At 49.9% G+C, this 121,896-nt stretch overlaps 1 pseudogene; it reads right to left on the bottom strand.

The window, feature by feature from the left end:
* Nucleotides 1–427: 427 nt before the first annotated feature.
* Nucleotides 428–65,136, bottom strand: LOC134433402 (thrombopoietin receptor-like; annotated as a pseudogene).
* Between the last annotated feature and the right edge of the window lie 56,760 nt (nucleotides 65,137–121,896).

Genomic DNA, 121,896 nt, shown 5'->3' with positions numbered 1-121,896 from the left:
ACAAGATATGATCACCACACCAGCTGATCCAATGCTGATGTGGGCACAGATTACAGGCCCAAATAGACCCATTCTAAAGTGTGCTTTGTCATGTAAAGGGAGAAAGAGATGTATTTCAGGACTATTAGATACAGGAGCTGACATCGCCATAATTTCCTGCTCTGATTGGCTAAATCAATGGCCCCTGGTTCCAGCTGCTGGGGTAATTATTAGCTAGCAGGGGAGCCACTACCAGCTTCTGGAGTCAAGGTACCATCTGCTTGGAAGGTCCTGAGGGCACAGTTGCTACAGTAAGATCATTTGTCACCCGGGCAACAATAACACTTAGGGGAAGAGACCTCTTGTCCCAAAGGGGGAGATGGCTAGAGATCCTATCAACACCTAAGGATTTCTAGACAGGGCAACCGAGCAGCGCGCCACACTTCAGTCAACCTGGAAGACCAACGACCACATATCGGTGGATCAGTGGCCCCTACCAGGCAGAAAGTTAAAGGCCCTGCTGTCCCTCGTGTAGGAGCAGTTGTCTGTGGGCCACATTGTACCATCTACTAGCCTCTACAATGTGCCTGTCATTATCATATGAAAGCCGGGCAAGGACAAGAGGCGGCTCCTGCAGGACCTCAGGAAAATCAACGAGGTCATCCAGGACATGGGTGCCCTCCTGCCCAGCCTGCCCTCAGCCTCCATCATATCCTGAGACTAGCAGATGCTTGTGATACATCTAAATGACTGCTTTTTTGACTTCTCCTTGCAACCCAATGAAAGCCCCTTGTTTGCCTTTTCCGTCCCCAAACTGACAAGCACTTTTACAGAGGTACAAGTGGACCGTATTGCCTCAAGGGAATGATGAAGAACCCAACTACTTGTCAATGCCTTGCAGCGCAAATTCTCTCGCCCAGCCGGAAAAGATATCCTAATGCTATCCTTTTTAAATACATAGACCATATATTAGTTTTTGCAGAACCTCAGATCATTTTGGACTTTGCAGTACAGGATGCCATCACTGCAGTACAGAGGAAAGGTTTTGAGATAGCAACAGATAAAGTCCAAAAGACAGCCCCCTTGATGTAGCTCGGCCTAAAAAGCACAGAGAGAACCATCACACCCCAAGCACTTTGTCAAAGTGGTCGCAAGGGTTGTTGGGTGAAGAGAAAGTCGAGAATGTTGAATCCATGTTCAGAAGGCTTGATTTTTTATTTTAGTATATGCATACCACATTATTATTATACTAAAAAGAATAGAAGGAAAAGTTCTCAGAAGGCTAGCTAAGCTAGGAATAGAAAAAGAATCAATAACAAAGGAGCTCTCCCCGACTCTGTCCCAGAGAGAGCTCGGTCCTTGATTGGCCATTTATTGTACACATCCAACATGGGCCAATCACAGATGCATCTGTTGCATTTCACAGCAGCAGATAACCATTGTTTACATCCTTTCTCTGGGGCCTCAGCTTCCCAGAAGGGAAAAACCTAAAGAATGGATTTTCATGAAAAGATGTCGGTGACAGCACTGCACATCAAGGACAACCCAAAGACTCTGCGGAGACTCCACCAACTCTGTGGAAGCATCAGTTGGGTACGTTCACTGCTGGGAATCACCACAGAAGATCTTGCCCCAGTGTTCCCGCTCCTTAAAGGCAGAGAAGGACTCGACTGTGACCACTGACACCGGAGGCAGAAGCAGCTGTACAAAAGGTCTCCTGGGTGATTCAAACTAAACAGGCACACAGATACCACCCTAATTTTCCTTCCTCCCTGGCAATCCTTGGTGTAAGTCCAAAATTCCATGCATTATTGTTTCAGGGGGACTCAACTATCTCAGATGCCCTCATAGAAATTGAATGCGTTTTCAGAGCACACCAACCTACTAAAATGATAACAACCCAACAGAAAGTTATTGCAGAATTAATCAGGAAAGCTACAGAACATCTGTGCTCCCTTGCAGGAACAGACCTTCTGAATATATAATTAGTTCTCACTCCAGAGCACCTCAATTGCCTACTTCAAACATCTGAAACACTGCAATACTCCTCAAATCAAATTTACACAGACTAGGATCACCCACCAATTCTACCATCAAAACATTCCTGTGCTGCTCAGGATGTTCAAAATTACCTGAGACCTGGCAAGATCCATTCCTGCCCAAATTGTCAGGAACACGGCCTTGCTTCTGTCAGAGCTGCAGTCAATCCAAGAGCACTAGAGAGTCTCCACATCTGGCAATCAGACATCACACACTAGGCCCCCTTTCGGCAGACTAAAATACATACACGTCTCAATCGACAGCTTTTCCAGTGCGGTTTTCGCCACTGCGCATGCTTGTGAAAAATCAGAAGATGCTGTAAAACATTACCTTTTTGTTTTTTCCACCTTAGCAATTCCACAGGAAATTAAAACTGATAATGCTCTTGCTTATACCTTGCACTGATTCCAACAAGTTTCTGACCACTGGGGTATAAAACATGTCACGGGCATACCACACTCCGTCACAGCAAAGTCCATAGCTGAGAGGGCCCACTGAGCCATCAAAAGGATCCTTGATCAACTGAGAGGGGTAATCCAGATATTATCTTCCATTGACAGCCTGGCCAAGGCCTTTTGCGTATTCAACTTTTTGAACAACTCATTTATGGAGCCAACTCCCCCCATCATCAGGCATTTTACTAATTCAGCTGCAGCCCAATTAAAAGATCAGCCCCTGTGTTGCTCAAAGAACCTGAATCTAAACAAATTTACAGGCACCTAGCCATTAATTACGTGGGGAAGAGAAGATGCCCTTGTCTCTAGAGCAACACTCCTAAGATCGATCCCAGCAAAATACATAAAAACTCTTTCTGGGAACGGCGAGGCAAACACCAGAGCTACCATCAGAAGAACAGAATGGAAGCCTAAGGAGACAGCAGAAGCCTGGAAAAGAAGAAGGAGAAGGACAGAAGAAGATTTCCTAAGCAGCATTGACCAAACACACCAAGACCAAGATAGCTCAGACACCACTAACCAAGATATATGTCTTAACATTTGTAAAATCTATATTTTAGCATTGATATATGATTCTTCTAATAAGCTGTGTTCACATCCTTGGCTTAAAGAAGAGGAAGTTTAGTGGGAACACAACTTAAGTTTCATCTTCTAATCTCTTCATCTGTTTGCTTTTAGGACATCCAAGCCTCAAGATAATAAATCAGCTAAAGGCAGAGGATGCTGCCATTGGTTGCTGCTGCAGCAGGAATCTGAATGCTCCTCACTGAGCCACATGCCTTCAGCTGGGTGCTTCCACACACAAGCCACAATTTCTTGTCCATGGCCATGCCTGTCAGGCACTTGAAGGCATGCATTTTTCTACCTGTTGTCACATAGGGAGTCAGTATACTAGGGCATCCAGCTGCTAAAAATCAAGGAAACAAGATCCTGATGGAAAGCAACAACTACTGGTTCACTGGAATTTTCACACACGGGGGTATGAAAAACTGGTTTTCATCTTTAGTTAAGACTGTTGTGTGGGCTTTGTTTCTTGTATTCATTGTTTTGGTTATTTTATCCTTTTTTGCTAAATGCCTGCAAAACTCGATAGCAGAAGCATTGTTCATACACAACAAAAAGGGAGGAGTTGTTTGGGCTGAGGGGCCTACCATTGGAACTGTAATATCTCAGGGCAAAGTGACCAAGGTAAAAGAGAGACACCGCTCTGAATGCACAGGTCTCGCCCATGGGCATTTTCAGGCACCTGGTGATGCAGCACATTTTGCTGGCATCACCCAGTTCAACTGCTGTATTTTCCTTATATGTACAACCCCTAGAATGTCCTCGCCTCTTCTTTACCGTTTTGGTCCTGGCTTACTGCATTGCCCCACTGCTTTTCCCCCCAAATTTCCCTCTATGTGCCCAGCCCCAATTTGTCTCCCTTCCTGAACCCTCTTCAATACAATCCACAGTGCTGGAGTTCCACACAAAGATCCCTCATTCACCTCGTTCACCAGCAGTTTAAGCAAGTGTGTTCCCAGCTCTGGGAGTCCAGGTCGCTCACAGAGGCTGGCTGTGGGCAGGCTGAAACACACAAACTGAGTGCAACAGAGAACCTGGCCTCTAATAAAAGGCATGAATCCCACAGCCCACGCAAACCCAAAGCCTTGCATGTCTATACATTTTCCTGCTTCTCTAAGTCATCATTCCACTTTCGACATTTTCTTTACCTGAGTACTTGGCTCTCTCTCTCCTGTCTGCAGGTTCATCCACACATGTAAACCTGCAGGAACAGCCGGACCCAAAGGGAAGTGGGAGAGGACTATTGGTCAGGAACTGTAGTGACAGGACACAGGAGAATGGGATCAAACTGCAAGAGGTGGAAGAGATTTGATGATGGGAAGAAGTTCTATACTCTCAGGGTGCTTGTCCCCGACACAAGGACCAGGGCAGAGAGGCTGTGGATGCCCCATCCCCAGCAACATCCAAGGCCAGGTGGGACAGGGGCTGCAGAAACCTGCTGTGCTGGGAGCTTGCTCAGCTTGGAACCAGATCATCTTGAGGGTCCCTTGCAAGCCAAACCATTCAAGGATTTGATCATTCTGCCATCCCTATCTCCCACGGTGGAGTGTCCCGGAAACTTCAGTGACATCACAGCTCCCAGAGGGTTCCAGGTGGAACGTCCAGGACCTGGAAATGAGCACAGCAGACACTTCACTGGCTGCCAAGGGTCAGTTACCTTTTGCTCTGCGCTCTGACCCTCAGTGCTGAGGTGCTGCTACTGCCTGGGCTTTTTCTACCGCATGCTCTGGAGCACCAATCGCATCACAATGTGCTCTGCTGTGCCAATGGAGGTACAGTGCCATGCCAGGCAGGGGGCACCCGGCTTGGGCAGGCTGCAGCCATGTGGGAATAGATGGTGGGGGACACGAAGCCCACTGGGAGATTGTGCTTCCCCTTGCAGACTGACACAGACATTGTGGAGGAGATGGATGTGGACCAGCGGGTGGAGGAGGAAGAGATGATGGAGGTGGACTCCTCCTCTACTTCCATGTCCTCCCCTGTTGAGAACATGGAAGTAGAGGTGGAAGACAACACTGAAGAGATGGAAGTGGATGAGGAGGATGACACCGAAGAGATGGAAGTCGATGAGGAGGATGAGGAGGAGCCCATGGTCCTTGGATGATGATGGAGCCCAAAGGTAAGACAGGCAGATGCTTCCCACGCCCTGCCCACACACACACTGGGTCCCCTGATGCCAGGCTGGGGCTGGGCTGGATGGCCCCGCTCAGGGACACGGTGCCCGCAGGGGGCCTGGATTGGTCTGCCACAAGCACCAGCCCCGGCCTGCCCTGCGCTTGCCTGGGGCCACGCCAGCCCTGCCAGCCCCGGCCCAGCCCCTGGGGCCCAGCTCCCAGCCCTGCTGGGCCCAGTTCAGGCGGCTGAGTCCAGCTCTGCTGCTTCCTTTCTTCCAGGACTCATGCATATCATGGCACAGATGCCACGCTGTTGTAAATACGCTTGAAAGTTTTCAAGTTTCCTGTAAATAGGTTCACTACAAGATAAGTTTCCTGTAAATACGTTTTGAAGATTGTTAGCCCATCAGATCCCATGTCCATATGTTCTGTACATTACTGTTGATGTTGTTATAACGATTGTTATAATGACACATATTCTCTAAATCATAGGTTTGCCGATCTTCGGCAAATAAGTCCTGTTTCTTTTTAAAACCTGAATTCTCTTGGCCATTCCTTTGGGCAAAGACTGCCTTTGCACACTTGTGGGTTCCACTTGTTCCACGTTCCTGGGGCTGGAGGTCCCTGGGGGTGCTGGCACAGCCACCCCAGGGCTGGGGGTCCCTGTGCACAGGGGCTCCCACTGACACCACTCCTGGCACCGGGCACTGCTGCTCTTCCTGGCCTGGGGCACAGCGCTGTCCCCAAGAGCTCAGCTCTCACCAGCTCTCACACAGGGGGCTCTCACAGCACTGGCTCCTGCAGCCATGCCACCAAAGCAGCCAGCAAACCTTCAGCCACCCTTCCTGCTGCAGCCACAGGCACTCCTGGGCCCAGAGACGCCAGCAGGCCACAGCCATGCAAAATCCACCTGCACGCTCTCAAGGTCACCACAGCCTTGGCAACTGGGCCACCTGCATCTTGGCTGCTGCAGGGGCTGATCTTTAAGCCCTGGTGCCTCCAAAGGCCCTGGGCTCTGCTTCCCAGCCTGCTCTGCACTGCCCTGAGCCCGCCTTGTTCAAGAGACAAAAGCCAAGCCAGGGCATCCTCACCCTGCCCACATTCCTGCTGCTCCCAGCAGCCACTGGCCCCTGGGCCCCACTCAGATGACAACTGCAGGGACAGGGCAGGCTGTGCTGCGCAGGGGGCACGGGGCTTTGGGCCCTGGGGCTGCTGCTGCTGCTGCTGCTGCCTGGGGCCATGGGCCCAACAGGGCCCCGAGCTCAGCCCCTGCCCGGCCAACTGCCCCCAAAGCCCCACACTCCCCGAGCATCCCCATCACAGCTGCCAGGGGGAAATACCACGTCTTTCAGGAAAGAAATTCCCCATGGTGACTAAACCAAGGGGTCCAAGGGGAAAGTCAGCACCAGCTGATGTTTACAGCACCTTGACAAAGGTGGCTGCAGGGCAGGTGAGATCTCCAGTGCCTCTGGCAGTGCCTGCTCTGCACGTGTGCCTGTGGGGCTGCTCCTAGTAGGACACAGCACGAACTCAGGCCAGCCCTCAGCCCCTCACAGCTGATCCCAAGGAGCAGGCTCACAAAGCATTTCCAGACCACTTCCTCTAGATATTTCAAAAGACTGAATGTAATTTAAAGAAGCCACCTTGCACATTTAGTTTTGGTGTCGTGGCATGAGAAGCCATGACGGTGCCTCTCAATGTGCACTCAGGGCACTTTCACTGCCATCCCAAAGGGAACACAAAGGACAGGCCTCTGTTTTCAGCACTGCTGAGCTCCTCACTAGCAATGATATCTGTTGTATTCACATTGCTGTACAATTATATTTCCTGAGTCCCATACCTTCTCTCGATGGTCTTCTCACGGCAGATCTTCACAGCAGTGGTGTTGTTGCTTCTCGGTCAGGGCTCCTCTCCCAGGCTCTCCCTGACCACCCCGCCCCCTTTTATCTCAGCTACCTCCATGGGCTACAGCTGCTGCCCAATCAAGGACATCACAGCTGCAGCCCATTTACAATAACCAGAATCAGGGCAGGGTCACTAATACAATAGAGAGATCTTTAACTGCCATGCATATATTTACAATACATAAGTTAACTCAGGCCCCCACATTTCCCCCTTTACTTTTACCAATTTTACAATTACCATAGACATTTTTGTCCCAGCTCTCAGGCTGCCACAGCTCGCAGCTGTCTAGTCCCAGCTCTCAGGCTGCCACAGCTCATACATAGAATATATACATATCCTCCTTTTTTTTCTTTTTTCTTTTTTTCTCTTTTTTTCTTTTTTCTCTTTTACTTCTAGCAACCCTACAACTACAATACACATATCTGTCCCAACTCTCAGGCTGCCATACACATATCTGTCCCAGCTCTCAGGCTGCCACAGCTCGCAGCTGTCTTTACTTCTATAGTCCCAGCTCTCAGGCTGCCACAGCTCGCAGCTGTCTTTACTTCTATAGTCCCAGCTCTCAGGCTGCCACAGCTCGCAGCTGTCCTTACTTCTATAGTCCCAGCTCTCAGGCTGCCACAGCTCGCAGCTGTCTTTACTTCTATAGTCCCAGCTCTCAGGCTGCCACAGCTCGCAGCTGTCTTTACTTCTATAGTCCCAGCTCTCAGGCTGCCACAGCTCGCAGCTGTCCTTACTTCTATAGTCCCAGCTCTCAGGCTGCCACAGCTCGCAGCTGTCCTTACTTCTATAGTCCCAGCTCTCAGGCTGCCACAGCTCGCAGCTGTCCTTACTTCTATAGTCCCAGCTCTCAGGCTGCCACAGCTCGCAGCTGTCCGGGGGATTCCATACCTTCTTTCCTTGGCTGCGTGTTCGAATCACGTCGGGGTCACCAGATGTTGTATTCATATTGTTGCATAATTATATTTCTTGAGTCTCATAGCTTCTTGATGATTTTCTCATGGTAGATCTTCACAGCAGTGGTGTTGTTGCTTCTCGGTCAGGGCTCCTCTCCCAGGCTCTCCCTGACCACCCCGCCCCCTTTTATCTCAGCTACCTCCATGGGCTACAGCTGCTGCCCAATCAAGGACATCACAGCTGCAGCCCATTTACAATAACCAGAATCAGAGCAGGGTCACTAATACAATAGAGAGATCTTTAACTGCCATACATATATTTACAATACATAAGTTAACTCAGGCCCCCACAGATATCTCAGGAGGATGCAGGGTTTTGCAGACCCAGGGGCCTATTACTGGAACTATAATACCTCGCAACGAAAATGACAAATTAAAGTGTGGCAGCCCTCTAAATGCAATGTTTTTTCAGTTTTATGAGGGCTTGCTGAATGCAGCGCCGGCACCCAGCAGCAGCATGAGGGATGAGGGCTGGCTTAGCTGGTGAAGCCCAGGGGATATTTTGAAACCTCTGCATCCAGAGCCACCAGAGCAATGAATGGGGAGACAGCTGCCTGCAGTGCAGGATCCTTGGGTGATATTTTAGCCCTGTGGGTGGGCCACCCTTTAAATCAGAGGCAGCTCTGGGTAACAAATTATCCAAAATTGAGAGGGACATATATGTTCCAGTTAGGGAGGTTCTCCTTTCATGGGGGAAGACTTGCATTTAGGGAAGCTGGAAGTCATATGTTCATTGGCTTTTAAAGGAGTTCCCAGATATTTCTGTTGATTCAATTCGTCATGTAGCATTTTGGGACTCAGTTCAGGAAAGACTCTTTCTTTTGAAAACTCAGGGAGGGATAAGAGTCGCAAAATTTTACCTAATTTTTCACATGATTTATACAGTTTTCTCAAGGGTTCAATGTTCTAATATTCAAATCATTTTTTGAGTTCTGCCCCTGGCATTCCTGAACCCACTGATACCAAGATTAGGGTGAGACAGGAACTGCTGTAAAGCACAGACAAGCCACCTGCTGTCTGACATCTTCCCTCCTCCTCCACCCCCTGCCCAGGTCACACAGGCCTGGATTCCACCCTAACCCATTCTCCAGTACCTCTCCTCACTGGAGCCCCCTCAGATAGCTCACAAAATGGAGTACCTCCTCTGGAGGGGGTCGTCAATGTCAAACTCCCTCCCACCCACAGCTCTCTCATTGGATCTTCCCCGTGTTGGGTCCTACTCCTGCATCAGGAACCACCTCTGCATTGGGATCCAGCGTTTCCTTGCCTACTCCCACTGCCCTACCCCCTCCAACTCAGCCCCTTGCGGATCCCACACTGTCAGAGCCGGAAGTGTGAGGGGCGGTAACCAGAAGGCCGCCATCTTGGCTACCAAAGGCCCACAACACTGGGCCTGGCCAGGCACCCAAGGCCCCGCTCCTCTGCCAGAGACCAAGTTCCCTCTTCTGGAGAGGAGAGGGAAGGTTCATCCCACCTTGAGGATGAGCCTGAGGATTCTTGGCAGAGGATGGAGAAGCTGGCGGCAGAAGAGGGGGACTGGGAATTGGTAGCTAAAATACAAGCAGCACCGGTGCAGTAGCAGAGTGGGGCCAACCCCGGATGGGAAGCTGTCACACACAGCTTCACATCACAAGGGAGATGAAAGATCTTTGTAAAGCAGCGAGAGACCATGGGAGGGGGTCACCGTATTTTAATAATTTGTTAAATGCCACCTTCACTGCACATGTTATGGTGCCTCACGATCTGCGCCATTTTATGCACATCCTACTTTCTCCCACTGACATTATTCTGTGGGAAGGAATAGGGAAAAAACTAGTACAACATCAATAAAAGGCTATGCAAGAGAAGACAGGTGGGCACACCTAACACTAGTTCATCTATCCAGTGAGGAAGATTTTACTAAACCTCATACAATAGACCTTCCCAGAGCTCTGTTAGAAGAGATAAAAGTGCTGCAAACACAGCTCTCATGCAGACACCCAATGGAGAAACACCTACTCTAGATTTCACAGACATTCTCCAGGGAACTGGGGAATCCTTTCTAAAATTTATTGACCACCTTACACAAGCAATAGAGAAGCAAGGTGAACATCCAAAAGCCAGGAAGGTACTCATTACTAAACTTACTCAAACAAATGCTAACAAAAACCTGAAAAGAAATTTTACCTTCTCTACCACTCAACCCAAAGCCTACCATTGCACAAATGGTCGAGGCATGCACACTTAGGGCATCCTTACACTGTGATGGCAGCCTAGCTATGGCTACCAGTCGGTGTAGCAGAGGTGCTAGTAGCCTCCCAAGTTATTCCCTGACATACACATGAAAAAGGACCTGGCTTTAAGTGTAGGGAGATGGGGCATTTTCAACAGAATTTTAAAAATATAGGCTATTACCAGGGACCTTCTAGGTGTCACAGCCACTCTCCTCACTGCGCCCTCATCCACACACCTGCAAAACCGGTGGCCTGCGGGAAACCCCACACAGACACTGAAAGGCCCTGCGTGATGACATCAAATGTGAGGCTGTTCTGCCCTACTCTACCCAATATCATGGAGAACCAGCACAGCAACCTTCTCAGATCCAGCGGGACAGCTTGATCACTGCGGAAAACTCGACAGAAGACAGCTCTGCCCTGGAACCTAAAGGCAGCTAGTAAGCGCCTTTTCATTTCCAATCCACGATATTTATGTTCACCATATTCCAACAGGCAAATACAGGCCAGAAGAATGGCCCAGAGGCATTTTGATTTTAACCAACACCAGGGAAGGGATGGAGACACTCACTCTACTACCTGAGGTACTCGCCTTGATGTCTTTGCAGGAGATAAGTGTCCAGGCTCTATGCTTATTCCGTTTTCATTGCAAAAGGAACAGTTATAGGCAGAGCCTACCTCCTACAAGATATGATCATTACACCAGCTAATCCAATGGTGATGTGGGCACAGACAACAGGCAGAAACAATCCCATTCTAAAGTGTGCTTTGTCATGTAAAGGGAGAAAGAGATGTATTTCAGGACTATTAGATACAAGAGCTGATGCCACCATGATTTCCTGCTCTGATTGGCTAAATCAATGGCCCCTGGTTCCAGCTGCTGGGGTAATTATTAGCTAGCAGGGGAGCCACTACCAGCTTCTGGAGTCACAGTAACATCTGCATGGAAGGTCCTGAGGGCACAGTTGCTACAGTAAGATCATTCATCGCCTGGGCACCAATAACAATTTGAGGAAAAGACCACTTGAGGAAAAGACCCCCCAAAGGGGGACAAGGCTAGAGATCCTATCAACACCTCAGGATTTCTAGATGGGGCCACAGAGCTGTGCGCCACACTTCAGTCAACCTGGAAGACCAACGACCACATATCGGTGGATCAGTGGCCCCTACCAGGCAGAAAGTTAAAGGCCCTGCAGTCCCTTGTGCAGGAGCAGCTGTCTGTGGGCCACATTGTACCATCTACTAGCCTCTGCAATGTGCCTGTAATTATCATATGAAAGCCGGGCAAGGACAAGAGGCGGCTCCTGCAGGACCTCAGGAAAATCAACGAGGTCATCCAGGACATGGGTGCCCTCCTGCCCAGCCTGCCCTCAGCCTCCATGGTACCTTGAGATTGCCAATGGTGCGCCATGCTGTAGTTGTGGGTACCATCTTTTGGAGTCCTATTTTTCAGATATCTTGTTCAACATTTAGGCTGTGATTGATGGAGCCTGAGCATAGAAAGAGCATTGCTTTGAAGATTGTGTGGCTTGTGATGTGAAGGAAGGCTGGTTCAGGGACGTTTAGTCCAATTGTAATTTTATTGCACAGTTATTGGCAGAGGGTTGTTATAGATCTAAATGACTACTTTTTTGACACCCCTATGCATCCAAATGAGACACCCCTGGTTTGCCTTTTCCGTCCCTAAACCAACAAACACCTTTACAGAGGTACCAGTGGACTGCATTGCCTCAAAGAGAGAAGAGTAGCTCAACTATTTGTCAATGGCTTTGAGCCCAAAATCTCTCACCCAGACAGAAAAGACATCCTAATGCTATCATTTTTCATTACATGGACAATACAGTCATTTGTGCAGAAGGTCAAATAATTTTGAAAGTTGCAGTACAAGATGTCATCACTGTGGTACAGCAGAAAGGATTTGAGATTGCAGCAGATAAAGTTCAAAAGACAGCCGCTTGGAAGTACCTCGGGCTAAAGAGCACAGAGAGAACCATCACACCCCAAACACTGCACATCAAGGACAACCCAAAGACTCTGCCAGAACCCCAAATGCTCTGTGGAAGCATCAGTTGGGTACATTCACTGCTGGGAATCACCACAGAAGATCTCATGCCACTGTTCCTGTTCCTTAAAGGCAGAGAAGGACTCGATTCCCGTGATCACTGACACCAGGGGCCAAAGGAACTGTACAAAAGGTCTCCTGGGTGATTCTAACTAAACAGGCACACAGATACCACCCTAATTTTCCTTTCTCCCTGGCATCGCTTGGTGTAAGTCCAATATTCCATACATTATTTTTTCGGGGGCACTCAACTATCTCAGATCTACTCATAGAAATTGAATGCGTTTTCAGAGCACAACAACCTAATAATACGATAACAACCCAACAGAAAGTTATTGCAGATTTAATCAGGAAAGCTACAGAACATCTGTGCACCCTTGCAGGAACAGACCTTCTGAATATATAATTAGTTCTCACTCCAGAGCACCTCAATTGCCTACTTCAAACATCTGAAACACTGCAATACTCCTCAAATCAAATTTACACAGACTAGGATCACCCACCAATTCTACCATCAAAACATTCCTGTGCTGCTCAGGATGTTCAAAATTACCTGAGACCTGGCAAGATCCATTGTAGCCACCTGCCCAAATTGTCAGGAACACGGCCTTGCTTCTGTCAGAGCTGCAGTCAATCCAAGAGCACTAGAGATTCTCCACATCTGGCAATCAGACATCACACACTAAGCTCCTTTGGACAGACTAAAATACATACATATCTCAATCGACACCTTTACCAGTGTGTTTTTTGGCTCTGTCCATGCTGGAGAAAAATCAGAAGATGCTGTAAAACATTACTTTTTAGTTTTTTCCACCTTAGCAATTCCACAGGAAATTAAAACTGATAATACTCTTGCTTATACCTTGCACTGATTCCAACAAGTTTCTGACCACTGGGGTATAAAATATGTCACAGGCATGCCACACTCTGCCACAGGACAGTCCATTGCCAAAAGGGCCCACTGAGCCATCAAAAGGATCCTTGATCAACTAAGCTGGGGAGTACAGATATTATCTTCCATTGAGAGACTGGCCAAGGCCTTTTATGTATTCAACTTTTTGACCAACTCATTTATGGAGCCAACTCCCCCAGTCATCAGGCAGTTTACTAATTCAGCTGCAGCCCAATTAAAAGAACAGCCACCTGTGTTGATCAAAGACCCTGAATCTAAACAAATTTATGGGCCTTTTCCCATTAAATACTTGGGGAAGAGAAGATGCCCTTGTCTTTACAGCAACACTCCTAGGATCGATCCCAGCAAAATACATAAAAATTCTTTCTGGGAACGGCGAGGCAAACACCAGAGCCACCACCAGAAGAACAGAATGGAAGCCTAAGAGGGACAGCAGCAGCCTGGAAAAGAAGAAGGAGAAGGACAGAAGATCTCCTAAGCAGTGCTGACCACACACACCAAGACCAAGATAGCTCAGACACCACTAACCAGGATCTATGTCTTAACATTTGTAAAAATTATATTTTAGCATTGATACATGATTCTTCTAATAAGCTGTCTTCCCACCTTTGGCTTACAGAAGAGAAAGTTTAGTGGGACCACAACTTAAATTTCCTCTTCTACTCACTTTATCTGTTTACTTTTAGGACACCAACGCCTCCAGATACTAAATTACCAAAGTCAGAGGATGCTGCCGTTGGTTGCTGCTGCAGCAGGAATCTGGATGCTCCTCACTGAGCTGCATGCCTTCAGCTGGGTGCTTCCACAGACAAGCCACAACTTCTTGTCCGTGGCCATGCCTGTCAGGCATTTGAAGGCATGTGTTTTTTCTACCTGTTGTCACATAGGGAGTCAGTATACCAGGGCATCCAGCTCCTAAAAGATCAAGGAAACAAGATCCAGATGGAAGGCAACTATGACTGGTTCACTAGACTTTCCAAACAAAGGGGGGATGAAAGGCTGGCTTTCATCTTTACTTAAGACTCTTGTGTGGACTTTGTTTATTGTATTCATTGTGTTGGTTATTTTATCCTTTTTTGCTAAATGCCTACATAACTCTAGGGCAGAAACCTTCTTTATAGACAACAAAAAGGGGGGAGTTGTGAGGGCCCAGGGGCCTACCACTGGAACTGTAATACCTCAGGGCAAAGTGACCAAGGTAAAAGAGAGACACCGCTCTGAATGCAATGGTGCCGCCCATGGGCATTTGCAGGCTCCGGATGATACAGCTCGTTTGTTTCGTATTACCGAGTTAAACTGCTGTGTTTTCCTTATACGTACACCCCCTGGAAGGTTCTCCCCTCTCTTCTACAGTTTTGGTCTTGGCTCACTGCAATGCTACCCTGATTTTTCTCCCATTTTCCATCTGTGTGCCCAGCCCCAATTTGTCACCTTCCTAGACCCTCTTCAGGGCAATCCACAGTGTTTGCAGTTCCACACAAAGATCCCTCACTCGCCTTGTTCACCAGCAGTTTAAGCAAGTGTGCTCCCAGCTCTGGGAGTGCAGGTCCCTCACAGAGGCTGGGTGTGGGCAGGCGGGAACACAGAAACTGAGTGCACGAGGGAACGTGGCCTCTAATACAAGACATGAATCCCGTTGCCCACCCCAACCAATGCCTTGCGTTTTTCTACATTTTCTGTCTTCTCTCATCACACGTGTCATTTTCCCCATTTTCTCTTACTGGGAACTTGGCTTCCCTGTCCTGTCTGCAGGTCCAGCCACAAGTGTGACCCTGCAGGAACAGCCTGACCCAGGGAATTAGGAGAGGACTCTTGGTCAGGAACTGTAGCGACAGGACAAGGGGGAATGGGATCAAACTGCAAGAGGTAGAGGAGATTTGATGACGGGAAGAAGTTCTTTACTCTCAGGGTGCTTGTCCCTGACACAGGGACCAGTGCAGAGAGGCTGTGGATGCCCCATCCTCAGCAACATCAAAGGCCAGGTGGGACAGGGGCTGCAGCAACCTGCTGTGCTGGGAGCTTGCTCAGCTTGGAACCACATCATCTTGAGGGTCCCTTCCAAGCCAAACCATTCAAGGATTTGATGATTCTGCCATCCCCATCTCCCACTGCGCAGCGCCCCTGAAACTTCAGTGACATCACAGCTCCCAAAGGGTTCTAGGTGGAAGGTCCAGGACCCAGAAACGAGCACAGCAGACACTTCACCAGCTGCCAAGGGTCACTTGCCACTTGCTCTGCGCTCTGACCCTCAGCGCTGAGGTGCTGCTGCTGCCTGGGCTTTCCCTGCCACCGGCTCTGGAGCGCCGATCCCAGCAAGATGTGCTCTGCTGTGCCAATGGAGGTACAGTGCCATGCCAGGCAGGGGGCACCCGGCTTGGGCAGGCTGCAGCCATGTGGCAATAGATGGTGTGGGATAGGAAGCCCACTGGGAGATTGTGCTGCCCCTTGCAGATTGATAGAGACACTGTGGAGGAGATGGAAGTGGACCTGGGCCTGGCTGAGGATGAGATGATGGAGGTGGACTCCTCCTCTACTTCCATGTCCTCCACTGTGGAGGACATGGAAGTAGAAGTGGAAGACAACACCGAAGAGATGGAGGTGGATGCAGAGGATGACACCGAAGAGATGGAAGTCGATGAGAACGAGGAGGAGCCCATGGTCCTTGGATGAAGATGGAGCCCCACAGGTAAGACAGGCAGATGCTTCCCACGCGCTGCCCGCACACACACTGGGTCCCCTGACGCCAGGCTGGGGCTGGGCTGGATGGCCCCGCTCAGGGACACGGTGCCCGCAGGGGGCCTGGATTGTGCTGCCACAAGCACCAGCCCCGGCCTGCCCTGCCCTTGCCAGGGGCCACGCCAGCCCTGCCAGCCCTGGCCCAGCCCCTGGGGCCCAGTGGCCAGCCCTGCTGGGCCCAGTGCAAGTGGCTGAGTCCAGCTCTGCTGCTTCCTTTCTTCCAGGGCTCATGCTGAAGATGGCACAGATCCGATAACTTTGTAAATACGTTTGAAAGTTTAGAAGTTCCTGTCAATATGTTGACCACGTTAGAAGATTTCTGTAAATACGTTTTGAAGATTGTTAGCCCATCGGATCCCATGTAAATATGTTCTGTACATTGTTGTTGTTGTTGTTATAACAATTGTTATAATGACACATGTACTGAAAATCCTGGATTTGCCGATCTTCGGCAAATAAACACCGTTTCTTTTTCAAACCTGACTTCTCTTGGCCATTCCTTTGGGCACGGACAGCCTTTGCACACTTGTGGGTTCCACTTATTCCACCTTCCCAGGGATGGAGGTCCCTGCAGGTGCTGGCACGGCCACCCCGGGGCTGGGGGTCCCTGTGCACAGGGGCTCCCACTGACACCACTCCTGCCACTGGGCACTGCTGCTCTTCCTGGCCTGGGGCACAGCGCTGTCCCCAAGAGCTCAGCTCTCACCAGCTCTCACACAGGGGGCTCTCACACCCCGCGGGATGACACCAAACGCGAGGCCATTCCGCCCCACTCTCCCCAACATCGTGGAGAACCAGCACAGCGACCTTCTCAGATCCAGCAGGACAGCTCAATCACTGCAGAATGCTCGACAAAAGACAGCTCTGCCCTGGAACCCAAAGGAAGCTGGTAAGAGCCTTTTCAATGTCAATCCACGATATTTATGTTCACCATATTCCAAAAGGCAAATACGGGCCTGAAGTATGGCCCAGAGACATTTTGATTTTAACCAACACCAGGGAAGGGATGGAGACATTAACTATACTACCTAAGGTACTCACCTTGACGTCTTTGCAGGAGATAACTGTCCAGCCTCTAGGCTTATACTGTCCACTTTTCATTGCAAAAGGAACAGTTATAGCCAGAGCCTACCTCCTACTGGACATGATCACCACACCATCTCATCCAATGGTGGTTTGGGCACAGACAACAGGCAGAAACAGTCCCATTCTAAAGTGTGCTTGGTCATTTAAAGCGAGAAAGAGATGTCTTTTATGACTTATTAGATACAGGAGCTGACATCACAATAACTTCCTGCTCTGATTGGCTAAAAGAATGGCCCCTGGTTCCAGCTGCTGGGGTAATTTTACCCATCGGGAGAGCCACTACCAGCTTCTGGGGTCAAGGTACCATCTGCATGGAAGATCCTGAGGGCACAGTTGCTACAGTAAGATCATTCATCACCCAGGCACCAATAACAATTTGAGAAGAAGACCTCTTGTCCCAATGGGGAACAGGGCTAGAGATCCTATCAATACCTCAGCATTTCTAGATGGGGCCACTGAGTAGTCTGCCACCCTTCAGTCAACCTGGAAGACCAACAACCCCATATGGTTGGATCAGTGGCCCCTCCCAGGCAGAAAGTTAAAGGCCCTGAAGTCCCACGTGCAGGAGCAGCTGTCTATGGGCCACATTGTACCATCTACTAGCCCCAGCAATGCCCCTGTCCTTACCATATGAAAGCCTGGCAAAGACAAGAGGCGGCTGCTGCAGGACCTCAGGAAAATCAACGAGGACATTGAGGACATGGGTGCCCTCCAGTCCAGCCTGCCCTCAGCCTCCATGATTCCCCGAGACTGGTAGATACGTGTCATACTTCTAAATGACTGCTTTTTTGACTTCTCCTTGCACCCCAATGAAAGCCCCTTGTTTGCTTTTTCCGTCCCCAAATCGACAAGCACCTTAACAGAGGTACCAGTGGACTCTATTGCCTCAAGGGAATGAAGAAGAACCCAACTACTTGTCAATGCCTTGCAGCCCAACTTCTTTCGCAAAGCCGGAAAAGATGTCCTAATGCTATCATTTTTCATTACATGGAGCATATATTAGTTTGTGCAGAAGCTGTGATCATTTTGGACTTTGCAGTACAGGTTGTCATCACTGCGGTACAGCAGAAAGGTTTTGAGATTGCAACAGATAAAGTCCAAAAGACAGCCCCCTGGAAGTATCTCGGCCAAAAAAGCACAGAGAGAACCATCACAGGCTAAACACTGCACATGAAGGACAACCCAAAGACTCTGCATGAATTCCACCAGCTCTGTGGAAGCATCAGTTGGGTATGCTCACTGCTGAGAATCACCCCAAAAGATCTCGTGCCACTGTTCCTGCTGCTCCTTAAAGGCAGTGAAGGACTCGATTCCCGTGATCACTGACACTGGAGGCAAAAGCAGCTGTACAAAAGTATCCTGGGTGATTCAAACTAAACAGGCACACAGATACCACACTACATTTCCTCTCTCCCTGGCAATCCTTGGTGTGAGTCCAAAATTCCATTCAGTATTGTTTCAGGGGCACTCAACTATCTCAGATCCCCAAATACAAATTGAATGTGTCTTCCGAGCACACCAACCTACTAAAATGATAACAATACAACAGAAAGGTATTACACAATTATTCAGGAAAGCTAGAAAACATCAGTGCTCCCTTGCAGGAAGAGACCTTGTGAATATATACTTAGTTCTCACTCCAGAGCACCTCAATTGCCTACTTCAAACATCTGAACCACTGCAATACGCCTTAGACAGTCTTTAAACGGGCAAAGATCAGCCACTAATTCTACCATCAAACCATTTCTGTGCTGCACAGGATGTTCAAAATTACCTGAGACCCGGCAAGATCCATTGTAGCCACCGGCCCAAATTGTCAGGAACATGCCCTTGCTTCTGTCAGAGCTGCAGTCAATCCAAGAGCACTAGAGATTCTCCACATCTGGCAATCAGACATCACACACTAAGCCCCTTTCGGCAGACTAAAATACATCCACGTCTCAATTGACACCTTTTCCACTGGGATTTTTGCCTCTGCCCACGCTGGTGAAAGATCAGAAGATGCTATAAAATATTACTTTTTAGTTTTTTCCACCTTAGCAGTTCCACAGGAAATTAAAACTGATAGTGCTCCTGCATATACCTCACACTGATTCCAACAAGTTTCTGACCACTGGGGTATAAAATATGTCACAGGCATGCCACACTCTGCCACAGGACAGTCCATTGCCAAAAGGGCCCACTGAGCCATCAAAAGGATCCTTGATCAACTAAGCTGGGGAGTACAGATATTATCTTCCATTGAGAGACTGGCCAAGGCCTTTTATGTATTCAACTTTTTGACCAACTCATTTATGGAGCCAACTCCCCCAGTCATCAGGCAGTTTACTAATTCAGCTGCAGCCCAATTAAAAGAACAGCCACCTGTGTTGATCAAAGACCCTGAATCTAAACAAATTTATGGGCCTTTTCCCATTAAATACTTGGGGAAGAGAAGATGCCCTTGTCTTTACAGCAACACTCCTAGGATCGATCCCAGCAAAATACATAAAAATTCTTTCTGGGAACGGTGAGGCAAACACCAGAGCCACCACCAGAAGAACAGAATGGAAGCCTAAGAGGGACAGCAGCAGCCTGGAAAAGAAGAAGGAGAAGGACAGAAGAAGATCTCCTAAGCAGTGCTGACCACACACACCAAGACCAAGATAGCTCAGACACCACTAACCAGGATCTATGTCTTAACATTTGTAAAAATTATATTTTAGCATTGATACATGATTCTTCTAATAAGCTATGTTCACACCTTTGGCTTACAGAAGAGAAAGTTTAGTGGGACCCCAACTTAAATTTCCTCTTCTACTCACTTTATCTGTTTACTTTTAGGACATCCAAGCCTCCAGATACTAAATAAGCTAAAGTCAGAGGATGCTGCCGTTGGTTGCTGCTGCAGCAGGAATCTGGATGCTCCTCACTGAGCTGCATGCCTTCAGCTGGGCGCTTCCACAGACAAGCCACAATTTCTTGTCCATGGCCATGTCAGGCATTTGAAGGCATGTGCTTTTTCTACCTGTTGTCACATAGGGAGTCAGTATACCAGGGCATCCAGCTCCTAAAAGATCAAGGAAACAAGATCCAGATAGAAGGCAACAATGACTGGTTCACTAGACTTTCCAAACACAGGGGTTTCAAGGCTGGCTTTCCTCTTTAGTTCAGACTGTTGTGTGGGCTTTGTTTTTTGTATTCATCGTGTTGGTTATATTATCCTTTTTTGCTAAATGCCTGCAAAACTCGATAGCAGAAGCCTTTTTTATATATAACAAAGAGGGGGGGATGTGAGGCCCAGGGGCCTACCATTGGAACTGTAATACCTCAGGGCAAAGTGACCAAAGTAAAAAAGAGACACCGCTCTGAACGCAATGGTGTCACCCATGGGCATTTGCAGGCTCATGTTGATGCAGCACGTTTTTCCGTATCACCCAGTTCAACTGCTGCATATTCCTTATATGTAGTCCCTTGGAATATTCCAACTCTCTTGTATCCATTTGGTCCTGGCTTACTGTAATGATCCTGCACTGTTCACCCCCATATTGTGTGCGCAGCCCCATTTTGGTCTCCCTCCCTGGACCCTCTTAATGGCAATCCACAGTGGTTAGAGTTCCACAAAAAATCCCACACTCACCTCGTTAACAAGCAGTTTAAGCAAGCGTGCTCCCAGCTCTGTTACTGCAGGTCCCTCACACAGGCTGGCTGTGGACAGGCTGCAGCACAAGAACTGAGTGCACGAGGGAACGTGGCCTCTAATGAAAGGCATGAGTCCCACAGCCCACGCAACCCAAACCAATGCTTGCATGTCTCTACTTTTTCTGTCTTCGCTCAGTTCTCAAGCCACTTTCCCCATTTTCTCTGACTGGGGACATGGCTTCTCTCTCTCATGTCTGCAAGTTAAGCTACATGCATAACCCCGCAGGAACAGCCTGACCCACAGGGAAGTGGCAGAGGACCCTTTGTCAGGATATGCAGTGAGAGGACACGGAGGAATGGGATCAAACTGAAGGAAGTGGATCAGATTTGATGATGAGAAGAAATTCTTTACTCTCAGGGTGCTTGTCCCTGACACAGGGACCAGTGCAGAGAGGCTGTGGATGCCCCATCCGCAGCAACGTCCAAGGCCAGGTGGGACAGGGGCCACAGCAACCTGAGACATTGCTCATCTTGGAACCAGATCATCTTTAGTGTCCCTTCCAAGCCAAATCATTCAGAGATTTGGTCATTCTGCCATCCCCATCTCCCACTGCACAGCGCTCATGAAACTTCAGTGACATCACAGCTCACAGAGGGTTCCAGGTGGAACGTCCAGGACCCAGAAACGAGCACAGCAGACACTTCACCGGCTGCCAAGGGTCAGTTGCCACTCACTCTGTGCTCTGACCCTCAGCAGAGAGCTGCTTCTGCTGCCTGGGCTTTCCCTGACGCCGGCTCTGGAGTGCCAATCCCAGTACAATGTGCTCTGCTGTGCCAATGGAGGTACAGTGCCATGCCAGGCAGGGGGCACCCGGCTTGGGCAGGCTGCAGCCATGTGGCAATGGATGGTGGGGGACAGGAAGCCCACTGGGAGATTGTGCTGCCCCTTGCAGATTGACAGAGACACTGTGGAGGCTATGGATGTGGACCAGGGGCTGGATGATGAAGAAATGATGGAGGTGGACTCCTCCTCTACTTCCATGTCCTCCAATGTTGAGGACATGGAAGTAGATGAGGAGGAGACCACCGAGCAGATGGACGTAGATGAGGAGGATAACACCGAGGACATGGAAGTTGATGAGGAGAATGAGGAGGAGCCCATGGTCCTTGGATGAAGATGGAGCCCCACAGGTAAGACAGGCAGATGCTTCCCACGCCCTGCCCGCACACACACTGGGTCCCCTGACGCGAGGCTGGGGCTGGGCTGGATGGCCCCGCTCAGGGACACGGTGCCCGCAGGGGGCCTGGATTGGTCTGCCACAAGCACCAGCCCCGGCCAGCCCTGCCCTTGCCAGGGGCCACGCCAGCCCTGCCAGCCCCAGCCCAGCCCCTGGGGCCCAGCTCCCAGCCCTGCTGGGCCCAGTGCTGCTAGCTGAGTCCAGCTCTGCTGCTTCCTTTCTTCCAGGACTGATACACATGATGGCACAGATGCCACGCGTTTGTAAATACGTTTGCAAGTTTTGAAGATTTCTGTAAATATGTTTTCTACGTTGCAAGTTTTCTGTAAATATGTTTTGAAGATTGTTAGCCACTCGGATCTCATGTAAATATGTTCTCTACATTGTTGTTGTTACAGTTATAACGATTGTCATAGCAAAAAATGTTCTGTAAATCCTAGATTTGCTGATTTTCGGCACATAAATCCCGTTTCTTTTTCAAACCTGACTTCTCTTGGCCATTCCTTTGGGCACGGGCAGCCTTTGCACACTTGTGGGTTCCACTTGTTCCACCTTCCCAGGGATGGAGGTCCCTGCAGGTGCTGGCACGGCCACCCCAGGGCTGGGGGTCCCTGTGCACAGGGGCTCCCACTGACACCACTCCTGGCCCTGGGCACTGCTGCTCTTCCTGGCCTGGGGCACAGCGCTGTCCCCAAGAGCTCAGCTGTCACCAGCTCTCACACAGGGGGCTCTCACAGCACTGGCCCCTGCAGCCATGCCATCAAAGCAGCCAGCAAACCTTCAGCCACCCTTCCTGCTGCATCCACAGGGACTCCTGGGCCCAGAGTCGGCAGCAGGCCACAGCCATGCAAAATCCACCTGCACGCTCTGAAGGCCCCCCTCTGCCTTGGCAACTGGGCCACCTGCATCTGGGCTGCTGCAGGGGCTGATCTTTAAGGCTCGCAGCCTCCAAAGGCTCCCGCCTCTGCTTCCCAGCCTGCTCTGCACTGCCCTGAGCCCGCCTTGTTCAAGAGACAAAAGCCAAGCCAGGGCATCCTCGCCATGCCCGCATTCCTGCTGCTGGCAGCGGTCACTGGCCCCTGGGCCCCACTCGGGTGACAGCTGCCGGGACAGGCCTCTGCTTTCAGCACAACTGAGCTCCTCACCCAGCAATGAAGTCTCAGGAAGTAGTAGTTTTATGGAGGTCCAGGGGCCTACCACTGGAACCGCAATACCTAAGTGCAAAGATAATGAATTAAAGTGAGACACTCCTCTAAATGCAATGATCTTGCCCAAAGGCTTTTGTAGGCCTTTGGGGATTCAACAGGGTTTCTTGGTATCATGAACTTCTTTTTTTCCTTATATGTACTACCCCAAGATGTTCTCACCTGTCTTTTCCCCTGTTGGTCCTGGTTTGCTGCATATAAGACCCTTTTATCCCCCATATAAACCCTGTGTTCCTAGCGCCATTTTGTCACTGTGGACTGAGAAACTCCTGTATTGACTAAAAATATAACTTCTTCGCTCTGAGGACCTACTTTTAGTTTTATTATCAAGGCTTCTTCTGATTGTATTTCGGTCCTCTTCATTAAACAAAAAACTCTTGCCCTCTCTGATTCTCCTGAGAAGTTTTCTCATCTTGCTGTTTCTTTCTGCAATTTTTTTGCAGGTGCCCCTTTTTATGACAATAAAAACAGGTAGGTCCCGCATCCTTTCAAGTAGGACAAGAATTTTTTAAGTGTCTTTTCTTGTGGCAGGAAAAATGCACAGGTCTTGTGTTCCTAAAATTAGATCCTGACATCCGCTGTTTGTTTTTCCCTGCAGATTTTTCTGTATTCAAAGCTGCCTGCATTTCTTGAACTGCTGCAACCAAAATTCTGGCATCTGTTTTCTGCTTTTTCTCATTTCTCTTTACAAATGCCCTTTGTGCATCTCTCAGTAATACTTGAAGTCCCCTGTCCCGCCAGTCTTCTAATTTTTCCAGCTTTTTCCTGATGTCACTGCAAAATCTGGTCACAAACTGGATTATTAACAGAACCTGCTCTACTGCAGTATCAGTATCTATACCTGAATAGAATTGCAAGTCTCTTTTTAATCTTTTTAACCATTCTGCTGGCGACTCATATTTTTTCTGATGCTCACTCAAAGCTTTGCCTATATTATGTCCTTTAGGCACTGCCCTCTGAATTCCTTGATTTTCTTCCCTTCGGGATTCTCATTCATCCCAAAACCGTATTATCATCCCCAGTGGTCTGTCCTGAGGAATGCTCCCCCCTCTGAGAACCCCCCTCACGGTTCTCAGATCTCTCAAACCTCTGCGAATTTTCCTACAATCCGCAGCCCCTGGGTCAAGGAACTTACTCTTTCCCTGATCCATTTCTGGCAGCAGCAAACTAAGAAATCCCCGGTACCAGGAGAGCCTTAGTTTCCCACACTCAGCTTGTGTCTCAACTTCCTCACTTACTACTCTGTCACACTGCCTTTTCAATCTACCTGTTCCACTCCTATCTCTCCCTCTGCAATCTACTTGTTCCACTCCTATCTCTCCCTCTTTCTCAATCTATTAGCCCCGTCCTCTCACCATCTAATCACATACTAAATTGCCTGCTACCAACCCCTCCAAGGAAATTGAACCTATTCATTCACTCTCTTTCTCAGTCTCCCTACTGAGTCAATCCCTCCTGCTCAAGGACCCTCCCACAGGTGCCTGGACCAGGGATCCCCTCCTTCCCCCTGGGTCAAACCCTCCCAGGGTCCCCACTCGTTCACTTTTCACTTCCCTCCTTTCCCGGCCAGCGTCCTCTCGGAGGGCACGAAAACGCAGTACTGGGAGGTCCCGCTCACTTCGGGGGTCTGGCACTGCCCTGCCCCCGTCTCAGACACTCCACACACACTCACACATGCATACAGCCGCCCCCCCGACCCAAAACCTCGTGATACTCACATTCTCCTTTTCTCACGAGGGTCTTCGTGCACAAAGCAGTTTTCTATGGATAGTCTCTCTCCTATAAGTCGGCACTCTGATGGGAGCCTCTCTTGCGTGCTCTTAAAAACTAATTTGCTTATGCGTTATTGTAATAAAACCTCTCTTTTCCCAAGGGAGAGTGGTCTAGCCTTGGGACCACTTAAAATTCTGGTGGGGAGCTCCTTCCCAGGAACTATCCACCTCCCCGGAGTTGACAGAGTCATGGATGTCGGCACCAAAATTGTTATGTTTGCCCAATTATCATAAAAAACCCAAACAATATTAAAATTAGTAACAATTTTAATTGAATAGATAAAAAAAAAATATAAAATTGGATACAATATAATTTTATTAAAATAAGGGATAATTTGGTTCCAATAATAGTGCATAAGCAAAAGATAACCACAGGGTACAGAGGGCAGGGTTCTGGGACCCTTGCAACATCACATACAAGCTTGCTAAGTGAAAATCACCCCTTATATGCCATGTGTCAATACCATCTCCTCCCATTTTAGGTTCGTCATATCTCTATCTCCGCCTTCATTACCACCTTTACCACACATGTGCCACCACTCAGTTTGGTGGTCACACGAGTCTTTGGGGGTCGTCACTGATGAAGGCTCTGTAGTCTTCTTCTGTGTCCTTTTATTCATGTTTGGGTTACACACGCGCACCAAGCCAGTACAATGTAAGCCAAGACTAACGTATCACTGCATTGTGGAGAGTATTATTAATAATTGGTTAGCTGAGAAAGGCCATACTGACATAATGCCGCTGGTTAAGCTGAAGGAGAAAAGTCAGCAGTCAGCAAGCTGAAAGGAAAAGTCAGCAGTGATCTTGCTGCAACATGAGGATAGGGAGTAGAGATTAGTCCTGAATATATCCTAAGAATATGTAGAAAGTATCAAAAGTAGAACCATAGGAATGTAGAAGTAGGCGTAGGTGCTGATATGTAAGCTGACCAATCCTGAGCTCAACTTTTGCAATATGTATGAAGCTCATTATTAACTGTATTTAACCCGCCGTACTGATCAATAAAATTGAGCCTGTGATGATCAAATTGATGTCCTGGTTCCCTTCCGTCGACAAATGGTGGAGAATGCGGGCATAACTGAATCTCTGCCCTTTTTCTCGGATTAAAAGAAAAAGGGATTAGGCCACGGTCGAGGAAGTTGGGTTTGGGTCCCTGCAGCCGGGACGGTGCCGGAATTTGAAGCACCCTTGATGGTCACAACTGTGACTCAAGCCAATACGTGTCGCAGGAGCCTGGAGAGCTGCAACAGCGAGCGCTGATTAATAGGTATGGATAGGCAAGCGGCATATGATTTATTTACCGCCTATTTAGAGCGGCCTGGGATAAAAGGGATAGATTTAAAAAAGGAGTTACCAGGGTTATTAGCTTATGGCCATGCTAAGGGTATCTTTTCTAATCCTCATACAGTTCATGAGCTAGCAGAGTGGAAGAAGTTTGGGGAAATATTGTGGGATACAGTACTAGACGATGATAAGTCAGCAAAGAAATTCGGGAAGTTATGGTGGGTGGTGTATAACACGTTACTTCAGCAGGTCTCTGAGAGAAAGGCAGCAGAAAGGGCAACAGAAGCTCGTAAGAGGAATATAGGGTATGGTCGTGAAGATGATCCCCTGGCACCTTCTGTAACTAAGGTACTTATGCCTAAGAGTCCCCAGCAAAGTGCTGTGGAGGATTTCCCTATAGGCGCAGTGGAACCGTCTGCACCTTCCTGTCAGAGGGGGAGGGCGAGTCGGATGGTGGGGGTAAGAGCAAACCAGCTTTGCCTCCACCACCAGCTTCAGGCGGGTCGGATGGTGGGGGTGGGAGCAAGCCAGCTTCGCCTCCGCCGCCAGCCTTGCCTCCGCCGCTACCCCTCAGTGAGCCGGCTCCAGTTACAGCTTCAGCGGGGGGGTCGCTTCCCCCGCATGAGCTGGCTCCAGCGGGGGGGTTACTTCCCCCGCGTGAGCTGGCTCCGCTTGAGTTGGCTCCGGTTTCACTGTCAGCTCCAGTGGGGGGGCAGCTTCCCCTGCTTCCCCCGCGCGAAAACTCGGTGTCTGCACCGAAGCGCCAGCAGCATAGCACCCTTAAAGAGCCAGATCCCATCCCAGGGGCGCACCGTGATCCATGGGGGGAGATGGCTAAACAGAGGAGGGAAGCTTGGGCTGCTTTGGCGAAAGAAGTAATGCAAATGGGGGATGGTGAAGCGGTGGAAATAGCTTCTAGTCTTGCATGTCCGGTTACATACACACCACAGTATGATGCACAGGGGAACCTTACGCATAATATAGCAGAATATACTCCCTTAGATTGGAAGCTGTTAACTCAGCTACGCTCTACGGTTAGTCAGTTTGGAGTAAAAAGTGAACCTGTTAGGCAAATGTTAGATTATCTTTTTAATACTCAGGTTTTATGTCCTAATGATTTAAGAGGAATAGTTCAGTTGATATTTACTCAGCATCAGCAGTTATTGTTTAATGCACATGACCCATTACATGGAGTAATAGTAGAGGAGCTGATGGGCTTAGGGGCATTTTTACGTACAGAGGCACAGATGATGTCGGGAGCAGATAAACTTAGAGAGTCTATGTGGTTAATGAGTGCTGCAATAGATATGGTTAAAGAGCCAGGAGGGTTACCGGCTTATATGGGTATTAAGTAAGGAAGAGAAGAATCATTTGGAAATTTTATCGATAGAACAGCTACTGCTATAGATCGGGCTGGTGTTGCAGGGCGCTATTGAAGCAAGTGTGCCTTGCAAAATAGCAATCCAGCAACCCAGAGAGTGTTAGCTACTTTAGGGGCAAATTAGACTATTGAGGAAGAATTAGAGCGAATGGCATTAATGCCAACAGCTTCACAGGCATTTATAGCAGAAGCCTTAGAGGAATTAGGATTAGGATTACAAAAACAAGCAGAGTCTACTCAAAATCAGGTGTTAGCTGCTCTTGCTCCTCTCCGAAGTGGCTCACTGGCATTCACGCAAGGAGTTTCGAGACCATTCATCAAGTGTTACCGATGCGGCAATGAGGGACAGACACAAGTTACTGCCGTGACATCGGAGACACCAGCTGCTGCCGTGACATCGCTGCTACCTCCTGTCTGCAACCTGCAACAACAAGGAGCCTCGGTTTAGACTTATCAGCAGCAGTAGACATCACGCTAATGACGAACCGGCCTGAGAGGATACCCACTGGAGTAAAGGGTCCTCTTATATTAAATGGACAAACATGTGGAGCATTATTGCTGGGACGTTCCTCTATAACTATGTTGGGATTATTTGTTTTGCCTGGTGTTATCGATGCGAACTTTACAGGGGAAATACAAATTATGGTTTACACCCTTTATCCTCCGATTAAAATTACAAAAGGACAACACATTGCACAATTGGTACCACTGTCACAAATGACATCAGGAATACAATCATTTACTGGGCAAGCACGGGATGAAAAAGGTTTTGGCTCTACTGGTGTTACACTTTTAACTGTGGATTTACAAAATAGACCAAAACAAAAGGTTGAAATTACCTATGGGCATCAAAGCATAACCCTTTATGGATTGTTGGATACAGGAGCAGATACTAGCATCATTTCTCCAGAAGCATGGCCACAACATTGGCCTCTATTTCCTTCATCAAACATGCTCACAGGAGTGGGAGGATTTACATTGGCAAGCAGGTCGCCGTCTTTGTCTGTGTGCATTGAGAATCAACAAATATCTGCTGTGTTTTCTATTGTTCAACTGCCTCCTACAGTTTCCTGCTTAATTGGAAGGGACATTTTAACACAATTGGGAGTGGTGTTAATTAATCAGCACCCTTTGGGGTAATTGCCATTGCTTGGACTTTCCCCATTCCACTCACCTGGAAAACGGATACACCGGTGATGGTTAAGCAATGGCCATTTAAAGGGGAGAGTCTTATGCATGCCCATGAATTGGTACAGGAACAATATACAAAAGGGCACCTACAACTGTCCACAAGCCCTTGGAATACACCTATTTTTGTAATCAAAAAGAAATCAGGGAAATATCGTTTGATACATGATTTGAGGGCTGTAAATGACCAAATGGAACCAATGGGGGCCTTACAGCCTGGTCTTCCAAATCCAGCTATGATTCCAGAACACTGGCCACTTTTAATTATTGACCTAAAGGATTGTTTTTTCACTATTGGCCTGCATCCTGATGACATGAAGAGATTTGCTTTTACTTTACCAGCAATAAATCGTGGAGAACCAGATAAAAGATTTGAATGGACATCTCTTCCGCAGGGCATGCGCAACTCCCCCACCTTATGTCAGCTTTATGTTGATGCAGCATTACAGCCACTACGTCGTAAATGGCCAGCAACTATAATATATCATTACATGGACGATATTGTTTGCACAGCAATAGCCATCCTCCTCTTTACAGATTAACACCATTAAAAATACACTTGCTGCATATTCACTTGTTATTGCTACAGAGAAAATTCAGACTACAAAGCCCTGGAAATATTTGGGATGGACTCTGACGGATCAAATAGTGATACCACAAAAATTGGAATTACAATTGGACATTAAAACTCTACATGATGCACAGAACTTGCTGGGAGACTTACAGTGGCTGAAGCCTATTGTGGGAATACCAAATCACTTATTAGAAGCCCTACGGCCTTTGTTAAAAGGCGTGGACCCTACTACTCCTGTACACCTGACAAAGGAGCATCGTCTTGCCTTGCAGCAAATTAGTAACTGTGTACAGCAAGGGTATGTGTTTCGTCGACAACTCGACCACCCCATTGACCTTACTATTTGGAATAGCCCTTGCCACTGGCTTGGTGCTCTCTCTCAGTTGCAAAAGAAAATGGGGGAGATACGGGTTTTGGAATGGTTATCACCACCACTACAGCATAAGAAAACAATATCTTCAAAAATTGAACAATTGGCTGCATTAATCAAAAAGGGGCGTCTCAGAATTCTTGAAGTGGATGGTAGAGAACCTGCTACTATTAGATTGCCTATGGAAAAAGAAACCTTGGACTGGTACTTGATAAATTCAAAGAATTTACAAGAAGCATTATTGATGTCACCTGCTAAAGTAGAGACTAGTAAATTAGTGACTAGAGTTTTGCAATGGATGACAGAATGGAACTGGATCACTCGACCTTTGAGAGAAGAAAACCCCATAGAAGGAGCTATTACAGTTTTTACAGATGCAGGAAAGAAATCAAGGCGTGCTGCTGTTACCTGGCAAGAAAAAGGACAATGGAAGCATCAACTCCTCACAGCAGACCCTGCAGATAGCTTACAAACTTTGGAATTGTTAGCAGTAATATGGGCGGTGTCCAACTTACAGGAGCCTTTAAATGTGGTCACAGACTCTATGTATGTTGCAGAAGTAGTCAAACGAATAGAGGAAGCAGCAATTAAGGAAGTGAATAATAAACGATTGTATGAGTTACTGATACAGTTAAGGAAAGCTTTACGGGAAAGAGCAAACGGTACCCTTAAGCAGTATATTGAAAAACATCAAGATTTGACAGATCCACAAGCATGTTTGGCTAAGGTTTTGTATGTGAATAATCATTTATGCATTTTTGGGGAAGATGATACCCCTCCTGCAATGAAACATCATCCGAGGTCAGGTCAGGAAAATACTAAGGAAACAGAGGTCTGGGTTAGGTATAAGAACCCAAGTACAGGATTATGGGAAAAACCTGCAAAAGTATTATATTGGGGTCGGGGGTATCTTTGTGTTTCCTCACCTACAGGGCCTTTGTGGGTGCCTGCTAAGTGGACTAAACCTGTTTTTGATGCAGCCTCTGGTGGATCGCCTTACGGAGGAGGACAAGGAGCGACTGGGGAAGAAACTGCTTCTAGTCCTACAACCACTACTGTTACAATTGAAGGGGTACTCGAAAGCGGTGGACAGAGCACTGACACGTCACTATCGGATGGCCCAGGAGTTGATTGGTTTTATTGACTCATTATCAACTTTTCGCTTAACAAATCTAGCGAAACTACGTTGCCTTGACTGTCACAATCCACATTGTGCTGCCTGGATAGCTCTACGTTGTGGGAGTTGTGAAAGAACTTTTTGGATAGAACAATCATTATTATGGGATTTGTGGTGTCATACTTGTGAACACGAGCATACATGGGGAAAAAGTTGGCAAGATGAATTATGGAGACAAACACGGCAAAACGCATATATAGCTTTAAATCTTTATGAGTCTCCTGAACAGAAAGTTCTTGCTTATTATCGATGGGAAATACAATGTATTGTAAATAGAATTAAGGTTCAAAGTAAATCACGTATAGTTTCTATAAGGTGTAGGAAATTAGTGCCTTTAACACAGCATTCAGTTGTAGGACCCTTCCAAGGGGATCCTAATAGAGCATTAGATTGCTGCATTGATAAGTTGCAAAAATTAAGTTTGAAAGTGGCAGGACCAGTGAAATTAGGAGCAGCAAGATTGAAGACAGATAAGAAAAAGAAGGCAAAAAAGGGAACGGTCTCATTTGAATAGGGGTATCAGTGATTGCTAATTAATTTTCTATGATTAGAACACTTTTACAGCTGTGGGACCCTCAGGAGGATATAGTTGTTGAGGAGGATAACGAACAAGAACTACGATTACGAAATAAGATACGCCTTGTGTTAAAGAAAGACCTTGAGCTGTTAGCCTCATATAGTAAAAAAGCTGAAGAGGCTTTGCGATCACCACCATTGAATTGGTTGCTTTGGACTGAAGAACCAGAATTTTATACTGGTCCTTACTTACATTTGCTTCCTTGTTATGTTTGCAAAAAGGATAAAGATAAATGCTATGCATGGGTAGCTTTGCATTGTGCAGATTGTAATCAGGTTTATTGGTATTCACAGAGGTCAGTAGATTATTTATGGTGTGCCCCTTGTTCTGGAAGGTGGATTCGAAATTATTTCTGGGTTAGAGCTCTTGAACAAAGTACTGGCCTGCTGGGACGGACAGGATTACAGCTTTTTGAGAGTGCAGAACAAGTGGTTATAGCATATCTTAGGTGGAAGTTGCAGGAAAACCTTAGAATATTTGAAATTACTAAAGCCTCACGCATCATAGCAGCTCGCTGTAAAGCTGATTTGCCTTCAAACTTACCTCATGCTATACCTGTGAGCAAAGATGCTGATTTAGAATTAGATCAGTATATTCAAAAATTGACTCAGCCTTACAATAGACAATCTAGCAAACCAGGGAAAAGACAGCAAAGAAAGGAAAAACAACGCAAGCAGAAGGAAGAAAAGGAGAAGCAAAGCAAGCAGAAAGAAAAATGACGTTTGTTTTTGTTATACTGCTCAATGCTGTAGCAAGTGAAGCAGTAGGAGTAACACACTTTAGTCAACCACGGGAAAATTTATGAGTAACACTTGCTAATCAAACTAACCAATCATCACTTAGTCTTGGAGGAGTCACTAATCCATTTCGAACATGCCTGGTGGGACTTCCGGTGTGGTCTCCTGGAGAATTTTGCAGTTTGATAAACAATCAAACCTTATGTATGTCCAACACGTCAAACATCACATTACCAGTACAAAAAGGGTATACTGCAGGTCAGAGTGATGGCTATCGTCAATGCTTACTAATCCAATCACTTAACACCTCTTTGCATTCTCCTCCTGAAGAATTGGATCTTTTTGGAAGTACAAATGCCAGCATATCTAACACTACAGCTGGCGCATGGTTTAGCTTCAAACTTTCGGGTGCTCAGAATTTAAATCAACCTAAAGAAACATGGGCCACCCTAGATTCATCCCTGAATGTGAGTGAATTCTCTCCACAGCATTACAGTCAATGTAACGGCACAAATATCACAGCACCAATGAAACTACCCACAGGAATATTTTTGATTTGTGGAGACAGGGCATGGAATGGTATACCAGCTAAACCACAGGGTGGACCCTGTTTTTTGGGAAAATTGTCACTGTTTCATCCTAATATGTCCTTGCTAATGCAGCTGAGTCAAAATTCAAACAGGAGAAAACGTAGCATACATGACTTAGACTGCAGCAAGATAGGAGATCCACGGTTTTGGGGCACATTCAAACAGGTGGTGGTTTCAACTATCTTATCAGGAGGATCTGCCAATAAAGCCATGAATTTAGCAAAACAATTAGGATGCTGGGCAAGGGATGAGCTGAACAAGACATCACAAATTCTAGACATGGTAACTGCAGATGTGCAAAGTGTTAACCATGCTGTTTTGCAGAATAGAGCTGCTGTAGATTTTTTGCTCTTAGCACAAGGGCATGGATGTGAAGAGTTTGAGGGAATGTGTTGCATGAATCTGTCTGATCATTCGGTGTCCATTCACACTAAGATAAAAGAATTACAACAGGGACTTCACAAACTTAAGGAAGAAGACGGTTTAGGAATTGACGAATGGCTAAAAGGCTTAGGACTTGGACCGTGGCTGAGGAACCTTGTGATCTATGCTATAGGACTGCTGGGTGTAATTTTACTGGTTTTGCTTATTTTGCCTTGTATCTTCAACTGTATCCAAAACATGGTCAGCCATACAATAGCAAAAACATGGCAAACTAATCTCCTTGCACAAGAAGAAAACGGGGGAAATGTGGAGAGTATTATTAATAATTGGTTAGCTGAGAAAGGCCATACTGACATAATGCCGCTGGTTAAGCTGAAGGAGAAAAGTCAGCAGTCAGCAAGCTGAAAGGAAAAGTCAGCAGTGACCTTGCTGCAACATGAGGATAGGGAGTAGAGATTAGTCCTGAATATATCCTAAGAATATGTAGAAAGTATCAAAAGTAGAACCACAGGAATGTAGAAGTAGGCGTAGGTGCTGATATGTAAGCTGACCAATCCTGAGCTCAACTTTTGCAATATGTATGAAGCTCATTATTAACTGTATTTAACCCGCCGTACTGATCAATAAAATTGAGCCTGTGATGATCTAATTGATGTCCTGGTTCCCTTCCGTCGACACTGCATCTACATATCAAGGCAATAAATCCCTTATAAGTAGCATTTTCTGGGACCCAACCAGGTTTTTGCTCATTTTTAGCAACTTTATCTTCAGCTTCTTTCCTGTGGTCCTTGACAACATCTGCTGGGAAGGAGGGGGGGGGGGCTGGGGTGGAGCCCCTCCTCTCCCTCTCTTCTTTGGCATTACAACTTCTAACTATTTTATTATTCTCAAATATCAATTACTGTATCAATATTGATTGCTGTTTCAATTTTTATCAGCACGAATCATACCTATTTATCATATATGTAAATTGCAGTTTAATGAACTTTACTTGAATTCAGTTTTGACTTCTGAAGAATTAAAAATCCGAATGACAATGACACAGCCTCACCTTCCCTTAGTGATATGTGAAAGGCCAGAACAAGAAGAGGGAATCTGGTGCCTGCTGAAATCAACATGTACTGAGAAATTATTGTTATTATTGAAAGAACAGTTTAAATTACAGGAGGGTCTCTTGCTTTGGTGAGCCCTCATCCCTCTGTGATACCCCTCACCTCAATGTAAACTTCAGGTGGTTTGGGGTTTCCTTTTTCTTTCTCCAAAACACGAAGAGATCAAAATTCTTGGTAAAAACAGGACTTCTACTTTCAGTCAAAGCTAAAGAGAAGCTCTGCAGGGCTTCTTCCTAGATACGGATAAAATACCCTGGTGATCTTATCACACCCTGTTCTCAAACTTTTGGGACCAGCTTCTACCCTGGAACACCATGACTTCCTTGTAATCTGAAAGAGGGAACAAATCAAACCTCATGAGCTGGTCCTACCTTTAAAACCAGTGTTCCTCCCACCAGAAACTGCTTTTCCTGTTGTGATAGATGAGTCATGTGATGATTGACTCTCACAATTAATAGAAAAATATCATATATATAGGTTAAGAAAAGTTTTATAGATTTATAGTTATGCTGCACTCCATCCCGTGGTTATCAAGGGACAGCTGGGAGGGGTGGCTTGTCACTATGACTCCCAGATGTCCCCAAGGGGTTGGGACATCTGGGAGGGCTGGCTTGTAGCTATGGCCACACTTGACCCCCAATCAGGATTTGAGGAAGAGATCTCCACCACTGGACAGCAAAGAGGGGGTTGATGGACAAAACTTTGGGAGGGGTTAAAGGGTTAAACAGGGAAAGTCTCCAGTGTGAGGGGGCTGAGCACATGGCAAGGAAAATCTTTTGCTCCTGCTGCTGTAACTTTTTTTCTTTATTCAGTCTTCTGTTGTATTTTTGATGAGGTTTAATAAACCTTCCTAAACTATGAAGAGTAGCTATATCTCACACTGTGGTCTGCAACCCTCACTCTTTATTACAATAAAATGCCTCTTTTTATTAGGTTTAAATCAGTTCCATATGAGCTTTTATGAGTTTTTATGCCTTTTTATCTATATATGTTTAATACCACTTTCTGCTTATTGCAACATTCCAGGAATCGCTTTTGACTCTTCTCTCCATATTCCTGCAGAAGGTCAGGTCACTGTGGATTTTACACCAATAAAAATCCAGGTTGTTCAGATCCTAGGTGTGATGGGCAGGCACAATTTCCCTGCTGACATAGGGACTGAAGACAAACCCCTCTGTTGTCACTGAAAACAAAACAAAGGAGGAAGTTTCTGCCCATTGGAAAGTCCCCGTTTGCCCTGAAGGACTCTGCCTCTTCTTTCTCAGCAGCAGCTCAGCAGCCGGACGCCAAGGACAAGAGAGGGAGGGGTGGTTGATTTGTGTGACAATTTAACAGCCCTTGCAAACAAGAGCTGAGTCTGTCAGTAACATCTCTGCAGAGGCAAGTCCTTGCTGAGGATGCAGAGCTGAGTCACTTGTGTTCAGTTTGCATCGAGTTAGTGGCACGGTGGGTTTTCATGCTGCAGGTGTGGCCCCAGTGACAGCAGCCTGTTCATCCTTCAGGGGGTTTGCACCCACAGGGACAGTGCTGCTCCTGCCAGCACACCACAGCTTGTCCTCATGCCAAAAAGTCCGGGCAGAACTTCTTAAAGGAACATTTTCCTTTTGCTCTCAAACCAAAGATTTAGATGCAATGGTATAATAGAAACGAATCTTTTCCCCTGTTGTGTGTTGGGACAGGAGGAAAATCCTATCACATCCAGATAGCAAAGCACTGATTTCACGTCTGCTCTGGAAATGACTTGCAGGAGCAAGTAAATAAAATTCTCTGCTAGAACAGTGAAGTCCTGCCACTCTAAATCAGTGTGGTGCCTGAAGGGTTTTGTAGCAGGGTTGCACCTAAGTTGATGCTCAAGAAGTTTATAAGGTCCAACACAGACGTAAGGTTTGCACAGCAGGGTTTAGGCTAACAGCTAAGGGAGCATAAATTAAATGGTCTTTCCAACCCAGAAGGCTGATGAGAATTGTTGGTATTTGTGCTCTCCTTCCTTGTTTAAAGGATAGCAACATATTTGATGAGATTTTGGTATTGCAGCTAAAAGTCATGGCCAGATTAAGTCACCAAAGTGGTTGTTGTGCATTTCTAATTGTGGAGGTCAATATCAATGTAGCTGCTTCTGGTAATACAAAAAGCTCTTTCAAGACACTTCTTAAGAGAAATGTCCTTTTCCTTTTCACTCTTAACTGCAAAGCACCTCCAGGATGAACAGCAAACAGGTTATCTAAATTGTCCTTTCACAATAACAGAAAACTTCCCCTTTAATCAGCCTGAATTGCACAATTCTCATCTGTATGAAGGAATTTCATTTAATCTCTGCTGTAAAGAAGCAACAGGGTTGATAAAGGGAAGACCCAAATTAACAAGAGTGGTATTTGTTAACGCTGCCATTACTCATCACACACTTTAAACAAACCACACCACCCAGCCCAAAGCTAATATGGCTCTGTGTTAAACATTTCTGAGGGATTACACATCCTTGTGTGAAGATGGAATTAGGATTTAAAGCCAGTATTTCTGCATATACAAGCATTGTGCAAGAACATTGCATCTTCAAAATGGAAACCAAATATCACCTGTACAGGGTAAATGCTGCAATAACTTGAATACACTTCTTCCATCAGGTTCACAGGCAGCTTAACCAATTCTGTGCTTGCAGATAATCTGTTCTGGCATCTTTTGGGGCCCTGAACCAGGAAAGTCACACTGAAATACTTTGGGACCATGAAAATTTCTTCATATCCAAACCAGTCTCCAGGTGACACAAGTGACTGCAGCAACCCCCAATAATGCAGTGGAGGCCAGGTTTGCTGTGTTCTCTTTGTCATTGTGGGTTTGTAATTCAGACTCACATAAAGGCTTGAGTTGGAAGGGGCCTTAAAGACCCTCTAGATCCAACCCCCTGCCATGGGCAGGGACACCTTCCACTAGACCAGGTGGCTCAGAGCCCCTGCGAGGTTTGGCAAATACCCAAAACACCTTTTCCTCTGTTTTGCAAGGTCAGATTTCCATGTTCACTTTCACAGATGGCTCCAGTCTCACACAGAACATTGCTGATTGGTCACTCTTATCTCCACAGCCCAGCAGAGATCCTGTTTTGGATGGCTCTCACTGCTCCCAAGGCCCCAGGGATCAGCCACTGCCTCTTCTCGTTCTGCTTTCCCTTCCAGGATCAGAGATTTCCTGCTGCTTCCTCCACGTCTGAGACAACTGGAGGAGATGAGGGGCTGAGAATGTGGCTTCTGACAGAGAGTTGATAACGCTCAGCTGAATATTTTATTCTCCTGCCACTAAGCTGTCAGGCTGCTGCTGAAATTCCTCCTGCTTGGAAAGGGCTGGTGTGAGCAGCAGGAATTGTTGCTGGCTGGAATTTTCCAAGAGCTGGACAAAAGATGCATTTTGTGGAAGGCCACCAGCTGCCCTTGGTCAGCAGCACAAGGTGTGAGGTCCCCTTTGAAGGCCATCCCTGCTCAAGGACAGCCTGGCCTTCTCCAGTGCCCAGAGCACCTTCCAGGCTTTCAGGCTGGCCTCGTCCCTCACCCTGGAGAAGCAGGTTGCTGTTGGAACTCTCATATCCACAGTTTCTGGCTGGATTGCCGTGTCTTACCACAGACCGCCCTGGAGACACCAGTACAGACTCCATCTGCAATAAAAGGGGACTTTGTTCCAGCTTTTCCCTTGGACCAGCGTGCAGCAAGCCCACCTGGGCCTCATTCAGGTCTGTGTGGGCTGGTAGTCAGCTTCTGCTGGGAATTTAAAGCTTTTGCCCTACTTTCCACAGCAAATAGTGGAGCGAACCCAGCTGCACCACCCCCCGAATTTCACTCTAAAAACCACAATTTTTATTTTCCTCTATTCAATCCTTGAAGAAAACAAACTTTTCTTGTGTGAGCTGGAGGCACAGTGTCCTCCAAGATCATTCTTGAATAGGACAATATTGCAGGGGAAGACTGGCAAACCCAGAGTTTACTGGTGCTTAGGAAGCTTTGCTAAACCTTCCCACATGCGGTGCTCTTGCACCCTCCTGAGCTCCTGGAGCCCTCACTCAGCTCAGGCACAGTTTGGACAGAAGGGGATGGTTCTGTCTGTCACACGTGGAGACAGGAGGAGGGAAGACTTTGCAAACACTGCCTCGAGGGCAGGGCCGTTTTCACTGATGATGCCAAGGTAGTACATCATCTTTGATTAAATGTGAGGTACTGAAGGGCAAAAATTCTTAGTGATGAGGAGAGAGTGTCTCCACTCACACAGCAAGGTAAGTGAAGGAGAAAGAGCAGTCTGTATTTTATGGGAGGTGTTCAGTTTTTCACAAAACCTTTTCGCAGAAGACGTGCCTAGGCAGGGGTGATTCAGAGCATTTTATCAGCCTCACAGAGCATCCCCACATCTGCTTTGCCACATTTTCTCTCTTTTTTTCATTGTGAATGATTTCTCCTGCCAGGATTGCTCCTGCTTGGAGTTCTACTCTCAGTGGAGCCCCGGAGTTTTCTCAGCTGCCTCTGCAGCGAGTTCTGAGCCAACGCGGGGCTCTGCTGCCAGCCCAAATCTGCGCTTCCCCTGCCCAGCCTGAGTGCAGGTGGGGCATGTGCTGGGCATGGCTGGAGATTTGCATGGCCAAAATCCTCCAGCATTTACACCTGCTCATGGCTTTGGGTAGCACAAATGTCAGAACACCCATCACAGCTAACAAATGGCATTTCTTGCAGATTGCTACAGCCACGCTGCTGATCCACAAATACACGAGAATCAATTTCAGTTGAAAAATGTCATTTATTACAAAGTGCTACACCCACACTGACAATACAGAACTATACTATACAAATCTCAATTTAGGTTAAAAACTGGAATTTATTCGATTATTACAACCTGTGTATGTAATAATATACAAATACCAACCTCAGTTAATTTCTTGTCAACCTCTACAAAAACTCACTATACACAAAGATCAATTAGGCGTTTAACAACCTAATTTATTACATATTACTACAAGGATTAATCCCATCTAGGAACACAAAAATACATCCATAGATATGAAAATAGAATTACATACATAAACAGATAAATATACCTATACAAATAGACTTATATACCTATACAAATACCAATATTCCTATTTTAAAAGCCATATAACAAAAATCATATCAAAGGAGATACCTACACCACTGTACCCATAAGAAATAGATATTAACACAGATATAACAATATCCATGTATACAGAGATAAACTGATACACATATATGTAATTTCAAACATATATGTATATATACAAATAGAATGCATTCATAACAAAATAAATATACATAAATACAAGAATATACACATGGAAATAAATCCATATAAATAGCAACCCACATACAGAAATACAGATGTAATAATCCCTGTCTATGTTCAAGTCCATGTATCTGTAAAGAACACTAAAAGCAGAGGGATCCCAGCTGCCCCATCTTCAAAGCCTCTCGCTCGGTCTCCCCCTCCCGTGCAGAGCAGCTCTCCTGGACAGGGACAGGGACAGCAGATGGGACATCTGGGAAGCAAAGGGAACACTGAGTGAGTATGGGGACGTTTCACTTGGCAGCAGCTGCACTTCCATTAGGGAAGAGGAAATGTCAGAGCCTCCCCAGGGGGTCAGAAGGAGAAAGCAGCCGGGCGGGCCGGGCTGTGGTGAGCGCAGCCGCGGCGGGACTGTCCTGCAGCCCGGCAGAGCCGGCACAGCTCCCGGGCCCTGCGGCACAGCTGCCTTGCCCAAGGACAGCCCCTGTGCCAGCCGGGGCAGCTGCGCTGAGCAGCCCCAGCACGGGCAGGGCCCGCTCCTGCCCCGCCGGGCAGTGCCCACGGCCACAGCCCACGGCAGCCTCAGCCCCACCTGCCTCCCCGGGCCTGTGGCCTCAGCCGGGCTCTCTCCAGGCTGGCAGCAGCAGGGCCCCGTTCACTTCTCTCGCTGCTGGCCTTCAGCTCCTCCCTGCTGGCTCTTGTCAGTCTCCGGCTGTCCTCAAGGTCTTCATGGCAGCTGTGGCAAAAGTGGAGGCTCTGGAATTGCTTCCAAGGCCTGGCAGAGCTGCAGTCCCGGAGCCCTCTGTGCTCCCTGCTGGCCCCCTCCATCCCCTCATCCCCGCCATGCTCTCGGTGAAGCCCCAGCCCCCTTCAGTTTCTTCAGCCCCTCACATTCCTCTCACCCCCCTCAGTCCCTTCTGAGCCATCCCGTCCCCTGAGACCCACCACCCTGCCAGCCTGTGCCACTTCCCTGTCACCTCAGTGCCACCAAGGCCCTCGGCTGCCCCACAGCCCTCAGCCCCAGCAGCAGCTCAGGGTCACTGTCCCTTCAGCGCCACAGCCCCCTCAGTCCCCTCAGTCTCACCGTCCTTCAGCAGCTCCTCAGGGACAGTGCCTGGGGCCAGCGGCAGCTCCCACCGCTCCAGGGACAGCCGGGGCTGGAAGTGCTGCTCCGCCCGGCCCGGCCGCCAGCTCGGACCCAGCACAGGGACAGGGGACACAGGGGGCACCGGGGGAAAAGCAAGAGGTGAAAAATGCAGCTGAGGGGGGAAAGAGCTACAAATGCAGCCTAGGCCTACACAAACACCAATCCTTCCATCTGTCTCTCCATCTAAACATTCTTCTTACTATATAACTATACACATTCATAAATGTAACTTCATATATATATATAAATATTTTACTCTACACATAGAAAAATCTAACTCTGAAAATCTACAAATGTAAATATATTATAAAATATAATTATATCATATCTATACCTATATACATATCCAAATTTAACTACACAGATCTATCAATAAATGTCTATATAAATAGAACACTATCATCTATAAATGGAACTATAACCACTAATAAATAACCATAGAAATCTATAAACATATCTACAAGCAGAGGAGTTCTACCTGCCTGATGGTCACAGGCTCTCCTCTGTCTCTTCCTGCCATGCAGGGCAGCCCTCCTGGAGATGTTGGTCAGATGGCATCTGGGAAGCAAAGGGAACGCTCAGTCAATATTGGCCCTTGTGCACCTTTCCTTTGAGCAGCAATTGTCCTTCTACCAGGGGCTGTCAAAGATGGCCTGAAAGGCAGACGCTCACTTGGCACTTTGAAGCAATCTGCCCTTAAAAGAACAGGGACCATTCCAAGGGTTCAAAAGTGTGCTTCAAAACATTGAAGTATCTCAATGAAGTCTCAGCCCCTGCAGTGCAAAGGGCACCCAGGAGAGCTGGAAACACAGACAGTCTCAGCTGCCACAAGAAAGCCCAGCCTTGTTCTTTCTCTGAGCTGACAGAGAGACCTCAGTCCTCACTGAAATGGCTGAAGCTGAAGGTGCTGGGAGCTGAGTCCTGAACCAGCTCCATTACCTGCCATCTACAAACTGCCCTCTGCAGTGAGCAGCAGCTGCTCCAACTCGACCATCAGCTCTGGCAGCAAGGGCTGGGAGGGACAGAGCTCCCTACAAGGCCTGCAGGCTGCACCAGCTGGGCTTAGGAATGGATCCAAAGTGCTCCTTCTCACCTCTTAGGCCTCCCTAATCAGGGGTCATTCAAGCTTTTCCTTCTCATACTGGAGTTACAGTGATTTTTCAATTGGCTGGCCTCTGATGTTGTGCTCCTTGTTTTTCTTGTGGGCCAGGACCAATACCAGCAGACTGGTACTACATTTAGTCAGTGATTTGGACTTCTACCCTGACTTTTTGCTCTTTTTTTTTCCCCTGTTCCTTCAAGAGTCGCTCAGCCTGGCCTCCCCTGGCACCCTGCAGTAAATTTATCCACCAACTTCAGCACAAAATTGGGACACACGGCTTGGTGACACAACTTGCACAAGGTCAGGTTTATTCCCTGCTCTCTGCCCCAGCAGAGGACTCCGTGTCAGAGCCTCTGGAGAAGCGTGGAGGGCAGGGCTCAGGGAGGTTGTGCCAGCGCAGGATTTGAACTCAAGGCACCAGGAAGCACCAACCCTGCTCAGAGCAGCCATCTCACAGCTCTCTAAACCAGTGTGGGCTCTGTCCTTACCAGGCTCCTCGGGCTCCTGGGAACTGTTCCTGCAGCTCTCGGTGCCAGATGAAGCTTCCTCTGCTGCAGCTCTGTTCACACGCTCCCCTCCTGAAGAATCAGGGGCAACACCAACATTGCCCTGAGCAGAAAAACAGAAAGAAAGGAACCCAAAGATCACTCACTATTTTGCTGGAATCATATCAGGGATACAATAAGTGTCCTTCTCCACTCCTAAAGGACATGGAGCACAGAGGAGGGAACACTGCCCACATGACAAGCCTTTTAAACTCAGGATTCAGGGGGCCAAGGTGATGCCTGGAGGACACACATGGGGAAGTAGTAGAAGGCTCCAGGAAGCAGCAGCTGCAGCCAGCCCTTACTTTGCCTTGGCCTTCCCACCCAAAAGAGGCACAGCCCACATCTACTGCAGCTGCAACAGAGGCACCTCTGGCATGCCCCTCCCTGCACGGGACATTTGGCCTTCAGTTCCACTTCTCCAAACACTCTTCTCCTCTTTCCCAGCAAGTAAAACCTCTTCTTCATTTCTTTTTCATCCCCTCTTTTAGAAATCCAAGAAGAATTCAATACCAAGAATAATTCAATAGCTAAATAATAATGAAGTAATTTCAATTAAAGAAGCCTTTGCTTCTCAACCGTGTAACAACATTCAAAAGCTCTCAGTCCAGCCCTTTTATCCCAATCCAATGGAATTACCTGCACAGAGGGAGATCTTTCAGACAGGGACCTCCTGATCTCCCGAATCATTTTCTCTACGGCAAGGCCTAGATCTGCTGGTGGCCATTCCTCCTCCCCAGGTGCGTTCTGTGCTGAGCTGGAGGCCATCCATGCTGCACAGGCTGCACTGCCGGGTGGAGTGCTGGGCCCTGAAGTGCCCGGGGTGGCTGCAAGAATCCAAACACATTGGTCAGGCTCCACAACGTGGCTGTGGGACACAGAGCTCTAGTGCTGCTGTGGATCAAACATCACGGGAAGCACACAGCAAAACCAGGCAGAGAATCTTTTGGCCTCCTAGGTGCCCCTTCCTAGTAGGCTTGACAACTTCTGGCCGAGAATGGCAGAGCCTTGTGGCAAAATAATTCAAACGGTCACTTTTCAAGACCTTTTGGAAAAACAAGGTTATAACTCTTTTCTTACCTCTTGCGTCATAGGCTGGGAGCTGCTGCTCCCTGTGGAGCTGCTGGAAGCTGCAGGGCTGGATGGCGAGCACCTCCCGCTCGGCCGGAGGCAGCTGCTCCCCGTAGAGCTCCTGCGAGCGGCTGCGGGGCCCCTCCCGCCCGAGCGGCAGCGGCCGCTCCCCGTGGAGCCCGAGCAAGTGGCAGGGCGGGATGCCGAGCACCGCCCGCTCGGCGGGCGGCGGCCGCTCCTCGTAGAGCTCCTGGAAGCGGCTCGGCCCCTCCCGCCGGGCCGGCAGCGGCCGCTCCCTGTGCAGCAGGTGGAAGCTGCAGGGCGGGCGCCGGGCGAGCAGCGGCCGCTCCCCGGGGTGCTGCTGGAGGCGGCCGGGCCGGGGGCTGCGCAGCTCCCGCCCGTCCGGCAGCGCCCGCTCCCTGTGCAGCAGGAGGAAGCCGCTGGGCGGGCGCCCGGCCGGCAGCGGCGGCCGCTCCCTGGGCAGCGGCGTGAAGCGACCGCGCCCGTGCTGCCCGTCCGGCAGCGGCCGCGCTCCGGGGAGCTGCTGGGAGCCGCGGGGCGGCTGCCTGCGGCCATCCCGGCCCGCCGCCGGCCGCTGCCTGTTGGCTGCGCTCCGGCGCTTGATGCGGAGCAGGAGGTCGGGGCGGTCGCGGCGAAAGCAGGGGTTGCTGTAGTGGAGCCAGGCCCCGGCATCGCCTGGCGCAGCCGAGCCGACCCAGCCCGGCACCTTGTGGAAGCCGTAGCGGTAGAGCTGCCGCACGAAGCTGCGGAACTGTGTGGCCCTGAAGGTGAGCGGCACCGGGGCCGGCCCATGGCCACGGCCCCTGTGGGCGCGGCCCGAGCTGAGCAGCTCTCGCTCCAAGAGGGAGCGGTCGATGAGCAGCCCCTGGGCGCGGCTGTCCCAGCGCACGGAGCGGACGCGGGGGCTGTTCACCAGGCGCCAGAGCTTGGCGGGGAAGGTGCGGGCGCTGAGCCCGGCGGGCAGCGGCAGCTCCGCCATGGCATCGATCGCCGACTGTGGCCACAACGCCCGCAGCGCAACGGCCGCGGCTGCGCCGGCGGCGCGCGGCCTGAGGGGAGCACTGCGCTCGGGCCCGCGGGGCCGCGCGCGGCAGAGCCGGGGCTGCGGGCACAGCGCGGGCCGGGCAGCTCCGGGGCTGGCCGGGCTCGGCTCGGCTCGGCTCAGCTCGGCTCGGCTCGGCTCGGCTCTGCACGGCACGGCACGGCACGGCACAGCAGGTTATCCCCACTCTGCATCCCGTGCCTGGGTCACCATCGGTGACAGAGAGGAAGGACATTGCTCTGTTTTGGCTGGGAAAAGGATGAAAAGGGGTGATTAGAAAACATTCATTTGGTCTCCTTTTCCACAGACTAGCTGGTTTTATTTCACTATGTCTGCCTGTCTTTGGCAGAGTTGGCACATTTCTCGTGATTCGGAGTCAGCTACAGCAGCAGGAATGGGAAGCAATTTTGTTAGCATTGATATCAAAGCCAAAGTGCTGCCCCATGGATGAATGTTGCTTTCTTCAAGGGATTTTTGGCCTAGAGCTGTAGCAAACTCACACTGGTGTCTTCCCAAGCAGCGTTGCCTTTGTATTTCCATAGGAATCACCTCTTCCTTTTTTTCCCCCCATTTGGGGAGAGCTCCAATGCAAATGCCTCCTGCAGCCAACACTTGTCACTGTAGACTGACAAAGGAGATCTGGCAGTGGGGAGAGACTCCCTAGAGCTGCTGTGGAGAGCTGAAGGAGGAAGCTTTGTCCCTTAGTCTTGAAGTCTTGTTGGGGAGCTGCTCGTGCTCTGGGGGACGGACACCAGTGGTGTTTATCCAAGCCTTGCAAGTTCATTCCTGTAAAGAAAGAAAGTATACGGACGCCAGATGGAGAAACAAGGTGTATGGGAGAGAGACGGGGAAAAGGAGAGGGGTTATAGAGAAAGGAGCCCTCCGCAGGCAGAGATCAATCTTCATGGAGGTAATGATCGATGCTCAGTTTATTGCAAATCTCAGGGTACATTTATATGCAATGCAGGGTTCAGCAACGGGAGAATACTTATAAGTGGTTACAAAGTGTTACGTGTAGGACAAAGAGCTAACATATCTTTGGTCAGGTACACAGATTGGCAAAAGTGTCAGCAGAACATTCTGCCCCATATCTTCTCTTCACATCCCTAGAACATCTTGCTTCACATCTCTTTTCCTGGGGTACATCTTGGCAAACTTCTTTATATTGTTTGCCCAAGGGCAGCATGCTTCTGGTCTAAGGCAACCTATGCAGGGTTGTGCATCTTGCTTCTATCCAGTGTCTGCTCAAAATGCTCTCTACCTTCCTGAGCTTCCTGACACACCACAGAGACTTTGGGGTTGGTGTATTGGCAAACAAATTTCAGTCTGGGAACTTTTTGAAGTTCCCAGTTCTTTTTATTTTTTTTTCTTTTCTTCCAGAAATACTGTCATAATCTAATGCTTCCAGAGAATCTTTTCCTACTTTTTGGGAAATTCCTTTTGCTGTCCTCCCAGACCAGGCCAATTCCCAGGGCTCCTTCCCAAAGTGAGGTACAGCCCATGGCCTCCACTCTCCAGCTGGAACAGAAGGAAGCACAGAGTTTGCTGTTGTGGGAGAGGAGCTTCTCTTTCCTGCCTGCTTTCCCTTTGGGACAGGTTGGTGTGTGCTCATTTGATAAAGGCAGGTTTAAACTCTGAAGCAGCTGTGTTTCAAACTGCTCCCTTCTCCAGCTCTTCTGTGGGTATCCTTGGACAAAAGGCCTCTTGGTGGGAGCTCTCTGTGGCAGGTTAAGGAAGGAGGTTGATACTTCAGGGTTGTGAATGCTGAAAGCAGCTGGTTTCTGGAGGTGTCCAGGACTGGGAGTGGCTCCTTTTCTCACCTGCCTGCAGAAAAGGAAGTAGCAAATTGGGAATTTCATTTGTGGAGACAGCCGCCAGGGGTGTTTGCCAAGAGATGGGCTGGCAGAGAGGCAGGTCTCATGCTAAACTGGCTGTGTGTTTGTTTTGATGGTGGGGAGGGTCAGAGATGCAGACACAGACACCAGCTGAAGGAATAATGTGATTTCCTGTAATGCAGAAGTGCAAAAAAGAGTCAGGAAAGGATAAGCTAAGCAATGCACCTCAGCATTATTACAATAGGGTCCTTCTGGTGATTCAGGAAGATCCATCACCAGGTACCCCAATGGTTTCCCCTTCATCCAGAGCTGCACATCAGCTGGGGGAAGCTGTCCCAGCCCAGCCCTGCAGAGCCACGGCCGGGAACCGGGAAATCCTGCGGTGCCTCCACCTTTGGCGGCCACGAGGCTCCCGAGTGCGCTGTGAGAGTAGCCCGGCTCTGACAGTGCTGGGCGAGCAATGTGCCAGAGCTTCTGCTGGGGCACAGCTGGTGTCATTCTCCTCTTGCTTTTCTCCCCGAGCCTGCGCAGGGCTCAAGGAGGAACCAAGGCCAGGTGTGGCCTTGTCCATTTTCCTCCTGCAGAAAGGTGGAGACGTGTTTCACCAGTGAATGGATGCAACAATCCTTTTGATAATAACACTTGTTCAAGGAGCAGGTACATAGAACATTGGGTTGGGAAAGTCACCTAGAGGGCAGCTTTGGCTCAGGTCTTGTTGTTGAGGCTTCAGTCAGGGTCTGTGGTTCAGGCCTTAGCCCTTCAGTATTTTGTGGTGCAAATCACACCTGTGCAGAGCTGGAAACAAACAAGTCTGTCCTTAGCACATTTGAGACAGGGAACAGGATTAGCCCTGCAAGGCCAGGCTGGGTCCAGGAGCAGAAGGCCAGCACCCTGCTTTGCCCCCAGGCAGCCCTGCAGAGCAAGCAGCCCCTCCTGCGCAGGGGCTGAGGTGCCCGAAGCTGCCTCCCCGCTGTGCAGCTCTGCAGAGCCCGCGGGGTGCAGGGTCCTGGGCAGCCAGGGCAGCCCGGCTGCCTTGGGGCACAAGGAGTGGCCCAGAGAGAAGCTGCTGCCCTTTGCTTTGGAACTGTTCCTCAGGGTTTTGTCATTAATCCACAGTGTCTGATGTGTTTTCCTTTCCTCTCCCAAGTTTAACACAGCTTTTTGAGAAAACTGACTGATGTAGCTGCTGGTGGTGGTGGTGCTTTTGTCTGCAGGTGAGGGCAGGTGATTTGGACCAAGGACGGAGTCCATTGGTAACACCCCAGCTTTGCCAAGTCAAGAAAACCATTCACAATTGGGCTACCAGTGCTGAGCAGTTTTCGTAGGTTTTGGAAAGCTACCACCTTAAGAAACCCAACAGATTTTCCTCCAGGAGGACACCAGCAGTAGCATGATGCCAATGTTTTCCACCCCTTTTCTGTGTCTTTTAAGAGTTCCACAGTGCCCAGCAGGAATGAAATGACCTGTGATAATATGATTTGACAGCTCTCTGTTGTTTGTTGCCACATGAGTGTTCATGACAAGCTGGACACACCACTCGTAGCTCTGTCGAGTTAAATTGATCCCAATTGTGTGCAAACAGCAGCCCCGAGATGCTGAGAAGAGCAGGCACAGTGGGTGGGTATTACAGCGACCTGTGTGGGTTGCTGCTGGTGATAGAGAGACGGTGAATCTTGTTTCTTGATCAGAAGGCTTGATTTATTAAGATATGATATATAATACATTATGACTATACTAAATAGAATATAGAGAGAGGTTTGCAGAGCTGCTAGCTAAGCTAAGAATAGATAGAAAGAATCCCAAACAAAGTTGTGTCCAGGGACTCAGTCCCCTGGCTTGCACTGGTGATTGGCCCTTAATTATAAACATAGAAAATGAACCAATCAAGGTGCATCCCATTGCATTCCACAGCAGCTGATAACAATTGTTTACCTTCCCTTCTGAGGCCTCTGCCTTCCAGAAGACACAGAAATCTGAAAGAAAGGATTTCTGTGGAAAAATGTCTGCGACCGGTGGGTGTGCATGCACACACCCAGGGGCTGACTGCTGTGTGGGCAGATGGCTTTGCACTGTTTTAAAACTACACTCTCCCAAGCTGAAAGACTATTTCAAATATATATCTTAAATGAAAATATATATCAAAAAATAAAATAGTCCAAAAATACATGTGCATTAAATTTCATGCATATTATATATTATATATTTTGATTAATATAATAATAACATAATATAATGTAATGTAATATAATATAATATATACATGAGATCATTATTGAAGCCATTGCTTGTGGGGAATATTAGATGTTCTCTTAGTGTTTGTACATTTTAGTTTCTGCTACTGCTGATCCTAGCAGCAACTCCCTGTCAGTTCTTCCAGGTCACTTCACACAAAGGGATTCCATCATTTCAGTGCCTGTGAGAGCTTGGCACTGAAATGCCAAGTTGATTCCCAGCTCTCCAGCCTCCTTCTGGATTTTGGGGCATCTCAGCACTTGGGTCCATGGCCCTTCCTTCATCCCCAGCCTGCAGCAGTCACAGTCGCTGCTGCCTCCCCCTTGCTGCAGCTCATTTGCCAAAGTGCTGCCAAAGGCAGCAGAGCTGGCTCAGGATCCCTGCTGGCTTCTGGTCTCTGGGATGAGCTTCAGGGGGACACTTGGAGCACTTTCCTAAAGAGCTGCCCGTGGGATGAGGGATTTGTCCTCCCTGGGTGGCTCCTGCTTGGATTCTGTGCTCATGGAGCCCCGGAGTTTTCTCAGCAGCCTCTGCAGCGAGTTCTGAGCCAACGTGGGGCTCTGCTGCCAGCCCAAATCTGCGCTTCCCCTGCCCAGCCTGAGTGCAGGTGGGGCATGTGCTGGGCATGGCCGGAGATTTGCATGGCCAAAATCCTCCAGCATTTACATCTGCCCATGGCTTTGGGTAGCACAAATCTACACTTACTTCACTTGAAACACTGCATTTATTGCAGATAGTTACACCCGCACTACTAATGTACAAATACACAAACATTAACTTATGTTTAAAAATGAAATTTATTTTAAATTGCAACACCTGTGCTACCAATATAGAAACACAGAAATATCAATTTATGATTAAAATCTAATTTATTCTGAGAATTCTGCTATGTAAATATATACAAATATCAACTTCAGTGAAAAAAAAATTACTTTATTGCAACCCTCTGCAACAACTCCCTGTACACAAATATTGAAGTTACTGAATTGAAGTTTAACAATTAAATTTATTACATATTACTACAACCATACAGCCCATATACAAATACAGAAACATCAATATCCCTCTCTAAAGAATCTCAGATCCAGAATTAAATAAATAGAATTTTAGAACTATACAACTCCATACATAATAAATAGAAGTAAATACATATATAGACATAACAATATAGAGATGTAAACATGCATTACATATTTCATGACATATAACATGACAATATAACACAAATATAACAAACCTGTCTATAAATACACAAATATCAATGGACCAAAAAAAAATCCATACAACCCCAGCAATAGAAATGCACAGCTACAGAACTGTACAAGTATGTAAACAGATGAATATACACGCATCAATATAACAATATACACATACATAATATATATATATATACATAACATATATATATATACATATATATAATATAGATACATATATACATAATATATATACATAATATATATATACATAATATATATACATAATATATATATACACACATATATATATGTATATATATACATAATATATGTATTATGTATATATAACAATATACATAATATCCCTATACAAATATCAGTCAGTGTATGTAAATATCCCTATACTTGTAACTATCCAAATCCAACTACACATCCATAAACAGCGCTAGATCAGGAGGGATTGCAGCCGCCGATGTTCCCAGGCTCTCGCTCGGTCTCCTCCTCCCGTGCAGAGCAGCTCTCCTGGGCAGGGACAGCAGATGGGACATCTGGCAAGCACAGGGAACACTGAGTGAGTGTGGGGACGTTTCCCTTGGCAGCAGCTGTGCTTCCATCAGGGAAGAGGAAATGTCAGAGCCTCCCCAGGAGGGTCAGAAGGAAAAGCAGCCGAGCGGGCCAGGCTGTGGGGAGCTGTTCACTTCTTTCTGGAATCCCAGTTGCTCTGAGGGAACTCCCTCATGTCAGGTTATTGAACCACCTCTGCACTTATCAAGACTGTGGCCCCCAAATCAATCAGCATTTATGTCTCCAGCTGCTTGCACCAATGACAGGGAATGTCCTCTAACAGTGCTGGGGCACAAAGTTACCTTGCACAGGTCATCTGACAGGGCCTTGCTCTTTCTGTGCTTCCTGTGTTTCTCCTTCCCTTCCACTTGGAATTTTTACAGCATTTCTTTTTCTTTCCCCTTGATCAGTGCTAAAATGGGTGTTTCTCTTCCAAGTTTCAGTTTGTTCAGTGATTCTGTCAAGCCTTTTCTTAGAAGCTTTTATCAGGGAATTGAGTGTTAATTTCAGCAATTTTGTTGATTTTCTGTGAGATTTATGCAAGTGTTCTGTTCATGGGGCACCATTTAGGAAGGTGCAAAAGAGAAAAAGGATGCTCTGTATGTCAGTTCACTAGTGGAATATTCATGGATAGAGAGAGTGATTAGCTGAATTTTACATCTACTCCTAACCTGAAAGTGCAACAGGTAATTTGGGGAGAAATTTAAGCCCGATTTCTGCTTCTACCAGCCTTTATTCAAATGTAAAGTAAATAGAGCAGGGTGAAAATGTCAGTGTTCAGTTCCTGAAGTGCCTTATTAAGGTGTTCTTAAAGTAAGGGAGATAAAATCTGGGTGGGCATTCCTAATTTCCAGACACTCATTGTCAATTTCACTGACTCTGAAAACAGCAGAGATGTGCACATCATACCTGATCAATCCATTTGGGGATGTTTTAGGTTCAGATTCTCTGAGGCTTTAGATTTTTAGGTCTCTAGACAATGCTTCCAGGAATCTAAACAGCTTTCAGAAATTAAACTTTTCTCCTTTTTTCCTCAGTCTTTGCACTCATGTTCACCAGAGACCTTCAGTAAATGGATTCCACTCTAATCCATCTCCAAGCTGAATCTCCCAGCTGTGTTCACACTGGTGGTTTGTGTGTCTCTTCTGCACAGTGCAATTTTAAAATCTTCGTTCCTTATTATCTCTACCCTTCCTTTTCTGTTTTAGCTTGCAAATGCATGCAAATGTATCAGAAATGATACACCTAATTTCTGACGCATCCGTTCCTGTCTAGCAATTTCATTTTATCCTGTTCTGATGTCATGCTAGCCTTATATGTTTTATTCTAAGTGGACTCCTGTTTTCTTGCATGTGGAAGTTTTACAATGCAATGCTCTCATTCACCTGCTTTCATGAAACCCTTCATTAACATTAGCACAAGTAGCTGTGTGATTCCCTTCTGCTTTGTAGAAGATTTGGGAAACTCAAGTCCTGCTCAGCTACAGAAAAACATAAATGGTGCTTGGTCATTCCTTTAAGAGCTTAAGCTAATGGTAAACAACCGCAGCTTATTCATTTCACAGAAATTGGGAGAAAAGACATTGCAAATATTGAGGAATGTATGCAATAATGATGGGCATCCCTCAGTTATCCAGACAGACTGATGTCACTGGCAAAATTCCCTCTTTTCCAAAGGTTTTCATTTGCTTTGGCTGTGCTTTGTATGGCTGCAGGTCACATTTCCCTTGGTTTAAGAAAGTATCTTGGCAGTTACTCTTTGTGATATATCTTGCTAATTCTACACTTGGAGGAATTACTCAGTTCTGCAGTCCTTATTACACACCCTGTTCTAAAAGACTTTTATGCTATTTTCCCTCTCTCTGTGTTTTCACACTTGTTCAACAAGGTTTTATTTCTAAGAATATTAATCACAATATCCCAAAGGATTCAAAAATGCTTAGGTATTTTTCCCTAAGTATTTACTAAAGAAAAATAATAATTAAAAAAAACCTGTATGCATGCTGGATGTAAAATACAAACAGAAATAAACTTGAGAGTTCTCCCAAAAACCTTAAGTAAAAACCCCATGTATTCTATAAAACCCAGAGTATTCATTTACAGCATACAAAAATGGGCATGTTCTAGAAGGGAAAATTTGTGCAACAGTTCTGCACAGAATTCTATGCTTTCAGGCTTTTTGCCCTTCAGGGGCAGTGCCATTCTCTGAACTGTAATGCTCTGAGCATGTTCTGCTCACCATGGCAGCTTTCTGCTCTCCCCTGGTACAGATCATCCTCCCAGCAAAGGGGGAGTGCAGCCACCACAACTCGCAGCACCTTCCCACACAGCAAGAACCTGAAGGAGAGAGATGGCTTTCACCAGCTGCTGCGGGTTCTAATAGTGCCACCTCTCAGCTGCTGAAAGCCTGAATTTCTGTGTTGCAGTGTGTTAGTTTATTGAGTCAAATGTTCTGTTATGTAGCGGTATGTTCAAGTGTTCCCCAAGTTATTACAGTTAGTCTCTTCCCTGTGTTATGCTCTCCTACCCCAGTGTCCCTCAAGGAATCCCCTCCCTCCTCACCAGATTTTTCCCTGTCTATCAAGAAAACCCGGCCCCTTTGCCCCATCCCTCAGCCCAAACCCTACCCTTTGTTCCAGAAAGTTCCCTGTCCCTCACTCTAAGATCCAATCCCTCTCCCAACGCTCTCTCCTCCCCTTGTTCTGATTTGTTGTAGCCCTCAAAACCACAGCCCAAGAGTCACTTATTGGTTACTATATGGTGTCCACCCCCTGTTTTGAAAGATTTTAAAAACCCATGCACATGGGTGATGGGGCTTCTTTGAACATCTGTTCCCATTGGGCGTTCTCACCTGTGAAACTTCCCCCTGCCTCTCCTGATGAATTTGCTGCACTTTACAGCGCAGAAGAGCCTCCTCTGCTTCCTTCACTCGGTCCTCCAGGGGTTTCTACTGCTCGGCATTTGGCCTAGAGGTTCTGGCTCAGGCAAAACCCTAACCTAGCCAGTTCCCCACTCTTGCCATTGTCCCTGGAGCATCACAGAGCTAGCCAGGGCTGCGGAGGGCAGTGACAGTGACCCATGCCCTGGCATGTCACAGCCCCCAGAGCCACACCTGCCAGGCCACAAGCCCCAGCCCTGGTCCCCAGTGCGGCCTCAGGGGCTCCTGGGCATCCTCACCCTGAGTGCAAAGGCAGCCTCAGGAGCCCCCCAGGGCGCTCTGGATCCAGGCTGCAGACACCCTAAAGCCAGCACTGAAAGGGACATGGATGGGGGCTGCAGCTGGATCTTCCAGTGCTCACCACTCCTGACTACTCTGTAACTGAACCTAAACCTCATTGGCAGCACCTTGAGCACATTTACCCTGCTCGCCCCTCCTGGAACGTGGTGTTCCCACATCATACAGCAGCCCTTTGCAGGGAGTGACCAGCTCCCACCCTGGCATTACTTTCTCTTTGCCAGCAATGAACTTAAAGGATATACTCCTGAGAAACCTAGCACTACATTTGCTTCTCAGGAGCTCTTTCACAAAAAACTCCACTAATCCCTAGTTTTTGCTCAGAGAAGGAGGTCCTGACAAAGCCTAAGGCACAGACAGGGCTCTGGCATAGGAATTCCTGAGCCGCAGGATTCCACCCTTGTTCCTAGGCTGCTTTGCTGGTATTTTAGAGTCAGTTCTGGACAGGGGCTGCTGCTGACAGGGTAGGAAAATTTGGAGAAGAAAAGGTGCAGGAGACAACCAAAAACAAACAAGGGGGAAAACACTTAGAAATACAGAGCACAAGAGAAGTCCTTGGAGATGGTTCAATAGAAAATGCCAGCAGCAGTGAGCAGAGCCCGAGGTTGCTCACTGTCACCCCAGGGGCTCCTCAGTCCCCGGCTGGTTTGTGTCTGATGCAGCCCTGCCTGGAAAGGGCTCCAGGCTCTGGTGTTCCCAGCTTGCTCCAGGCTACATTCTTAGCAGCACTGAAAGAAGAAGTGAAACAAAGAGCCATTTTCTGTCCTGCCTGCAAACTCTTCTCCTTCGGTGCCGTTGCCAGAAATCGTCCCTCTGTCAGCTTGGCACTGTGCCTGCTGCATCCTCGTCCCTGTCCCTTGCATCAGCTCCTGCACATCATCAGCACTCGCTGCCCCACATCATGAACAGAGAGAGCTGTGTCAGAAGAGCAAGGAGTACATTTTCTTGTTTGTGAGATACAAAACTGTGTTGTTTTGCGGAGAAAAGAAGAAACCTCACAACTTTATAAAAGTTGTAAAGCCCGGTATGTTTATTTACGACGCGCGTCGGACGCAAGTCCCCCAACAAGGCATGGGTACCTCTGAAGACCTCGGGTCTTCTTTTATCCCCCTTCCAAATGCATATGCATACAGTTTCACAATAAGTTCATACATATTCATTCTGCGTGACATTTAGCACCAGTTCTTCTTTATCAAAGGAATTTCTAAGTCGGGGCAAATGGACCTTGTGGTCTTTTCTGTTTTTCTTTCTCTGTCTCCTTGCTGTCTCGGCATGCGAGTTTTTCCTTCAGCTTTGGCCTCACAGACTTTTCACCTCTCTTAGACACTTCACCTAATTCAGAATGGATCTTTACTCTATCTCAGTGTTTTGTGTCAGGTACAAACAGGTGACGTGTGTATTTGTGAATGCAAAACGTGTGGACCCCGACAATGGGAGAGCTGTGAATTCTAATAATAACTGAGGAGAATAAAGCATGGAAAAAGGCCTTTGAACCTAATTTTGTTTGCAATTAACCCTAGTTGATTTAGGAGTATTGGAAACAAGGTGTTAAAGATGTTGCATTTTGCTTGCATTTAATCCATAAGGAGCTCTGCAATAATAACCTTTTGAAGTATAATTTTAGAATATTACTTGTGTCCTTGAAACTGTAGCTTTGGAATATATATAAAGGAAATATTGTTATCTCACACCTTATTGAAGCAGAGAAAAACAGCTTGAGAAAGGAAGACGAACATCACCTCAAGGGTTTATGGTTTTGAGCAAAGGGAAGCTGGATATCACTGTTATGAGATTTAGAGTCTCTGCAATTAAAAGGTGGACCCACATCTGTGGAGCTGGACCCTTCCAGATGGGAGTCGTCTTTCTTCTTTCGGAAACTGGACCGTCACCATCTGGGGATACTCCTTTGAGATACATCCTGAGAAATTAAAATCACAATAGTGTATAGAATTGTGGTGTAATAATTTGGAATAAGAATTGCTGATGAGTAAAAGATTGGAAATAGAAACTGCTGAAAAAAACTGATGGTACTCCTATAAATACCTGTAACCCTCAATTATCAGTGTGCAGTTGGAGGGAAAACTTCCCCCACTGTACCCAGCCCTGTATTGCTCATATTTACCATATTAAATAATAAATTGATTGCTGCTTGAATATTGGCCTAGTCAAGCTTCTTATTCATAACACTGTTAGCTGTGCTCTTCTATGGGCTGGCCATGGCACTTGATAATTAATATGCTGTCATGCTGTGAACTGAATTCACACCTTACAGGGCTGTGTTTACTGGGCCTGCTGGATCCGTGCCCTCCTCCTTCCTCTGCTCCTCCTCGCTCCAGGACTGTGAGAGACCAGCACGGGGTCAAAGACCCTGCAGTATCATTACCCTCTGGTAATGCTCAGAGGTCCTCTAAGGGCTATGTAGTGCACAGCATCTGGGTGTGGGGCATGTGCTAAGGCGAAAGAAAGAGTCTGTGAGAAAGCTGAGCTTCTCTTACATGGGACTGAAAAAATGACAGGAATGTTTTGGCATATAAAGCTTTCCTTCCAGGCCAGGGACCAGGGAAGGCCTAATCAGCTGTGGCCCTACAGGGCAAGTCTGTGCTAACTGCCAGCACCAAGTGCAGGGCTGTGGGGCAGGGCTCCTACAACAACAGCGCAGCTCTGTGGAAGAGCCCAGCCTTGCATCTGGGTTCCTGCCTGCTTCCCCTTTAGAGACAGCTGTGGCCCGAGGATTTGTGTCTGAGGGAGAGCTCCATCCTTGGACCTCCTGATCTTTCCCAAGTGGCCAAATGGGGATGCACCAGCAGCACTGCTGGGAAGGTGCTGGCTCAGTGGCTGTTTTTTGAGACTGTGCCCCCCATATCAGCTTTATGTGTGTTTGGGGGGGTGCTCTGGTGGGTGTGGTTACACACTCACTGGCCTTGGCAGAGCACAAGTCGGAACCTTTGAAGGTTCCAGCTGCTGTAAGGCTCAGGAGGCAGAGCTGGTGCTAGGCACAGTGTGGTACTGTGCTGAGGGAAATGTGAAAACAGTTAATAATCCACCCTCAGCTAATCACTGAGGGCTGATGGGAGGCACAGGCTTGGTGGAGCTGCTTTGTACAGGCCAAGGTGCTTATCAGCTGTGCAGTGTCCCCAGCAGCCCCTGGCAATGCTGGTGCAGCTGAAGGACAGGCTTGATGGGTCTGGTGCAGCCCCACAGCCTCAGACACTGCAGCTCCACCGTGCAAAGCAGCATGGCTGAGCTGGTTGTTGGTCAGGTAAGGGCTCAAATATATTTCCTGCAACTTGCTCCAGCACAGTTCAGCCTGGAAAAAAGGCATTTTTCCAAGTGTAGGGGATTCAAACTCCAATAAATGTCAGCTGAGCCCTGGTGCTTGCTCCCGTGCATGAAGCCCAAGTGAGGCACCAGGGCCTCCTGTCAGCAGGAGGGGAAGGGAGATCAGAGTTGTTGGAAGAATACATGACTGAAGGCTGAGCACAGGGTTGGTGGTGCTTTGCATGGCTCTCGCATGACATCCAGGCTGGCTGTGGCAGTGTAAGCCAACCTTTTGTTTTGCATCAGGCTTTATGCCAGAGCCAGCCCCTTTCCAGCCTTTGGGGTGATTACAGCTGTTGCTCTATATTTCTCTCCCTCCTTTTTTTTCCAAAAGCTATTCTACTCCAGCACCATAGGCAGGCAGTGGTGGCTGCCTGTAGCTAACAAGACAAACTGAGATCTGCCTGCAGAGCCATAGGAAGGTGTCCCTGGGCTTGTGAGACAGGCCAGGACAACACAAACTGAGGCCACAGCCATGCTGTGCTTTCAGTTGAGCCTGTGGTGGAGCTGCTGTGCTTGTAGTCAGCATCTAGACAGGGCAGGTGACATATCTATCTTAGCTGGGACAGAAACAGAAGTACAGCCCTTGCACAGCATCCTTCTGCTAGGCTGTGCTAAGCTCAGGGGCCTGTAAACTGGCCCTTAAGACCTAGGTCTCCACTCCTTGCCCAGATCTTCAGCCTCAGGGAGAAAGACTTGGGTTTAGGAGCCATGGCTTTTTCTTCCATCAGACTCCATTAAGAAAAAGTCAAGTTCAGCAGTTCATTAACATTTAAAATACTGCACCGTGTGTAAACCAAATATCCCCCTCCCCACAACAATCCCGTGCTCTCAGTGGACGCTCTGGTGAAGAATACTGCTTTTGGCACTGTTTGCCTTCTCCTTCTTCTTTATGGGATCCATCTCAAAACTGCGGCAGATCTGCAGTGTTTCATCAGCAGCTGCTGAGGCCACTGCTGTACCATCAGGGCTCATGGTCAGGTTCAAGATTCTATCAGTATGACCTGAGGAGGGGAAGGAATGTGCAATCAGGGTTGAGCTGATCAGCACATGCACATTTACTCCTGTATGTTCCCATGAGCCCTGCCAGCTTGCATAGCTGTCTCCCCAGTGGCTGTGGCAGCATGATTTCAGACCCCAAGCACACACTTGGATCAATGGTATCTCTTCCACAGCCCCGTGGGCATGCCTTACTCCTAGCAGCATGGCCCTGGATACTGTCCTGTATCAGTGATGCTGCAGGCTCAAACCAAGGAGTGCAGCTGTCTTCAACCTCTGACAGCCCCCCACCCAGGCCCTGTCCACCTACCTTGCAGCTCTGCAACCTTGTTCATTCTTGGATACTTCCATATAACCAGCTGATTCTGTGCAAAGCCATGGGCTGAAATGAGCTCCTTGTAGTTTGTTGACCATAGGACAGAAGAGACCTGCAAAGAGGCAGTGACACAGGTGAGACAAGGTGCATGTGCTGATGCTCACCACTCGGAGGTGAGCATGGTCCCCCTCCTTCCCTGTGCCTCTGGGCCTGAGGAGCCAGCAGCTCTGTGTAGGTGTGCTGCCAGAAGGTGTTTGTCTCCAAGCTGATGTTCAGCTCTCACATGGGAACGGGTATCAACAGCACTGAGGCAGGCGCCAGAACACACGTTCCAGATGCAGATATGTCTGTCTCTAGTGCCACCTCCAGTGGCTAGAACATTCATCTGCCATGGGCACCACGCCACAGCCTGAGAGAGGAGAGTTCATTTTAAAACATACAAGAGACAACCTGCACCCAGCCAGTGCTGCATACCTGCCTTGCACACACATATCCGCCCGTGGAAGCTCTGTGCTCACCTTGACAGCACCCTGGTGCTGAGTGAAGGTCTGCACAGGAGCAAAATCTCCATCCCCACATTGTGTGCATGGCCAGACATTTACAAGACTGTCATTGCCTCCACTGGCCAGGTAGCGGCCATCCAGAGACCATTTGAGTCCGCACACCTCGTGTGTGTGGCCAGCAAGGGCGGCCACGTGATGCTCAGCCACTCGGACATCGTGGTGATGGATGTGCCCAGTCCGTGCACCACTGCAGAGAGAAGAGAAGGCTTGCAGGGTCAAGCTGCACATTTTCACCCAAATCCATTTTTGTTGTTGCAAGACTGCTATAGCTGCCACTGGGTTTCAACCAGTGTTACCAGCAACACAGGTCTGTTGATGTGAGTGAAACACCCACACAAGCTCTTTACAACTTCAGCACAAATTGCAATACAGGAAAGAGGACTTCTCCTCACAGCCCCAACAGATAAGGCTGAGTAAGAATCCCAAGCCAGGACAAACTTCTCTCTGCCATCCGTAACCCATGCCAAACATAGATTGATGGATAGGAGTTTGCAACAACTGGAAACTGCCCTTGACCCACTGCTTTACCTGGAGAGGATGCAGCTGTTCCAGCTGAGGGTTCCCACACAGGCACAATGGCTGGTCATGGTTTGGAGATGTTTCTGCTGCTCAACGTCCCATAGCTGGAGAGGCAAAGCAAAAAGTTCTTCAGCAGAAACCCAAGCCTGTTTCTATGCCCTAGGAACCTCACTGCACAGGCTCTGGCATTCAGCTTTCTCAGTAAGGGAACAGAGAAAGTGTGTATCTCATGACTATAGCACAGAAGGTAACGCTACTTATCAGAAAACCCCCAAACCAAACCCTGCCTTGCACACTGGGCAGTTCCACCCCACACCAGGGAAGACAAGTCAGGTGCATGGCATCCTTCCTCTGCCAGGCAAGGTTTTGTCCCCAGTTCTGTCAATCCCTAGAAAACACCTCTAGTTTACTCCTGCATTCACCTGAACCTCAGCACTACTTGTGCCAACAGCAAGGTAGTCTCCATCTTTAATCCATGACACAGAGGAAATATAAACATCTGGATGCTCCATCTGCAGCAGGGGGATAATCTCCCTAGTAGTGTGATTCCACAGATAAACAGTGTCATCCAGAACCACTGCCAGGAAGTTCTGGGAGCTTCAGTCTATGAGATTCAGATCTACACTTTGAAAGAGCAATGCAGGTCACACCATGCTTGGCTAGAGAGCCCTGCCCTTCACCCGTGCTGATGCAGCAGGTGCGGGTGCACATGTGCGCACACACACGTACAGGTGAGGGGCAGCCTTCTGAGTGTCACTATGCCCAGCTGCTGGGGCCAGGTACCCTGCTCCAAGGCACCTACACAGTGCCCTAGACCACTTTCCCTGTAAGGCCACACAGGGACACTCCAGAAGTGGTCTGTGCTAGCCTGGGTACACAAAATAATACAGATAGCCCAGTTACACTGTCCTAGGAACAGCAATCCAGTGCAAAATGTTCTGGATGCCCAGCACTCAGCCCTGTAGCCTACTTACAGTAGTCGTTGAACGTCTCTGGTGCATCCAAGACCCGTTCTGGCTTTGAGGGAATATTTCTGCTATTCTTCCTGCTGAATCCAGGTGCCATTTTCTGACTGTAGAGCACTTTCAGGTTATTCTGATAGCCTGTGTGCAGGGGAACAGGTTAGTTAACCTGAGTTAGTTTCCTTCCAGCTGAGTGCTGCTCACCCACCTAGGAATCCCTTGGAGTGAAAATGAAGTCCTAAGAGAAACACTCACAAGCCTGCAGTGCACTAAAACCACTGGCAGTATGAACTGCTGAACAGGGGTGAGCTACAATTTCGTCATTCATGGAAACAAATTTAACAAACACTTGGGTTTTTGAATCCCATTATATTTAGTTGCAGTTTAAGCTAGAAAATGCACAGCAGAGGGTTTGATGCTCTTACAAACTTCATGAAGGTTTGGAACCTGCAGTATAGGTGAAATGTCACCGACATCTTTTCATAAAAATCCTTTCTTTAGGATTTTTCTCCCTTCTGAGAAGCTGTGGCCTCAGCAACAAAATGTAAACAAATGGTTATCTGCTGCTGTGGAATGCAACAGGTGGATGCGTGATTGGTCTCGGGTGAATGTTTGGGTTTACTGACCACTCACAGCAGAGCTGGGTCTCACCCTCTGCTGAGACACAGCCCTTTGTTTATTCATTCTTCTTCTATTCTTAGCTTAGCTAGCTTCTGAGAACTTTCCTTCTATTTCTTTTAGCATAGTAATAATGTAATATATAGCATAAAATAATAAATCCAGCCTTCTGAACATGAGGTCAAGATTCTCGTCTCTCTCTCCACCCTGAAGACCCTTGCAAGCCCTGTAACAGGTGACCAACTGGCAGTCATAGCACCTCTCCTAAATAAATTCACTGTAACTGTTATGCCCTCCCTCGACCTCAGGAACCGTACGAAATGAGACTCCAGCCTGTACAGCTCTCAGAAACCAGTTGATTTCTCCTGTGACCACACACAGAGCCTCTGTGTGGCTGTTCCCCTGACCTGATCTCTGCTGCTGATTCAGCTCACACAGACTCTGTATCACACCTTCTGGAGCATTCTGTGGTTTTCCACTAAGGTGGAGGATCTTTGCCTCTTCTACATCAAAACCATTCAGATTCACTGCCCAGGCTTTCTGTTGCTCCTGCAGAGACAAATCACCCTCAGTGCAATGCATTTAAAGCAATTCCCACACTGCAATTTAAACAGACACCTAAGTCCCCTTCTCTTAGAATCTGAAGATGTTTGACTGTGCTGCAAGGGTCAGTCACACAGAGGCATGTCAAAGCAGTTTTTCCTCAGACTTTCATACATTGTCCTGCTGACATTTTTACACAATGGCAAATTCAGTGTCATTGCCAGTGGGAAAAGCCACAGCCACAAAGCGACCAAATGCTTCATAAACAGATTTCAGAACACAGTGTAAAACATTCCAGAAGTGTTCCCTGTGGAGACATTGTCCTAGAACAGCTACCACCAGCAGTTTCACTTTGCATAGGCTTACAGCTTTGTGTTTTTGTTGCCTGCTACATTTTAAAGCCTCATTAGTCAAAAGCTAAATTTTGCTACCAGAAGCAGCATGGGCTTAGAGTGCATGGCAGTCTCTACAGCTTCAGTCTCATCCTAGGCTCCTGAAGCCCAGAGCTGCAAGTAGTGATGGCTGGGACTCATCAGTCCAGCGTGCCAACTTGATAGAACCTATAGTTTACTGCTCTGTAAAGGGGCAGGAAGGAGTAGCGGTTGTTGAAGTAATTGTAACTTAGCAACATGCTCACCCTTCTTGGTAGGGGAATCCTCAGCAGGGTCATTCTCTTTGGTTAGGAGGAAATTTGCCATCTCCATCTGCATAGTGTTGCGGTTGGGAATGTAGCGATCCCCCCCAGCCTTTGTGGGGGTGCTTTGAATTTTGGATCCAGATTTACCTGTATTCACATATGAAAATATTGTCTTACAGCTATTATACAGCCTGTATTAGAGCTTTCACGGGAGCAAACCCAACACTCATCCACATCACACCCACCAGACAAGTAGGACTCTGAGGTCTCATGCCACCCAGTCACAACTAACTTATATTTTCCTCCCTGCCACCAAGTTGGTTAGGGACTGTGTGCACTTGGGTCTAGTGCAACAATTCCAGAGTCCAGAGATAAGGGGAAGATACAAAAATGCTCACAGGATGTAAAACTGTCAGCTGACAGTCCTGCCCACACTCATCCTAGCATACAGCTGTGCCAGCAAGGCTCAGCTGGGCGAACAGCAGCTTGCCAGCCCCAGTGCTCAGAGCTCTGCCCCTCATGCTGGCAAGGAGGTGGGTGGCTGTCAGGAGCACAGCCCACCTCCTCCTGCCTGAGCAGCAGCCGGTAGGGCAGCGTGGCAGGGAGCCCAGAGCCCCATGGCTACAGATGTGCAGCCTGGGCAAGGCTCCCAGCCACTCATGAGCAGGCAGGACTGGTTGGCCATGTCGGTGCTGGACAGGCGGCCCCCAGCATGCTCTGGCGGCGGGCCCGCCTCACGCCGCAGGCCGGGAAGCACCTCCAGCAGGCAGGGCAGGACGGCCTCCTGCGGCTGCTTGTCGAAGGCGCTGACCTGGGGGGACACGGAGTGGACGGGGTAGGGGCTGCCCTTTCAGCTGCCCCCGGGAACAGCTGAGCCGCCCTGCCCACCCACTCACCTGGCCGTGCTTGCTGCTTTCCTGGAGGAAGCTGCCCAGAGCATGGTGCAGGTCAGGAACGGGCGGCCAGAGTTTATGCTTCACGTTGCTGGGTACGGAGGAAGGGGCATCGAATTTACCCTCAGACTTGAGGTGCCCTAATGCCCCGTGCAAGGTGCCCAGGCTTGGTGCTGGACCCCCCCGCCTGCCCCCCGGCACTGCCCTTACCTGTAGAGGGAGGGGAAGGTGCAGCACAGCCCCAGGAGCGCTGCTGAGAAGAGCAACGGCACCACCGTAACACTGGGGATGAGCCAGCCTGCATCGGAGGAGGAATGCCGGAACTGTAGCCTTTCCCAGAGCCAGCATCTCTGAGCCCCTCGCAGGCCCCTGCCCCGTGCCCCCCTCCCCATTTCCAGCACTGTCCGCCTCTTGCCGTCAGCCGTGTGGCTCCTGCGGCCGCAGCCTCCAGCCCTGCCCCTTACCCGCATCGGCCACGGCATCAACCACAACGGGTTTGGGCCGGGCGCTCCAGCTGCCCCGGTACCACGGCCCGCTGGGCTGGGCCCGCACCTGCGCGGGGTAGCGGGAGTCTGGCCGCAGCTCCAGGACCTCTTTCCTCCCTGCTCGCGGAACCTGCAGGACCTGCGGGGCAGAGCCGAGCTGGAGGCATGGCTGCTGTGGGCTGGCACCAAGGGGCGGGTCCCGCTTGGCCCAACCCCGCGCCTGCCGTGTGTCAGCAGCGGAGGGGGGGCAGCGCTGCTCGGGGTTTCCTGGGCAGGCCTTGCCTTCCAGTCATGGCTGTTCTCCATGGCATAGTGTGTTGCCTTCTGGATCAAGGCAGGCAACCTGGTTCTGAGGAACAGCTCGACGGCCCACTCTCCAGGGCCGTTTGGGCCAATGACATACGCAGACACCAATGTGGTGGATGGTCAAAAGGCGTTTATTACTTCTTCTCATGGGGTCTTATAGTCTAAGGGGTCTCTACGTCAAAAAGGGGTTTGTCCTTCTTATCTATGGTTAGTAGGGAATGGAAAAGTACTGGGTAAGGAGTGGAAAGTTGCTGACTTTACTGTTAGTGGGGCCACATTCCTATGCTAGTTTCTTATCTATGAGTAACAGAGGGTCTTATCTACGGGAAACAGAGGGTCCTGGCTTTCCGTAACATCGCGACAACTTCCGCAGCGCCTCTTCCCTAACTACCACAATAGCGGACCTGGTAGTCCAGCTGCTCTGCAGGCAGCTCCAGGGGTGGCAGCCACTGCAGGCTCAGCCGGCCCTGCGACACTGTTGCCTGCACAAGCTGTGGGGCATCTGTGAGCAGTGCTGGTGTTGGGGATAGGCATTTGTCGCTCCTGTGAAACAGGACATGGGACACTGTGTCCCCTGTGAGCCAGGCAGGGGCTGTGGTGGCACTGGGACTCACCAGCCTGGTGCAGCCAAAAGGGCTCCTTAAAGTAGCTGAGTGTGGGCAGCATGTGGGTCCTGGTGACATTCACCAGGACAGAGATGGCACTGCCAGCCTTGGGCTGGAAAGTGCAGGCATAGGTGCCCTGTGCCCCCCAGCTCACCTCCTCGCGCTGTTGCCATGCATCTTCCCTGTGAGAGGAGTGGGGAGTCAGTCAGTCTCACCAAAGCATACCCACAGCCAGCATTCCTCCTGCTCTTCCCCAGGAAAGCTACTGCTGCTTGTAGTTGGAGGTGCAATGTGGTGAGGGGGTATGAGATCGGTGGTGGAAGGGCAGGACAGAGCAGGGCATGGGCAAGGGGCCCAGTGTGGGATATTGGGACACAGCAGGACCAGTGGTCCCTGGGATGTGCCTGCATGGGTGCCACCTGCCTGCCATGCCCCTTACCTTGTGCCAGCCCCGCTCGGAGGTGGCCGGTAGAAGAGGTGGTAGGAGCTGTGGGGCTCTGCGGGGTCGCAGCTCCACTCGCAGCGCACGTGCCGCAGGTAAGGGGTTCTGCAGCACAGCCCGATGTCTCCTGGGCAGGGAGAGCTAGGACAGGGAGGGGGCTGCTTCCCCTTGGCCCCCCAGAACTTGGGACTCACACCTTGCTACAACAGGACCCCCACCCCTGCAGCCCCAGGCGTGGGTGCCTCCCTGCTGTTGCTGCCAGCACCCTGCAGAGGGGATGGCTGCTCACCGGAGGAGTGGGGGGTCTCTGCAGCCAGAGCCTGTGCCCAGGGCCCCCAGACGCCATCCATGGAGGTACTGTCAGGCTTGCTGCGCACCTGGATGTGGTGCCTCACCCCTGGCTCCAGGCCCCGGAGCACCACCCAAGTGTTGGCCTGGACCAGCCTCTGCAGGAGAGGGGCCAAACTGAGGAGCAACTGGAGACTCCAATCGCCCCTGCCCATCCCTGACACCTCTATGTACCTGTCCCAGTGCTGCTCATTTCAGAGGGTGCTGCCTTGGTGGAGAGAAAAATCAATCTTCTGCCTTTCAGGGAGCTGAAGGAGAAGGGACTCTTCACCATCCAACACCTGGCTGGGTCCCATTCAGAGGTCCTGCTTTGCAGACTTGGTGAGGTTAGCTTGGCAGTTGCCAGTGAGGTGAGAACATTGTTCTGAATTGTCCCCCATACTTCATGCACGGTGTGTAGGGTAGGTATGTGCTTGTTCATCTCCATGTGTGCTCAGGGTCTGCCTTCATTTCTGGTTTCAGACCTGAGATTTCCAATGTCTCAGCTGTCTGTAGGATCTATGGGTACATGCAGCTGTATTTACTGGCAGGTCGGGTATCTGAAAATCATCTTTGAGTGTGGAGCCTTTATAATGCAATGTGCAAATGCAGAAACTGAGACACTAATGATGTTATTTTCCAGTCCCAGTCTCTGCCCAAGCTGTAATTCAACACTGCAAATTATTCTGTAGGCCTGAGCCTGTGTTTTCTGTTTCCTGGCTGAGTGCTTCAGCTGCTGGTGTTGCTTTTTTGAACAGGAGCACCTGACTCTTTTATCTTTATCACTTGTGCCTTTATGATTTGAAAGCATTCTTTGCTTTAATTTTCTAGTCAAATAGCCTAAAATCAAAGCTGTGGGCATTTTAGAAGGGTTAAGTAGAACACTTAATGAAATTTTTATTTTAGGCCTGCAGTAAGCAGGTCTGAAGCCAGAAATTGGTGCCAGAGTAAGTGCCTTTCTATGCTTGTACTCTCCTGCTCTTCCTGTACTTGTATGTTCCTCTGGACACAGTGGGATGTGTTGTCATTTCCTGGGACTTCTGTTGAAGGCAAGTGGTTTTCTTTTCAAGGTGATTCTTATGTTTCCCCTCATGGCTTCCTCAGGTGACCAACCTCCGTTCCAAGGTGTCCTGCTCTGCCATTGTCATTCTGGGAGAGCTCTCTGTGACCTTGAAGGACACAGACTCTGAGGTGGATGAGGTTGCTCGGGTCCTTCTCCAGATGGTGTCCAGCTCCCCAGAATTTGTTCAGAAAGCAGCCAGTAAGAGCCTGGGGATCATGGTGGAGAATGTGACTCCTGCACAAGCAATGACTGCTCTCATGGACATGGGAGTCAAGGAGGTTCTTCTTCTTTTAGTGATGTTCTTCACCATCGTGTGTGTGGGAGGGAGAAGGGGTGAGACAGAGAATGGGAATGGTGGGAGGGAAGGGTCCTGTATCCTGCATCTTCTGTGGACTCAGTGACTTGATTCTCTGACCAACCTCACTTCTGTCCTCTCGTCACCTATTTCTGCCCTCCTGCACCCTATTAGTTCTCAGAATCACAGAACTGTAGAATATGGGGAGTTGGAAGGGGCCCATCAGGACCATGGAGTCCAGCTCCTGGCCTTGCCCAGAACAGCCCAAGGGTCACACCAAGTGCCTGAGATTGTTGTCCAAATGCTCCTTCAGCCCTGTCACGCTTGGTGCTGTGACCACTGCCCTGGGGAGCCTGTTCCAGTGCCCAGCCACCCTCTGGGTGAAAAACCCTTTTTCCTGATACCCAAACTAAAGCTCCTCTGACTCAGCTTCCTGCTGCTTCCTGCAGTTCTCCCAGTCTGTCAGATTTTCCTAGATGTGGTGACTGATGGGGAAGGGAAAGTGCTTGCAAAGGCCAAGGATAGAGCCTTGTGCTTTTGTGGGCAGAGGGACAATTGCAATTGCAGCTGTGAGCAGTGTTTGGTATTTCACAGTGCTAACCACAGAGGCCCTGGGAAAATCACATCTCCTCATGATGCCACTAACTTGGGAAATGAGGAGGGTCCTTGCTGGGGCGTGGAGCACATGGGGGACAATCTGCTGGGTGTGGCACAGCCTGCACAGCAGGTGCAGCTCCTGCCAAAGGAGTCTTGTATGACTGTCCTGGCCTTAGAGCTCTACTTTCTATGCAAACTGATGTTTCATGTTAGCCTTGAGAAGATGAATCACTTTACAGGCACCTCCACAGGCTGACAGCCATGGGACAGTTGAAGCAAATGCTGCCTTAAATGTTGGTTGCTGGGCTTGATAGTTCCCAAGAGACACTCTCTAGAACAGGACAGCCTGGCTAAACTGCCTGCCACCCTTTCCTCAGCTTTGCAATAGGGTAAAACATTCAGATGGATCCATTGCCAAGCCCCACAGAAGAAACAGGCGGCATTACTGGATATTCTGCAACTTCACAGCCCACCACGTGTTTTCCCTGCATTTGTTGTTTTCCAAAGGTCTGCAGATTTGGGGATAAATGGGTGGAAAGGGCCTCAGTCCTGCTGTAGCTCTGTGTACTGGGTGCCCTCTGATGGGTCAGCATCAATTGTCCTTAATTTCTAAATTATTCATATGTCATCTATTTCTTTAATCTTTCTCCGAGTAAATACTGTGAAAGAAATTGAGTATCAGACAGTGCAGGGAGACTGAATTCCTCCCTCTCCCATGCAGGCAGGCCTAGTGTGCAATGCTACCTTTGTGTTTAGCTGAGGACAGAGCCTTGTGCAGGTGTCTGAAGGTGCAGGGAGAGCCCAGGCTCCTTCCCCCAGCAAGGGCAGGGAGCGGCTCTGGCCAAGGCCGGCGCTGCCGCTGCTCCTTGTCCCTGTGCCCAGGGTTTGCTCTCTCCTCCCCAGCAGCCGCCCCGCCCCGGTGCGCGAGTGTGCGGCCCAACTCCTCCTGTCCCTGGTGGAGAGAATTGGAGTCACCCAGCTCGCAGGCACCCCCAGGGCTGAGGGGCTGCCACACGTGGCAGGGAAGCCTGCTCAGGACTGTCACAAGGACACAAGTAATGATCTTCATTTCAACTCCCAAAACAGGAAAACCGTTTTGTGTCTGGCTGTAAAGGTGAAACCATACAAGAGTGGAAACCAAAGGGAATATGAAGTTACCTCACGGTGTGAATAAGGGTCATAGAATCACGGAATATGCTGAGTGTAGACTTTTTTAGATGGGTGTTTTGATGAGGAATCTCAGTCTGGAAGCAAGATGCCATTCCACAAAGATGCAGTTCTCATCCGTGTGGTTTGGCCTGGCGGAATCATGGTTTCCTTACCCTCAAACAGTACCAAGTTTGAGTAGTAAGTAGCAAAGCAATTCCTGAACAACTTCAGTCAACAGGTGTCTCAATGTGTACTTTTTGTCTTGATATTCCTGTCCTTCATGTAGTTTGCTTGGTGGACAGCATGTTTGGTTTATTTCCCCCTGTGCTGCAATCAGCATTTAAGACAGGAGTTGCTCCTTGCTGTCTCTTCATGGCAGTTGCAGAGCTGCTTGTACCTGTTCTCCTCTGATAGCAGAGGGGATTTATTTAGCTCTGTCCTGCTCAGCAGTGGCAGGAAAGTGACCACATGCCTCAGTAGCACAGCTGGCATCTTCCTGTGCTCATGGAAGAGACAGGTTGATCAGGAGAATTGTTCCCAGTGGGGTTGTGAAGCTGTGCATCTGGTCTCTAGGGAAGCAAATGAAATGTGAGTGTAGTTCTGAGATGTCTGGCTTTTGTTTTTATCTCTGTTACTGATTTTCTGAATCCTTCAAATATGGCCCTGTTCATCTGTTCAGATGCATCTGAGCTACTTTTCTGGATTGTCATGCCTGGTTGCAGAGACACTTCTCCAGAGTGATGAGTTTCCTTATTCTAAGACACACACATCCCATATGAGGAGGCATTTAAACTTGGCAGTAATGTCTCTCTTTCTCCACAAAGCAATGTGACCTGTGTGCCCTGACAGCCATCTGAAGATAGATCAGATGCATCTCATCCTTGGTTTTCCTGAGTGAGCAGTGGTGAGACTGTCACTGGCAGATTGTCTCCTGTGATGATTGTCATGAGGTCCATGTTGTTCTTCAGAGCCTCATGACTTTCCAGCTTGAAATGACATAATTAGGAAAGCTGCTCAAGATGTTTTGCTCACATTTAAGTGAAGATATTGTCTGTGGCTGCAGCTCTCTCCACAGAGAGCAGTAGGCACAACTTTGCCAGGCATTGTCCTGGGGAAGGCTGTGAGAAGATCAGAGAAAAGAATGAGAAACAATTCTTATCTTCACTTGCTGCACCTGTTATTGTGAACACATGGAATGTGTTATGGAGATTTGTTTACCAAAGGGTGATTTCTTAATTGGCCACTGGTGATGGTGTTTTGGATTCAGTTGACCAATCTGGTCTGTCTGTATCAGACTGTCTGTAAGGGCGATGAGTTTCAGTATAGTATAGTATAGTATAGTATAGTATAGTATAGTATAGTATAGTATAGTATAGTATAGTATAGTATAGTATAATAGAGTGATTGATCAGCCTTTTGGAATCATGGAGTCAATGCTAATTATTTCCACCATGGGGATGCCATGCTACGATAATTATCACCACCAGGTCCTCATTTGGTTTTATTTTCCAGGGTGAAATCTCCCTCTGATGGACACCTCCTGCACTGTGCACAAGCCCAGGTCACGTCACCTCCAGCTGTGGAAGAAACGGAGCTGCTCCAGAAGCTTTACCATCTCCTGGAAGCCAGGGGGTTTCAGACAAGGATGGAAAGAGTGGAACTCCTCCAAGACGTGTGCAAAACCAGCCCCCAGCTCATCTCCACTAACATTGCCCAAGTATGTAGGGTATCTTCACTGCTCCTTTCCTTTAGCTCCTTTCCTAAGCCTGTAGCAGCAAAGTTAATTCAGTGTGTCTTGGTACTCTATCCTGGCTGTTTGTGACACACTGGTCCTTCTTACCCAGACAAATGTAATTCAGGTCCAGGCTTCAGGACAAGTTATTTCAGTCCAGCTGTATTTGTCTGGCAGGTGCCTATTGATGCTGTTCATCAGATGATGTCAGAATTTTCTGCTGGTGTAACTGCTGCCCTCTCCTACTCCCAGCTGGGCGAAGTGAAGGGAATCCAGCCCCTGAAAACATGGCAATTGTTCTCTAGACCAAAAATGGGTTTGCATAGGGAAGAGAAGTATCAGACTGGGATGGTTTAGACTGCATTGATTTTTTTAAAGATTACTTCTATATACTCCATCTTGTCTTACACAGGCACAGCTCTGGCTACTCATTTCCACCCTTGTTCCTATTCCTCTTGGCAAAGACAGTGCTCACGCTTCTTGGTGGATCTTTTTTTCTCTTTGGAAAAGGAGGAAAACAGCTAAGGACCCATCTCTGCCTTCTCCTCCCAGTCGCTGCTTTTTCCATTTTTCCAGGGAAAGGTGCCTGATAATGAGGCTGTCAAGGGACTGAACTTGCTCTAATGAGAGCTGTACAGCACATTACCTTTCAGAAGTCTACCTCTTACTTAGAGAAATGGTCTGGATCCTGGAAGAGTTGATCAGAGCTCTGCACTTCTCCAGACACTGGCCCTGAGATAAACAAAAGAAAACTTAGATCTCCTCCAGCCATGGCAAAATCATAATTGCCCTCAGTACTTGAGGCAACTGTATAGAAAACCAGGCATTGTAAACATCTGCTTCCATTCAAAGCAAAGGTACTCTTTAGCATTAATAAATGGAATTGATTTAATGATTTATAGATGGAGAGAAATACCATAGGAACTATTCTGTCCCCAGCCAAACCTCCTAAAACAGAAGAAAATCTTTCAACCAGCATGAGGTTGTGCCAACATTCCAGTGAGTGGCCCACAGAAAAACAGTGACATTGTGCAAGCGAGTGCTGACCTGACAGAAAGGATCACTTTCATCTGTGACATTGCTGACTGCTACAGCCACTCTTCAAACAAGGACATTTGAATCCAGCTTTCACGTTGCTTGTTCTCTTCACAGATTTTTGATTATTTTGTCCTGAGAATATCTGACAGCCACAAGGAAGTGAAGCAGAGGGTGCTGGACGTGCTGGCTGAAATCACAGGAGCCCTGAAAGATGCCTTGAACCCGGTGATCATTGGTTTGGTGGAAGGAATAACAAAGAACCTGAACTCAAAGGATCCCAGGGTTCATGGGGCAGCTGTGAAAGCACTGGGAGAATCCATTGCTCATTTGGGTAAGGCTGAGCCCTGGCAGGGACTCTCCTCAGCTTCGTCTCTGTCTCTCCTGCACAAGAGAGCGCTGAGTGCCTTGACAGCTGCTCTTGTCTGTGGAACACTGCAGCTGACACCCACCAGAGGCTGTGCAGGTGCAGTCCTTATGCACCATCCCCAACAGGCTGGAATGGGATCAGCATTTCCCAGCAGTCCCAGGAGCCCTTGGCTCTGTGCTGCTTGTCTGAAGAGCAAGTCCCGGGCTACAGCTCTGCTACAGTTCAGAGGCAAAGGGGGTTTGGAGTTTGCTTGGGCCCCGTCTGACTTCCCAAATGAACAGCTTTGCTGTTGGCATGAAGGGACACTCACCCATCAGAGCTTCTGCAGGGCAGCTACCTGCAAGGCTCCACATGAGAGGCATTAGCTGCCTATTTTCCACTTTTCTTCTTTGTCTTCTATATTCAAAGGGGAAATTGTAATTCACCAAAGTCCATTTCTTTAAATCAAACAGGTATAAACCCAGCTGTCAATGATGCCTTGTTCCACATGTGCTTTTGCATGGGGCAAAATGGCCACAGCAATTAACTACATAGGCAAGGGCTGCTCTAAATTCCTTTGCCACACACATTTATGTCAGCTCTGAGAATGCTGCACTGGGGAAATATGCCTGAAAAAAGGAGTGTTGAAGAGGCAGGTCTTCATGAGGAGTTCCCACTTTCTCCTCCCCAGCTGCTCTGTGATCTCAGGAACTGCCTGACTCAGTGCCTTTCTGTGTCCCGAGTATGGGGCTCTTCCTTTGTGCTCTGGGATGCAAAACCTTTCCACTGCTTCCATGTGACTGAACTCTTGAGGTCCCTGATGTGAAATGTTTTAACACAGCTCCTGATACAGCAGACAAGTTTGGATTTGCAAATGTGAAAGGAGAGCTTTTCTTTTGGAATTTAAAACCCTGCCAAGTAGGCTGGAGGCAAAGAAGAAAAGGATTAAAAAATTCACAGAAATGTACTTTATTTTATAAAATTGTGTTGGCCCTGCCCTTTCCCTTCCCACTGTCCTTTCTACTATGACCTGAGCAAAATGAGCAGAAACATGTGTTTCCCTTGTAGATAAAGTGTCCCTGCTGAAAGAGTTCAGCTACCAATGGAATCACCTGAGTGGCCAAGCCCTGCTGGATGTCACCGAGCGTATCACAGGTTTGGCCTCCCCTTCTGAGCCCAGAGCTCTTCCCAGGGAGCATTTACAGGGAATGCCTGTGAGCAGACAGCAGAGCAGCTCCTCCAAACCAGGAGGTGCTGAGCGTGTCCCTGCTGTCCCATAGCCAAGGCAGGTGGGTTTGGCAGGTTTTCCCTGGCTGCTGCAGAGCTGGGCAGCACCTGAGATGGGGGCAGCACTCGGCCTGGGGCTGAGCTCTCACTGGGGCATCTCAGAACCACCTCCAGCAAAGGGAGGGCTAAAAATGCCCCAGCTGGCTCCTCTCTGGGGAGCTCAGGGACATCTGTGATCTTTGAGGGGAAATGGTGGCAAATGCTGTTTCAGGGCATCAGTTTGTTTTGTCCTCACAGAATTCTTGTTTTTCTCTTGGAAAGTTTTGAGGCTGAACCGTGCAGAGCCTGGGGGTCACAGCTAAGGCCAGAACTCAACAGAGGTACCAGAGGCACGGGTTTAGTGCAAGGCAGCCTCTGGGGCACAGGGACAGAAGCAGAGTGCTGAGGCTCCCTGCCTGTGCTGTCAGAGGGGCCTTGGACCGAGCCTTTCAGGGGGTGCAAACAGTGTCTGCCTGTGTCAGCGCTGCCCAAAATGCTACAAATGCAGCTGATAATTGATTCCTCAGAGGAGCTTGCTGTGTCAGCAATAGCCAAGGAATGGAAAAAGGATAATCTCAATATATAGCAGAGAAGATTATAGATAGCCTTGCTTCAACTGGGGCTAAATCCACTGCTAATTATGGCAACATCTTGAAATGCAAGGTTTAATACACTTTGTGTCTTCATTAGGAATCTCAAAAGGGCATGTTCAGTGATTGGGAATGTCAAAGGCCCTTTAAAGAGCATTTGAATAAAGTAGATCTCCAGCAACAGCGAATTTAGTTTAGCTGTTCTTTGAAAAAGAGGTCATCTTTTTCAAAAAAACGATTTAACCATAAATTTGGAGTACTTTAGAAAGAGCAGATGCTCTCTCTGCGATTTAGAGGCGCTTCTCCTGTTCAGTAGTCACCGATGTCTTTAATTGCATTTAAACTCAAATGAATTCCCATTTTAAAATTGGTACCATAACCCTTTCCTGCTTAGCAGAATTGGTTTTGGGTACTTGCAGGAGCTCTTTCATTGTTGCTGACTGCTGGTGGAATAACAGCATAGAGAAAATGAAGTCTCTTCCACCACAGAATATTAAATGGCTGCTAGATAACATTTTGTCTGATCAGAAAATAAGAATGGTCTCCAGAGCATTTCAGATTTTGATCTCTCAGCCAAATCTGCCATACAAGAAGCCTGTTGGTAGTAACTTTTTGTCTGTGTTTGATATAGTTCAGTTCAGAAAATGAGCAGAGAGATTTCAGAGACAATATGAGAAAACACTCGTGTTTTGGTTATGTTTGAGTTCCCTGTGTAGCATTTTTCTTTCTCTATGCCCTTATTCAAGTTGACATTATAAGAAAAATTGCCATTAACATTGAGAGGGGAAGTGGCATTAAAATGTGGAGATGCCCAAATGCCGCAGCAATGAGTTCTGGGTAATTGTCTAAGACACCCTGAGGTTTGAAACAGCTCTTTGTTGGAAGCCCCAAAAGCATTCTGCCAAAGACCCCAGCTGGCCACTGATGTTTCCCATCCAGCTGTCAGGCAGCAGCCATCTCTGGTGGGCTGGAGTTTTGAGGTGTGTTCTAATCCTGCCCTTTGCTGTGTGCCACTGAGCACAGGGAAGAGCCAGATTAGACATTTGGCACTTGAAATGAAAGTTACAAAAATGGAATCATCCTTTTGTTAGAAATCTCTCCATTTCCTCTCTATGGTGCATTTCCAAATCTTCAGTGTGGGTTTAGACAACTTCTTAATGGAAATCAAAGGCAATTGGACATTTCATTCATTGTTCATGCAGAAAGAGATTGTGAAATAATTTAGTAAAGGTAGGAAGTCTGCCACAGGGCCAAGGCTATGGTTGGAGCAATTAGTGCTGAGGGGTTGGTGGTTCTGTTTCCAGGATGCTCAGCTGCTTTGCCGGTTTCTGGACCAAGGGGCTCTGGGTGCTATTTTGCTGCTTCTGGGTGCTATTTTGCTGCTCTTGGCCAGAGAGGCTGGCAAGAAGCAGAAGCAGTGGCAGATCCTTGTTGCAGTGAGGCTGGTGGGTAAGGAGCTGTGTCTCTGTCCCGGCAGTGCTTGTGCAGGGGGTTCATGCCAGGAGCCCTGAAGTCGCCCAGCGCGACGCCCTGCCCGTGCTCTGGCCCTGCCTGGAGAACAAGGCGCTGCCTGTGCGGAGCGCCAACGTCCGCACCGTGGCCACCAAGCTGGCCTCTGCCCTCTGCAAGGTGATGGGCACCCAGCTGAAGGAATGTGCTGCCAGCAAGCCTCCACATGTGCGGGAAAACCTCTCCAAAATGCTGGGCTGGTGAAGGCGAGATGTTCACCAGAAGGCTGAGGAAGCGCTGAGTTGGACACCTCTGGATTTGCTTTTTGAGCTGTGCCAAAAATGACAGAATGCTAAGGAAGGGTGTGCATCTGCCCCTGCTCTCTCCATTGCCCTTCCTAGTCATGGCATGGGGAGCCTGAAGCAGCTCCAGACTGAAGACAAGGTGAAGGGCAATCATGTCTCAGCCTCACACAGAGGTGAGGGGGGAGCTGGGCCAATCTCTGCTGGCAGGAAGGGTCTTGTGGCAGCCCAGAGAGGCTGTGCACATTGCCAGGGAACAGCTGTGCCCTGCATGTGCCCCTGCAATGAGCTGTGCTGCTGCCAGTGCCCCTGGAGCTGTGGGGCTGCTGAGCTGTGGGGCAGGCAGAGGAGCAGGAGGGTGCGTGTGCAGCTGAGCCATTCCTGGGGAGCACAGGGCTCTGGGCTCCCTGCTGTCCCAGGGCAGCCCAGAGGCCAGGCTGGGCCTGTGCCAGCTCTGGGCAAGTGGCTCAGGGTTTGCCCTGGCCTGCCTCAGTGTCTGCCAGCAGGAGCATGTTTCCCTGTGCAGCTGTTTGGACATTTCCAGGAAATGTGTCCCAGGAAATATGGAGCTTCAGATGCTTTAGGTTTGCATTGTGGCCTCTGTTAAACTTTGTGTCTCCATTTTGAGATCTGACTTGTTACAGTCTTACCGTGAAGTTTTCTCTGGACACTTCAGATGTTCCCTCACCCACAAAGTCCTCCTCCCGTCCAGAAGAGCTCTCTGTCCTCCAAGCTCAGGAAGAAGTTGCCACCTGTATGAAGTGCGTTTGAAGAATAGGATTGATGTGTTAGGCTTCATAGTTAAGAGCTGTACATATGTTCTTATCTTTAGATGCAGTTTTGAATTAATGAGTTTTGATTGTATTTTTCAAATTTGATGACATATTTTTAATTCTATATATTTTATTTTGATGATGAAAAAAAGTAAACAAATAAATAACATTTAAATAAACCAAGAGGAGAATGTGAGACCAGGACCTGCTAGCGCAGAGATTATGGGAGTGCAGCTCACTCGGTGTGCCAGTGTCTCACCACATCCTTTCCTCATTGGGCCTCTCCTCTTCCTCTTTGGCCATGTTTTCTTTGTGTCATTTGTGCTGCTCTTTGTTACTTGGCATTACAACAGAGTCACCTGTTGACCTGTGTGGGGGACAATGGATCCAAAAGATCCTGTCTAGTCAAAGGTTTTCTACCTAGGTGTGTTCTGTGCTCACCAACGGCCTGAGTAAAGAAACCAAGAGAAGTGTGCCCAAATCCCAAAGCTTTGCTCCTTTGCAATCTCCCACAGATCTGGCTCACAGGTGTCTTCAATCACAATTCCATAGGTAAGAAGAGGTCGTGTATTTCACTGGGAAATGATGCACTGCTTTGGAAAAGCCACCTGTACGTATATTTACCCGGGACAGCAGTGCAGCTGTGTTGTTTGCACCTTGTTTGCAGAAGGATGAGTGCACTGGGAGGCCAATAACAAGTGACAAGGGTTCCTCCAATCTGCACTGCAGCCTGGGTGCCATTCAGCCCAGAGCTAGGGGATCATTTGTTCCCATGGACCAGTGCTTGCCAATGTAATGAATTCCTGCACAGCTGGAAGAAGCAATTCTGGATTCAGCTCCAGCTGTTGGTGGGCTGCATGATCATTGACAATGCTGCCCTTCCAGAAATTATTCTGCAGTTTCCTTTCATAGTCATTTGAAGCTTTTAAACTTCACATTTCAATTTGCTTTGCCCTAAGGAAAAACACTTCTGGGCCCAGTGCAAACTGTAACCTTTTGACAGCAAAGTCCTCATGGTCGCCAGCCTCTGATGTTACACAATATCACCTGGCTGCATGTGTTTGCTTAGCTCTGGGTCTAGTCCCGGCCTAGCAAAGCCTGGGTAGGGTGGCACGTTGCAGGGAAAATTGGTCCATGAGCTTATGGGGTTGCCATCAGCAGCAGAGTCAATGTGCCCTTTGGGGATTCCTCTGGAGACAAATTTAGGGACCTACTCCATGCCACAATATTCTCTTAGATCTTTCTAAAATATCCTAGAAAAGGCTGTGAAACTTCACATCTCCTTGCACACCCACTGTTTGAAGAGGGGCATTTTTGTCCCTCCTCAAAGTCATTGCTCTTGCACATGAGAAACATGAACATCCACCAACAGGAATGATGCGTGGTCCTGCTGCTGGTGCTGCAGGGGACTGGGAAGTGCAGACCTGGGTGTTACCAATATGAGCACTTAATTAGCACTTCATGCTCCTTCAAGCTCTCCAGATCCCAGGGCTTTTTGTTTCAAAGCAGCCACTGCACCATCTCTAGGGAAGAACAGGGAATGGGAAACAGCAACTGCCAGCCTTGCAGGGGTGTAGGGGAAAACCTGAGGTGTCTGCCTCAAAAGATGAATGGGAAGAGTGTAATTGCCAAAGCAAACGCTTCCTTAGGATAGCAGGACCAGTTCTTTACTGCATGCTTGCATGAAGATCATTTGGGATCTCCTTTTTGTGTCTCATGCAGAAAAGGAGCTCTTAATAATACCACGCCACTTAAACCAGATTGGGATGCAGCTCTGTAGTGGTTCACAATGAAGCAGACTGCCTGCTGTGCCACTGCCAGCCTGGTGAGACTGCGAGGGACCAGAGTGTATCCCATGCCTGTTTTGCCTCCAAGCAGAGCTTGGTTTTCCTTATTACTGTGGAGTAAATACTGGAGTAATAAAATGGACAATTAAACTGGCCACTTTGGAGGATATGCTCATGCTTTCGCATGTCAGTCCTGCACCTCATGCTCCCACGGCTTGTTACTCATAATAAAGTATTTTAACAAAAAAACCTCAGCTCTCATGTTACATCTGACGAAAATTGCACAAGATCATCCAGAATTCTGCTGTCAGGAACAAGACAAGAGCCTTCTGACACTCACCTGCAGCTGTCTTGGATTGCTGCAGCCCTTTGTGAAAAGCTGCTGCAGACAGAGTGTTTGGAGTTGGTTTGGGCCTTTATGAAAGATCTGTGGAGCAGTGTGCAGGGCTCTCCTGGCAGGAAACTGTTTGTCCAAGCCCAGGGACACGGTGCCGGCAGCAGCGGAGCGGCCCCGCTCCCAGCCCGAGAGTCTGTGGGCTGAGCCACGCCGGGGAGACAAGGCAGCGAGGGGCTCCAGCCCAGCTGCTTCACTGCCCTGCCCGCTCCATGGAGCTCTGCCATGGGAGAAAGCCGACGCCGGACGAGCCCCCAAGCATCTATCAGCTGCTGGAACTGCTCCGTGACAGCTCCTGTTCTTCCCAAGAGAGACCCCGGCGCCTTCTTGTAACGCGTGTCATGGGGGGATTCTGTTTGTTAATAAACTGTTGGGGGTTTTCCACTTTCATCTATCAGTAATAATTTCCTATTGCTGGAAATGGACTGTTGGAACACTTCAGAGGAAATGATTTATTGCACAATATCCCGTTTGAAGTTGTCTGAGACTGTGTGAGACAGATGGCTTCACACAGGAGCATCCCCAAGGCTGCTGAGGGGAAGGCACAGAGGAAGACAAACCCAGTATTTCTGAGGGAACTCCTTGACACAAACCCAACCTGAGCTGTCAAACAGCAAACCTGGTGTTTCAGGACATGGGCCAAAGGGGAAACCTTTCAGGGTGTTTGGTCCAGGCTGGGCTATGCTTGAGGCAAAGGTGTGTCAGTGTGTTGGATAATACTCTTTTCTTGACCTAGAGATGGTGACACTGAGAGGTGTTTTAAAAACTTTTATTCCATTTTCAGTCTCACGAGAAGGGTGAGACAATACACATAATTAACGCCATCACAATCAGAAGCCAACTATTTCCTAATTACAGTATTTCTTGGTCTATCAGCTTTTTGCCATGCCATGTTGTAGATGCCTTAAAACAAATTATTTAAAACTACCCCTTGTGGCTCCCACTACAATGCATCTTTCAAAGCTCTGTTTTTCCAAAGTCTTATTTGCAAGCCCATCTTTAGAAACATTTTTCTAGCTCCATTTCTCTCTCAACAATATCTGTCCTATTCCATGGCATTTTTAAGTAAGCCTTTCTTGTCTCAAGATTTATATACAGATTCATACTGTGTGAGCCTTCTATTAGGCTCTAAAAACTTTCTACAAATCCGTTTCACACATCAGTGCACTTGGCTCCTTCTCTCCTCATTGTGCCTGGCAAGCACAGGAGCCCAGAGCTCCTGCAGAACCCATCAGAGCACTCAGTGGGAGCAAACTTGTGTCCAGTCCTCACCTGGAGCTGCGGTGCCCAGCATTCCACCACACTGGATGAGGAACTGTTCCTGCTCTTTCAGAAGGAGCTAAGGAGCTTTGGCCTTCAGATCAATTGTCTGCAGGCTCCTGCAGTGCCTCATGCTGCTCCCTTGCCAGAGGCACCCCAGGCCAGGGGGGCACATCTGGGCTGCTGTGTCTGGCTCTGGGGCTCCCTGTTCTGGGCAGTGAGGAGGAGCTGCAGAGGCTCTGCAGGACTGACAGGATGGGCTTTGGGGCTGGCAGGAGAAGCTGAAGGACCTGGGCTGCTGGAGCTCCTGAAGAGGAGGCCCAGGGCTCATCCTGCAACTGCTCCAAGGGTGGCTTCAGAGAATCCCAGAATCAGCAAGGGTGGAAGAGGCCATGGAGATCATCAAGTCCACCCTGTGCCCTGACACTGCCTTGTCTCCCCTGAGACTCCTCCAGGGTAAACAACCCCAGCTCCCTCAGCCACTCCTCACAGGACTTGTGTTGTTCCAGACTCCTCACCAGCCTTGTTGCCCTTCTCTGGACACGCTCCAGCCCTTCCATGACCTTCTTAAATTGGGGGCCCAGAACTGCAAACAGCACTCGAGGTGCTGCCCAACCAGTGCTGAGAACAGGGGAACAATCCCTGCCCTGCTCCTCCTGGCCACACCATTCCTGATCCAGGCCAGGAGCCATTGGCCTTCTTGCCCACCTGGGCACACTGCTGGCTCATGTCCAGCCTGCTGTCCATCAGTCCCTGCAGGTCCCTTTCTGCCTGGCTGCTGTCCAGCCCCTCTGGCACCTTGTTGAGGGAGGAATGCAGGGAGGGAACGGGTCCAGATCCAATCCTTCCTGAAATGTGGTGTTCTCTGGCACTGCCAATTCCCAGATCTTGATATTTCCGTATTTTGGCACAGCCCAAGTGCTGCAATTTGCTGGCACAGAAATCCAAAACCTGTGGCAGCTTCCTGCTACTGGTTCTGGCACCACCCACATCTTGTATTTCCTGCACCAGAACCCAGATTTGGAAGTTTCTCAGTGCCAGCAGAATCTGGCAGATTTCTGTCTCTGCCAATGACACCACCCAGATCTGGTGTTTGCTGGCAGCGCCAGCGCCCAGATCTGTAAACTTCCTGGTGCTGGCACAGCCCAGGTCTAGCAATTTGGTTTTAGCTAGCTTAGGAAAAGATGTTCCTTGGACTGTGACTTTCCTTTTTCTTGGAACTGTTTAAACCTGTTCTGGACTGAAAACCCAGAAAAACACCAGCAGCAGCTTACACCTGTGGCCCACCGAGCTCTGGGACGCTGCATTCCAGCACCAGAGGGACTTAGAAGAGACTGAGTGAGCCAACTACAACCCACAAAAAGGACTTTCTGAATTTGCCATCTCTTCAGCACTGTCCGAGGTTTTATTTATTATTATTCATTTTTCATGCTTGTGAATACTTTACTTGTGAAATAAACTGGGTTTTTTTTTCACTTTTATTGAGGGAAGTCTTTTCCTGAAATAGTAGGGGGAGGGTCTGCTTGAACTTGCTTTCTAGACGGATTCCTTTTGGAGATTTCTTCCCAAAATTTGCCCTAAGCCAGCACAAACAGTCATCATGAAAATTTCACCAGTGGCATAATTTCCCAGTGGCAAATCTTGTGACAGAAGCTTGACCTTGTTCTTCATGAGAGATTCTTGGGAAGAGCAGACAGGAGAAGATTCCTGGAAAACTGAAACAGCTTTCCAGAAGTGAAATGAAAATGAAAGAAACAATCCAAGATGTTTTCCTCTATTAATTTCTATGCTCCCCTTTTCCATGTTGCACTACTTCTCCATCCCAGTAATTCCAGATGCACAGCACCTCTAAGATCGGTGACTAAGTGATTTTTAGACATTCTAAAATACCATGAGCCACACACAGTTTTCCTTCCCCTGTTTTTACAGGAAAGCAACACTGGAGATGTAAGTGCAGTGCTTGGGTCATGTAGGAATCCTACCCCAAGGGAAGGTGGGCCGGCAGTTTCTGACCCTCAGCAAGGACAATGCACAGCAGCGAGCGAGGGGATCGCTGTGCCAGTGTGCAGGAGTCAGGGCTCTGCATCTGGGCTCAAGGCTGCAAAGTTCCCGTGTTTGGGCAGACGGAGGGGCTGTCCCCGGGGCGCGCGGGGCTCGAACGTGGGGCTCGTGGGGCGAGCGGGGAACGGACACGGGGACGAACGGCCCCGGTGCCTCAGTTGCAGTGGCGGCGGCGGCAGCAGCAGCGGCGACAGCAGCAGCAAAAAGAGATATTCTACAGCACTCTTTCTCTTTCACTCTTTCTTTCTCTCTCTCTCCCTTTCCTGCTGTCGGGCACCCTTCTCTCGGGGTCCCTTGCCCGGCCTCCCTCTCCTCTCCCCGCCTCCCTCTCCCCTTGCCGGGGGGGGCCATGCCCCCGGCCCGCCCCCGGCCCCGGCTCCGGCTCCTCCCGGGGCCCGCGGAGCACACGCGGCGCGGCCGCTCTCCCCGCCTCCGCTGCGGCTTCCCCGGCCCGAGCTCCGCCGCTCGGCAGCGCGGCCGCCGGCCCCGAGCCTCCCGTGCCGCGTTCCGAAGATGGAACGCCTGGGCATGGCCGGCCCGGGGCGGGTGAGGGGCGCTCGGGGGCCGTTGCTGGCCCCGGGCCGAGCGCTGACAGCCGCGTCCCGCCCGCAGGGAAGGCGCAGGAGGCCCTGCAGGAGCGGCACCGGCTGGGCTCGCTGCTGGGGCGCGCTCCAGGCACAGCCATGGAGCAGAGAGCCCCGAGAGTGCCCAAGCTGGTCTGCGTGGAGGACGAGGAGGAAGAAGGCCCTGGAGCTACCCCAGCACAGGACACGGAAGAGGCGGTGCCATTCAGTCCACCACAGGAGGGTGAGTGGCAGAGCTGGGCTGCAGGGCTGGAGCCTGCAGCCAACTTGGTGCCATGCCATGCCATGCCATCCTCTGGGGAAATGCCCACGGACAGGACAGGGGCATGGCAGACATCCCGCAGTGGCCGTGCTCCATCTCCCTGGAACATCCTGGGGCTCTCCCTGCCTGGGGAGTGCAGGGCTGGGCCGTGTTCTCCGGCCTCTCCCGCAGCCCCTCAGCTCTGGCTGTGCTCGCTCTTTGCCAGATGCAGCCAAGGACCGGACTCAAGAGCAGGAATCCAGCCGTGGCCTCTTCCGCAGAGCAGTGCAGGTACCTGTGGCCATCCCCCCTGGGCCAGGCCTGCTGGCACTGCTCAGCCGAGTCCCATGCTTGGAGCAGGCCATGGAACGTCCCTCTCTTCCCACTCTTCCTTCTACTGCAGACACTGCGGAGGCTCCTGCGCCTTGGCCGCACAAAGACCAGCAGCGCCGGCACCGAGGGCACGGCCCAGCCCGACTCCAGGCCTGGCCAGTTGCGGGCAGAGCCTGCTGCCAGCTCAGCATCCTCGGAGCTCGCAGCAGCCTCTGAGCAGGACACGGCCCAGGGCAGGGCGGAGGCTGGCATGGCCCTGACTGAGGGCACGGCCACCACCCACACTCAGGCTCAGGGCATGCCAGACACTCAGGCCATGCCCACACTGACCGGGACTCCAGCGCCCACTATGGAGGTTCTCCAGAAGGTTGCTGCTTCCCCAAAGCAGGTAAGCAGCCTGGGGCCGGGGCTGAAGGCCTCCCAGGATCATGTGACCTCTCAATCTATGTCTGCTGGACCCCCTTAGCCTTTGAGGTCATCATAGTGGGGTGGGAAGGCAAGCACTTCTTGGGGGAAGCTGGGCAAGTTGCTCCCTTGGACAGCACTCCAAGTCTTCCCCATGCCGCCTCCTCCAGGTGCAAGCCACGGTCAGGGACATTCTCCGGAGACTGGCGTCCTGTGTCACCGTGGACGGCGGGCTGCACATGGAGATTCTGAACCTGACAGAGGAACACCCTGCTCAAGTGGTGATGAGCCTCCTGTGCTGTGCCCCAACGTGTGACAGGTACAGAGCACAACTGCCTCGAGAGCTTGGTGCTCACCAGCCCCTAGGGCCCCTCGCCCTATACAGCCTGTCCAGCGGGCTCTGCCAGACAGGTGGAGAGCTGCGGGAGCCTCGGGCCCCTCTGTTTCTTGAGGCTCTGCCGTGGTCCCCCCTTGCCCCTCAGGGCACCGGGACTCTGTCCCCCAGCCCCACACAGCTGCACGGGGCACGGTGCTGATGCACAGCTCTGATCCCACAGAGCCACCACGCTGATGTGGAGAGCCATGGGCACGTCCAGAGTGGCCGCCCAGGAGGTGCTTCCAGCGCTGCTCTCTGCCATGGAGGAGCAGCCGCCCTATGGCAGCTTCTCCTGCAGGGACAACAAGGCCGTCCTTGCCCTGGCTGTGAGTTTCTAGAGCTGGCGTTTGCTCGTCCTCTCGGTCACCTCTCCAGCAGCTCTCCCTGCTCTCCCCAGCCTGGGCTGAAAGCTGGCCTAGGGGCAGGCTTAGGGGCAGCAGGCCGCGTGATCCCCCTGCATCTCCCCTTGGGCCCTGCCTCATGGACACCCTCACACTGAGCATTGCCTCGGGCTGCTTTGTCTCTTGCAGGCAACTCTGGTGCTGTGGAGGATTGCCCACATGTGCGAGTGGCACTGTGCCATTCTGCTTCATTCTCCCCAACTGTTTGTGGCTCTGTTCTTGCAAATTGTCACCGCCACAGAGCAGATGCCAGGGGATGTTGAGACCCGGAGCTTCTGGAGAGCGTGCCGGGAGGAGCATGGCCTTCCCAGTGAGCCCAACAGGTGCAAGTCGCCCTGTCCTTCCCATGCCCTCATGGTCAGGGCCGGCGCTCCCAGAGTGACCTGGCCTTTGCTTGGCACACAGGTTTGCAGTGCAGACCATGAAGGCTCTGCTCTCTCGACTGGGCTTTGGCAAGAATCTGCTGGCTTCGGAGCACAAGCAGCTCTGGGACAGTCTGCTCTGTGCTGACACCCAGCACTATGCAGCGGGTCTGCTGGCCAGGTGAGATCCCTTACTCCTGCCACCACTGCCAGCATTTGTGCCCCCTGCCCAGAGTGCCCCACATAGTCCCTGGGGCTGTAAGCGAGAGGGCCTTGTCACCGAGGGAGGGCCGAGCAGACTGGGAAAGGCTGGGAGAGGAGGATGCCCAGCAGCAGCCACCTCCCAAGGGGCCCATGTGCCCTTGCAGAGTGCTGGGGAAAGATCAGACCTCTGTGAGTCATTGCTGGGAGAGGTTTGCCCACCCTGGGAGGCTCAGGGCCTTGGTGCCTTTTTCCCCTGGCAGGGAGATGTGCTGTGGCTTGAGCCCCTTGTGTCCCTTCATGGCCTCACACCTGCTCAGCTTTCTCGTCGGGAAGCAGCGCCGCTGGCATCTGCCTGCCCTGGCGTTCCTTGTGGAGGTGAGCCTGATGGCCAGCGCTGCCTGGCTGAGCTGCCTCCCAGCTCTCGGGCCTCTCGTAGCTGCAGCCGCCTGGGCCGCCGCCCACGCCCTGTGCTGCTGCCTGGGCCTGGCCCTGTGCGGCTCTGGGCTCCTGCCGGCCGGTGCCCCTGGCACTGCCCTCCTGTGCATTTCAGCTCCTGGAGTGCCTGGACCTGAGCAAACACGGTCCCAGTGCCCTGCTGGTGGTATCCTGGCACCTGCCGAGCCAGTGCAGGGACAGGCTGCGCCTGGCGCTCAGAGGCCTCGTGGTGCTCAGCCAGGAGCCCTCGCTGGTGAGAAGGGGGCAGTGGCTGAAGCTACGCTGGCAGCATGTGGCTGGGCAAAGCAGACTTCTGGGCTTGGCTGGGCTTTGGCAGCAGAGGCAGCTGCTTCCAGCTCTCCTGCCTCCTGCTTCAGCTGCCCCAGTGCCCCAAGCAGCTGTTGGTGCTGCAGCCAGTCACATTTTCACAGCACAGCCTGGTCTTGCACACAGGCCGGAGGAATACGCGGCCTGTATCAACACCTGGTGGAGCAGCTGGCCGATCCAGACACCGAGGTGCTCCAGATGAGCCTCTGTGTGCTCACACATATGCTCCAGGACAAAGACTGCCTGCTACCCTTCACCGCCCTGAAGCTGGCTGAGCCCCTCCTGCCACACTTTGAGAACGTAAGGCTCTGTGCCCCCAGGCAAGGGAACTAAATGCTACCTGGAAACTTTGTGCTCTGTGCAGTTCTGGGCCTTTGCTCCAATGGGCCCAGAGTAGTTGGTGCTTAGGATTTTTTCTTTCCTTCCAGGAAAACAGCCATGTGCAGCTGCTTTCCATTCAGCTCTTCTGCAAGGTGATGGAGCTGGTAGTGGAAGAGGGAGAAGAGCTTCTCATGACAATTGTGAACCAGAGCCTGCTCCCTCTATTCTTGCGCTGCCACGATGAGAACCTGCAGGTGGCCAAGGTGAGGTTTTGTGGACGCTGCCCCATCCCTGGCAGGGGGCTCGGCCACTTCCTGCCCCGGCACCTCGCGGGCTCCAGCCTCCCCTGGCCATGGCACAGGGACACAGGTCCCGTGCCCTGGGCTCTGGTGCCACCTGCAGCTCTCTGCTGCTCTCCAGGCCTCTTTCCAAGCCCTGCTTTGTGCGGCACACTTCCTGAGGAGGAGCGACCTCGAGGAACTGCTGACGGAGGAGCGACAGATGAAGTTCGCTGAGAGCCTGGTAAGGACAGCCCAGGAGCCCGAGCCCTGCCCCTGGAGCTCGGTGTTGGGGCCTGGCAGCTGTGCCCCTGCCCAGCGCCACAGCCGGGCCCGCCAGCCTGCGCCCCTCCCCGCTGGTCCCTGCCCTGGCCCGTGCGGGCTGGCTCAGCCGGTGCTGCGCGCAGGGAGCGCCCGGCCGAGGGGCAGAGCCCGCGCCGAGCCTTGCCTGTTGGTGCTCCCCGCAGCTGCTGCAGGACCAGAGCCGAGTGGCCGAGCACCTGCGCTGGGCCCTGCCACACCTGCAGAGCCCACAGAGGCCCCTGCGAGAGGCGGCTGTCAGGTTCATCGGTGAGCCAGCAGCCCCGTGCCCCTCCCTGCCCCTGGCCCGGCTGCTGCCCCGGCTACAGTGGGAGCCGCGCCCGGGCCGCTGCAGCCCCGCCCGCCCTGGGCATTGCTGCCGCCGCCCTCCCGCAGCCGTGCCCTCTGGATGGGGCGGCAGTGTGCGGCAGGGGCCCGGCAGGAGCCCTGCCTGCCAGGAGGGTGTGCGGCCGCAGGGCTGGCAGCGCCTGTGTCGGGCAGCTGTGCCGCCTGGCGCCGCCACATGCTCTGTCTTGGCAGGGGTGGCCGGAGTGCTCATGATGGGGCAGAAGGAGGAGCTCCAGGTCCTCACTGAGGGTGAGTCAGGGCAGCCGCATGGCAGCGAGCACCACCGGGGGCAGCTGCACATCCCGGCTCCGCGGCTACAATCCGTGCCCGGGCTGCGCAGGGCTCTGCTCCCTGTGCGGACCAGGGGCGGCCAGGGCACAGCCCAGAGAGCTGCCAGGGACATGTGGGCGATCCATGGCCAGCACCTTCCGGCCAAGGCCCTTGTCTCCCACTCCCTCCTGGCCATGGCAAGAGCCAGCTGGGATGGTCCTGGCAGGAGGCTTTCCTTGGATTCCTTCAATCTGGCCTCTGACCATGGCTCTGTTCCTCTCTCTTCCAGCTCTTCAAGCACTGAAGGAAGATGAGAGCCCATCATGCATGAGCAAACTGCTTCAGATGACCTTTGAAAGAAGATGTGCAGGACTTTGTTCGTCTGCTGGATCAGATGTACCAGCATCCATCGGCAATTTCCAGTGCCCATTGAAGATGGGAGCACCTGCAGAGCAGGATGGACCAGCTGGAGCTCCAGGCACAGCTCTGGCTGCTCACAGCTGAGCCTGTGGGAAGCTCCAGCAGCTCCTGCCATCCCCCTGTTGGCAGCTCCCTCCCTGCAGCCCTCAGGTCCTGCCCATCCCCTTTTCTGCCTCCCAGCTCACCCCTTACCTTCGCTTTCCCTTTATAAACAGTTTGGGTTTTTCACTTGACCTGCATCTCCGTGGAGCTGAAGCGACGCAAATCCTGAGCCCGGGGACATGCAGGGCCCTGCTGCCGTTCCGGGCACGGGCATAGAGGAACAAGGGCAGCTCAGGCTGCAGAGGTTCCTGTCCCGCTGCTCCAGGGGCCATTTCCAGCCAATCAGAGTGTTTGCTGCTGCTGACTCATCAGTTGCCAGGAGCGGAATTTGGGGCGGGGGGAGGTGACCCCGGGGATGGGGATGGGGCGTGCGGGGGCACCTGGGGCTGCACTGGGGGTGCTGGGAGCCCCCCCGGCCGCAGGGGGAGCGGGGGGCTGAGGGAGAAGGGTGCGGGGCCCCAAATTAAACCAAAGGGGGGTTGAGACCCTCAAAGGGAGCAGGAGGGGCCTGGAACCCCCAAAACCAAGCACGGGGGAGGGGATTGGGGGAACGATGGGGAAGGGACGAGAACGGGGAAAAGAGGGGGATGGGACCCCCAAAAAGGATCAGACCAACCTAATGTGGCCACCTTCAGACGTTGATGGCAGCCAAAGGTAGCCAAAGCTTTTTCCCAGTCTGTGTGATCCCAGTCTGTGCAATCCTAGTCTGTGCAATCCCATTCCATATAATCTCAACCCAGTTTATCCCAGTCTGTATTGTCCTGATCTGTATGTTCCCATTCCATATGGTCCAAGTCCATATTTGATCCTAGTCCAGTTGATCCCAGTCTGTGTGGTCCTGATCCATATGGTCCCAGTCTCTGCAGCTCCAATGCAAAGGATCCCAATCCATATTTGATCCCAGTCCATATTTGATCCGTGACTGTGTGGACCTGCACACACGACCAGGGTCTGGAATTCCAGTTCCCAGCCAGGAAAAAATGTTCCTGCCCTTGAACTTCCTTCCTATCCTCTCAAAAAATGCAATAAAATTATAAACAAAATGCGACGAGGTGTCCGGCCTTAAGGGTCAGATGTCCGGCTAGCAGAGGGCGGCCAACACCCAGCTGCAATCCAATGCGAGCACCCCTTGGCGTCGGATGGCCTCGGGCTGTGCTCGCCGCGGACTGGTGTCGCTGCCACCACGACGGGAATAAGGAGCCAGACACTTGATGGGGACGAAGTCAGGTTTATTGTAGAAACCCAAGATGTCAACCAGGGAGTGACCAAGAATTGGGGGTGAAACAAGGTTATAAAGGGAGGAGGTGTATAAGGGAGGGGTTTACAATGAATCAGTAAGGGAGAACTAGGGAGTGAACACGACATAACGGGCATTAGGGAAAACCCAATCAATATAAAGTAAGGGAGGGGCCCCAGGACCACAGCCAATCATAAACCCCACAGAGGAGAAGATTCTGGTAACCTGGGAGGAGTGGGGGGTGATTGACTGGGCCCAGGGAGGAGAGCAAATATACATATAAGGGAATGAGGGGGAGGGGGAATTACATAACTTAGGGGATTGACAAAACCAATGGTGGGAGTAACTATAGTAACAAAATGAGTGGCAGGGCTAAGGCGGGAAAGCTGGTGAGGGCAGAACCATTATATAAAATAGGGGGATAATACAGAAAATGGGGGAGCAATCAAACAAACTAACAAAATGCACTACAACATCAAAAAAATTAAAATTGAAATGAAATAAATTATAATAAAAATGCAATATAAAAATCTCAAGTCTTCTTTACAATATTCCAACAATGATTCAACCCAAACCAACAACTATTACTATAATATTACCAATAAATACAAATAAACAAATTATATACCAAGAAATACCTTTTGAAAGTTTTAACTCCATAACTAATATACTTTAGATAAAAAATATCTAAAACACTAACATACAATCTAGCACACCTCAGTAAAAAATTTCATATTAAAAATATACTAAACACAAAACCAAACAACACTATAATTTCTCACACATTTGAACCAAACAATTAAACTTTATTAACATCCTTAAGTACTCTAAAAAATTAAATTTTTATTTCAAAATTCTAATTTTGGATGCGCGGTTTTATTTGGATATTGGTTTTTGGATTGTTTTGGTTAGATTATTTAAAAAATAAGATTTTTATAGGAATTGAATCAGCTGAGAAGGCAGCACTCTGCAAACAGAACTGCCTGAAAATGAACGGAACAGAAATCAGTAACTATGAAAGTTTTATTTGCTGTCAAATACATCCCACCCAGCCACCTCACACAATCCCCATCCCACTGCTCCACATTGGGATCCCACTTCTACCAACCACCTCCCAACCCCAACTCACCCTGGTGGCTGTGGAAGGGAGCAAGTTTGGCATGGGACTGAGTTTTTGTGAGGCGGGAACCAGCAATTTGAGGTGGGATTGAGCCCTATTGGGTTAAAATTCAGTTATTTTCAGTGGGATTTGAGTGGTTTGGAGGTGACAGATTGATCCCTCTTGGATTTTGCAGTGCAAAGACGTGGAGAAGAGAAAAAAAAATTTAAGCCAAACCAAAAGGAGAAGGAGCCAGGTGTGTTCCCAACATGGATCACAGGGAATGTGAGTGACCAGGGCTGTGCCCAAAGTGCCTCCTCCAGTGAAGGATGGAGCTAGAGCAGCGCATGAAGCTCTTCCCACACTCGGGGCACTCGCAGGCCTTCCCTTACCGGTGCCTCCGTTGGTGTTGGGTCAAGTTAGAGCTGCTGGAGAAACTCTTCCCACACTGGGGACACTCGTAGGGCCTCTCCCCTGTGTGGATGCGCCAGTGGGTGACGAGGGCAGAGTTGTACTTGAATCCCTTCCCGCAGTTGGGACATTGGAAGGGCCTCTCCTCTCTGTGAATCCGATAGTGCTGGAGGAGATCTGACTTGATCCGAAACCCCTTCCCACACTTGGAACACTCGTAGGGCCTCTCCCCAGTGTGGAGCTTTTGGTTGTGGATCAGGTGAGAGCTCAGGCTGAAGCTCTTCCCACACTCCCCACACTCGTAGGGCCTCTCCCCAGTTTGGGTCCTCTGGTGCCTGATCAGGTTGGACCTCAGGCTGAAGCTCTTCCCACACTCCATGCACATGTGGGGCTTCTCCCCATCATGGAGCTGCTCATGGAGCACCAGCTCCGAGCTCTGGCTCCATCTCCAGCCGCCTTCCCGGCCCAGGCTGGCTCTTTCCCCCTCAGATCCCCGCCAGCTGCGTATGCAGCCCCTCCTCGTGTGGCATCTCCGGGCCTTTTCCTCCCCGTTGTCTTCCTGCGCTGTGGAGCCGCTCAAAACGGCCTCTGCCACCAGGCTCTGCCGCGGGCATTTGTCCTCCCTGCTCTCCATGCTCAGCTCCTGCTCTGGGGGAGGAAGGACAAGGACAGGATGGGATTTACCTCTGTGCCACAGGCAAGGGCAAGGAGATTCCCCAGGGCTGAGCTGCAGCCGGGGCCGTGCTGGGCTGGAAGAGTGGAAAGGGGCACTGACTTCCTCCTCACATGCCTCAGTGTCCTGGGGCATCTTCCTCTTCCTCACAGACTTCCTCGCAATGGGAAATTGTGGATTGGGGAAAACAAGGGATGAGCACGTTTGTAGGAGCATCGGGGGGTAGGACAGTCAGGACGGACAGAGAGATCTCTGAAGCCAGGTCGTGGAACTAGAAGTTGAGGTTTATTGCAAAGGGCCTGGGTTCAGGGCTCTGCTTGGAGCTGCCAGCCACAGCTCAGAGCAGGACCAAGAGAAGAGAGGGGTAGAGAGGACGAGAGGGTAAGAGAGTAAGAGGGGAAGAGCATAAGAGATTGAGGTTCCTGTTGCAATACAATAAATCTTCTGAGTTGAATATTCTATTTCTCACTAACCAATCTAGTACAAGATACAAATCCTAGAGCATTTCATACAGCCTATAAAAATCATGACATCACCATACTGTGTTACAATTTAAACCCTAAAAACTACTCTTTGGACACCTTCTGATGAGCTAGTAGGGTCTGCTCTGACCCCTGGACCCGTCTGCAAGCAGAGGGAATTGTATCATCAAAAGGGGATTACCTTCAGTTAGGCCACACCATTGTTTTCCAGTTGTTCAGTAACTAAGGTATCTAAAAGCTTGCTTTCATCTCAATCTTGCTTATAGTTTCTATATTCTCAAAATCTTTTGCCAGACAATCATATTTATAAGGCTTTCCTGTTTCTTCTTCCCCAAGACACAATGAGTTTGAAGGTCCCTCTGCCCGAGTCCATCTCTACAAGTCACTGGACATCTGGGCTCCAGAAAACCTCCCAAACACCAGGATTCAGCCCTGAAAAAGCCTCCCAGGAGTTCCCTGTCCCTGGTCCCTACCCTTTGGTGTTCAGAGGTACCCCCCTGTCCCAGCTGCTGGGGTGTCACTGGGATTGGGGGTCCCCCTTCTCCTCGGTGCCCGCCCTGCCCAGGCTGCTGGCAGTCCCAGCAATCCCAAAAGCTCCCCCCTCTTGGCTCTCCCCATTTCGGGATGCTGGGGCTGTTTGGGCTCCCGGGCTCCCTTCTCCCCTCATTCTCTGCTCAGGGCTGCAGCGGCTCAAAGGAGTCCCCCCTGCCCCTCTCCAGGCTCTTGAGGCTCCCGCCAATGGCGGCGCGCCCCCCTCTCTGGGCTCCCCACTTTGGGCTCCTGGGGGACACAGGGCTCTGCTCCTCCAGGCTGCCTCTGCCGGCACCGCCACCGGCACCCCCCGATGTCCCCCCGAGGGGCCTTTTCCGCTCAGCCTTGGACTGCTTCATTCTCCAAACATCCCCCCAAAAACCCAACCCAGGGACCCCCCGGGATATCTGGGCCGAGCTCCCTCCCCCCCCCCCCACCTGCGCGATGGGGGGGGGGGGGGGGGGCGATTATCCCACAGGTGGGGGCTGCGAATTCAGGCCGGGTTCGGAGCGACCATGTGGTTCCCTCAGCTCAGCCTTCATCCACCTTTGTCCCTCCTCTTTCTCCCGCTCCTCCTCTTCCATCCCCCCTCCCACTCCTCTGTGTTTTCTCCACCTCCTTCTCCTCTTCCATCCCTGCCCTTCCATCCCTTCTCTTCCTCCTCCCTCCTAACCCCACCTCCTCCTCCTCCTTCATCCCTGCCCTTCCCTCCCTCCTCCTTCTCCCCCAGCAGCAGCCACACCCTCGGTGCCCGTTCCCGCAGCCCTCGCAGCCCGCGGCAGGAGCAGGGATGGAGCCAGGACAGGTCGGGATGGGCAGCGCGGGGCTCTCAGCTGCTCCCAGCCGCTGCAGGTGGGGAGAACCTGGCCCGGGCCAAAGGAGAGGCAAACTGGGCAAACTGGGGGCTGCACATCCCAACTGGGCCTTGCTGGGGACCCTGCCTGGCCGCTGCCAGCCCTTGGGGCTCCTCTTGGGAGATCCGGGAGGGGGAAATGCAGAGAGGGCTGGGGGATCCCAGGAGTGGCGTCCCTGGGAGGGACTGGGCTGCACTGGGGTAACTGGAACCTTACTGGGACCACTGGGAGTGATTGGGAAGGGCTGAGGATTGGGACATGCTGAGGGCAAGTGGGATATACTGGGAATGCCTTTGACCTTACTGGGGTGACTGGAAACAACTGGGAGCATGCTGGAGGCTAATGGGAGTGAGTAGGAGTGACTGGGACGATACTGGAGGCAACTGGAATCACACTGGGTGGAAGAGGGATTACTGGAATCATGCTGGAGGCAACTGGAAATCACCGGGAAAGACTAGGACCATTCTGAGGGAACCAGAACCTTTTTGGGCACACTGGGACATACTGGGAGTGTCCGTGACCATACTGGGGGGACTGGGACCACACAGGCAGCAACTGGGAGTGAGTGGGACCATGCTGAGAGGGACTGGGGCTATTCTAGGGACAACTGGGATCATACTGGCAGGAACTGGGAACAACTGGAACAATTCTGGCAGCAACTGGGATCATACTGGGATAACAGTGGGAGCAGCTGAGTCCATGCTGGCATTGACTGGGATCACACTGAGGGTGACTGGAATCATACTGGGATTCACTGGGAGTGGCTGTGAGCAACTGGAATCATGCTGAAAGCAACTGGGAGGAAGTGGGAGTGACTGGGAGCATGCTGGAGGTAACAGGAAGAGGCTGGGAGTCACAGGGATCATACTGGAGGCTACTGGGGTCCTGCTGGCATTGACAGGGAGCAACTGGGATCACACTGGGGGTCACTGGGATCATACTGGGAGTGACTGGGATCATACTGGGATTATAGTGAGTGTCAGTAGACCCTGACTGGGTGTTACTGGGAGCTACCAGGCCCGTGCTGGGAGACAACTGCGCACATACTGGGAGCAACTAGGAATGACAGGATGCATGCTAGTGACAACTGGGATGTCCTGGCAGTGACTGGCATAAAACTGGGGGCAGCTGAACCCCACTGAGGTAACTGGGAGTGCCTGGCAATGACTACGAGAATGTTCAGGGCAACTGAATGAGACAGAGTAGAGATCCATTCTGAATTAGGTGAAGTGTCTAGGAGAGGTGAAAAGTCTGTGAGGCCAAAGCTGAAGGAAAAGCCGCATTCCAGAGACAACAAGGAGACAGAGAAAGAAAAACAGAAATGACCACAAGGCCAATTTGCCCCCCCCCCCCCCGACCTAAGAATTTCTTTGATAAAGAAGAACTGGCAATAAATGTCACGCGGAATGAATCTGTATGAACTTATTGTGAAACTGTATGCATATGCATTTGGAAGGGGGATAAAAGGAGACCTGAGGTTTTCAGGGGTACGCATGCCTTTTGGGGAGGCTTGCGTCCGGCGCGCCTCGTAATAAAAGCATACCGGGCTTTAAAACTTTTACAAAGTTGTGAGGTTTCTTCTTTTCTCTGCAAAATATTCTTGGTGAGCCAGCCAGGAGAGAGAGATACCTTCCGTCTCCCTCTCTGTCCCCACAGGGGCAGGGGGGGGACCAACGGATTCCTAGGCGCGCCCCAGGATTTTCCTGGAGGAGGCTCCACTCGTCTCGACTTGCCTCCTGCTGGGACAGACAAGGACCTGCTGGCCTGCGGAGGAAGATACGGTATGTACTGAGGGGCCCCCGGGGTGGGGGAAAGGAGAGCAAAGGAGTAAAACACCCAGAGACGTCTGGGTTCAGCTGATAGAGCAGCTGTATTAGAGATGGGGCTCATCATTCTGATAGAGCGGAACCGCTAGTGGCTCTGGGGGTGAGCTGGGTGAACCCGTGTATGTGGGTATTGGGGTTCATTGTTCTGATAGGGCAGAGCTGAACCTGCGTGTGTTTTCTTTGTTTGTGTGTGTGAGTGGTGTCCGGACACTGTGTTGCTGTATGTTGCATTGTGTGATCAGCGTGCTGTGTTTGTAATCGTGCAAGTGTATAAAGTGTATGGTATATAAAAGCGAGTAGATCCATAGCGCTCTATTGTGCAGGGGGGGGAGTTCCTACCCGCCGCTGGAGAGGCTGAGTAAGCACTGGCTGGGGTAGTCTGTGGGGGCGGGGAGCGCCCAACAGATAAAATAGAGTCAACAGTGGAAAAGCGTGGGTGAGGACATTTATTGAGTAAAGGTGGTAAATTGTGGTGTAGGTTGTGCATGCTTTCACCGTGGCTAGACGAACCCGAGGGGTTCCTCTGCCTCAGTGGTTTGGACTCGACCCTTGGGAGTTTGTGAATCCGGTGGATTATTGGATAGATAGGGGAGACAAACGAGTTCATTTAGAGGGGCTCTACCAGACTTCAGCTGGCACTCTTGTAAGTCTGGACTGGGAACAGCTTGCTGTAGAGGATTTAGAGCTCCCTGTAATAAATGGAATAGCTTGCCTTTGCAGGAAATTTCGAGTAGCCTTGGGTGCATCAAGAGGTTGGCACGCTTCATGGGTATTATTACAGTGCATAGTTTGTGGGAAACGCTGGTATTGCTGTTCTAACAAGCGACAGGGCACGTGCCCCAAGTGTAGATTAGAGGTTTCTGATCAAGCTGATTCAGAGTCTAAGATCTTAAAACTTGTGTGTGGGAAATCACATCTGATACCTGCTACTTGGAGTGTGTGGGAGGAGGACTGGGAAGCTACTGTGAAGTCCTGTGAAAAGAGGTTTGGGTGGAAGCAAGATAGGGCAAGAAGGAAATAATGGGAACTAACCAGAGCAAGGAAGTCCCACGGGCCAGCCCCTTAGGGTGCATCTTGGCCCACTGGAAGGAAGTCACTAGCCGGGGGGGCTCTGAGAATAAAAAGGATCCAGTATTGCACACGCTGGTGGCCCTTATACAGGTTAGAGGACGGAGCAAGGTGGCCACCCACTGGAACCCTAGACTATAATACTTTGCTGCAGTTAATGTTGTTTTTAAGACGGGAGGGTAAATGGGATGAGGTCTCGTATGCTGATATGATTTTTGTTTTAAGAAATCACCAAGAGTGGCAAAAGGACTGTGGGATTAGATCACCCTCAGACCCACTAGTCTTGGCCCTTGAAAAAGATAACAAGGCAAAGAGAGGGCAAATCAAACGCTGTTGTTCAGCATGCAGTATAGGACAACGGTGTATGAGATCAGATAAGGTCTATCGTTCTGAGGAGCAAGAACGGGACACATTTGAGTGGGTGAAAGCTCCTCCAGCTCCTCCCCGAGGGGGGAGGTTAGGGAGGTTGAGGCTGAGACTGAGGATGAGGAGGAAGGGAACTTCCCCAAAAAGGAGGAGGACTCAGGTGGGGAAGGCACATCTACTAGAACCCACCCCACCCGTGGGAGTCCAGCTGCATCTAGAACTAGGAGGCAAGTAGTGCTACAGGCCCCTCTGCGACAGGCAGTGGGACCAGAAGGGGCCAAATTAATGATTAAAGTGCCATTTACCACCCTTGATTTAGAAGCATGGGAAAGGATTGCGAAGAATTATCGTGTTGACCCGATACTCACTGCCAAACGCCTACGATATGTTATCAAACAACACAATCCAGACTGGGCTGACATCCAGCTACTACTAGATGCTTTCACGGAAACAGAGAAACAGCTGATCTTAAAGACAGCAGGGAATTTGGCAGAGGATTACTGTAAGGCCACACAGCTGGATGTAAAAGAACATTTCCCCCTCCAAGACCCAGAATGGGATCCTAATGTGTTGGCAGAGGTAAAGAAATTAGCAGAGTATCAAGAGTGGATAGCAACAGGGGTAGAAAGAGCTATTCCAAAAACCATAAACTGGTCTGCCTTATATTCCCTTAAGCAGGAGCCTTCTGAGACTCCATCTGAATTTCTAGAGTGTTTAAGGGATACTATGCGTCGTCATACATCATTAGATCCGGAGTCTGAGATAGGGACAAATCAACTAGTTAATTCATTTTTGGGGCAGTCTGCTGGAGATATCAGGCGTAAACTTCAGAAAATTCAGGGACCAGATGGGAGGAATCTCGAAGCCTTGTTAGAGGAAGCCTGGAGAGTATTTAGTAACCAGGAGGAAGGATATAAACAAGGAATGAAAAGGTTGGTGGCAGTGGTACAGGAGGAAAGGCAGAGGAAATACAACCAGGGACCGCCGAGACAAGGACCACCTCAGCTGGGCAGGAACCAGTGTGCAATCTGCAAAAGAATTGGTCACTGGAAAGGCCAATGCCCAGAATGAAGAAGGAGTGACCAACAGATGGCTGCACACGTACAAAACAACTAAGGAGGACCGGGGGATTCTGCCCCAGCAGATCCACTGGTTATAACAATGAGGCTGGGGGAAGAAGGGAAAAGGGTGGAATTCTTGGTTGACATAGGAGCTACATATTCAGTCTTAAATAAAGCTTTAGTACCTGTGGAAAATGATTATGTTGTAGTGCAGGGGGCAACTGGCCAGTCTGAAAGGGCATATTTTTGTAAACCTTTGAGGTATAAATTGGGAAAACAATGGGGTATTCATAAATTCTTGTACATGCCTAATTCACCAAGGGCACTTCTAGGGAGAGATTTATTGGAACAATTACAAGCAACCATTACATTCAAAAATGGGGAAATTACTCTGGAGGTGAATGATCAAAAGTACATAGAGGTATTAAGTTTAACTCTGACAGCTATTGGCATTAAGGAAGAAATTGATGAAGAAATACTAGGTCAGGTATTTGCTGGGGTGTGGGCCTCTGGTGTGCCAGGGAGGGTGAAAAATGCCTCCCCCATAGTAATCAAACTCAAGGAGGGAATGCAACCAGTAAGAATCAAGCAGTACCTCCTAAAGAAAGAGGATAGGGAAGGAATCAGCCCAATAATCGAAAATTTTCTGCGGTTAGGATTAGTGAAAGAATGCCAATCTGATTTCAATACTCCCATTTTACCTGTTCGGAAATCTGATGGGTCATACCAGATAGTACAGGATTTGAGGGCTGTCAATAAAATAACAGAAGATCTGTATCCGGTGGTAGCCAATCCATACACTTTATTAACTTACCTAACACCTGAGCTAACCTGGTTTACTGTTTTAGATTTAAAGAATGCCTTCTTTTTCCTCCCCATCCGTGAAGCCAGCCAAAAAATCTTTGCATTCGAATGGGAAAGCCCTAAAAGTGGGCGCAAAACCCAGCTCACATGGACCAGACTACCCCAAGGCTGGAAAAATTCCCCTACTTTGTTCGGGGAGCAACTTGCAAAGCTGGAGTCCTGGGAAGCTCCACAGGAAGGAGGGAGGCTTTTGCAGCATGTGGATGACCTTCTAGTGGCCACTCCGACGAGGGAAGCATGTGTGGCCTGGACGGTAAGCCTTTTGAATTTCCTAGGACTCCAAGGATACAGAGTATCAAAGAAAAAGGCACAGGTAGTGAAACAGAAAATTATCTACCTGGGGTATGAGGTGAGTGCTGGGCAATGGACTTTAGGGCAGGCTCGCAAGGAAGCCATATGCCAAACCCCAAAACCCCAGACAATAAACGAGCTCCGAACCTTCTTAGGCATGGCAGGATGGTGCCCGCTGTGGGTTTATAATTATGGACTGCTTGTCAGACCCCTCTATGCTCTTATTGCCGATGGAAGCAGAGATCTCCAGTGGACAAAAGAAGCAACACGGGCCTTTCACCAGCTAAAGGATGCTCTCATGTCAACTCCAGCTTTGGGACTTCCAGATGTGAGTAAACCATTCTTCCTATTTTCCCATGAGAAACAGGGAATTTCCCTGGGAATACTGGCTCGGGACTTGGGTCCATACTGGAGGGCAGTTGCTTACTTCTCTAAGCTACTAGATGCAACAGCCAAGGGCTGGCCAGGTTGCCTCAGAGCTGTAGCAGCAGTTGTGCTGAGCATTCAAGAGGCACGCAAGTTTACCCTGGGACAAAAATTGACTGTGCTAGTGTCCCACACAGTATCTGCAGTACTGGAAATAAAGGGTGGCCACTGGCTTTCACCACAGAGATTTCTGAAATACCAGGCCATCATGGTAGAGCAAGATGATGTAGAGATCGTGGTGACTAATATTGTCAACCCAGCTTCCTTTCTCAGTGGAAATCAAGGAGAAGCAGTACACCATGACTGCCTGGAGACCATTGAAGCTACCTACTCCAGCCGCCCAGACTTAAAGGATACCCCTCTGGATGATGCAGAGACCTGGTTCACTGACAGGAGCAGCTACGTTGCCAATGAGAAGCGACATGCTGGGTATGCAGTGACCACCTGCAGAGAGGTAATCGAGTCTGGACCCTTACCAACAGGTACCTCCGCGCAGAAGGCTGAGATAATTGCCCTGACCCGTGCCTTGGAAAGGGCAAAAGGGAGGAGAATAAACATCTACACAGACTCAAGGTATGTATTCGGAGTCATCCATGCACATGGGGCCATCTGGAAGGAGAGGGGACTGCTGACCTCACAGGGAAAGAACATCAAACATGCACAAGAGATAATCCAGCTACTGGAAGCAGTTCAGCTGCCTGAAAAGGTAGCAATTATGCACATTAAGGCACACCAAAAAGTGAGCTCAGAATTGGAATGTCGCCTTCTGATGCAAGGCGAGGTGACCTGGTTCTGAGGAAACGGCACGGCGACCCAAACTCTCCAGGGTCACTCGGGCCAAGAACACACACAGACACCAGTATGGTGGACGGTTCAAGACCTTTATTGTCCCGTTTCGTCGGGTTTTATACCGGGAAAGTTTTTTCCCTACGTCAGGGGGCTTTACTTTACTGTAATTGGTTAGTAAGGAGTAGAAAGTTACTAATGTTAGGGGGGACTACATTCTTGGGTGATCCCTTATCACTAGAAGTTAGAGGGAGAGGAGCTCTACTACTTTCCGTAACATCGCGAGATTTTCCGAGCATTTGACCCTATCTACTACATCTCCCCCCCTTTTTTACAAATGAACGAAGTAGTCATATACATGGGTACTGAGCTGAGGCATGGGGTTGTCAAAAGAGAAAGGGGTTTGGTGAACCTTGGTAGAAAATCTTGTGACTGGCAGTGTTCTCTGGTCGAATTCACAGCAGCGAATTGCTGGCCTATGAACAGGATGTTGGCCCGTTCTGGGCAGGTCTGAATGAATGAGATCAGCTTGTTCAGCAGGCATGGTCCGAAGGTGACAGCTAAAAGCAGCATTGCCAATGGACCTGTTAGGGTAGAAAGTAGGGTGGTTAGCCGTGTTGATCGATTGAACCAGGACTCGAACCAACCCTGTTGGGCTTCCCTGTCTCTCTGTCTCTGAGCCAGTCTGTTTCGGAGTTCTGCCACGGAGTCTCTCACGACTCCCATGTGGTCTGCATAGAAGCAACACTCCTCTTTCAAGGCGGCACACAGGCCCCCTTGCCGCATGAACAGGAGGTCTAGTCCTCGCCTGTTCTGCAAGACCACTTCTGAGAGTGAGGAGACTGACTTCTCTAAAAAGGAGATGGATTTCTCGATCCTCTGCGGGTCCTCGTCAATTGCTGTCTGCAGCTGTGACAGTCCTTGGTGCTGGGTCGCTAGGGCTGAGACTCCTGTGGCCGTTCCTGCTGCTCCTGGGCCCAGCAGCATTGCGACAGCTACACCTGTTGCTATTTCTCTTTTGTGGAGCCGGCTGGGCTCCTCGAAATGGCGATACACTTCTTCATCTGCGCGGCACAGGGCCCTAGGAACAATCAGAACTTGGACACAAAAGTCGTTAGAGTCATTGAATTTGGCAAGGAACACACAGGGACTCACTCCGGATTGCTGGCAAACCCACATCCCAGGTGCGGATGGGACTACCCAGTTACTGTTTTTCCCGTTGGGTTTGACAACTTCGGTGCAGACGTTGCCTTTCCGTCTAGCTAGGGTTACATTGCCAAAGCATCTGTCCTGGCCTGTGACTTGACTCAGGGTGATTCCTTTGCGGGGGGTGTCCCCTCTACATTGGTTGGGTGCATCTGCTGTGGGGTAACTGAAGGGAGTGTCTAAAGCGACTCCTTTGTAAAAGGGAGATTCGACATTGTAACAGAGCCAGCAGGATTCGGTTAGGTTAGGGTTAGATTCGTTCAGGGATAGGAAGGTAGCTTCTAACATACGAAGGATTGGATCTAAATCTGACTCGGCTAAATGGTCTACCCGAAAGGACATGTATGTGGAGTGTGGGGAATTGAGGTCTACCTTTGGCCGTCCTGGAAACAGGTCGGTGATGCAGAGCACGAAGGATGGGGTGTTCAGTGTGGTGATTTCTCTGAGCACCTTGTCACTACTAAGGTGTTGCGTGACCCACTTGAACGGCCGATGGGGGTTGTGGTCTGGGCTGACTTGCCCTCTGGCAACAAGCCCCAACAGCAAGATCACACAGAAACACCATTGATGCTTGGGTCTCACCCGTGCGGGTCTCTCGGGTGCTGCCTGACGGCTTGGTGGTCGGTCACTTTCGTCTGGAACGGGGATGTACGCGTCACGAGGACATCCCACGAGCAGGTCCTGTAAACAGAAACTCGCAACTCTCGTCAGTCTCATTCTGCTCGCTATGGAGGTCCGGCTTAATTGGCTTAAGTGGACACCACCTGATTTGCCGTCCCTTTTGACAGCTGCGTACCCCCTCCCCGTGAGCATCGGCCTCCAGCCCCGTTCCCATTCGCCTAGCTCGTTTCTAATTACCACCTGTGGGCCCTCCGCTCCTGCTTCTGCTCCCAGGCCTTCTGATCCTCCCTTTTTCATCTGCTCCAGTCGCTCCAGCTGCCTCTGGCCCTCCTGGTACAGCTCCTCAGTCCTCAGTCCTCAATGCCCGCTCCTCTGCATTCTGCTCCGTCTGTTTCACAATGCCCTGCCGGGCTCTCATCAGCTCCTGCTTCCTCTGGCGCTCCAGCTCCTCCTGGACCTCCATGTCCTTCTCTCGCTCTATTTCCATCATCTTGTTCAGGTGCTTCTCTTCCTCCGTCAGTTCCTCGAGGATCGTCTGCTTCTCCAGGACTTGCTTGTCCCAGATCATGTCGGACTTGGCACTGAGGAACAGCGTGTTCAGTTCCCGCACATCTTCCTCCTCTTCCGGCTTCATCCTTGTCGCTCGCTGCGGCAGCTTCTGCTTCCCCTGCTGCAGCTCCTCATCCACGTCTCTCCCGGGGTCCCTCGCGTCCTCCAGCTCTGCCTTTCTCTGCTCCTCGATCTGGGCCTTTTTCAGGGCTTCCTGCAACGTCCAGACGCCTTTCGCTGCGGCGTCCACTTAGTCGTTGCCGGTCTGGAAGTAACCTTTGACTGGGTCGTGGCTGTTGATGCGAATGACTGACACGGTGCCCTCTCGTGAGGAGAGTGCTTCTTCCAGCATTAGGGCTGCTGCTGATGTTGACACTCCTGGTCCCTTTTTCGTGTGAAGCGTTAAAGCCACCAACTGAGTGCTTTTCCACGCCCGGGACTGCCCTCCCACTCCGTTCACTGGAGGGACTTCTTTGAATTGCCAGTGTCCGGGCCAATGCACTAGGGGAAAAATCGTGCAGTCTGATCCCGTGTCTGCCCAGAACTGAAACCCTATGACGCGGGGATGCTGACTGCCGTAAAGGCGGCATGTCCCCCACACCATCAGGGGTTCCTTCCCTATTCTCATGGCCAGGGCCGCCCAGGGATCCCACGCTGGGGCGTCCCCTGCTGTTCCCGTGACTCCGGCGCGGCTTGTGGCGGTGGGGGGTGCGAAAGCATTACCGGTGGTGTGCAGTTCTGGCATTGCGTTGTAGGTGGGGATGTAAAATTGACTGCTCCCTGTGGGGGCATGGGGTACGAGGGCCCCCTGCCCCACTGGGGGTTGCTGTAGCTGGGCCGCTGCATATTCCAGGTGGGAGGGGGCTGGACACGGCCCAGCCACCCCCTCCCTCCCCCGTTTCCCTGGAGCCTGGATCTGCATTCCTCAGCTAAATGTCCCTTCTTCCCACATGCCCAGCACGGTCCCCTAAGTTCTCCTTCTCGTGGTGGAGCAGCTGCTGATAGGCACCTTGGCTGGGGGCAGTTTGCTGCCACGTGGCCTGCCTGGCCACACTCAAGGCATGCCATCACACTGGTTATTGCAGTGTGGACCGCTGCTTGGATGGGAGCAAGGTGTTCCTCCTTTGCCACGTGTCTGATCATGTCGGCTATGTTAGCCCCAGGTGGCAATGATCTTAAGATGTCTTTGGTGGCTGAGTTGCATTGCTGGCGTAGGCAGTCTGCCAGCACAGGACCCTTCGCCTCTGAGGGTAATGAGGAGGAATCTAATGCTGCCTGCAGCCTGTCCACAAACTGAGTGAAGCTCTCACTCTCACCCTGTTTTATGGTGGACCACGGGGCAGGTTTAGCCACTACTTTGGAAGCAGAACGAATGGCCTCTCGGGCAGCCCGGGTGGTTGTCATAACTTCATGGGCCCTTAATCCCTGAGCCTGGGCCTGGGGGGTGATCATAGTGGGGTCTTTACCCATCAATCTCTGTATACTGGAGCCGTGTAGTGGATGGTCAGGTCCCGTTATCTGGGCTAGCTCATTTGTGCATTGATCCTCCCACTCTTGTTCAAAAACAATCATCCCCGCGCCATCGAAAATCATCCTACACGTTTGTTTGATGTCAAAGGGAAGCATGTCATCCCCCCCAAAAACCCTGTCTATGAGTGTGTTAACCATGGCAGAATTAATTCCCTTGTCTGCAATCGCTTTAATAATCGCCTGTACCTCTTTTGGATTCACTGGAGAATAGGTCCTTCTTTGGTTTTTGCCTGCCCCCCCTACACGGACAGGGAACACTAGCTTAGCTGAAGGGGTGTACTCGGGGCAGGCTATCTTTATTTTTCGCCAATCTGTAAGCGGGATCTGGTCTTTCTCTGATGACCCCTTCACCCGTGCGGGAGCGCTGTGACTGGAGACTTTATATGCTGCTGTTCTCCCTCTGTTAAGGCTAGTATCCGAACCGGAGCTCCCCAACTCCCTCTCGGACTCGTCCCGGCTTGAGTCTGAGTCGGAGTCGGAAGCCAAAAGACCGAGCACTTCCGGGCTGCTCTGCCTTTTTCTCGGGCTCCGACCCCGCCCCCACCTGCGGGGGGCGGACCGTTCCCTCCCCCTGGGGTCTCCCCGCCTCCTGCTGGGGGAGGTCCTTGCCTTATGTGGGCTTAATTTGAATAGAGCGCTCTGATTGGTCTCACCCTCCACCGCGGGGAACGCCCCCCCTCCCCGCTCTCCCGCGCATGCGATGTTAGGCGCGCTGACTCCATTTCCGCCCTTTTCCCCCTCTTCTCTTCCGCCCTGACCATGCGGTCGGTCGCCATTTTCGAGCCCATACGGCGGCGGAGAGATCGTATCAATCCGGGCGGTTTCTGACCGTCCCGCCGCTTCCCACGCCTCCTCCGCCAGCCCCCCCCAAAAACACTGCGCCCGTTGCTCTGCCTCCTGCGTCGGGTCGGCAATCGGCGGGGGGGAGACGGGTAGAGGGGCCGCGGTTTTGTCGAGGGGCTCCGGGGGGGGACTGGGATCTGGCGGGCTCCACGGGGGGGTTGGGGGGTCTCCCGGGGGTTCTGGGCTCGGGCTGGGGGGGAGGTGGGACACGCCTAGCCCCCGCACATCCCCGTCTGCAATCTGATCACTTTCCGGGGTGGTCTGTGTCGCTGCCCCCACCCCTAGCTGCGGAGTAGTTATTAAGCAGCTTTTGGCAGCTTTCCAGGTTTTTTGCTCTTCTCGAGCTTTTTGCAGAGCCCGGATGACTCTGCCCCACGATTTTAGGGCTTTCCCCGAGCCCGAAGACATGGTATCCTCGGCCAGGGTTTTCGTACAATTATCCCACACCTCCGGGTGTAAAATATCCCCGGGGCTCTCTATAGCCCCCAGCTTAATCAATCTCGACAATGCGAGAGTCGTATCTTTAAGCTTACAATCAATTCCCCATCGTGTGCACACTTCACTTACGACCTTTGCAATTGCTTCCATGATTCGAGGGCGTCCCCTCCGCTGTAATCGGACCCGCCGTTACAGCCGCCGTCCTCTGTCCAGGCGATCCCCGTTCCCCGGGCACTGGTTCGATCCCGGGTTTCCGGCACCACTTGTCGCCTTCTGATGCAAGGCGAGGTGACCTGGTTCTGAGGAAACGGCACGGCGACCCAAACTCTCCAGGGTCACTCGGGCCAAGAACACACACAGACACCAGTATGGTGGACGGTTCAAGACCTTTATTGTCCCGTTTCGTCGGGTTTTATACCGGGAAAGTTTTTTCCCTACGTCAGGGGGCTTTACTTTACTGTAATTGGTTAGTAAGGAGTAGAAAGTTACTAATGTTAGGGGGGACTACATTCTTGGGTGATCCCTTATCACTAGAAGTTAGGGGGAGAGGATCTCTACTGCTTTCCGTAACATCGTGAGATTTTCCGAGCGTTTGACCCTATCTACTACATTGGAAGAAGGAAATGAGCTGGCGGATAGAGAGGCAAAAGAAGCAGCAAAAGGTGAGGTAGCTACTGAAGGAGTCCTTATTCCAGATGGACAAATCTCCCTTGAAGGTAAGCCAGAATACAACAAGAGAGATAGGAAATTATTTGAAGATCAAAAAGGGACGTATAACCAAGAAGGGTGGGCTACCATTGAAAAGAAACTGGTAATCCCTTCCCATCTATTGTGGTCACTAGTAAGGGAAGAACACCAGAAAACGCGCTGGGGAATAAATGCCCTATACACATACCTGATTGAAAGAATTGTTGCTAGGAATTTATATGCCACTATTACTCAGGTGACCCAAGAGTGTGATCTTTGCCTCCAGACTAACCCCAAAAATACCCCCAGACCGAAACTCAGTCAGATTGGGAGAGGCCATGGGCCTGGACAACAGTGGCAAATTGACTTTTCAGAACTCCCAAGGAAAGGGGGGTATCGATATTTGCTGGTATTGACAGACACATTTTCAGGGTGGCCAGAAGCGTTCCCCACCAGAACTGTCAAAGCTAGAGAAGTGACCAGAGTATTATTACAAGAAATAATACCGCGCTTCGGAGTTCCAGCCACAATATCCTCAGATAGAGGATCACATTTCATTTCCAAGATAGTGCAACAGATTAGTAGCCACCTGGGCATAGACTGGGAACTTCACATCCCATACCGCCCCCAATCAAGCAGCCAGGTGGAGAAAATGAATCATTTGATTAAACAGCAAATCATAAGACTGGGGCAGGAAGCTAACCTACTCTGGCCCCAAGCTCTTCCACTAGCACTATTGCGAATTCGAACGAAACCTCGAGCTAAAGAAAAGTTGAGCCCTTTTGAAATACTCTATGGAAGACCATATGGAATACAAAAGGGAGTGTCCACCCATATTGGAGAGGTAACACTAGCCACCTACATGGTGGCCTTAAACCGACAGCTCAAGGAAATTGAGAAACATGTGGCTGGAACTCGGAGCCGGGAGTTAGATGGGCCAGTACGTAACATACAACCTGGAGATTACGTATATGTTAAGTCTCTTACAGAAAAGACCTTGGAACCACAGTGGGAGGGACCGTTCCAAGTGCTTCTCACCACCTTCACTGCAATCAGAATCAAGGAGCAGAACGCCTGGATTCATCACTCTCGGGTGAAGAAGGCCCAGAAACCCCTTGAGGAGTGACACCAGGAGACAATGAACTGAGATTAAAACTTACTCGGGCAAAATGAATATATTGCGGTCGGGAGTAGCTCATATTTTAGTTTGTAGAATTGTTTTGTGTGTAATCATAACTGAAGTTTTAGAACTTGAGAGTACCTTTATTCAGAGCAATGCTGAATGGCCTTGGTCCCAGGCGTTTAATCAGTATACTGGATCCATGGGAAAACCTTCTGAGATAAAGGATTTAAACCTATCCACTGTGGTAATTCATGGAGATCAGGTATATGAGGAGCAGGAATGGCAGGAACAGAAACTGTGGACACTTCAAGGGATTAGAGGAGAAGAAATCAAGGTAGGGTGCTGGATGATAAATGGGACGGCTTATGAGAGACCAAATGAAATTAGTGTCTCAGCCTCTCCTGGTGCATATGAACACCAGGAAATCTGTGATAGCCTAAATGAATCAGACTGCTGGTGTAATTTCACCTTAATACAGCCTGTAGAAATAACTTGCCTTTGGGCACAGGAAGATATGGGGCTTTCATTTAAATTCAAAATAGACACTGCACCTTTTACCACAGCAGAACCCTATACAGCCCACACCAAGACTCAAATAGTTCAGACTCAACCCAAACTTGAACCTGAGGTGTATGGAATAGGCCCCTATGTAGTAAGGAATGTGGGTGAGCAACAACTATTATTCAATCCAGAATGGTCTCTCAAACCTGTGGAGTTGATAATGCAAATTAACATCTCAAGAATCCAACCAGCCTGCTCCTCCGTCCTAAAAACTTCATTTGGGGGCTGGACAGCATGGTTACAAAAACAGGCATACCTCAGGAGCAGAACAAGAAAGGATCTAACTGGCATATTAGGGACAGGATTAGGAGTTTTAAATGGAATTGATTCAGAAATACTGATGAATAAACTGGCCACTGCAGCAGGTAGCCTAACAAAATTGAAGCAACCCTTACAGTCATCTCTACTGGCATTAGGAACTAGCCAGTGGCAGATTTCAAAAGTACTGTCAAAGTGGGAAACGGCCGGGGAGCAAGACCACAAGCTGATAGTAGAAGCACTTAGTACAGTTCAAGATAATGTGTCTTTAGCTTTCAGTTGTATACAAGCACAGTTATGGATGCAGGCGATAGCAGCTCTGATCATACGGGAAGGGGGTGAAGGTAATTTTCCAGCTGAAATTCGGAAGATTGTGTGGGATAATGCAATTGATTTTGAAAGGAAGTTTCAATCCTGGAGGACTATGGTGAATTTCACCTATGATCCTGTTTCTAATGTAGCAACTGCCTTTGTGCTTACCATACGTAATGCCACTGTTTATGTTATCCATCCCCTCCTTGCCCTAGGATTAAACCACGAAAAAACAATACTCTATCCTTCAGAACATAGAGTGTGGGAATGAAAGATGAATGGAAAGTGGCAGACAGTAAACTTAGAATCCTGCATTACTAGAGAACAGATGGGATTCATTTGTGAAAGCAATACTATTAATGCTCAGGATGTGTGTTTGGACACTGAACAGAGTATTTGTCACTTTGAAGTTCATCCAGTCACTGACCAGAAAACTGTGCTCGTATATACTGGAAAAGGGTGTGTGTCTGAGGACTGCCTGTGCTGCAGTAAAAATTGATAGCAATGATGTTATTCTGTCTAGTAGAAATCATTCTAACTTCTGTATTTGTAATTTTGTTAAGATTATCGGGTGTGATTTTTCATACTTGGCCCCAGTGACATCCCACCAGCTGATTAAAGCCAATTACACGATGTATCACAGACTACCACCTACCCTTATTGGGATGAACCTTACATTAGTGAAACAATTAATTAAGCACCAAGACCTATTGGAAATCCTGAAGGAAATCCAAGAAAGTGGAAAGAAAACCTTAATTACTGTCCAACACGATACAAAGGAGATAACCAGAGTTCTACAAAGAATAAAACAAAATACGGATCATCACTGGTGGGATGTGATCTTTGGGCGGTCACCAACTGGGAATGGAATCTTTAATAAGTTATGCCACCCCATTGTAGTTTTACTAATATTAGTTGGGATAAGTTTAGGATTATCTATTACATTGTTAATTTGGAACTGTAAAATGCTACAACGAATAGCTGTACTAACCTCTTTGTCAAATGTACATGGTGAAGCGTTAAAAGACACTTATTGTCATGGAGGTTTTCCTTAAGAATTTACTTATTTCCTAGGAAAGGGGGTAATGAGACAGAGTAGGGATCCATTCTGAATTAGGTGAAATGTCTGGAAAGGGTGAAAAGTCTGTGAGGCCAAAGCTGAAGGAAAAGCCACATTCCAGAGACAACAAGGAGACAGAGAAAGAAAAACAGAAAAGACCACAAGGTCAATTTGCCCCCGACCTAGAAATTCCTTTGATAAAGAAGAACTGGTGCTAAATGTCACGTGGAATGAATCTGTATGAACTTATTGTGAAACTGTAGGCATATGTATTTGGAAGGGGGATAAAAGAAGACCCGAGGTCTTCAGAGGTACGCATGCCTTTTGGGGGGGCTTGCATCTGGCGCGTGTCGTAATAAAAGCATACCGGGCTTTACAACTTTTACAAAGTTGTGAGGTTTCTTCTTTTCTCCGCAAAACAGCTCTCTCCGTGGGAGACACGTCCCGAAACCTGGGAGTGGCTGCACAGGGTGCCCATGGTGGGGAAAGGGCAGAGGGGGAGCAAGGCTGCCATGGATCTCTTCCCGCTGTTCCAGGCTCTGCTCTGACATGGGGGACCCTGGCTCACTCTAGGATCTCTCCCAGGTCTCCTCCCACAGCTTCATCCCACAGCTCAGCCCCAAGGGCCAGACAGGTATTAGGAATTTCACAGCCTACCACTAGTGACTCATAGTCAGAATGCACAGGAAAACTCTAGCTGTGTTTCAAAATGCCAGATGCTGTGTTGTTTCCTTCCCACTGCAGATTTTCCATTGCCCCAGCCTCAGCCCCTGGCAGCCTGCCTGGATGTTCTCTGTGTGCTACTTCTGCAATCCCACTCGTCCAGGTCCTCCTGGTTGTGTGGGCAGCTCTTCGGTCCACTGAGGCCCTGTTCCTCCTTTGTTTGTGAGCATGTCCGAGTGAGAGATGATTCAGCGGCTCAGCACCAAGGCCTCCAGCAGCAGTGGTCAGTTCCTGAGCACGCTCGGGGGCCACAGGCAGCTGCCCCTGGCTCTGGCAGGGATGTGAAGGGGAGGCCGTGCAGGAGAGCAGCCCCCATGGCCCAGCCCTGCCCATGGGGGCCTGCTGCCCGTGGGGATGGAGCAGCAGTTTCTGGGGTGACAGAGCCAGCAGCTGGGCAGTGCAGCACACACTGCACACATCTACTGCAGGGATACGTTAGCAATATTGTGTATACATCCACTCCAAATTGAAAAAAATCAGGCTAAGTGTAGCTTAATTTCAGAGGCATTAGGGAAGAATTATTACAGCTGCTTTCCTGGCTGAGTTTTGGAACATTATACTTTTCTTTTATGACTTTATTAAAACAATCTGTGAGTCTGGAAAGGGAGTTTTTAAATCACAAGGGTTCTTGCTTCACTCCAGGAAAAGTGTAATTCAGTGTACCAGGGAGATTTTCTCTTAAAATATTGCTGAGTTCTCATGCTGCCAGTCATTAGTAGAGATGAAATAATTTCTCACTGTTTGTGTTTGATTTTTTTCTGGAAACAGTAGGGAAAAAATGTACCCACTGTCAAGATTTGGTTCATGTGGATCAGTTATTATTTCAGCTGCTTAAGTTGAGGGTAGAATTCACAGAGGTTATCCCAGGCAGAATCTGGTGCTGATGCTTGTTCCATTGGAGTCTGGAGTGGGCTCTTTCCTAGCACAACTCACCACACTGAGCTGCTGGGCATATCTCGTTTGTTTTCTGGTTTTTACTACTAAGAACAGCCAGCATCATTTAACAGTACCTAAAACAGATTTGTTGGTTCCTCTGAATCAATTCAAACTGTGAGTTTGAGTTTCTCCAGGTTTCAGCCTGGAGAAAAGGAGGCTCAGGGGGAGCCTCGTGGCTTTCCACAAGTCCCTGACAGGAGGGTGGAGCCAGGTGGGGCTCTGCTCCCATTGGAACAGGGACAGGACAAAAGGAAAAGGTCTCAACTTGCACCAGAAGAGGTTTAGATTGGAAATTAGGGAACACTTCTTCTTGGAAAAGGTTGTAAAGCATTGGAACAGGTTGCCCAGGGCACTGGTAGAATCACCATCCCTGGAAGAGCTCAAAAGACATATTGATGCGGGATTTGGGATTTGGTTTAGTGGTGAACATAGTGATGGTGGTGGCTGATGGTTGGAATTGATTTTTGTGAAGGTCTTTCCCAACTTCTAGGATTCTCTGATTCCATGATTCTAAACAAGCCAGTGATAACATAATCAAATCTCTCTTGGTGTACATGACTTGGTTCACTCTGATGTTTTCTCCACATCCATGCGCCAATGCATCTTCCAGCACATGGAAGGAACAAACCAGGTGTGAAGACTGGAGAAGGAAAATGAGCCCACATCACTTCCTTGGGAAGAGAATAGAAGATCCGGCAACTTCCAGAGGGGAGGGGAAACAGAAAAAAAAGGTGTGAGAAGCTGAAGTAATGGCAGAGGTACCAGGGAGAAGAAGTAAGAGGTGAGAGAAATGGTGGCTATGAATTGCAGGGCAGGCAGAGGACACCAGTGACCCAAACAGTTTGGCACCTCCTGGCCATTAGGCAGCTGACCCCAAAAGTTCATCTCTGCTCAAAGGGCATGCACAGCCTCGCCCACCCAGTACAGGTGCAGGAACAGCATGAGGAAATGGCAGGGGAGTGTCATAAACAACCTAAATACTGTCGTGCATTTCCAGCAGGTTTTGCAGCCTGTACTGAGCATCTCAGTCCTGGCTGCACTGTTCCCAGACACCAACACCATTAGATCAGAGGGAGCTGATTTAGCCAGTTGTTAAAATAATCAAATCATTTCAATTTGAAGTCAAGTCATTTGATTGATAAAGACCATTTAAATCTTTCTGCTCAGAAGACAGAAGATCGGGCTGAAGCCAGAGCTCTGAGGAGCAGCCAGATAGGGACTGGTAGAGCCAGGGAATGATAACATGGCACCCACCTCAGTTTGGGAAGAATCATTTGCCCAGCAGGAGCCCAGCTCCAAAGCAACATCCCTGGAAACTCTGCATCATAAATAGCAGGGAGTTCATTCATACAGCAAAAGATTTCCTGGCTTTATTTACCCTTCCACATTTGCTGCAGCTCTTCATTTCAAAAGCCATGGGAGTACCCTGTGCTGGAAGGCTTGTCCTTCCCCTGCTCCTGGCGCTGCACCAAGATGTTCTCTGTTCTGCTGCTGATCAATGCATCTCCTGGCTCCCTACCACTGAAGGAAAAGAAATCTATTTACAAGACACAAACAGCTTTGTGTAAATCACAGCCATGGGCTGCCAATTGTGTGCTCTCCCAGCCCAGCAGTGCCTCCTTCCCCCAGCACAGAGTGCTGCACCAGCGCAGCTCCAGGCGTGTGTTGCTATTAGGTCATGTCACCAGGGACTGGAAAGCGCCAGACTATGCTCTGTGTCTTAAAAATCCAGATGTGTGATGATTATCTCATGATAGTCATCATAGATCCTGTGGTAATGCTATTTCTAATCATTTAGCCTTCAGGAGTTTTAGGCTGGGATGAGCCCATGCTCCGAGCTGGAGCAAACTGTGTGCTCCCGTCTACTGTGTGAAACAATCACTGTGGTCCTAGTGCTGCCTCCTCCCTGAAAAGATGGAGCTGTTACATTCTCCTGAGTCCACATGGTAGAACCAGGTAATTTCTAGTTGGGAGGATGTACAGCAATGCTCAAACCACTAATATCACTAAATATAGTTGCATGAAATTAAAGAAGAATACCCTTACTTTCAATTACACTCCTCTTTTTTACCACCTGATTACATGATAATATGTTGTTATAATTCTTTCCCTATATATCTTCTTTCTATATGTGGACCATCTCAGGGCTGCAGCAGGAGTGGAAGCACCCATGCAAATGACTCATCTCCCTCAGGCCAGAGATGGATTTTGACCCAGCAAACCAGAGCAACACTGACATAAAGGTGGAGTTTTGTGTTATTCAGGGAAGAAAACATCACAGCAAATGACTGCCTAGAGTTTGGTGTGTTTCCTAGAAGACTTGCAAAGTAAGTAGGAAGGAAATGTCCTTACTGTTCATCACAAAAGGTCAAGTGTACAAACACCGGCAGCTGCAGACATCACAAGGATGCTGTGTTTACAGCCAGCACTGCCCCATTCTGCATCTGGGAGTCTCTAGCCCCAAAGAGAGCTTGTTCAGGCTGGGGCAGATTTCAAGAGACAGCAGGAGGCTCCCTTTTCCTCTATGCTCCCCTTTTCTTTATGCTTCTTAATAGTCCCTCCCCTCTTCCCACTGACTGTGCAGGCACTGTTGGATGCCGTTTCCTGCAGCAGATTTCTTCTTCCTGTGACAGTGCCAAGCTCGCAGGGCCCTGCAGGAGGGACCTCTGTGAGCAGTGGGATTTACACTCTTTAACAGCAGCCATGTCCCAGTGAAGCGGTCAAGCTGGGCAAGGATTGTCCTTCTCGGACGGCCCGGCCAGCTATCCAGCACCGCTCGCAGCAGGGCAGCACTGTCCCGATCCCCGTGGCTCGGGACAGCGCCTGAGGCAATCGCCCTGTGCTGTGACAGCAGCCACACCTTGCGGCGGGACGTGGCATGGCTTATGGCTGCAGCCAGCAGAAAAAAGAGAGCGCTCTCCAGCTGCGGGGAATCCAGGTTCACTGGGTCCCAGGGAAATCGACAGCCGGACAGGGAAAGGGAGAGACGCTTGCAACAGCTTCTAAGGAGGGAGGGAGACAGGGGAGGAGTCGACCCTCTGGCGAATAGAGTTTTAGAGGGGAGCGGGATACAAAAGATTGACTTAGGGAGAACCCCAATGGGGATAACTTGAGGGTGGGGCCCTGGTCCCTGAACCAATCACTCAACGCTCTCGCTGGAAGTTTCTAGAGAGAAGGGTGCGAGCGCCGAGTGACGGACAGGGCACCGGGGAGGGATTTGAGAAAGGGTACATTAGTGTCCAAGGCAACTGGGAAGGAGTTGTGATAACTGGCATCACAAGGGAAGGAGAAGATAACCAGCGCAGAGCCATTACATGATAGCGGGAACAGAAAGTCCAACTTCTACAGAAACAACACAACATCCCGGGACAGTCCTGGCACTGCAAACATGTTTTCCCTCTGCAGTTTGCAGTAACAGTCAAGGAGCGTCCAAACTCTTGCAAAGCAAAGCTTGTTTAAAGGATGGGTTTAGTGCCGGTGAGCTTCCAAGGACTCCTCCTTTGAAGCAGCCTATGCAGGGGGACTCTGAAGTGTCCCTGTACCCTCCGAGTTTCTCACAGAGCTGGGAAAACATGTAACCCTCCGCTCACCGTCCCCAAGAGCAGACAAGATGCCGTCCCCCTTTCCCGGAGCTGGGGGAGGGAAAGGAGGCTGGAATGGCAGTGATGGGTGGGTTTGTGGCCGTCCCATTTCCAGCAGACTCTGCCTTCCCCCACTGGTCTGGCGGGTGCTCTGCAGCTTCTCCCCGTGAGAATACCCTCTGCCCCTGTGCAGAATTCAGGAGTAATGCACAGTCTCTCCCCTTCCCAGAAATCAGGCTGAGTGTGTTTGCATATGGGGACATGCCAAGTTTTAGCCCAAAGAGAGTTTTATAGCTGACTTACAACCCACTGAAATAATTTTATTATGGAAGCAGTGACATACCTTGATAGTAATGCACACGCACCACTCCAGTGCCGGGGGTTTATGGGGCGTTTACAAGGTGTGTGTGCAGGAGGTGACATCCCCAGCACGCGCAGAGCTGGCAGTACCTGGCTGGAACCCTTCCAGCGAGGGGCTGGTGGCCCCAGGGTGTCTGGCAGCACTGTGGAGGTGGCTCCTCACACAGCAGACCTGGGAAAGGGACAAGGACATGAGTTCAAATAGCTCACAGCAATGGTTGGCAGGAGCTCCTGAGAAATTCTTCTCCTTAGTTCTGATGGGCAACAACAAAACAAATTTGGTGGGTGCAGCTATTGATCATCTTGAGGTGAGCTCAAAGCAGAACTCTTCCTCCAACCCCTGCTGGAGATTATCTGCTCTGTAGTGCGGCCCACTGGCCTCAGAGCCTTGTAGCAGTGCGTTTCTGCTGCCATGGGCCATGAAATGAGATGTCCTGGCTGGTGCAGTTGTGTTTGGGGGATCTGGGACACCTCTGAACAGCCAGGACACTCAGGAGCATCACTGGGGACCAAGTATTAATTGGAATGAAAAATTTCATCTGCAGTCATCTTGCATTACTGCTGTTAAGAGGACAAATCTTCCATTGCCCTGTGATTTCTGAGTGTGCAGAGTCATGGCTAAAGCTGGGCTGGAGACAAGAAAGAGAACTTTTGGCCAATTGGCCACTAATTCATGTGTGAGTGGTATTCAGCACCCAATTTGCTTTGCAGAACCAGTAAAGGTGAGAGGTTATGGTAAACCTGAAAAAAACATGTTTGTGCTACAGCACTTGATTCCAAAATTGTCCTAGAAAAGAGCAAATACACCTCTGTAAAAAAGATTGTGTTGTTTCTATTGCCCATCCCTCTACTGTGTGAGAAGCTGCCTGGAGAGCAATACTTGTTCAGCTGATGTTCTGAAGGGATTGATTCAGAAGCTATGACAAAAATGCAGTATGAGCAAAAGACCAGCTTCAGTTTATAGAGTCAGGCATCACAAAAGCTGGAAAGAATCTCCAAGGCAAGTGAGTCCAGTCTTTGACCTGATATCGGCACTTAGCTGATCTGCAGGGATCTTTGGGATGCCATTTTTAGTGAGTTCACCTATGGAGTTTATGGGGTGAGCACAGGAAACAGAGCCCAGATTTGACACATGAACAAAATATGTGGGATTTCAAACTCCCCACAGCCCTCGGGTCACCTGTGCAGCTGCTCACCTCTTGCCTGGCACCAGCTGCTGTGAGCACCACAGAGACACAGGATTTTAGCCTCCAAAGACCTCTGTGGTTTGACTCCCTCATCTGTGTGTCACAGGGCCCAGAAAATCAGCTCTCTGCTGCAGGGAGCTGGCAATTCATCTATTTAGCACTTTCCTGGCAGTGCAAGAGGTAAGAATGGGAGAGGTGGACAGCAAAGTCCAGCTTCATCATTTCTGGTGAGATTAGATGAAAATACTGAGGAGTTATTTTAATGTGAGAATAGGGAATAGTTTTAATATTCAATGTGATTTATGTACAACAAATTCTAAGTAGATTAACTGTACATACACCATGTTTCTTTCCCCGGATGATCATTTATCCACATAACATTGCAAACCAACAATTAGAGCAGCATTCCCTGTGCTCTGATAATACTCTCTGTCGCAGACATTTTTCACAGAAATCCTTTCTTTCAGATTTCTGTGTCTTCTGGAGGCCAGAGACCTCCGAAGAGAAGGTAAACAATTATTATCAGCTGCTGGGGAATGCAACAGGGGCACCTATTTTGATTGGTGATTGGTTCATGTTCTATGTTTATAATTAAGGGCCAATCACCAGTGCAAGCCAGGGGACTGAGTCCTTGAACACAACTTTGTTATAGATTCTTTCTATCGATTCCTGGCCTAGCCTAGCTGCTCTGCAAACCTCTCTATTCACCATCTCTCTCTCACCAGCTGCGACCTACTCAGGCGCAGTAATAACTCTCTGGTGTTCCCAGGCTCAGGCTGCTCAAGTGGACGAGGCATGGGCTGTGCAGCAGCTGAGCGTGGCTGTAACAGCATCGTGGAGTCACGAAGCATCATGCAGGAAAGCCTGGGGCTCCTCTGCCAATGGAGTTTCAGGGCAAAACTTGTAGTAAGCTGGTAAGTTTTCTTGCTTCCAGTCTTTTCCTCCTGGCTCTTAGATAGTGGCCAGAGGATGAGGTTGGTTGTGGCCTGGTTTATCTGCAGTTCCAAAGCAATGCATCACTCTGCAATCCTGTGAGGAAAGCCTTTGGTATCTTTCCAGTCTTTAGTTTTCCTCAATTATTCATCTGAGGGTTGCTTAATTGCTAAGTCTCCTACTTTTAGACGATATGGGGAGGCGTGAAGGAATGCTGTTCAGACACAAACTGGTCCCTTCTCAGCTTCAAAGGGCAAATAGAAATTCTCTCCCTGTTCTGTCTCTCGGGCTGCGGTGACACCGATGGCTCTTGCTGAGCTCTTGCCAAGGCTGTAGCCAGGGCACAGCCCTTTCCCATCTCCTCCTGGGCAGCAGGAGCACTCTAGGACTGGTTTTGAGAGCTGTGTCCCGAGAGGAGTGCAGGCAATGCGTGCAGGAGGAACCCGTGGTGGATTCTGTGTGTCATATTTCAGCAGACATTCACTGCAGCCTGCTGCAGAGTGAGACAGTTCCTGGTGTCTGTGTAACCAGGTACTTGGTCAGATGTTAAGAAGAAATTCCTCCCTGTGAGGGTGGGCAGGCCCTGGCACAGGGTGCCCAGAGCAGCTGTGGCTGCCCCTGGATCCCTGGCGGTGCCCAAGGCCAGGCTGGACACTGGGGCTTGGAGCAGCCTGGGACAGTGGGAGGTGTCCCTGCCATGGCAGGGGTGGCACTGGGTGGGCTTTGAGGTCCCTCCAGCCCAAACCAGTCTGGGATTCGGTGACTCTTCTGTCTTTATTTTCACTTGTGAATTGATTCCAAGTCTACGGTGGTTTCAATGCCTGAAACCACTCACTGGGGCTGCTCCATCCCTGTGTGCACCTGGAGGAGGAGATGGTGAGCACGCAGCTTACAGTCCTGCTGCCCTTTCTCCCAAAACTATAAACACCAGGCTTTTCTCAAGTTTTCTATTTTCATTCCACTCTCACCCCTCAGAATCTTGCCTATTTTTCAGTCCTTGAATAAGCCCCATTTCTCTCTGGCATGGTGGGAATGTGCAGGATTTCTGCTGGGTGCCTTGATGCCTATACGTTTTGAGGTCAATGAACTTATGCAGAGCTGTGCTCATGCTGGAAGTTAAACTTTGTCTTTAAAGAGTCTGGAAGAGCAGTAAGGAGGATTTTAAGCTCCTCACAGCAAAAGCTGTGTCCACTTGGCACCTACAGCCATTCCAAGGCAGACTGTGAAGTCTCCAGAACAGTTTGATGATGCAGTGTTAAAACAACTTTCTGCCAGTGCTGGTAAACTGCCATGGCTTGGCTGAACTACCTAAAGCTAAAGAACCACATATGAATTTGCATTTTCAGAGGGAATTTCCCGTGAAGTTTGAATGCGCTTTTTTAGTGACAGCAGCCTATTCAACACTGCCTTGGCTCACCTGAAGCACTCTTGGCTTTCACTGAGTGTCCACGTTCACATTGTGGCTGTTGAATTATCAGAGAAGCTGTTCCTTGTTTTTCAAGAAACTGTTCTGAATTCTCCACTAAATGCTAAGCAGAGCTCTCTTGTGCTGCCATTTTTGGTGAGGTTTCAAATGGTTTATTTTTGTGCTATGATGGATTTTAATAATTGCTGTAAGTATGCTATTAGTCAAAATGAGGGAGAAAGAAACCCAATTATTAAACTAGACTGCTGTGACTGGAATCTACAGCTGAGATATCAAAGCCCAACAGTCATGCTTAATAATTAACTCAACCCGCGGGCAATACTGGAAGAGAAAATGAACATTATTAATCAGATAACTGATCATTATTTCTTTTTCCTCCCACCATTAGAACAATATGTTGCAGTATATCAATAAAGAATAATTTACATCATATACACTGCGTGCTTTCAGCAGTGCTTTGCTATCTCCTGCTTTCCCAACACCACTTTTATGGAATTAATGCTTTTGTCCGAGTTTCCTTTGCTGCCTTGTGCTGTGTAAGGCCTGAGGGAGCCAGTACAGGCTGCAAATGTCACTTAAAATGCCCTGTTTGCACCTGAAACCAAGAGGAATGATCCACATCCCCACTGACAGGGACCTATTTGTGAGGACTTTCCGAGCACTCTGAAGCTTCTGATTCAGCTTCTCACTCAGCACAGCTCCTCCTCCTGCTGCAGCCGAAATCTTGGCATTGTGGTAGAGTAAATGCCCCTCAGGCCCAGTGGGTTGGGAGACAGTTCTCTGCACAGTAAGGCACCTGCCCACCCTGAAAGGTGTGCTGATATCACCTAGAAAGCCCCACCTTTGGTGGAGAAGCTTCATGACCAAGCTTTTCCCCAAATTATTTCAGAAAATGGTGTCTTTCAGTGATAAATGTTTTTGCAGAGGATGGAAAGGTTCTGCTTAAGCAGTGCCCTCAGTCACATGTGGGAGCAACATCACAGGCTGTGCCACCCAACCAAGCCCAGCAGGCCGGGAGCAGAGCCCGGGGCCAGCAGGAAGCTGAGAGAAGGCCCTGCTCTAGAACTGAGGGAGTTCCACCTGAAGCAAACAAAGATGGTAACTTGAAGAGATTCCCTCTGTGCTCAAAGTTTGTCTGAGAAGACTAAGATGTGAGCTTGTCAAAAATCCGAGGAAATATCTGGGAAAAGGTTTTACGTATGTTGGTTGTGACTAGGTACAAAGCTCTGTGGGAAAAGAGCCTCTGCAGCAGGCTGGCTGGCTGAAGGGGTCTTACTTCTTCCCAGAATAAGGATTACCACTAAAATGCAATTTTGTTTTTTATTATATAAGGGGAAAATATTTTCCAGAACTCTAAAACTGGTTTCAAAAATAGAGATGTGTTGTGGAAAAAGGAATGAAACATATGGGGATTTCTCTCTACAAGAGATATTTCTAAATATTTCTAAGAATGAAAAGTGAGGACAAAATGGGGTCACTTGTTCTCTCGATTCTAAAACTAGTTACAAAAATCTTTAAACACTAAAGTAATTGGGAAGATATATTTGGGGGTGTCTCTCTACAGATAATATATTTTGAAATATTTCTACAAATTTCTAATACCTAAAAGTGAAAAATTAAGAAAATGGGGTTGCTTTTTCTCAGGAGCCCCATGCTGCTGCCTGCCCCCTGGGCTCCCCCAGCCCTCGGGACCCTGCCGCTGGTCACAGCAGCCCCTGCCTGGCTCCTGCCTGCCCACACCGTGGGCATCCACGGCTGCTTCTGGCCATGGAGCTCAGCCCGTGCTGCTGCCGGCTGGGCTTTGCTGCTGCTGCCGGCTGGGCTTTGCTGCTGCTGCCACCCAAACACTGGGGTGACGGCACCTTCCCTTTAGTGCAACTAAAGAAAGGGCCATCACCCAGACTGGCAGAGAGCAGGGTTAAGTTCAGTGTTGCTTAGAGGGCATGGCCAGGGGGCTCAGGGGCAGAGGAAGGGACATGTTGGGCTCAGGAGGGGCTGGAGGGTGCTGGGCTGCTCCTGGGGTCTATAGAAGAAGTCGGGACGGGACAGAGGAGGATCAAAAAAGAAATTAAAGTAGCTTGGGGATATACATGGGGAGAGGAGGCGGCAGTGGGATCTCCAGGAGAAGAGGATATTTCCTTGTCGATGGCTGTTCTGCAGTCTTCAGCTCAAAACTCTTGACAGGGATGCCCAGGCCCTTCTTACTGTTGCAGGAGCTGCTCCTGCTGTTTGGGTGTGAGGTGCAGCCACCGTCTTACAACTCCTGTCCAGAGGTGGAACTGTGGAAAGAAGAGGTGGCTGAGGCCCCAGCTGCCAGTGGCACACAGGGAGCCTCCTGCACAGCTGGGCCCAGAGCTGGCAAGGCTCCCCAGCACGGCTGGAGCTGCAGGCACAGCTTGGCCCAGCTGCCCAGCTGTCCCTCAAGGCCCCGGCCAGCAGGGCACGGCTCTGGGCAGGCTCCCTGGCCAGGAGCGGGCCCCAAAGTGCCTCTGCCTTTCAAGGGCAATCTTGTCCCTGCTCTTTCTCCTCCGCATTGTGCTTTGCCTCTGCCCTGTGCCCCTGGGGCTGCTCTTGGCCAGGCAGCCTCAGTGGGAGCCAGCACTGGCTGCAGCCCCAGCGGGCCCCCCAGAACAAGGCCCAGCAATTAGGAGGCCAATGAAAGCTCTGGGCAGCAGCAGAACCCTCAGCAGAGTTCTTTGGAACATCAAGGATTGGCCACATCTACTATGCAGCCTCACTGGGAATGTTTCCTATGTACAGTAGACTTTCAAAAGAAGCTGTTTGCGGGAAAGGTGAACTAAACACTCACCCTTTTCTCTTCCAGCAAGTCCAAATTCAGACAACAGCATAAGATGAAGATCAGCTCCAAAACAAGCAGGCCTGCCAGGAACCCTAGCCAGAAGCCTGTTCCCTGGCAGAAACCCCTTCCAAGGCCCTTCTGGGAATCAGGAACATGTGCTGTGGTTCCAGCTGCACCTGTGGGAGCAATGGGGAGCGTCAGCCCATGCTGTGCTGCACTGCTGAGCTGGCAGCACAGTGGATGTGGGCGGGACGTTCTCGGTTTCCCCCAGAGCTGGGGCCTACAGGCACCTTGCCGCCCCTTGGCACAGGCTGTGCCACCCAACAAAGCCCAGCAGGCCGAGAGGAGAGCCCGGGGGCAGCGCAGCTGCCTGGGCAGTCATTGCTCGGAGGGACACGGGCCAAACCCATCCCTGAGCAGCCCCTGCCAGCCCTGGCCCTCCCTGCCCGGTGACAGCTCCCCCAGCCCCAGGGCACAGAGTCAGGCCCTGTCAGGGCCCAGTGCAGCCCCGTCCAAACGGGAGCCAAGGTTGGCTCTGGCCCTGGGCTCGTGGCAGGGCTCCCGCTCGGGGCTGCTCCTGTGCCTTGGGCCTCTGGGCACTCAGGGCCAGCTCCGGAGCAGCTGCAGCGGGAGGGACGTTGGTGCACGAGTTCCGTTTCCCCGGGGCTGTGAACGAGCTCCAGATGCCTCAAGGCCTCCAGAGGTGCCTCCAGCTTTGGCTGGTGCTGGGCCGTGCAAGGGCAGGCCCTGGGGGAAGAGCTGCTGCCACACAGCCCTGCCAAGGGCTGAGCCCTGATGAGCCCGGCACAGCAATTACATTCTGAGCCTGTGCCTGTGCCCATGCCTGTGTTTGGCTTGGCCTTCCTTCCTGCAGCAGGGGCTGCCAATCGGCCTCTGCTTCATTGGGGAAACACCTCCTTCTGTCCTGCCTTTTGGCCCATCACTTGAGAAACAAAATGTACACATTAACAGATGGAACGATTCTCCATTACTTTGATGGCAGTATCAGGACGTCATGCTTATGCAAAATCGGGTGTAATCAACAAATCATCTGGTCTTTTTCAGCTGGGCCAGTGCCCACCCTCCTCCAAACAGCTGCCAGTGCTGAGCAGAAGTTGTGAGTGGATCGTGCAGGGCATGGGCACACACGTGCATGGCTCTGTCCTGGCACCTGCAGCGATGCCCCCCTGGTCGAGCTTTGGGCTCTGAGCTGGCAGCTCTCCCAGGGGAAAGGCCTTGACCTACCCTCACCATCTCCCAGAGGCTCAATCCTGAACGTGGGCTGGGAAGCCAGATCACCTTTACCAACAGGCTCAGCTGCAAAGAAAGGCAGGACACAACAGCTCCAATGGCACTGCTGAAGATTCTCCTTCAGGCCCGAGTGGCAGTGAGGGCACCTGGGTGATTGGTGCCCTCAAAGGCACTCCTTTGGCTCTGCCTTCCACTCAGGAGCAGGGCCAGGGGCACCTCGTGCCTGCAGTGGCCCCACACTGGGATGGAAGGGGCCCCTTGGGGGGCAGTCGGGGCAGAATGGACTCCCTGGAGCTGTGAGCAGCTCCAAACCCAGCCCCAGACAGGGCCAGGGCTTGGCAGTGGCAGCAGAAGCAGCTCAAGCTCCCTGGGGGCAGCAAAGGAGCTGAGAAAAGCTCAGCCCCGGGGCAGGCACAGCCCTGGGCCCAGCCCCTTCCCTCTCTGCTCTTCTCTGTGGCTGCACAGAGCACACGGAAGGACACAGTGGCATTGCACACGGGAGGAGGATGGACAGCTAAATGCCCCTTCCTCCTATTGACAGCGATCCTGTGGGATCACTCAGGGCTCCAGAAGGGAGCAGGGCAAGGTTTCCAGAACTGATCAACCTTCAGAGGAACTTAAGGGAACTGGCTCATGAGTAAGCTCTTGCCACACTGACACGGATTATTCTGTCAGGAAAGGTACATTCAGAACATGCCTCC

This window comes from Melospiza melodia, unplaced genomic scaffold, assembly GCF_035770615.1.
Source record: "Melospiza melodia melodia isolate bMelMel2 unplaced genomic scaffold, bMelMel2.pri scaffold_18, whole genome shotgun sequence".
Classification (NCBI taxonomy): Eukaryota; Metazoa; Chordata; class Aves; order Passeriformes; family Passerellidae; genus Melospiza; species Melospiza melodia.
Note: the sequence above shows the minus strand (reverse complement) of the source record. Positions and strands in the feature narration are given on the sequence as shown.